Genomic DNA, 112,095 nt, shown 5'->3' with positions numbered 1-112,095 from the left:
GTCCTAAAGATTCTCTTCCTGGCGGCCCAGAGCGAAGCAAAAGAACAAGGGAGGCTTCCCGCCCTTCTGGAGTCCCCTGCCCGGAGAGGGCGCCCGGGGTCCGGGCTGCGCCCCTCCGCACAGTCCCGCCGGGTTGGGCCGCCCTGCCTGTGCCCTCCACCTCGGACCCTGCTACTCACGCGGCGGGACGCCCCTTCCAAACCAGGACGGGGCAGGACGCGGAAGGTTAGCGAGAGAAAGGTCCTGGCGGTTGGTTGCCCCCGTCATCCCCAACAGGACGACCCCGCACCTCGTGGCGCCCTCTCGCTCGCCGGCTCCATCTTTAACCCGCTGACAGTCGGCGCGGCCCAGCCCCCGGCTTCTTAGCATAACGCCGCGCTCATTGGCCGGAGCCGGCGCGGGGGCTTCGCCTCCTGCACTCCTATTGGCTGAAACAGGAGCGATTTCAAAATAGCCTCCGGGCTCGGATTGGCCGGGAGCGGGCCAAGTCCCCGGCTCCGTGGTTTTAACAATGAGTACTACAAACACTTTCTCACCATTCATAACTTATCAAAAGGAATTTTGCCCGCCTTTTCTCAGCTCCAGTCTCCGCGAGTTTAATAGCGGCGCGGGCAAGAGCGCTTGGAAGCCCGGAGGGGGGCGCCGTCCGCGCAGCTGAGCCCACTGGGAAGCGATCCTGGGAAAATGCCCGAACCCTCTGTCTAGTTCTCTGTGGAGCAGGGCCGCGGGCTGCTTCATTATGCGTGCTGACATCGTTCCCCGTGCCTCCCGGACAAGATACTCGGCTGCAGTGGGCTTCCCGGCCGAGGTAGCCCCCGCTCCCCAACCAACCCCACCTCATCGCCTGGCTTGACCTGAAGCCACCCAGTTAGGCCTGGGCTGCAGAGATCTGGTCCTGGAGCCCGTGAAGCCTTGTGGATCTGTGGGAGGTAAGGGGAAGAGGGTGTCAGCTTGAGTCCCCGCGCGATTGCTATCCACTTTGTGGATACACATTAAGTGCCTACCCAGAGCTGATAGACCCATAAGGATACACACCGTTCAGCCCTCACACAGCTGCAGTGTGTGTGTGTATGTGTGTTGGTGCAGGGTGTTGGGGGGGGAGGGTAGTTTAGGCTACAGTGCATCGCTGCCCCCCCCATTTTATTCTCTCAGTCCAACGGCTGAGAGCAAAAGTTTCTGAGGCAGGTATAGCTGGGTTAAATCTTTACCAACCTGCTGCCTCCTCCACAAAATTAAGACAATTGAACCTGCTTCATAGAATTGTTGCCAGGAGCAAATGAGATGCTGTGTAAATGGTTGGCCAAGTGCCCGACACTTAGTGTTCAGTAAATGCGTGCTCTGCTGCTGCAATTTAATTTTTGGTCTTGACCTGCATTCTGTCTAGAGCCATCTTAAGTTCTCCCACAGCTTCAGCCTTGGTTCCCCAAGGATCCTACATGCTATACACTGTTTGATTCTATTCATCTAGGTGTACCGCAATCATGTCGCAGGTCAGGTGAGTGATGGGAGAGGAGCTTAAATTTGTAGACAATGCTTGAGGGGTTTGGCAATGGAGGGATCAGGAGGTCTGTGTTTGACCAGAGCAGGAGCTCATGGGTTGAGAGGGTGGGGAAGTAATGGTCCAGGGCCTACAGTGTGAGCCACCTCTCGTCAAGTCTCACAATTGCCTAGAGCTTTTCTTTTTTTTTTTAAGATTTTATTTATTTATTTATTTATTTATTTATTTATTTATTTATTTATTTATGAGAGAGAGAGAAACAGCATGAGAGGGGAGAGAGTCCGAGGGAGAAGCAGGCTCCCCGCTGAGCCGGGAGCCCGATGTGGGACTCGCTCCCAGGACTCTGGGATCATGACCTGAGCCGAAGGCAGTGGCTTAACCAACTGAGCCACCCAGGTGCCCTGCCTAGAGCTTTTCTCACACCCCCATAAGGCCAAGTGATTTCTCACCTGCAAGGTGCTTTGCCCACACTCCTCCAAGCCCCTTCCCACCAGCTGCTACCCCCAGCTTCTCCTTGGGCTCTTGTATTCTCAATCAGAAAGTGGTGGCACTCTGTACCCCCAGCAGCTCCCTTAAACCCCTCCCCTCCTACATATACAGCCCCACCTGGGCCAAGTTAGCAAGTCCAAGAAGTCTGTCGTCTCCCCCATAACCTCTAGAGGTCATCTACACACCAGCAAAACTAACTGTTCCCTTCCTTTATTAGGGCCCTGTTTATTGTTCCTGCCTTTAAGTTGCAATGCTTTGCCTGCCAGAATTGTGCCTCTCTTTCCAGGAAGCCTTCTCAGGTCTCTACAGGTAGCAGGTCTTTGTGGCTACCTTCCCTTGCAAAATCTTTTGAGTTTTGTTATCTCCTTGGGACCCTGGAAAGTTGTAGTGGGGGCTGGAGATGCCACATGCCCAGGCAGGCTAGGCTGTGAGAACTTAACACGAAGGTTCATGAAGCTCAGGGGCTAGGGAACTGGGGTCACCTGCCATCAGACCATCTAAGGGTGGAGAGGGGTGTTGTGATGGCAGTGTTGGAGTACATGAAAGAGCATCAAGGTTCGGATGGGTTGAGCTGTCATTCCGTGCTGGAGACAAGAGGTTTTGCACTAAGGAAGAGATGGTGAACCAGGTCAGGGAGGCTGGCACCTCCTGGTCACCCCCAGGCTTACAGCAAAACACAATCACAGACTAACATTCTTTAATCACAAAGGCACTTGAGAACCCCTACAAACCCAAAGTCTCTACCAAGAGTGGTCCTGCAGATGCCCCACCCTGCCACCCCCCATCCACCCATCCATGGCACTCAGAGTTCATCGTGACCTGCAGAGGGATCCACACTGGGCTTGATGAAGATGCCTTCCATGGCCTTCCACGTATTGTGTGTATTGGCGCTGGACATGCCATGCACTTCATGCTGCCCACGGATGGGGCTCCCGTACTGCTCTCCAGTGACTGACAGGAACACAGAGGTGCCCACGTGCTGGAAGCGCACAGCGGCCTCTCGCTCCCAGTGCTGCCCTGAGCAGCGCACGGTCCACAGATCCAGGTCGTCACCCTCACCATCTTCCCCAAAGGCGCTCACCTCCTGTGGGTGCAGGGGACAGAAGGACAGTGCTCACCAGAGGCACACTGAGTCCCCTGTGGTCACTTTGGCAGCAGCACTCACACCCAGGGCACTGGGCCTTGAGTCCTTCCCTGTACCCTTCTGAGCCTCAGCTCCCACAGCTGCAAAATGGGACACTGCCACCGTCACCCCCCAGCATCCAGTAGGCTCTCCCCAACACGATCTCTTCAAACACATGCACACCCTACCCCATCTGTCTGGGCGGTAACCACTGGCCCCCAAGTAGCTAGGACCTCCTCCTCTCTCCTCCATGTTCCCCTTCCTAACCTCTCTGAGCCTCACTCAGCATGACATCCAACCTCTAGGCCGACAGGTCTCTATTCCATACTCTCTCTTCTGACAAGTTCCCCCAAGCAGCCTCTGTTCCTCCCCAATCCCTCCCTGACCCCACAACCCCCTTATACCCCAACTCCACCCCTCCACCTCTCCATCCCCCCGTTCCAGTGAATTCCCTTTGCGCCCCAGCCCCCCCCCCACCCAGGCAACGCCCCCACTCCGCCCCCCCCCCCCCCGGTAGCCTGGAGAACTACTCATCCTTCCAGACCCAACCTGCGTTTCTCCTCCCCTGCCCGGTTTCATATTCCCCACCCCAAAGGCCTCGTGAATCCCCTTCCTGGGTCCAACCCAACCCCAGGAGATAAGCTATCCAGCAGATCTTTCTTCCTGTCAGCTGCCCCGCAGAGGTGGTCCTCAGTAAACATTTCTGAATTGAAATTCCCATTTCACACAGGAAGCTGAGGCTCAGAGCCACTGAGAGGAAGAGTCTAGATTCTGTCCCTGCCCCCCCCGACACACACACACACACACACACACACACACACACACACACACACACACAAGGAGCCTCTCTGGGGCGAGGGCTCACCTGGTTGTTGGACAGCGGCGACGGAAAGTGGTGCGTGTGCAGGTTCTTGCCGGTTAGCACGTGCGTGAGCCGAACCGCCTGCCCACAGCGCACCGGGGACCCGCGCGGGCACCCGCCCTCCGAGCCACCGCGGATCCGCCAGTAGCTATTGGCGTCGTCTGACGCCTCCACGCCAGTCACCGACTGTTGGCCGCTGCCTGAGGGGCGACACCCCACCCCACCCCGGGGTCGCGGTCAATCTCTGAACTCGCTACCCTTGACCCGGACACCATAAACTTTCCAAGACAACCTCAATCCTGGGACCCCAACGGCTCACTCCCAGGCCCCAACTCTGGCCCTTGGTCCCTGGCTGAACTCCCAAGTCCCTTGGCCTGCAGCTCCCGGACGACCCTCCTCGCCCCCGATATCCCGACGACCCCCTTAAAACGGCCGGTCCTTGGCCCCCTTGGTCCCCCAGCCAGGCTCCTTGAAGACCCCCAGACTCGTAGCCCTGCAGAGTCCCTCAAGACCACCCCACCTTCAAACCCCCGGCCTCGGGCTCCGCCCCCCTGACGATACCCCAGTCTCGGGCCCCGCGCACCGGATCCGTATTTGATGTCGTGCGAGTGCAGCCGCACCCTGTGTTGCGTGTTGAACAGCTTCAGCACCGACCCGCAGGTCACGAGCCCTGCGCCGGACTTGGCGGCACCGCTGCTCGGCACCAAGAGCGTCAGCAGCAGCCCCAGAAGCGCCGGTCCGGCAGCTCTGCCACAGCCCGCGCTCCACATCGCCCCGGCCGAGCTCCGGCAGCTCGGGCCCATGGGACGCTTCCGTCTCCGCCACCAGCCAATCCGGCTCTGACAGAGCCAGTACGGGCAGCCAATCGCCAGCCAGCACGGCGCTCCGCCTGCATTGCCATTGGGTCGGCATTGAGGGGGCCCGCCCCCGGCTTTCCAGAGCGGCGACTGGGAGGGGGCTGGAGACACGAGGAGGGCTTTGATTGGTCCACGCTTCCGAGGACTCACCAATGAATGCTAAGGGAAGGTTGGTGCGGCGCCGAGTGGTTAGAGAGACGCTGCAGAGCAGCGCTGTAGGTTCGGGAGCCCCACCCAGGGGCCTCTGAGCCCCTGGACACCTGGCTGGGGATCCCAGGACCCTGCGGGCACGTGTTCACAAAACCCCTTGATCTTGGATCGTCGGGCTTTCAATCACGATCTTTCCTCTCAACTATGGGTCCTCAGCTTCAGGGTTGCTGGACCACTAGATTTTGTGGTCACGAGGTCGATGGATCTCAGATACTGGATAACTTGGTTCTTCAGTCCCTGGATCCCGGGATTAGTTAATTCCCCAGTCATTCGGTCATTGCCTCCTTTCTGAGAATGGGTCACCTCAGTCCCTGGACCCTGGGGTTTTTTAATGCACTCGGCCATCGGGCAGCAGAGGGCAGCAGGGATCTGTGGTGGTGAGGATAATGATTGGTTCTCACCAGAAAGCCCCAAAGTTTCTTAGGAAACCAGGACCCTGGGAGACCAAGTGACTGTGGGTACTAAGTGTGCCAGGTTTCCGATATGAGTGGGTCGCTGTCTCAGTGCCTTCTCAGAGGGCTGTCAGCTCAATCTTCAAGGGAGAAAAACTTATACGACTGTTTATTTATTCATTTGTGGAACGTTCTTATGTTGACTTAACTCCAGGCCCCGTGCTGGGGGCCACTGGGGAACTGGCTCTGGGCTACATTACTCAATAGGCTGACTACCCGTGAACTTGAGGCACCAACAAAGCAGGGAGAAAAGTTTATATTTAATTAAATCATTCTGAATTTTGCATTCAAAAAATCCAGAGTAAAGCCATTTTAATTACAGCAACATGTAATTTGGGGGTTTTCGTGTTTAATAGTGTTTCTATTTTGAATTACATATGGGATAAGACACTTGATCTTTTCAGGGTTTAGGGTGTCTAAATTGCTAAAGGTCTGCCCTGGCATTGGCAGACCCTGCACTCACTTGAGGGGCCTCCACTCCACGGTGGAGGGGCTAGAGTATAATCTGGGAAGCAATGGATATGTCCTCTTGGACATACCAACAAGCATCTCAGACTTAATATGTCCAGAGCAGAATTCTTGGTGTCCTCCCTCAAACTTCTCTCCCCCCTCCCCCAGGCTTCTGAGTCTCAGTAATGGCACCTCCGTTTGCCTTGATTCAGCCCCCAAACTGGGACTTATCTTTAATTCCCCTCTTTACCACATTTCTCACATCTCATCCAACACATCTTGATGGCTCTAAATCCAAAACAGATTGTAAAGCATCTCTCCTGCTTTCCTTATCACCACCCTAATCCAAGACACTCTCCACTATCGGTATCGCCTCTCCAGATATGGACCATCGCCCCCTGACAGATTTCAGTACTTCCGCTGCTCAGGCCCCTCCAAATCACTCTCCATACAGGGGAGTGATTTATACCTTAGAAAGCCTATATCAGGGGGCACCTGGCAGGCTCAGTCAGTAGAGCATGTGACTCTTGATGTCAGGGGTTATGAGTTCATGACCCACGTTGGGCGTGGAGCCTACTTAAAAAAAAATTTTTTTTTTAAATCAGGGGTGCCTGGCTGACTCAGTCAGTGGAGCATGCAACTCTTGATCTCAGAGTTGTGAGTTTGAGCCCCATGCGGGTGTAGGGATTACTTAAAATCTTTATATATATATATATATCAAATCATGCCAGGCACCTGCTTAAAGCTGCCAACAGCTTCCCACTGCATGTAAGACCAGAGGATGGTGAGGACACAGCAGGCAATCTCCCCCACAGGCAAAAACAGGATTCCAAGTATAGCACAGACCCCAGAACTGGAGTAGGAGAAGCCAACGTGGTTGTCTGTCCCTCGACTTTCTCAGGGCCTCATGCCTTCTCACAGCTATTCCCTTTCCCTGCCTCCCCCTGCAGACCACCTTCCCCAGCTCACCCTACGTGCAGATGCTCAGGGCGGATTATGGTGTCTCCACAGACCTCCACTTTCCAGTCACAGATTGTCTTCAGGTTCACATGCTCATCTGCTCAACTTGGTTCCAGGGATTGCTCAAGGTGCAAAAAGCTATGGGGAGGGGTGGGGGGGCGGTTGGTAAGCTGGCCTCCAAATATGGCTACGAACAATTCCTCCCATCCCCATAAGTGTAAGCTGCTTCTCTCATCAAGACATGGACTCTCTCATCAAAACACTGAATCTGGGCCGGCATGGTAATTTGCTTTGACCAAGAGAATAGCACAGAAATGCTGTTTTGGGACTTTGGAGCACAAGCTGCAAGAGGACCAGTGGTTCTTACTTCACATTCTCTAGATATGTGCTTCTGAGGCCAGGGTGGGGATATGTTCTCTTTCCCACCTTGAGGACTTGGCAGAGAGACCTGGAAAGTTGGCAGGTATTGTGCCGGCTGCTGTGTCTCAGAGCCCTAGGGTTCCCCTCCAGGCTCTTTTCTGCAAACAGAATTTCTTGCCTCTCTGGAGAAGGCTGGGAGATGGCTGCGCCACAGTGTCCACACTGGTCTTTAGCAATCAGTGCAAATTGCGCCAGAATCTCCCAGTCTATCTTGGGGCGCCTAGTCGGCTCATTTGGAAGAGCATGCGACTTTTGATCTCGGGGTTGTGAGTTCAAGCCCCACCTTAGGTGGAGAGATTATTAAAAATAAACTTAAGGGCGCCTGGGTGGCTCAGATGGTTGGGCATCTGCCTTCGGCTCATCCCAGCATCCTGGGATCGGGTCCCGCATCGGGCTCCCTGCTCCTTGGGAGCCTGCTTCTCCCTCTGCCTCTCTCTCTGTCTCTCATGAATAAATATATAAAATCTTTAAAAATAAATAAATAAATAAATAAAAATAAACTTCAAAAAAACATCTCGGTCCATCCCAATTACCAGCTCCTGGGGAAAAAATACCTGACTGGCCCAGCTTGGAATAGGGATGTATCAAGAGGGCTAATCAACTGTGTCCAAGTGGTATGGCAAGAAGGTACAAAAATGTTGTGGCCCTACACTATGGTGGTGGTGGCAGTGGGTGGCCTCAGGGAATGGGCCTTATGAGCTGAGCATATGCCCTAAAAGATCCTTGCCACAAGAGCTTTCTGGAACAATGGGTCCCTGACCCACCCACCTTAGGGCCCTGGTCCCTCTTGACTAGAGCAGAGGAAGTGTTTCTTCCCGAATTGCAGGGCATGGATGTGGTGTGGAAGGTCCTCTCTGCCCGGCTCCAGAGCAGCTCTATAATCACTTTGTCTTCACACGTGGGCCACTGAGCACAGTCAGGCTGGGTTAAGCAGACTTGGGCTCTATACACCCAGGCGGGATCCAGGGGGAGGTGTGGGACACCTGCCAGTCTCCCTGCAGTGGAAGCCCACACAGCAAGGCAGAGTGGAGCATCTTCACGTGCTCTCTTGGCCACAAGGGTGACAGGGTGGTGGTGAGAGGTCAAGCGCCTCCCTGGGTGAAGATGCCTGGATTGGGGAACATAAAGGCTGCCCTGGGAAGGCAGAGAGGGAGAGGGTGCTGAGCTGGTGGCACAGGATGGCCAGAAGCCCCAGGAGAACCTTGGAGATGAGACCTGCCAATCACAACACCAGCCAAGTCTGCAGACCCTTCCAGAGAGAGCTGTCTGGCCCAAGGGCACTGCTGAAAGGGGGTAATAATCACATGGCCAGCCTGGGGCAGCCAACCCACAGCTTGCCAGGCCAGCAGCCTCCATGGGACCTAGCTTGGACCCTCCAGATTCGGGAGTTAGAGATGGGAAATACAAATTAGAAAGACAGCGGGCATCAGGAAAGGGCGACTGCATGGTTCCCCAAGAGGAACGTGAGGGTGTGGCATGTCAGAGGGAGCAGGGTGCTGCCCTGGCAGAAGAGGAGCCCTCTGGAAGCAGGACCATGATGCACAGGGACTGTTAGGGAAAGAGTCCTAAGAGGCTGGAAGAGTCAGGAAGGTGCACACTGGAGTGGAGGAAGAGCCCGGAGCAGGGACTTGTGTTCAAGCAGAGCACATTAGGTCAGGGGGTCAGAGCACGGCAGCTATCAGGAAGGCCTGCCTGAGGTGTTACTCCAGGGCAGGTGCTCAGGCCTGCAGAAGTGGGGCTGCAATCTCTGGTCGAGAAAACTGTGCTCTATCAACACAAGCTTTATTTCCCCTGTTGGCTCCCCTGACAGGCCAGCAGAGCTCCTCATGGGCATCCAGCCCACCCTGACCTCTGCTCAGGGCAGGGACGGGCTGGGGCGGGGAGGGGGGTGCAGGGCAGCAGTCCATTGGAGTAAGAGGAGGAGCAGGGAATCAAGCGCTGGGTGCAGCCTACAGGGGGCCTCATGGAGGGTCGCTGCGGCCCACGTTTGTGGAGTGGCTGAGCCCCATCTCCACTTGAGGCTTGGGGGAGCTCTGGGATGGGCCATTGTCCCCTAAGAAATCCTCCTCCTCCTGCTCATCCTTTTCCACCTCATTGCTCTGACTGTCCATGTCTACTACTTCCTGACGCTGATGAGAGCCCACGCCTGGGCCCGGGAACACGGAGGGCCTGGGCTCTCGCTGGTTCGCGGGTTCCTGCTCCTCGGCTGTAGTATCCTCCTGAGCCGCGAGCAGCTGAGAGTCGGGAAACTCACTGTCGAAGCTGGACTCCGCAGCTTCCTCCTGATCCGCTTGGGGGGCCGGCTCCAGCAGTGTGGAGGGGGACTCCGTGCTGCCGTGGGGCGCCCCGTGGTGCGGGGCCCCGCGGTGGATGGTGCCGCGGCGGGAGCTGCGCTGGGAGGCGGAGTCATGCTGGGATGCTTGTCTGGACAGCTGCCGGTCCCACTCGGCCTCCTCCAGCCTGCGCAGCAGACAGCTCCAGTCGATCTTTGAGGACAGGCAGATGCGGGAGCCCTTCACCTTCTTGAATCCCAGGAAGAGGTCCATGAGCGTCTCAGTGACAGAGAAGGAGATGAAGCCCAGCTGCTTGGAAAGGTTCTTCTCGAACTTGTACTTGTAGATGAGCAAGGACACGACCTGCTCTACCAAGTAGCTGACAAGCTCCTCGTACAAGGGGTTGGAGAGGTGGGATAGGGTAGACTTGGAAGAGACGGAGGGTAGTGGCTTCTTCCTCATGAACTTGTAACTGGGGCTCTGTGCAACAGCCAGGGAGGGAAAGGGAGACACGTCATGCCACTCCCAGTGCCGTAGGGTGCCCCTCACACCCAGAGCACCCTCCACGTCACCCACACAGATGCCACGCTTGTCGTCACACTAGCCGTATGGCCCTGCCACATTTGCTGTGCTGTCTCAGTCCACAGCTTGAGCACAGGTCCTGCGTGTCAGCCACACCCTCACACTTACCACAGTGGCCTCCTCATGCCGACCACACCAGTCAGGCCTGCGGCAAGGCTGGTGACGTCAGTCATGGGGTCAGCCAAACTGGAGCGTGGATAACCTCAGCTCTGGTAGGTTCTCCCCCAGGCCAAGGTTCAGAGGAGGGAAGCCTGCCTGGGCCTCGATGGGGGAGACGAGAGTCAGGGGCTGTGCTGGGGACCTACCAGGGTGAAGCCACCTTTGTCTTCTCCATACCCTACCTAAGCAACTCCCTCTCAGCAGACACACTGGAGAGTCCTGGCCTAGGTAGTGGAAGCAGAGGGAGCCGGACCTAGGATGCAGAGCCCCACTCTGGCTTAGGCTGCTATCCACAAGGGACAGGACGCTGCCCACATGGAAGGGCCTCTGAGATTCACATGCAAACATTACAAAAATACCCAGGATAAAAAATAGGCTTTATTCATCTTTGTCCACACCTGGCAGTAGCTTAGGCCAGGATTTCTGCTCCCCATCAGCTTGTCACCTGCTCAGGTGGTTTCCACTGTGCAGGGCAAGACACCTGGGACAGTGGTTGCTAAAGGTGGTAGTTGAAGGAGCCTTTCCCATGCAGACCTTTCCCTAAGCTTCCTAGCCCCACCCTTGAGGTCGTGTCTGGGTACAGTGAAACAGGAGATGGGGAGAAGCTTCTTACTGAGGAGGCAAGCGGTGAGAGCACAGGAAGGTGGTGGGAAAAGCCAGCGCAGGGGGAGGTGAGAGGAGCTATGCTCTGGATGGTAGGCTGGGTCTGGCTGGAGGACTCTTCCACCATGATCCCAGGGGCAGGCAGGGTGGGGTGCACGCTCCGCCAGGGATGGGCCTTCTGGCTGGAGCTCAGGGGCCCAGAAGAAGGTATGTGTGGTCTCTGTACTTCAGGGTCCTGGTCAGGAGCCTCCTCTCTGGGGTGGGGTGAGGGAACCTTGGGTTCTTCTGTGGGTGTCACCTCGATCCTGAATCTGGTGGCCACTTGGGTACTAGACACAGGGGAACCACCTTCCTTGGGCTTGGCCCATCCTCTGCCCTTGATGCTCTTTCTTCGAATCATCTTGGAGCTGGAGACTTGGGTGGGAAGCACATCTTCAGGCTCCTCCCCATCGGTGGGTGTGGCTGGCTTGGAACCTGTTGTGGAGTCAAAATTGGGCTCTGTTGGGGGCTCCCATTCTGATGGGAAGAGAGGGCAGCCATCGTGGTGGCAGGCTCCACTGAGCTTGTCCACAGCCTGGCGGACCACACTCTGCAAGGCGGGGAAGAGGTTGTGCTCAGCCAGAAAGTCCAGAGTCTGATGGGGCTCACGGAATGAACAGTAGCCAGGCAGGTCAAAGGACGTTGACTGGCTCAACAAGGACTTGATCTTCTTATCAAACCCTCGCTTGAGGAAGGTCAGTTCCTGTTCTCCAGGCCCGGGCTCTGATGTTTGGGGTGTGCCTGTGCTTGAGTCCAGCAGGCCTGAGCACCAGGACAGAGGTGGCTCCTGGGTCTGGGTCCACTGGCTGCTGGCCTGGCTGCCCAGTGTGTCCCACAGCAGGGAGTCCCTCCAGAAGCAGGACTGACCCAGGCCTTTCTGCAGAGAGAGGGGGGCTTTCAGGGGCATCCAAGAGCAACCAAGCAAGGCCTAACCCTGGCCCTGGGCTCTGGACTGGGGTCCATCCCGCCCACCCTGGGCCATGGCCCTAGATCTCACCCCTCTGTTCTCCAGCTTCAGCAGCCGTTTGAGGTTCTTCTCCAGCAAAAGCCTGTCCTTCATGGGTGGCAGTGAGCCCTTGCCATGCGTGCCCAGGTCACTGTCCTGGCTGTGCGAGCCCAGCCAGCCAGCTGTGAAGCTGCTATGGGAGTCAGACGTGGAGCTGGAGGAGGATGGGTAGTTGTTGGGCCATCCAGTGCAGAGGCTGCGCCGGGCCCGGTGCCGGTGCAGGGTACTGAGGCTGGGCCGGGCGCGCACCTGCCGCCCACCCCTCGGCACCTCTATCGGGTCCTGCACCTCCACCAGTGGCACCCCAGCCGCTGTCTTCATAGTGGTCACGCGCTCAGTTGCCTCTTCCACCACCGTCTGTAGGCTGTCTAGCACCTGACCCTCGACGAGGAAATCCAGGAAGCTACCAAAGGGCTGAGCGTCCCTTGGGTTTCGTCGGTGGCCTTGGAGTCTTAAGCTGTCTGTGGGGGTGTACCTTGATGGTGGGTGTGGCATGTGGCCCAACTTGGAGGCTTGCCCCATTTCCGGGAACAGTGGCTTCTTAGGCGGCTGCACCAGAGCAGACAGACATGTCACATAGGGCAGGGATGGTCCACAGGGGTAGGGGTCCCTGCAGGTCCTCCTAGGGTGCCAGGAGCTGAGTGGAAGTGGGCAGTGGAAGGAAGTGTGTTTTGGAGTCAGAAAGTTCCTGGATTTGGACCCTGGCTCTGCCACTGCAGGCTGTGACACCCTGGGCACGATGGCCCCGCTTGAGGTCCAATTTCCTCTTCTGCAAAGTAGGGATCGATTTCGGGTCACCCTGATGCTTCCCTGACACATACATTTCATATATACAAGATGTGGCTAGGGAGCCTGAAAACCCACTTCTGCCCTCACACAGGGCAGGAATGGGCAATCACAAACCCCTGAGCCCTACTTGGGCTCCTCATCTGTACTTTGAGCAGACCAGCCCTGTCTCCACTATACAGACCACCTGTAGTCCTGCCCCCTGGGCCCCCCATGGCTGCTTTTGAAACTTTGAGGCTTGGGCCCTGAGTAGATTCCATGCTCCCACTCGGGTACCACTCTACCAAGCTCCTCCAGAGCTGCTAGAGGTCAGGGGACCCGGTGAATGAAGTTGCGGGTGACTAGGGCCCAGCGGGCGGTCAGAGGAGTGGTCAAGGTGATAAGAATGTCACTTAGAGGCTCAGAGAGGAGGTCAATAGGCACTGAGAAAGGGGGGCTGTGATCTGGGGTGCGGGAGCTGGTGGGGCACATTTGGGGGCATCTTGGGTGTCAGGGCCCTGCCGGACACACTTACCCGGGCCATGTAGGTGGGGTGGCCGGCCTCGTCGTCTGCCAAGTATCCGGAATGGTGGCGGCAGCTGGCCATGGTGAGGATGGACGAGCCGGCTATCCTCCTCCTCTGGGGTTCCGCAGCACAGCCACGGATGCCTCTCTGCGCCGGGCGGGGAGATGGCGTGAGGGTCTCCCTAGGCCTCCGTGAGTCCAACTCTCCCTTCGTCTGTCAGCCACTGCGTCAGCGGTCCCGGGGTCCGCGGATCCCTCGCTCCCCTCACCCCACGTCCTTCACGCGTCGGGCCCTTCCGCTGCTCGGCGTCCCCTGGGCGTCTGCGCACCGTCCGTGTCCAGAGTCGTCGGGGGTGGGGTCCCCAAGGACGTCCCCATGCTGTCTCCGACCATCTCTGGGCCTGAGTGTGTCCGACCCTCCCTCCTCCTAGACCCAAAACTCCCTGGCGTCTGCCCCTGGCCCAGAGCCGACCTGCTCACCAGAGTCCGCGCCTCGCTCGGTGCCAGTCAATGTAGCCTGCGCCCTCTCCAGGGCGGCGACACCGGGCTCTGGAGTCGCCCCCACCTGCCCCGCTTGCTCATTTACATGCTACGTCCTGATTGGCTCGCAATGCCTTCTAGCCCCCCACCCGTCACAATGGCTGGGGTCGGGACCCAGACTGGCCCCTCCCTCGCCGCTCTTTGCCCCGCCCACATTCGCTGTGGTGTCAGAGAATGCCTCTGACTGCTCCCCCAAGCCAGGAGGAGTCGGGCTGCGCACCTGAGGGGAACCCTAAAGGGTCAAAGCACGGCCTCCTCTGGTGACACAAGCACTTTCCTCGACTCCACTCTGGTCGCTGCGTTGTCCTGGGCCTCCTGCTCTCTTACTGCTCCTACCTAGGGTTCTCCCCTCGCCCAGCGTGGACGACCCCAGCGGGGGTTGGGGGTGGGGGTGGTCTTCAGCCCTCTTCCCTGTGCGATGTCTCTGAGCGCAGTGTAAGAGTCCCAGTTCTAAGGCATAGACCTAGCTTCAATTCCTAGCTCTGCTGTTTCCTGACAATGTGACTCAACCTCTCTGATCATCTGCTCCTCCTCTATAAATAGTTGAGCGTCCTTCCATATGGGAGTATGGAGATTAAATCAAATCTGCATACAACACACCCGGCACTCCAACAAGAGCCCTGGGTATCTCTCTCTCTTTTCCCTCCTTTCCCCCTAGGCCCAGTAAACTAATGTCCCTTCCAGGTGTCACCTCCTCTGAGAAGCCTTGTATTGCTACCTGTCTACCAGATGGTGTTCCTTCAAGGGTGCGAACTGAGGCACTCCCCCCTAATCTCTAATATTTCTAATACCAGTAGGTGCTGAATAAATGTCAATTTCCTCTTTCCAATCTGCTTGCCATCAGGGCCTCTGGCTTTCCAGGATCAGCTTCCCAGGGGAGAAAGATAGCTGAAGTCCAACAATTCAATAATCACAACTGAACACAACAATCCTTATGCCAAGAGCTTGATGAAGAGCACTATGAGGCCTCTGATCTGTACAACATCCCACGAGGAGCATATGATTTGTTATGCTCAAGCTCGGCTCTGCCCTCTTTGTCCCTGACCCAGGGGAGAGCTAGGGACTAGACAACCAGGGTAGGCACAACCAGAATAGGCCCAGAGCTTTGGAGGCCAGTCCCAGCTCCACTACTCCTGGCAGGCTCACTTTGGGCAAGACACTTCTCCCCTCTGAGCATCAGTTTCTTCAACTGTAAAACAGGAATGACATTACCAACCTCATGGGCTGGACACAAATGCTGCACTTTCCATTGGGAACATCAACGCAGCCACATCACAATAAAAACTCTCTGTCAACCATGGTGACTATTTGTATAGTCATTAGTAAGGAAAGTTTTTCTGGACTACAGAGGGGAAAAAAATGAGATTATAAATGTAAGTTGTAGCCTGACACAGAGCTCAAGTTGTGGAATCAGGGACTAACACGTCCTCAAACAAAGCCATTGGTATACATGTTTTCTAACTCAGAACTTTTATTTTAAGAAAAAGAAAGAACGAAAGAAAGAAAAAGCCTCTTCTTAGAAAAAAAAATCACCAAATAGGCAATTTGAAAAAGCTCATAGTCACTATCAAAAAATGAAACATTACAAGAACGAGATAACATTGATGTGATCATTATCGTCTCAAAACAACACAAAAACTTTGGGGTGGGGGAGAAAAGGAATCGGGTTTGTTTATTTGCTTAGAAAAATACTGGAAGGACACTATCCAGAAAGTTAACAGTGGTGAACTTAGGGAAAGGTGCGATAATTTTTTTTTTCCAACAGGGTTCCCCCCCCCTATTTTTCATATTTCTTTTAAAGATTGTATTTATTTGAGAGAGCACGGGCAGGGAGGCCAGACAGAGGGAGAGGGAAAAGCCCACTCCAGGGTGAGTAGAGACCCCACCCGGGGCTAGATTCCCAGGGCCCTGAGACCATGATCTGAGCCGAAGGCAGACGCTTAACCGACTGAGCCACCCAGGCGCCCCTGTATTTTTCATTCTGAATAACGTTTCTGCAGTTACTGAAAGTTCCGCGTTACAATATCCAGCCATGGTGTTTGGTTAGGGCGAGCGCACTGTGTGGTGGGAGGGGATCGCTGCAGGCCCACACCGGGACCGGTAGGTGGCGAGAACAAAGACCAAGCTCAGCGGCGCCGGGGCGTGCGCATCGGGGCGGAGCCTCGGACTGCGTCTAGGGGTGGGGCCTGGATCCAGTCCTCTAGAGTCCTGAGCAGCCCGCGGGAGTAATCCATGGCTCAACCGCGCGTGCTGCTGGTGGTCACCGCCGACGACTTTGGTTACTGCCCGCGGCGCGATGAGGGCATCGTAGAGGCCTTCCTGGCAGGGGCTGTGACCAGCGTGTCCCTGCTGGTCAACGGCACAGCCGCAGAGAGCGCGGCGGAGCTGGCCCGCAGGTGAGTGGCTACACCCTACAGGGTCGGGGCGGGCTTGGGGAGCCGCCGCTCCGGCCGCCAGTGCTCCCGCTCGCGCTCCGCCTGCAGGCACCAAATCCCCACGGGCCTCCACGCCAACCTGTCCGAGGGCCGCCCCGTGGGCCCGGCCCGCCCCGGCGCCTCGTCGCTGCTCAGCCCCGAAGGCTTCTTCCTCGGCAAGATGGAATTTCGAGAGGCGGTGGCGGCCGGAGACGTGGCCTTGCCCCAGGTGCGGAGGTGCGGCTGCAGGAAGAGGCTCGCGTTGACCCCCAAGGCTCGTCCCGAGGGTACCGTGAAGCCATTAGGGGCAGGGGCGCACGATGGATGCTTTCCTGGTTCATAATGGAGCAGTCACGCAGAGGCACTTGGAGGGAGTCCTCCTAGGTTGCTGCTCCCCGACATTCAAGGTGCCTTGTCGTTCTCTCTCCAGGTGCGGGAAGAGCTGGAGGCCCAGCTGATACGCTTCCGAGAATTACTGGGCAGGGACCCCACTCACGTGGACGGGCACCAGCACGTGCACGTGCTCCCAGGTTGGGGGGGGTCGTTGTTCCCTGGCGGGGCGCCCGGGATGAGAGGTTATCCCAGGTAGTAGGCCGTGCTACTTACTGACTCCTCCCCGCCCGCAGGCGTGTGCCAGGTGTTCGCAGAGACGCTGCAGACCAACGGGGTGCGCTTCACACGGTTGCCGGTGGAGTGCGGGGTGGACCGCTGCGCGTGGCTCGAGGCCCCCGCGCAAGCCTTCGCCCGTGCGGTGGAGCGCGACGCCCGGGCCGCTGTGGGCCCCTTCTCCCGACACGGCCTACGGTGAGGCCCTCCGCCCCTGTCCCGCCCATATCCCCGCCCATATCCCAGTGGGTCCTGCTGGCCCTTCACCTGACAGCCATGGCCGTTCCTCAGGCGTCCACTGACGTCGCCCCCACCCCAGCCCTGCCCATCACAGCCCTGCTGGTCCTCGCCACTGATGCCCCTACATCCACAGGTGGACGGATGCCTTCGTGGGCCTGAGCACCTGCGGTCGGCACATGTCTGCTCACCGCTTATCAGGAGCACTAGCTTGGGCCCTGGAAGGCATACCCACGGGCCACACCCTGACAGCTGAGCTGATGGCACACCCTGGCTACCCTAGTGTGCCTCCGGCCGGGGGCTGCGGTGAGGGCCCCGATGCCTTTTCCTGCTCTTGGGAGCGGCTGCATGAGCTGCGTGTCCTCACCGCGCCCACACTTCGGGCCCGACTTGCACAGGAGGGAGTGCAGCTCTGCACACTCCACAACCTAGACTCCAAGAGGCCTGGGGAAGGGGTCCTTGGAGAAGCCAGTCTGGAAACATTCCTGGAGCCCTCCCCACCATGCCCCTGACAGACAGCCAAGCATAAATGTCCTTTAGTGCACAGTGTCAAGCCTTGGGACAGCCTGGAACCAAGCTGAGAGCCGGGGTCCAGTAACATACTTCCCTGGGCAGGCCCCTGTCACCTCTGTGTCCAGGTCCTCATGGCTCAGAATGGCAGCCAGAGCTTTGGCAACCCATCTTGGCTGCTGGCAGGTAGGCCCTGTGACATGTGAGCCTGGGGCCTGCCACAAAGCATCTTCCTTGTTCAGATATGATAGAGAGAGAGCGCTGTATTAATAAAATATATGTCTTGTAAATTTGGGTGGTTTTTATTTTTTTTTAAGAGTTTATTTAAAGAGAGAGAAAGAAAGAGAACGATCGGGGGGGGGGGCAGAGGGAGAGAGAGAGAAGCAAACTCCCCGCTGAGCAAGGAGCCCCATGTGGGGCTTGATCCCAGGACCTGGAGATAATGACCTAAGCCGAAGACAGTAGCTCAAACCAACTGAGCCACCCAGGGACCCCAAGTTTGGGTGGCTTTTAAACTGTGCCCTGGGAACTGTGAAAACGTTCACAGACACAAGACAGGGCAAAAGCAACTCCTTCAGGGCCCAAACCAGGTCATTATAACAGATTAGGTATGCAAAACATACTCCAAGTTCTAGTTTTGTTCAGGCTTAAGTTTATACTTTGGGGGGAGGGAGGTTGGGAGAAGAATGTCTCACCAGCTACTTTTTGGAAGGTAATATCATAATCTCAAATTTTATTTAAAAAGTCACTTGTTTTTCTTCCTCTTCCCCTAAGCGGCCTGAGGTGACCTCTGAAAATGGTTTGCTATTCGCTTGACCCAGAAAACCCTATGAAATCATGTAAATCAAGAGGTTCAAATCTTCGTGTTCACTTTAAGAACACACGTGAAACTCCCCAGGCCATCAAGGGTATGCATATCCAAAAAGCCACCAAGTATCTGAAAGACGTCACTTTATAGAAGCAGTGTGTGCCATTCCATCGCTACAATGGTGGAGTTGGTAGGTGTGCCCAGGCCAAACAGTGGGGCTGGACACAGGGTCGGTGGCCCAAGAAGAGTGCTGAATTTTTACCGCACATGCTTAAAAATGCAGAGAGTAATGCTGAACTTAAGGGTTTAGATGCTGATTCTCTGGTCATTGAGCACATCCAGGTGAACAAAGCCCCCAAGTTGCGGCATAGAAATACATGAGCTCTCCCAGCCACATTGAGATGATCCTTACTGAAAAAGAGCAGATTGTTCCTAAACCAGAAGAGGAGGTTGCACAGAAGAAAAAGATATCCCAGAAGAAACTGAAGAAACAAAAACTTATGGCCCAGGAGTAAATTCTGAAGAATAAATGCAAATAAAAATAAAAAGAGAAAAAAAAGTCACTTGTTTTGTTGTTGTTTTGCAGGGCTTGACCTCACAACCGTGAGATCGAGACCTCAGCTGAGATCAAGAGTCAGAAGCTTAACTGACTGAGCCACCCAAGCACCCCCAAAGTCACCTGTTCTTAACAGGCATCCCTTTGCCATCCTAGGGGCGGATCTAAGGAGGTCCTGGAAGCCTATTTAAATTTTTCCAGGAGGAACAGTCTTCTGTGGAAATGGGATCCAGGACTCCTCACCAGACCTGGTGATGTGTGCATGCCCTGTCACTGGGGCTTATGTGTCTTGGATCAAGGAGAGGCAGGGAGCAGATGGGGAAGGTGGCAGGGAGTTCTTGGGAGCACAGAGTCCTGCCCCACTCTGGAGTGTGGAAAGGCAGATGGGATGATGATCCTTCTTGTCTCATTTAATCTCACATAACCCCCTATGCACAGGGACCAGTATCTCCATCTTAACAGACCAAGAAGTAGAAGTGGCAGAGCAGGGCTTTGAAGCTACCTGCTCATTTATTCACCATGCCGTGTGTCAGGCAAGGAATCGGGCGCCCAAAGAGCTCTCTCGGCCTAGGCAGCCCTGAGGGATATATAGCTTTCTGAAGGGGTAAGGGTGGGATCTTGCTCCTCCTTCCTGCTGCCCCCATCCTACACCTCTACCCCCTTGACTGTGGCTTCAGCCCACTCTTTTCTGGCTCCATCTTTCATACTAACCTTCCCTTGACCATGATTCTTTCAGCAACAGGCCCTTTCCTCCTACCCTTCCTCCATGGCTGTAAACTGGAATCACTTAGTCCCTCCTAGTGCCTTGCCCTCACCTCCTTGCCTCAGTCCAGTGGGGTCTGGCCACACTCCTGCAGGCTGCTGGCTGGAGCTGGTAGGGGTGGCCTGAAGGCAGCCCGCTGGCAGAGGCACCTCCTTTGGTGGGGCGGGAAGGGGTTCCACTATTCTGAAAGGAGGAGGCAGCTGGCTGTGTGGCTCTGAGGCTCAGGACAGAGGTGTGGGTGGACAGGAGAGATTTGGGGTCTGCACAGACAAGATGAAGCTGCGGAGCAGGTTCCCGTTGCTCAGGGAGGGAGAGAGGAGTGAGCAGAGTTGAAGACCCAGATCAGCCCTAGGGACCATGAGCATGTAACAGTGGAGAGAAGAGAGGGGCCATGGCCACACTGGTCAAATAATCCGGAGACTGAGGTCCACCTCACAAGGGGAGGCAAAGTGATAAGGCAGAAAGAAGGCTGCAGGCCGTACAGGGCCTGTTGCGGAGCTGGTCATTAGCAGCCCCACTGGGGAGATGCGGGTATTCCTATGTCAAACCTGCACTGGGTGGCTTAGGCAAGGGGTTTACTGTTCTCCACCCATTCACGAGTTATGGAAGGAAGGTCTATTGTGGGCGGGTCCAGGGCTGGGTGCCAGGACAGCCCAGCCTGCAAGGAGCTCAGTCTGGCACGAACATGGGGATAGCTGGTATGATCCGGACTGCAGTGGGAGGGGACTGGGGGAGGAACGCAAAGCAGAGTGTGGGGCAAAAGGGGATTCCTAACCAAGTCAGGCCTGCTCGGAGAATGCCCTCTGAAGAAATGACTTCTTTCTCTGGGCCTCAGTTACAGCCTCCGCTGTCGGGCAGCCATTTGCGCTCTGATCCTCTGAGAGGCATGCAGGGTACCCCCAGGAGCCCTTCTGCAAGAACATGTTCCAATCATCCAGGAAACAGCTATCTAGCAAGTACCACCTGAGCCAGGCTACCTTCAGCTCTGCTCCTTCTCCGGCTGGTGCCATCACCCTGTGCTGCATGAGGGACGCAGGGAGAGGAGGAAGAGCCAGTGCAGACGGGGCAGGAAGAACCAAGACCAGCTCTGGCTTTGCCTTCGACCGGGTCAGGGGGCTGCCCTGGCAGGGTGAGACACGGAGGTGCTGCCAACTGAAGAAAGAGAGCGGGGCTGAGAGGCTGCCAGCCTGTGGACTGCGCAATGAGGAAGTCCTGGGGCCCCTGCCAGAGGAAGCCTCAGGGAGCCAGGGGCTGACAGAAGCCAGGCTGCGGTGGGCACTGGAGTGATGAAGTAGATGCGTATTTTGAGCTAAACAATTAATACAAGAGTGAGGAAGGCAAGAAAATGGTGGCTCTGAGTTGAGAAAGTTGAAAGAAGGTCCTGCAGGGCTCCGGATTTGGCAAGGGTCAGGCTCCAAAGAACCTGAGGGGTGGACTGTAACAGCCTCTGGAGCTAGACTGTAAAAACCCAGGCCTGGTTTCCTTGGCTGTCACTGAACCTGTCTCTTCCGCTGTAAAAATAGGGATAATGGTGTCCATGGGGTTATCTTGAGAGTCACGGAGGATGAAGTGCTAGAATACGGCAGAGTACCCTCCTGATGATCAAGGGAAAGGACTGGCTCCTTGCTTCCTGGTAAAATGACATCCCTGGATTGTTCCTTCTGGACACCTGCAGACCTATCTGACAGGGCAGGTCTGGCCTCTGCTGGTGTCAAATTCCAGACAGGGAAATAAGAAACAAGCATCACGGCCCCATGCTGTGTCAATACTACATCAGGAGGTCACTGGGACTTGGAGGCCAGGTTCCTGGCTGGAATCATTCAAGGAAATGGCCTAGCCCCACCCTCAGGCACACCCTCCTGAGTTCGGTGATGTTGAACAAGACAGCCACCCTTCCTCAGGGCCTCGGTCTGCTCCTCTGATAGTATCACTCTCTTGGGACTGAGAAGTGTACTGAAATGTTGCTCCTGTCATTTACAGAGAGGCCACTGTCCCCTCCCCTGACACTCAAGGTGCCCCTTGGCAGGCCCTGATGGTCTGGATCTCCAGCCTTTTCGGCTTCCCTCCTGGGAAGACCACACGCCCCTGTGCTCTCTTCTGGAAAAGTTGGGCGTGGGGAGAGAGGAGCAGGCAGAAGAGTGAGCCTGTGCCCTGGCCGCCCCTCCCCCGTATACAAGAACATAGGCCCCGGGCTCTGCCCACTCCCAGTAAGGAAGAAACCCACAAGACCAAACCAGTGTCGGAGAGCATTTTTATTAAGGGCAGCAGAACGGGATCGCGGCATCTCAGAAAGCCTATTCTCCGCCATGGGTGTGGCGGGGAGGGGCAGGGCGGGCGGGGAGGACCCAGCGCACTCCGAGGAACCCGGCGGGCGTGAATTCCTGAGTGGGCTCGGGTCAGCGGTGGCCGCTCCACAGCTCTCCCCTTCTCCAGAGGACACAGCTGTTTGGTTGTGGAGCAGCCAGGGCTGCCCGCCAGCGTGCTCAAAGCCTGACCCGGGGACTGCCCAGGCTGGACGGGACAAACTGCCTAGGCCTGCAGGAGGGCCCACCCACTGCCTCGCTCTCCCAGGGCCAGGCCTCTGATGGGGCAAACCCTGGGCTGCCATGCCAGGGCTGGGAGTCCCTGAGGGGCTGCCGGCTTTCACAGAGGTATCCTCCCATGATGAGCAGAGAAGTGAGAGGGCGACAGGCGGGCAGAACTACACTGGTAAAGATACGAAGCAATGGGACAGTCTCCACAAATGGCAGTATTTCTGGGTTCAGAGAAGCAATGAGAACAAATGGTGGCTTATTTGTATAGCTTCTGACAGAATTTGGCATTTTATTACAAATCTGCATGTGAGTGAAATAAAAGTCCATCATCACCTTTCTGCTAATGAAGAGACAGATGTGGAAACACTGGCCTGACGCTCTTGCGTTCCTGGGCACACAGGAGTCTCCAGAACCTGCCCCCGGCGTACCTAGGACTAAAGAAGCTGAGTTCATTGACACACCGCAGGGACCATGCACCTGGACAACTAAACAACATTATGCTGCCTAACCTACCCATCACACCCACCTCTGCACAGGTGAAACCATCTTACAGGTCTGTAAAGCCCCGGAAAGATCCCAAGTAAGAGAGCTAAAAACAGAAAGCAGTTTCTTTACGTCATCTTCTCCACAGAATCTAGTTCCCCCCTGAGAACCAAGAAGGGCAGCCGCCAGTGGCAGAAGAGGAGTTGGTGATGCGGCGTTTGGACCATCGGCTTCCTCTGGGTGTCAGTGACCCGCATTCTCGATTTCAGGGGCAGTCCCGCTTGCTTTGAAAAGACATTAACATTCAAATCCTTACAAGTTCATTTGATGATAAATTCTAAGGTCAATTTTATTTCTACAAAAAAAGGCAGTCAAAACAATATAAAACACATGTAAAGGATATTACTGAGTGAGCTTCAAGTGGAGCTTGACTCTGCAAAGGCTGTGAGTCCAGAGGGAGAGGGAAGGCCGCCTTGTTCCGGGGCTGGCCGGCTGCTCCGAAGGAAGGGGCCAGCAGGGCACCGGCAACCCCAGACTGTTGCTGGCTACAGCCAAGTCCCGCCAATTCCAACCCCGCAAAGGGTCAAACTGTGCCGAGGGAGGGTCGCAGTGGGGCTGCGCTGCACTGAGGAGCTGGGAGAGCGAGCTCCGTGGCACATTCAGATGGAGCTCAGAGACAGGTGAGCGTGGAATTTCACATGGACGTTCTGGCTTCGGCGTTGTCCGCAATGACCAGCACGTCTTCTACAGTGGCTGCAGGGAGGAGCATAAACCTTTGGCCGCAGGAGCCTTTCTGGCGAGAAATTCCTCACACAAGTGCACAGCATCCTCTGGTCGGCAGGCCCTCCCCTGGGGTTGCCACAGACCTGGGTTTCCCCAAGCAGGCCAGGCCAGGCTGAAGTTCAATCACGCACACAGACATCAGGGTTTGCCCATTTAACCAATGTTATTGTGGTAACACCGGCCAGATTTTTACAGAAGAACTGGGCCTCCCTTTTCATGGCTGGTTTTTGTTTTGTTTTGGTGGTGAGGGGGAGGTGGTGGGGTGGTGAGTGGTGGTTTGCTTGTTTTTAAATTCTTTTTAAAGGATGTTATAAATTGGAGCCAGGAGAATTTGAACCAACTCCCACACAGGGCAGTGCAACATGGGAGTAGAGAAGCCACCAGAATTGCCAGGAGCAGTCTCTTCTCCTTTGCGGAGGAGATAGCCCTGGGTCTGGGGGAAAGTGAATGAGTGAAAAATAAACCAAATGCAAGAAAGTGGGAGTTGCAAGGGCAGGGGAAGAAAGGGAACTGCAACCTTTTTTTTTTTTTCTTTTTTTCCTTAACCTTAAGGGCTAAATGTAAATTGAAGGTTTTGGATCAATTTGGACAAGAAAAGAAACACCATTCTTTTAAAGTAGATTGAAGCAGTGATTTTTAAAACAAAGAAAGCAGAACTAGAACATCTTAAATTTTTAATCCTTTCTTTACAGGTTACCTAGACCGCTTTTGATTAAGAAAACTGTAGAAAGTTAGTAACTGCCACAAGCAAACGCCAGGCAGCCGCACATGTCAATTTTCCACAGAGTCCTGCTTTGCGGGGTCTCCGCTCACACTCGCTGGAATCGGTCGCGGCAGAGTTTAGTCCACAGGTCGCTTCTCCCCGTATTTCTTTGTAAACTCTTCAGCATTCTTACAGAATTTTTTACGGTCCTTAGAGTATTCTTCAGCTAGGTCAGCCCGAAGTGGGTGCTCGGGCTGGGGGTCGTTCACCAGTGCTATGAGGGACTGGATTACTGCCAAGAAAAGGACCAGGCACCGCTGGTTAGAATAGTCTCAGAAAGGGCAACTTTTGACTGCAACACTGACTTACATCAATGTGCTTTTAAGATAAAGTGGCCTCCCATTTATCCAAAATTCTAACTACCAGGGCGCAACCCACCTTTCCTCTGTAGTTGGGAGAAAGTGCTGGGCCACAAGCTGCTAACACGATAGCAGGTTCAGAGTGACACCTCCACCTCCTCCAGGAACCTTCCCGAACTGACATCTCAGGGAACCCCCAGTCACTCTCACTCCTCCTCCTCCTGAACTCTGGCGATCTCGGTCCTAGCACGGACAACCCCTCATATACATATACACACACTTGCACACACAGGTGGGGCTTCTCCAGGGCAGGGACTGGGTGACATGTCCCCTCACTACAATCGGTTCAGGGGACTTTGGTGTCTGCATGGTGTAAATGCATAATGAGCCCACTCTGGAAGACCCCTAAGAGCTTCTCAACTAGCTGAGACAGGTTCACTTGACACCCTGTCTTAACTGCTGGAAGGTAGCTAACCCTCACCAGTGTTAAGGCTCTCAATTCCAGAAGCAGAAATCACACCAAATGCTTGGGGTGGGCTCCACAACACTTGCGCAAAGTACAGTAAGTCCTAGATGTCCTGGAAGGCTAGCCCTGGGATGGAAGGGCCACAAGGGAAAGGAAGGTGGGGAAGGGAGATCGAGGGGGAAGCATGGAAGGTCCAGGAACCCCAGGCTTCCTCACCTCAGAAGTGCGGTGGTGCATGTAGCCACTTCACCTTCTCACACACGTTTCTCCTCACCCAGCCCTGATTAGGACCAGCACCCCCAGAATGCTGTGTTCCTTCCCACTGCCACATTCCTAGCAAAAAGGCATCTCTCCTCTGGATTACCGATGCCACGGATTCCTTTGCTGGGGACCGTGTTTTTCAGCCCAGCATTACAAGTTATGGATTAAATGCTAGTGCTGGCTGAGCCAGTCACAAAGGCCTACCCAGCTCCTAGCTCTGCTCTGAGTGGGAGGAACAGCACAAAGTACCCATGGCCAGGCAGCCAAAGCCCACCTGCCCTCACCTCTGCCTGTCAGTGCTACCAGGTGAGATGAGGCAATTGAGGGTTTCTGTGACCATGGTGGACACAGCTGAGGAGAGGGGGCACATGCAGGGCTGAGGAGGTCCAGGTTGAGTAGGGAGGAGGGGCTGGCTGGTGGGCAAGGAGGGTGGACTGTGAAGAGCAAGCAGGAGTGAAGGGCCTGGAAGCATCTCTGTAGGCTGAGGCAGTTTCTAATCCAATCTCCACACCACCCCCAGGGGCACGCATTATCACCTCCCACCTGTAAATATCTCTAAGAGGAAGCAGGCACTGGAAGTATATTTTTGTCTGTTTAAGATTTATCCCTTTCACATTTGATTCTTGTGTGACAGCACAAATGATAATAAAGCTATTTTGTTTGTTCCTGTTTCCCCAATTCCCACCACTGGTGTTCCACTGTTTGCCACATATCCACATATAGCCTAAATGATTAGTTACCTAATATATTTCTCTAAATCACCTTTTTTAAAATATAAATTTTTTTCAAAGAAAAAGTAAATGTAACTCCAATGGAAAATCAATGACTTGCCATAAACAGATGGCATGCATCAACAAACATTAAAATGAGCACCTAAGGCCCCCTCCTGTCCAGCCAAGGGAAGCAACCACACTGAGACAAACACTCTTCCAGAGGACACCTTTCACAGTTTCTCTCAGACACTACCCCAGCTCGAGGGCCATGCCCTATTTTAGCAAGCTCCCAGATTCCCCACCCTGTGCTCAGCTGTGAGACTGCTCCATATCCCTCCTGCTGTTCTTGACTTCAGGTTGGAAACCTGCACCACATGTGACTCAGTGCATAAAGAGATGGCTTCCTGTCTTCTGCTGTGATTAGAAACTGTTCTATAGCAGAACTGCTGCTTCATTAGCATTTCAGGAACCTCAAAGGGCTCTTGCCTGGATGAGTGCATTGGGGGGGTGTGGGGGGGGGGGCACTGAGGAGTTTTCAAGGTGTCCTGTTTACCCTCCATGATGGGTACTCAGGTTCTCTGCTTTTCACTATGATCATCTTAATACCTAATGTAACAGTATAGAACCATTTGTTCATTATTAAGGCTGGCTTTTCAAAACATAATCACTTTGCAAGTATGCTATATCTATTAAATTATTTTCTGGGAATTTCCTTTTGCTTATTTGATCAAGTCGAAATATTTTCCAATTTATTTAGTAGTTCTGACGAGTATTTCATTCTTTCTCTGCTCCTTTGGGTGCACTGCGGGCTCCTTAGTTAAACTGTAATAGAATCCAGCTGAGCTTAGCTTGCTTTGCTAGTGAGGACACTGACAGCTACAACTGCTCTTCACACCACAACTGTGGCCCCCTCCCAGCATTTTCACACATAAAACAGTGCACTCATTACATTTTACAAATGGTCTAGCCCTGGCTTTTTTAAAATCTCTTCCTTGACCCAAATGTTTCTCAGAAGTTATTTTATTTTGCCTCCAAAATGTAAGAGTTTAAAAACATTACCAAATTTTACCTCCTACTCTCAATGTATAGGATCAGAGAATAAAGGCTAGAAAATTTCCCCATTTTTGTTCTTACTGTCTCTTTGTAATAGGGGATGTAAACAATATCCGTGATTCAACCCCCCCCCTTCAGATCCAGGGGCTCCGTTCTCAGAATAAAATGTGAGCGGTACTTTCCCCCAACCCTGAAAGTACGCAATGCCTAACCAGCCTTCTATAGAATGTGCTACAAAATCTAATTAGTCTTCTGCTGTTTATTATATTTCTTGAGTCCTCTTTCTAAATTTTATCTGCTTGATTTGTTTTAAGATAATAATGTACGGGGGACTGAAACATTCAATTTAGGAATTATTTGATTTTTCTGTATATAATTTTGTTGCTGTTGTTTGGTACATACAGAGTCCATATTATGCTTGCTTTGTTACTGACTCTAATTTCTATGCAAATCTTATTCAACCACTAAACTAAGCCCTCGCTCTGCTGCTGAGACATCTACTAGAACCAGATACACTGCTGAACAAAACTTTGTCTTCAAGTTTTTTTCTGGTGTTATTATCGCCAACTTCTACTACCTCTCTGATATAGTTTTGCTTTGTTTCTTGACTTTTCTCCTGCTATTTTTGCTCAATTTTTAATGCTTCCCTACTTCCTAATTAAAAATTGAGATATTAAAAAAGTTGAGATATAAAAAAAGAGAAACTCTTAAAAGTATAGAATTAAGTTGTTTTTAGTAGATACACAAAAACTGTGTGATACCACCATTTCACTCCAGAATATTTTCATCATTCCCAAAACAATACCCACTCTCATAGTCACTTCCTAATCCCCTCATCCCAGCCCCAACAAACACTACTCTATGTTCTCTCTCTGTAGATTTGCCTATTCTGGACATTCCACGTACAGTCAATTCTAGGTTTTTTTGCAGTAGTTATGTACCCTAAAGTTGCTGTGAATGCTGAATTACATAGAGATACTGAGCCATGAGTGACCTCTGGAATGACCAGCTGCAGAACCACCCAGCTGAGCCCTGCCAACCTATAGAATAAGAAATACCAAATTCTTGTTATTTTAACCCATGAAGTTTTGAGGTGATTTGTAATATAATAATAGACAGCAGCAGCAAGGGAACACGGCAGCAAGTGCCAGGGACAACATGCTTGATGTATGTGAGGAGCTAGGAATTTGTATAGGAAAAAAACCCAAGGACATGCACTTAAGAACATACTTCGTCAAGCTTTTATAAATATCAACTTGTACATGACCGAATGCCACATCCACTGGAGATCTTTCTATTCTGATTCAACATAAAACCCACTCCTTTCTACTACTCAGCTGTGAAACCTGATGGACACCTTTCACGGCTATTATTTCAAATAAGGAAGGCTTGACTTCCTGTGCAAGATTTTCAACTCCATCTTCCAGGGGTTCCACTGAAAAATGACTATACTGGTCACTGAGAAACCACCTGTGGCCTCACAAATTCCAGCCTCATCCACTCCCTTTAATCTGAAAAGACTGTATAGTGGTTCAGGTAGCTACACATCAGAAAGCCACTAAAAATACGAGATCAGGAGTTCAAAAGAAAGTTCTGGAGTTAACAAAAACTGGACACAGTCTAACAAAATCTAGATACTTCCATGGGACAAGAGGAAGGCTAACCGTAATAATGAATCAAGTACCTTTCCCAGAAAAATGAGCACATGTATGTTCACACAGAGGGACCTGGACACGTGGCCACATACAATTACAAGGAATTCTAGGCCCACTAAAGCCAACTCTGTGCTTTCATCAGGGTACACAGCCCACATGACGATGCCCTTTCCCCCCACACCACCCCCTGAGCCACTAGCATTGTGCTGCCCACATGGCTTTGCCTTACGCCCTTCTTTTAGTCTGGCAGGACCTCTCCAACCTCCCTTCTTCCTTCAAGTCTGAGTTCATGTGCTAACTCCTGTGTGAGGTCACCTTAAACACCACTTGCCCTTTCTCACTCAGAGCAGCCATGCGATCCCTCATGAAAACCTGCAGGGACAGTGCCCACACCCCCTCACTGCACAGGTAGCCAATGCTGGGCTGGTCTCTCTACATGTGTCTCCACTGGCTGGGAGCACAGATGGGCCTCCTCCAATACCTACACAGGTCAACAGTTTAACTGAGATGTGCCCCTCCCACAAGGAATGGTGGAACCTCAGCAGCACTTCTGCATGCACTGGAGTTGGTCAGGTAAGATTTCTCTGGACTCTGTGAGACATGGCCTTAGAAAGGACTGAAGAGCCCCTGCCCACGGCAGCAACATCCGAGGAAGACATAAGAAGCATGCTTTACCTTGGTCGGTTTTGGTTGCTGGCTTCCAGTTTTCAGCACTAATTACTGGCAGACAGACCTGCCCCTTTTCATCGATGTTCGGGTGATAGATCTTTGTTTTAAATGTGATCTTCGGTGGTTTGAATGGGTACTCTGCTGGAAAGTTGATTTCGATTCTGAAGGCCCCCTTATCATATGGAGGGTTGTCCTGCAGGGAACGAGAAAAGACCAAATGAACACGCTACAGCTCAAAAACCTGTTGCTGAGACAGAATCGGTCTGTTTACTTGAAAAACTAATTTATTTCAAGCAGTATGCCAACTGAAGCCTTGTCACCTTGAGGGCAACCAACAGTCGATCAGTGTTTCTTTTTTTTTTATTTTTCTTTCTCTATTTCATTTTTTTTTAAGACTTTATTTATTTGAGAGAGAGAGGAAGTGAGAGCGAGTGAGCCTGAGCGGGGTGAGGGGCAGAGGGAGAAGCAGATTCCATGCTGAGCAGGGAGCCCGATGCAGGACTTGATCCCAGGACCCTGGGATCATGACCTGAGCCGGAGGCAGCCGCTTAACCGACTGAGCCACCCAGGCGCCCTCGATCAGTATTTCTAGAGCAAGATGTCTGCTAAGTTCCAGAAAGCTCTGAGATTGATGGTGTGGTCACTTTATCTTTGTATTCTTTTTTTTTTTTTAAGATTTTATTTATTTATTTGATAGAGACAGAGTGAGAGAGGAAACACAAGCAGGGGGAGTGGGAGAGGGAGAGGGAGAAGGAGGCCCCCCGCGGAGCAGGGAGCCCAATGCGGGGCTCGATCCCACGACCCTGGGATCGACCTGAGCCGAAGGCAGACGCTTAACGACTGAGCCACCCAGGCGCCCCTATCTTTGTATCCTTAATAGACTTTGCGTAGTTTTAGGTTTACAGCAACACCAAGAGGGAAGTCCAGGTATCCCTCACTTTCCAAAAGTTTGAGAGACGCCACTTTACTTTCACAAAAGGCCTACATTAGTACCTGTTTTGCTAGCCAAGAGAAAGAAATCTGAAGAGGATTTTCACTTTTACCAAAAAATGCAAAAAAGTGAAAACAAAGTGCTGTTTTCAGCACACGTGTTTGTTTTGCCTGCAATCCTTTAGAGAGGCAGCACGCGCACCAGGAGCAGCCAGAGTGGTGGCGCCGCCCAGAGCCTTCCCCGGGAACTACACTCGGTGTCTTGGTGACAAGCTCTGAACTGTGTCTGTGAGCACCTGTTCTTTATCTGATTTATTTTGTGTTATCTGTTAGCAAGATGTGTCCTAAAGTATCAGACAAGCCTAAGAGAGGTTATTTTTGGGGTCTGGGAACACTAAACCTTTTTTCCATGTAAATTAATAGTAACCAACTGTTTCTTTGCTTTACACCATTTTGGCTTACACAAGGTTTCCTAGGAACGCTCTACTTTGTGTGGTTTTTAAGATTTTATTCTTATGTAATCCCTTCACCCAATCTGGGGCTCAAACTGACAGCCCTGAGATCAGGAGTCACAGGCTCCACTGACTGACCCAGCCAGGCGCCCCAGAATGCTCTACTTTTGGATAGCAGAGGAAAGCTGAGCTGGGTTCCTGTATGTCTGTTCCTCCACACACACAGCCTCCCCCACTATCAACATCCCTCATACAGTGGCTGTTTGTTACAATCAATGAACCTACACTGACATCTCATTATCACCCACAGTCCAGTTACGTTAGGGTTCACTCTTGGTATTCATTTTATGGTTTTGGTATGGTATCATACATTAGAGTTAGAATCTGACAGTATATATAGCCTTTACAGATGGCTTCTTTCACTTCGTAATATGCATTTAAGGTTCTGCCATGTTTTTTTCATGGCACAATAGCTCATTTCTTCTTAGCACTGAATATTTCATTGTCTGGATTTAGCACCACTTATTTTATCCATTCACCCACTGAAGGACATCTTGGTTGCTTCCAAGTTTGGCAACTATGAATAGAGCTGACTTACACATCTGTGTGCAGGTTTTTGTGTGGATACACCTTCCCAACTCCTCTGGGGAAATACCAAGCAGCAAGATTCCTGGATTGTAGATTAAGAGTATGTTTAGTTGTTTGTTTGTTTGTTTGTTTTTTAAAGACATTTATTTTATTTATTTTTAAAGATTTTATTTATTTAGTTGTCAGAGAGAGAGAGCACAAGCAGGGGAAGCAGCAGAGAGAGACGCAGGCTCCCTGCTCAAGGAGCCCAATGTGGGGTTTGATCCCAGGACCTAGGGGTCATGACCTGAGCCGAAGGCAGAGGCTTAACTGACTGAGCCAACCAGGCCTCCCAAGGGTATGTTTAGTTTTGTTAAAAAAAAAAAAAAAAAAAATCACCAACTGCCTTCCAAAGTGGCTGCACTATTTTACATTTCCACCACCATCGAATGAGAGTTCCTCACCGAGAGACATCCTCCCCAGCATTTGTTGGTATGTTTTATTTTTTTAAAGATTTCATTTATGAGAAAGAGAGAAGGAGAGAAAGAGAGAGAGAGGATGAGCAGGGAAAGGGGCAGAAGGAGAGGCAGAGGGAGAGGGGAAGCAGACTCCCCACTGAGCAGGGAGCCTGACATGGGGCTCATCCCAGGACTCCAGGATCATGACCTGAGCCGAAGGCAGATGGCAGCAGACGCTTAACCGCTTAACCGACTGAGCCACCCAGGAGCCCTAGTGTTAGTGTTTTAGATTGCTGTCATTCTAATAGGTTTGTAGTGGTATCTTGTTATTTTAATTTGCAATTCCCTAATAACAATATGATGTTGACTATTTCATATGTTTATTTGCCATCTATATATTTATCTTCCTTGGTGAGATATCTGTTCAGATTTTTTGCCCATTTTATTAAATTTTTTGAAGATTTTATTTAAGAGAGAGAGAGAGAGAACATGAGCAGGGGAAAGGGCAGAGGGAGAGGTAGACTCCCAACTGAGTAGGGAGCCTGATACGGGACTCGATCCCAGAACCCTGGGATTATGACCTGAGCCGAAGGCAGTCGCACTGACTGGACCACCCAGGCACCCCTTTTTTGCCCATTTTAAAACAGACCCTTGGGGCACCTGGGTGGTTCAGTAGGTTAAGCATCTGCCTTCAGCTCAAGCTATGATCCCAGGGTCCTTGGATGAGTCCCCCATCAGGCTCCCTGCTCAGCGGAGAGTTTGCTCCTCCCTCTCCCCCTGCTTCCTCCTCTCCCTCTGACTCTCCTCCAGCTTGTGCTCTCTCGCTCACTCTCTTAAATAAATAAAATCTTTAAAAATAAAATAAAAATAGGGTGCCTGGGTGGCTCAGTTGGTTAAGCGACTGCCTTCGGCTCAGGTCATGATCCTGGAGTCCCGGGATCGAGTCCCGCATCAGGCTCCCTGCTCAGCAGGGAGTCTGCCTCTCCCTCTGACCTTCTTCCCTCTCATGCTCTCTACCATTCTCTCAATAAATAAATAAAAATCTTTATAAAAAAATAAAATAAAAATATGGGGCACCTTGGGTGTCTCAGTCGTTAAGCGTCTGCCTTCGGCTCAGGTCATGATCCCAGGGTCCTGGGATGGAGCCCTGCATTGGGCTCCCTGGCTCAGCAGGAAGCCTGCTTCTCCCTCTCCCACTCCCCCTGCTTGTGTTCCCTCTCTCGCTGTCTCTCTCTGTCAAATAAATAAGATCTTTAAAAGCAAATAAACAATAAAAAATAAAAGTCAAGTAAGAATTTTTTGTAAATTTTTAGATAACAGCCCTTTATCAGATAGGTCTTTTGCAAATATCTCATCTTTTAAGAGTTGGGGGCGCCTGGGTGGTGCAGCTGTTTAAGCGTCCAACTCTTGGTTTTAGCTCAGGTCATGATCTCAGAATTTTAAGACTGAGTTCCCTGTCAGGCTCCACAATCAGCACAGAGTCTGCTGGAGATTTTCTCTCCCCTCCACATCCCTAAAATAAATGAATAAATCTTAAAAAAATAATAAATGAATCTAAAAAGACTAAAAAAAAAAAAGAAAGAAAGAAAAAGAAAATTCATGAAGAGTCACACCAGGGGTAAATAACAACCCAACCAAGACCACACTGAGTGCTGATAGGCCAAACAGGTGGCCAGGGCTCCAAATTCTGGCTAGCTTGGTCTTCTCATCATCATCCAGCTGGATGGCTAGACTCTGGAGAGCTGAGCTTGCCCCTAGCTGGTAGCCAGTCAGGGCCAGAACCATGTCCCACCTCCTTGTCCCTAGGATGGCTCGAAGATCTAGACCTCAGGGGCTGGATACCCTGATGGGCCCAGGAGCCTCTGAGAGACGATGAGCCCCAGAAAAAGAGCCCCAGCCTCTCCTCACCCTCCGTCTACCTTTGGGAAGTTGAGTAAACCCTAGTACTCTGGCTCTCCTGCCGTATCACACCCAACCCAAAGAAAGCTAAGCTTCTAAGAGTGCCCAGGAATGCTGTTCGCAGCCTCCACAACACAGCCCCTCCTCTTCAAGCCCCAGACCACCTGGGTATCCTCCAGCAAACACAGCTCCTCTGCTGGGAAACAAGGTTGGCATGCAGACATGTCCAAAGAAGGGAGGCATGGTGCAGGGGCTTTGAGGACAGGTAAAATTAGGGAAGGCTGAAGGGTAAGAAAGGTCTTCCAGGCAGAGAAGACTGAAGACTAGGATGGTGGGGCTTGGAAGGGGCAATCTGGGGCAAGACAAGAGGCTGGGAGCAGCCAGTGTGGCTGAGGGGCTATATGGGGACTTCCTAAGGAAAGGCTGGGGCCACGTTTAGGGCTCTGAACTCCCCTCTGAGCAGTGGGATATCCTGTCAGAAGATTAATCTATGGGGAAGCTTGTGAGGAAGCTGGGAGACTCAGGGTCTGGAAGAAGGTGGAGATGTTAGCGAACAGTCCAGGCCAGGTGCCTATGTGGGGAGACAGCCCTGCACACACCTGGGAAAGGTTACGAGGTCATTTTTATCCCAACAAAACCATCCTTAATCCCTTCTTTAGGAACACAGAATTCTCTAAAACACTGTCCAGAAGTTAAAGTGGCAGCAGACCCCTCCCAGGCCTTGTCCTGTATGCCCACCTGGAGTCACTCACTACCAAGGACAGCTCGACTCACTGTTACAAATGTACAAACTTGTACAAATTACAAATGGGGGAACTCAGAGAAGATTGCTTTTGGTTTTGATTTTTGGTTTTTAGGGGTTTTGTTTTTGCTTCTGGTTTTTAAGAGATTTAAATTTTCTAAGTAAAAATCACGTTCACTTATACTTCTTGAGCCATGTAAAAAGAGCTTCCCTGTACTTTTGTTTGGCTGGTCTTATCTGCCAGATTTATTCATTCATTGCCCCAGACTGATCAACCACCCCTGTGCCTTACCTGAGACTGGGCCCTGCGCTAGGAGCTGGGAGACAAGAATGAGCCGGTTCCAGTTAGCAGTGCTAACCTCGGCTCTACCTCCTGCTCACTGGGCAAGCCGGGGACCTTCCCGAACAGCTGTGAAATGGGAGTGTAACTTCAGTCTGCACTGATGAGGAGGTCTGAGCTCAGAGAGTCCAACGTGCTTGGCACCTGGGCAAAAAGCTCAAGAAAAGCAGCTCTGCTGCTACCAGAAGCACGACTAGGCTGAGCCTCTCACCACTACCTAGGTAACATGGCTAAGCTCACCTTAACTTCTCTGGGCCTCTGTCCTTGTCTGGGGGTCTGGGGATGACCAAAGGAGTGGCTCGGGTGTGTGCCAATCACACAGATTGTCCACCTGTCCCAGTGATTTTTGCTGAAGAAGGTGTGCAAAAATTAAAACTCAGGATATACCTTCTTTTTTTAAAGATTTTATTTATTTATTTGAGAGAGAGAGAATGAGAGATAGAGAGCACGAGAGGGAAGAGGGTCAGAGGGAGAAGCAGACTCCCTGCCGAGCAGGGAGCCCGATGTGGGACTCGATCCCGGGACTCCAGGATCATGACCTGAGCCGAAGGCAGTCGCTTAACCAACTGAGCCACCCAGGCGCCCAGAATACACCTTCTTGATAAAGGCCTAAAGCACTTGTGAATTTTTGACATTTCAGAGCTAAACTTACTCTGTGGAAGGTAGCTCAGAAACTCTAAGGGACCTTAATGAGAAAACATGTTTGTGTTGTAGAAAAGTATTATACAACTAACCAGGAATTTGCCTCACACCAAGATCAAGCTGTAACACCATTCCATTATCAAATTAACCAAAGATTCTAGCATTTTTATCTTTACGCATGACCCTGATCAATGTTTTTTCTATTATTCCTGCCTATATGGATGCCTTGCATTCCCTTTAGCTCATATTACTGTGTCAAGGAATGTTTTTATACGTAAAATTAATTTCTTCTGATAATTTTACATGCTCTCAATTAGTGCACAGCCTTGAAATTTTATTTCTCTCTCTCCTGAAGACGCTACAGGTGATTAGCCAAACATGTATCCACTCTCCCTTTATATAACTGACTGGTTTTAAAGTGTTTATTGTTGGGCGCCTGGGTGGCTCAGGTGGTTAAGCGTCTGCCTTCAGCTCAGGTCAGGATCCCAGAGTCCTGGGATCGGGTCCCGCATCGGGCTCCCTGCTCCTTGGGAGCCTGCTTCTCCCTCTGCCTCTCTCTCTCTCTCTCTCTCTCTCTCTCTGTCATGAATAAATAAATTTAAAAAAAAGTGTTTATTGTTTATTTTATAAACAGTACAGTTGAGGAGAAAAGGAAAAAAAAAGTAACTTTTGTGCTAACAATCCACTTTTCTGCATTTGCTTCTAGTCATGATACACATGCATGTAAAGAAGATTCGACCACTCTTTCCCAAGGACTTATTACATGCTAGCTGCTTTTCTGTCTTATCTCCAGTTCACCCCCCGCCCCCGATGGCAACCTCAAGCAGATGCTGTCATCACCCACATCTGGAAACGAGACAAGTGAGATGGAAGTTGAGCAATCAGCCGAAGAACCTAAACTAGTCTTCCTCTCCTGTAACACAGCTCACTGCACATGCAGGAATCCATCTGGGCCCATCCTCGTCACCTCCGTGGGGCCTGCGGGCCAGGGGCACTGACGAGAATGTGCCGTTGCTCACGCGGCTTGCTGTGCCGTGAGTCACTGTCTCTGTCTGTCTCTGTACAAGAAGTCTTGTGTCTCCTGCCGACATCCAGTAAGCTGCGGCAGGCTACCTTGTTAGCTTGCAAGTAGGGTAAAAACTTCAGATCCTTCATAGTTCTTGACCCCAGCTTTGCAAGGCACAAAGCCGTTCTTCAGCAACTAAGACCAAGAGGAAACTCCTCCACACATGGCACCAAACCACCCGGGGCCATTTACCCACGTGTCCTACTCCTAACCCTGTGGCCAAACATAATCTTTCCTTCCCAGGGCAGCCCTTTAAGAATCCCAAAACTCGGGGCGCCTGGGTGGCTCAGTTGGTTAAGCGACTGCCTTCGGCTCAGGTCGTGATCCTGGAGTCCTGGGATCGAGTCCCACATCGGGCTCCCTGCTCGGCGGGGAGTCTGCTTCTCCCTCTGACCCTCCCCCCTCTCATGCTCTCTATCTCATTCTCTCTCTCAAATAAATAAACAAAATCTTTAAAAAAAAAAAAAAAAGGAATCCCAAAACTCCACTGCATTTCATGTCTTCCCTTCCATGAATGAAGACCGACTCCTTCAATTATCCACAGAAGTAACAGTTTGTGTCACCGCTGTGCCTGCTTTCTCTGTGATGCAGTGAGGACACCACACAGCTCTCTGGCAGCGAGAGGAAGTCAGGCCAATCCTCCCACTCCCTGATGTGGACTGCTGCCACATGGCATGTCCCCACAGTGTGTGCACAGCTGTCTGACACCACATGCAGGACTCATGGCAGACTTGTGAACAGGAGGTCCTGGTTTAGATCTAATGAGGACGCTGTCCCTTCTTCAAGTGTCAGACAGACTAAAGGCCCTGGGCATTGCATCCACTTCTGTCCACTTTGGTGACGACCCCTCAGCAGCATCTTTTCCCTATGCTTCACCCAGTTAACAAAGCCTGAGATTCATTACTAGTCTGCCAAGCCCAGACCTGCCCTGCTGGCTGCCTGTGCCCCAGAGTTGAGCTGTTTTGTTAAAGGGGAGCTTTCTATGCTCTCAAGTCTTCGGGTCCACTCTAGAATCTTGTCAAAAGCTGAGACAAGCTCATGGATCTTCTGAACACAGACAATGTCTTCTTACCCTTTGTAAATTGTCAAGTATTTATTCTTTTCTATCTATTCTGAAAATGCTCTTTCTGGTTGCCTGAATCACAAAATCTGCTCAATCAGTGGCTCGTCACTGCAGAAAGCAATGTTGCTTTCTGAAGAGGAGTCATTTGTACTATTTCCAGCAATTTGGTTTATAGGGCTCTTCACAGTATAGGTCTTTGTCAACGAATACCCAATGTTACAGAATTCCATCATATTAAAAGTATTAGTGCGAGTAAGTATTTTTGGAATTGGTTTTCCAGTCTCTCATGACCAAACTACCCTCTGAATTATATCTGAATTTAAAAATCACAATCTTGGGGTGCCTGGGTGGCTCAGTCGTTAAGCATCTGCCTTCAGCTCAGGTCATAATCCCAGGGTCCTGGGATCGAGCCCCACATCAGGCTCCCTGCTCCGCAGGAAGCCTGCTTCTCCCTCTCCCACTCCCCCTGCTTGTGTTCCCTCTCTCACCGTGTCTCTGTCAAATAAATAAATAAAAATCTTTAAAAAAATAAAAATAAAAATCACAATCTCCATGAACTGAATTCAATAAGGAACTTCTTCTCCTCTGAATTCATATGTACCTCTCACAACACAATCCACTTTCCCCCCAAGAATGGAAGGAGCTAACATTTGTACCCAAAAAAGTGTATGAAATATTCCATCCCCCAGGAAAACAGCTGTTAGTCCCCTGCTGCATGGCCCTAGTATGTTCTCTATGCATATATAGTGTAAACAAAGGCATTTTATTCTGGACATCTGTACATATTACTTACAAGTAGTTATAAAACTGGAGTCATACTGTCTATATTTTTTTGTACTTCTGTTCATGTCGCTATACATTGTCTTCCACTCTGCAATCCAGATGTTTCCCACTTGTTAGGCCACAGTACCTTGTGGGTAGAGCCACACTCCATGTTAAAGGAGGACCATGGAGGGCAGTGCCCCTGTGGCTTTTGTCCACAAGCCTGTGCCTGGCTTGGACAGGAGCTCAGCAGTTCCCACCAACATGGAGGGATGCTCTTCCCCCAAAACATCTCCAGTGTAATCTGAGGTTGGCGACAAACTTATGTTTTATGTATGGCTCCCCTCATTTGGCTTCAACCATTACAGCTACAGAAAGGCAGAAGGGAGAAGCTGCAGGAGAATCAGCAGGACTTGGCTCCACCTCCGTCCAGAGAGATGATGCAGAAAGAAGGAACGGGTCTGGCAGGTGAGGATTGCCAGTGAAATGGGCTGTAAGGTGAGTAAGGACCCAGAAACGAAGGTGAGAGACTGGAACTACAAATGTACCAACAAAAAGGTGAAAGAAGGAAACCAAAGCCTCAAATGTGCTGCCGGAGGCCAGGGTGGAGTTGAGAGAAATCTTCCTTCTTCCTTGACAGAAAAAATAACCTAGCACTGAAGGAGCTTTTATGCTGTGCCTGAGACAATGCCAAATGCTTTTAATCAAGAACAGTACACCAATCACCAGAGGGCAACGGAAGAAAAAAGGAAGGAGCGAGGGACTGTATCACAGATATCCAAACATCCTACTAGCTTTGGCAAGTTTTTAGGTTTTGTTCCGGGGGGCGGGGTGTGGAGTTTTTTTTTACATTTATTTATTAATACTTAAAAAATTTTTTTAAAGATTTTATTTATTTGACAGAGAAACACAGCGAGAAAGGGAACACAAGCAGGGGGAGTGGGAGAGGGAGAAGCAGGCTTCCCACTGAGCAGGGAGCCCGATGCGGGGCTCGATCCCAGGACCCTGGGATCATGACCTGAGCTGAAGGCAGACACTTAACGACTGAGCCACCCAGGCACCACCAAAAAAGTTTTTTAATTGAGGCAAAATTCACATAACATACAATTAACTTTTTTGGCACGTATGATTCAGTGGTATTTAGTGAATTCATAATGTTGTACAGCCCCCTCTCTCTAATTTCAAGACTTTCTTTGCCTTCAAACACTCTGTATCCATTCAGTAACAGAATATCGAAGCAATAAAACTTTGTTCAAACAATTATATTTCTGCTTCAGTGAAGGCTGAGGGAGCTTGGCCAGAGGTGGCTAACTTCTCCCAGGAGGGAGAGGAGAGAAGCTCAAGGCTGAAGAGGGTCCCTCAGGTAGAGGGCAAGCAAACCAAGAAGCACACACGTCGCTTTCTATAATCCGGCCTCTAGAGTTGCTAAAATGACATTCGGTGCTATCACAGACAGAAATCTGTGTTTGTTGTAGAAAACGTGGGAAAACATGCTACCCTCATCTCTCCTCCCTGACAGAGAACTGAGGCCAGCACCCTGGCAGATGGCACTCCTGCCCCTTCCCTTCTAGGTGAACACATCAGCGCGCACTCTCTCACACACCGGGGATTTGTGCGCATGGTGCCATAACCACCTTTATTTTTATCACCTTGCGGTTTGCTGCTGACATTACCCTCATCACCCATGCACACTTATGTCCTCAATCTTCATAATGGTCTGGATGTACCATAATTTCTTTACCACCACCCGACTAACTGGGGTTAGGGCTGAACTCCATTTCTTTTCTTTTTTTTTTTTTTTAAGATCCTATTTATTTGGCAGAGAGAGAGAGCGAGAGAGGGAACACAAGCAGGGGGAGTGGGAGAGGGAGATGCGGGGCTCGATCCCAGGACCTGGGATCATGACCTGAGCCGAAGGCAGATGCTTAACGACTGAGCCACCCAGGCGCCCTGAACTCCATTTCATTTGTAAAGATGAAATCAATAGAATCATGAGTGTCCGTGGGAGCGGTAAAGACCCAACATACTTTTTTTTTTTTTAAAGATTTTATTTATTTATTTGACAGAGAGAGACACAGCGAGAGAGGGAACACAAGCGGAGGGAGTGGGAGAGGGAAAAGCAGGTTTCCTGCCAAGCAGGGAGCCCGATGCGGGGCTCGATCCCAGGATCCTGGGATCATGACCTGAGCTGAAGGCAGACACTTAACGACTGAGCCACCTAGGCGCCCCCACCAACATATTTTTTAATAAAAAACAAAGCTACCATGCATTCCTGAGAGCACTGATCAGCTCCTCTGGTTGAAAAGCAGAAAAACAGTGCTGGCAAGGCTGTAGGGAACCATGAGGACATGGTGGCAGCACCCACTCTGGGAAGCCACAAGATCAACAATGATATTTCTTCCTTTTTTTTTTTTTTAATTTACTTATTTATTTTGGAAAGGGAGAGAGAGGGCATGAGTGGGGGAGGGGGCAGAGGGGAGAATCCCCTCTGAGCAGGGAGCCCTTTGTAGGGCTCAATCCCATGACTCTGAGATCATGACCTGAGCAGAAACCAAGAGTCGGACACTTAACCGACTGAGCCACCCCAGGGCCTTGATGATGTTTTCATATAAGGAAGAAGCCTGGTTTCATCTAAGAGAAGGGAAGTGGTGGCAAGGAACCTTGCTATTCTGGTGGGCTCCTTCCGGTGTTCTGATAGTTGCATTTTGATCACCTGTCTTCCCCAATTAGTCCAGGAGATACCTGAGAGCAGGGACCCAAGGCAGCCTCAGAAGTAATCCTCAAATGTTTGCTAACTGAACTGCTAAACCAGCAGATTCTCTTCTTGATTATAAAACCATCAATGCAGGGTTTATGTTATTCTTTCAAATATGGCCAGGAATGTCGGATCTCAGAATAATGGTTTAACATACCTGAAAAACAACAACCCCAGAAGCTTGTACACTGAAAACATTTCCACATCTCTGGATATCCCAGGCACCAGTCACGGCTTAGAGTGGCTAATAAAGTAGGAAGGCTGTGAGGACCTCACAGCCAATCTAGGAGGAGGGAGTCAACTCCAGGTCCTTCACACGGAAATAAAACAAGTTCTTGTTAGGAAGGAAAAACTGAGGGGCGCCTGGGTGGCTCAGCTGGTTAAGCATTTGCCTTTTGGCTCAGGTCATGATCTCTGGTCCTGGGATCAAGCCCCGCGTCAGGCTCCCCGCTCTGTGGGGAGCCTGCTTCTCCCCCCACCTCTGCAGCTCCCCCTGCTTGTGTGCTCTCTCTCTCTCAAATAAAATCTTTAAAAAAAAAAAAAAAGAAAAACTGATATTATTGTTTTAAAAACCAAAGCTAATTACAACTGAATTTTAAAAAAAATAAAAACACACAGGCCCAAATAACCCAATTTTAAAAATGGGCAAGGTAACCTGAACAGACATTTCTCCAAAAAAGGTATATAAATGTCCAACAAGCACAGGAAAATATGTTCCACATTATTAGCCATCAGGGAAATGCAAATCAAAACCACAATGGGATACTACTCTGCACCTACTAGGAAGGCTTGTAATTAAAAGGACAGACAAGTGTTGACAAAGATATAAGGAATTAGAGCCCTTATATTCTGCTGGTAGAAATGTAAGTGGTGCAGCCACTGTGGAAACGGTCTGGTGATTCCTCAAATGGTTACCCCGAAGAAATGAAAACATATGTCCACATAAAAACCTGTATGTGAATGTTCACAGCAGCATTATTTTTAACAGCCAAAAACTGGAAACAATCCAAATATCCATCAACTGATGAATGGATAAGTAAACAGAATATAACCATTATAATGGAACCTTATTTGGTAATAAGAGAAATGAATTACTGACACATGCTACAACATGGATGAACCCTGAAAGTATTATGCTAAGGAAAGAAGCCAGACACAAAAGGTCATATATTGTATGATTCCATTTATATGAAATATGCAAAATAGCTAAATCTAGAGAGACAAAGTAGATTTTTGGTTGCCTAGGGGGATGAGGGTGATAGCTATGGGTGGGGGTGGTTCTTCTGGGAATAAAGAAAAACGTTCTAAAATTGTAGGTATATTAAAGAGGGCACATATTGAATGGAGCACTGGGTGTTACACGCAAACAATGAATCATGGAACATTACAACAAAAACTAACGATGTAATGTATGCTGATTAACATAATAAAATAAAATTATGGCTATAGTTGCACAACTCTGTGCATATACTAAAATCCACTGAATTGTACACTTTTTTTTTTTTAAGATTTTATTTATTTATTTGAGAGAGAAAGCACAAGCAGGGGGAGAGGCAGAGGGAGAAGCAGCCTCCCCACTGAGCAGGGAACCTGATGTGGTGCTCTATCCCAGGATCCTGTCAAAAGCAGGTGTTTAACTGACTGAGCCACCCAGGTGCCCCTGAATTGTACATTTTAAAAGGATGAAATGCATGGTTTGTGAATCTCAATAAAACTTTAAAAAAAATCAGGGCACTTGGGTGGCTCGGTTGAGCATCTGACTCTTGGTTTTGGCTCAGGTCATGATCTCAGGGTCGTGAGATCAAGCCCACATCAGGCTCTGCACTCGGCAGGGAATGTGCTTGGGATTCTCTCTCCCTCTGCCTCTCCCCCCCCCCCCCCCGGCTCATGCAAGTGTGCGCGCTCACTCATGGACTCTTGCTCTCTCTGCTTCAAATTAATTAATTAATTAATTAATTGAAAAAAAATCAAAGCTAACACAGAAATAGTAGTTCTCAGCTAAGGGTAGTGTTGTTCCTCCCCCACTGGTTTAGAAATGCGGGGGGGGGGGGGCGCGCCTGGGAGGCTCAAGTCATAATCTCAGGGTCCTGGGATCGAGCCCCTTGTTGGGCTCCCTGCTCAGTGGGGAGTCTGCTTCTCCCTTTACCTTCCCCAACCTGACCGCTAGTGCTCTCTCCATCTCTCTCAAGTAAATAGAATCTTAAAAAAAAGAAAGAGAGAGTGCTCGCTTCGGCAGCACATATACTAAAAAAAAGAAAGAGAGAGAGGGGCGCCTGGGTGGCTCAGTTGGTTAAGCGGCTGCCTTCGGCTCGGGTCATGATCCCAGGGCCCTGGGATCGAACCCCACATCAGGATCCCTGCTCAGCGGGGAGCCTGCTTCTCCCTCTCCCTCTCCCTTTGTTGCTCCCCCTGCTTGTGCTCTCTCTGTGTCAAATAAAAACTTAAAAAAAAAAGAGAGAGAGAGAGAGAGAAATGCCTGAGGGTGTCCTTACATTGTTCCGATGACAAAGCTGGCTGTTGGCACCTCCTGGACAAGAAACAGGGACAATCTTACACAAATAATCCACAGGCACACACCGAAATGCAGTTTACAACACAATTGCATTGAGAAATACTGCTTTTGCATAACCACAAGTTCAATTTACAAACTGTTTAGGAGGTGCCTACTATGTGTGACACATGGTGCTAGGGACAGGAAGTGGAAGGGAAACTGATACAGGCTTCTACCTGACCCAGAAATTGTTGAGACAGATATCCATACCACAGTAAAGCAAAAGTCACACTGTGAGGAGTGCCCAAATCAACGGAGCAAAGTGATGTGGGCCAGGTCACAGCAGACCCCAACAGGCTGTCAGCCAACAGGCATTCCCCCATTTCTTTGCAGGCAAAACCCCAGTTTTGTATGTGGTCATGCTGCTCCCTCACTGTGATCCTGGGGTAAGTCCTGACTGGCCTAAACCTGCCCAACAAACCAGCCACTAGTTGCTAGTGGCTATTGCACACTTGAAATGTAACTCTTCTGGGGCGCCTGGGTGGCTCAGTTGGTTAACCATCAGACTCTTGATCTCAGCTTAGGTTTGATCTCAAGGTCAGGAGTTCAAGCCCCACAATGGGCTCCATGCCCAGTGTGGAGCCTAAAGAAAGAAATGGACAGCAGCTCTTTCCACCCATGGGTCCTGCCCCTATGGCTTTAATAAAATTACCTTTTTATACGAAAGAAAGAAAAGAAAAGAGAAAGAAACATGTGACTCCTCTGAGTTGAGATGTGCTATGAGTGCAAAATACCACCTGGATTTCAGAGATCTTGTACAAAAAAAGAACTTAAAATATTTCAGTAACAATTATTGGCATTATGTGTTAAGAAATATTTTTAATACAATGCATTATGTAAACTATTTTATCAAAATGAACTCCAAAATGAATTTTTAAATTTTTAATGGGACTACTAGAAAATTTAAAAGTACAGCTGTGACTCACAGGATATCCCTATCGGACAGCACTATCCACTGTGGGACTTTCCTACCTCAGCCAGTGATAGACAGGGGTGGGGTTGGGGCAGGGGTAAGCCATGTGTCCTGGTTCTGGATAATGACATATGGGGGCCTGTGGGCAGCTTCTGGGATGGGATGGGTGTTTTGTTCTTGGTCACACCAAACTACACATATGATAAAACTACATAAACACACACATATTAAAACTGGAGAAATCGAATATGGTCAGCGGACTGTATTGCCATTAAGTTTCTGGTTATGATACTCTGCTATGGCTATGCAACAGGTGAAAGGTACCGCCGATCTCTATTACTATAATTGCATAAGAATCTCTGATTATCTCAAAATAAACCATTCAAAGAAACAGAAGAGAAGGGAAGGGAAGAGAAGGTCGTCTTCCTACCCTGGCCACTGTGGGCCCTGCAGCTGACTCCAGGACTTCAGCAGCTGCGTGATGACTGGGCGAAGGCCAGGCTGAATAGAACCAGGAACAGGAGAAGAGGGACAGGCCGAATTTAGGGCCCTGCTCACATCACTGAGCTGCTGGATTAAGCCCAGAGCATGCACCATAGGACTTTCTGTCAGCAGCAGTAACGTTCCCTTTTCGAAGCAAAGCTAAGTTGGGGGTTTCCTTACTTGCAGTCAAAAGGGACCTCACCAGTATGAATGGTGACTGGAGAGAACACAGAAGAGTGTGATTCACTGAGACCAGAGGATGGGGAGTTTCAGAGAAGACTCAGGAGGAAGAGGATGGGTGCCTTAAGTAGAAGAGGTATGCGCGGCTTCCTGAGCAGGAAGAGGTGTGAGGTTCCTGAGAAAATTGGGATGCCTCTCCTTGAAGGTTAACAGGAATTTAACTCAACAATTAGGGTTTTGAGTACCGTAGCCACAGTCCAACTCAGAGTCATCTGGTGGAGGGTACTGACCTGCAGCCCACAAGACAAGGGAGCAAAGCTGTTCAAAAGAGGCTGGTATCCAGCCCAGGTGGGGGAGATGTGATGATGAGCCAGGGAGGTGCTGCAAAGAACTTCTGAACTGGAAAAGCCTGCACAGAGACAAAAGTATTTCCAGTTTTTGAAAGGGGGCATTATCAGTGCAACTCATGCCCATCCTCAAAATGATTCTGGAGGGGTTCACCAGAACCTGGTGTGTGTGGACATTGAAAGGAGAGCAGTGTGCCCCAGGAGCCAGCGTGAAGGCCGGAGAAACTGCCGGGTTAGAGAGACTACTTCTTCTCCCACCAGCTGGCATGGGAAACAACAAGGAAGTACAAGGCCTCTCTAGAGGGCCTTCATTTCATTTTAAAAACAATTCTTGAGGCAGCCTTTGATATACAAGGCCTCAGGGATACAAAGATGACTCACAAGTCTGTGGTTCTGAAGCCCAAAAGCAAAGACATCCAGGGCAGCTGACTGGAGCATTAACCACAACATTAGCTGACGTAAACACTTGCTCTGCCCCAGGCCCAGGAGCGCGGTCAACTCATTTAGTCCCCTGCCCGCTGTGAGAGGCAGGCACTTACTAGCTCCATTTTACAAATGAGCAACTGAGGCACAGATAGTCTGAAGGAAGACTTGCTGTCACTGTTGGAATGTTTCCATCTGTGCATGTCTTACCTTCTCAATAAAAGGTAAAACTAGTAGCAGCACCATCACAAGTTCAGGGTGACAATGACGGGACAGGAGTAGCCCAGGCAAGAAAGGAAATCAAGATGGAACGAATTCCTGGGGCACCTGAGCGGCTCAGTCGGTTAAGCATCCGACTCATGGTTTCAGCTCAGGTCGTGATCTCCAGGTCATGAGATCAGGCCCCATGTCGGGCACCATGCTCAGCGCAGAGTCTGTTTGTCCCTCTCCCTCTGCTCCTCCCCCCATTCTTTCTCTCTCCCTCTCTCTAATAAAATCTTAGGGAAAAAAAAAAGATTAAATGAACTCCCGCCTTAAAGAACAAAGCACTCAAATCACAAAATTAGAAAAGGACAAAGAGCAAACACCAAGGAAACTAGAAGACATCATAACATAAAAGCAAAAATTACCATAAAAGCAAAAATTAGCTACTCACAACACAGGAAAAGAATGAAATTTCTACTTCATAATACATGAAGCCCGCATGACCCTTTTACCCAAATCCACTAGCACAGAGAAAACACAATCCAATCTCACGTATGAACACAGAGGCAAAAACACTAAAGACCAGTAAACTTAATACAACGGAATATTTTATTTTTTTTACTCTATTTTAATTTTTTTAAAGCATTTTGAAGATCTATTTATTCATTTTAGAGAAACAGTGTGTGTGCCCAAGCAGGGGAGAGGGGCAGAGGGTGTGCCCAAGCAGGGGGAGAGGGGCAGAGCGCGAAGGAGAGAAGCAGACTCCCTGATAAGCAGAGCCCCACACAGGGCTCAATCCCATGGCCCAAGATCACAACCTGAGGCCAAAATCAAGAGCCAACGCTCAAACGACTGAGCCATCCAGGTGCACCTACAATGGAATATTTTAAAAATAGTCCATGATGAAGGAGGGGTTAATCCAGAAAGGGAAGAGAGGTTTAATTAACAGGCCACTTTAACAACCCGTATCATAAAATTTAATTGACAGTAATATGGCCTTTAATGAAATCCACTGATTCCTGTTTTTGTTTTTATTTCCTGATTAAAATTTTAAAATTTAGAGAGCCAACTGGGTGCCTGGGTGGCTCAGTTGGTTAAGCGACTGCCTTCGGCTCAGGTCACGATCCCAGGGTCCTGGGATCAAGTCCCACATCAGGCTCCCAGCTCAGCGGGGAGCCTGCTTCTCCCTCTGACCCTCTCCCCTCTCATGCTGTTTCTCTCTCACTCGCTCTCTAATAAATAAATAAATAAAATCTTTTAAAATAAATAAATAAAATTTAGAGAGCAACATCAGCAAAATGGCAAAGCAAGCAGCTCCAAACTCCCATCCACAGAAACATAAAACAAAACAAAACAAAGAAACAAAAAACCCCCACACACAGAAAACTGTCAGAACCAACTTTGTATGAACTCTGGAAAACAGTCCAAGGTTTACAGCAACCGAATGAATGCAGAATCAAGAAAAGGGCAACTGAAACTGGCGGGAAAACTTTGTGGCAATTTTTCTCGCTCTTACTCCATCCCTCCCTGGCTGGGCAGCAGACAGTCTTACAGATGGCAGCCTCTAGTTCCAGTGGGGGGCCCTGGTCTCTGGTTCCAGAGGGAGCAGAGCAGATCTCACTTGCGAATTACTGCGTCTCTCTGTGCTAACCTGTCTTAGGGCTACCTGAGGGGCTGACACATAAGGTGCCTGTCTTTGTTTTGCCTAACTCAGAATCCACACAAGGGTGGAAAATCGCTGGCACTGCTCAAAAAAACACTGTAAGGCAAAGAAAAGCCCACAGCTACCTGGGGCAAAGATAATGACTGAGACATACAATAGACTTCCTAAAGCAAAAGAGGAAAAGCCAAGGAGAAACCTGGGGAAATTAGGGCATTCAAATGTGCCCAGGCATACTGGGGAATTGAGAAAGCCATGCATATGCCTAGGACAGGCTACATACTCAGCAAAGTCCTGAGAAGATCTGAAACTTTCACCACTGGCTAACTGTAGCCTCAATGCAAGCAACAAGTAAAGGCTTTGGGAGAATTGCAAATGACCTGGCTACGGGTTAAAGTAGTACCCCAGCATGGAGCCAGTCTGCATGGACTGACAGAGACTCTTTAAAAAAAAAATTTTTTTTTTAAAGCTTTTGACATTCAAGGAAATTTCAGCCCAAACATTGGTAGGACACAAGTGAAGCTTTCAACAATCAAGAACAGCGAACCCCAGGGCGCCTGGCTGGGTAAGCAAATAGAAAATGTGACTGCTGATCTTGGGGTTATGAGTTCAAGCCCTACCTTGGCTGTAGAGATAATTTAAAAAACAAAACAAAAAACTCCCAGCAAATCCTGGGCAAAGGGGAGAATCTGATTCCACATTATAATATTCAAATGTCCAATTTTCAACAACAACAACAACAAAAATCACAAAGTATACAAAGAAAAGGAGAGGTGCCTGGCTGGTTAGGTCCATAGAGCATGCGATCCTGGGGTTGAAAATTCAAGCCCCACGTTGGGTTTAGAAATTATGTAAAAAAATAAATAAATAAAATAAAATAAAATCTTTGGCAGGGCGCCTGGGTGGCTCAGTTGGTTAAGCGGCTGCTTTCGGCTCAGGTCATGATCCCAGGGTCCTGGGATCGAGCCCCATCTCGGGCTCCCCACTCAGGGGGAAGCCTGCTTCTCCCACTCCCCCTGCTTGTGTTCCCTCTCTGGCTGTCACTCTGTAAAATAAATAAATAATTTAAAAAAATCTGGGAGAATCATCACTTTTCCTAAAAGAAAGAGAAACGGGAGTCCAACAGGCTAAACGAAAGGACAGTAACTTAAAGCCATATGAAGAAATAAAGAACAATAATAAATTTAACTACACAGAAAAGCATAAAAGCTAGTATTATAGATTAATGTACTTTGGGTTTTTAACTGCTCTTTGTGACAGTAACAATATAAAAGTGGGAGGTAGGGACACCCGGGTGGTTCAGGTCATGATCCCAGGGTGCTGGGATCGAGTCCCACATCGGGCTCCCTGCTCAGTGGAGAGCCTGCTTCTCCCTCTGCCTGCCGCTCCCCCTGCTTGTGCTCTCTCTGACAAATAAAGTAAATAAAATCTTTAAAAAAATAAACAAAAATAAATAAAAATAAATAAAAAATAAACATAAACAAAAAATATATATATGTATAAAGTGGGAGGTAATGGAGATGTATAGGAGTAGAGTGTTTAAATGCTATTGAAATCAAGTTAGTATTATTCAAACCAAGTTGTTGTTTTTTTTTTTAAAGATTTTATTTATTGGAGAGAGAGAGAATGAGAGACAGCACAAGAGGGAAGAGGTTCAGAGGGAGAAGCAGACTCCCCACTGAGCAGGGAGTTCGATGCGGGACTCGATCCTGGGACTCCAGGATCATGACCTGAGCCGAAGGCAGTCGCTTAACCAACTGAGCCACCCAGGCACCCTCAAACCAAGTTGTTAACAGATTAAGATGTTAATTGTAATCCCCAAGGTAGCCTCTAAGAAAATAACTAGTAAGTATACATAAAAGGAAAGAAGGGAATCAAAATGGTATACTACCAAAAAATCAACTATATATATGGCAGTAATGGAGGAATTTAGGAACCAAATGTAAGACATCCAGAAAACAAAGATATAAATAACAGGGCACCTGGGTGGCTCAGTTGGTTAAGCAACTGCCTTCGGCTCAGGTCATGATCCTGGAGTCCCTGGATCGAGTCCCGCATCGGGCTCCCTGCTCAGCAGGGAGTCTGCTTCTCCCTCTGACCCTCCCCCTCTCATGTGCTCTCTCTCTCTCATTCTTTCTTTCTCAAATAAATAAAATCTTTAAAAAAAAAGATATAAATAAGAGAAGCAAATCCTTTCTTATCAGTAATTACTTGAAATATAAATGGATAATCTCTCCACTTAATAAAAGACATAGATGGGACACCTGGCAGTTAAGCAGTGGCTGCCTTCAGCTCAGGTCATGATCCCACATCAGGCTCCTTGCTCAGTGGGGAGCCTGCTTCTCCTTCAGCCTGCCACTCCCCCTGTTTGTGCTCTCTCACGTGCACTCTCTCTCTCTCTCTCTGGCAAATAAATAAAATTAAAAAAAAAAAAGAGAGATCGCCAGAATGGATAAGAAAATGCCATCCATTTATATGATCATTGCAAGAGACTCACTTTACAAAGACATAAAGAAGTTAGAAGTAGGGGCGCCCGGGTGGCTCACTCGTTAAGCATCTGTAGCTCAGATCAATGATCCCAGGGTCCTGGGATTGAGCCCCATATTGGGCTCTCTGCTCAACGGGAAGCCTGCTTCTCCCTCTCCCACTCCCCTGCTTGTGTTCCCTCTCTCTCTGTCTCTGTCAGATAAATAAGTAAAATCTTAGGGAAAAAAAAAAAGAAGAAGTTAGAAGTAAAAGATGGAAAAAGATATTCCGTGCAATTAATAACGAAAAGAGAGCTACGGTGACTATATTATTATCAAACTAGGTAGATTTTAAGTAAAAAAGATTACAACAAAAGACACTATACATTGACAAAGGTTCAATCCATCAAGAAGACACAACAATTATAAACCTATACACAACAAACATATGAACCAAAATACGTGAAGCAAAAATTGACAGAAATGAAGGGAGAAAGGTAAGAAATACAAGTTCTAAAAAAATCTTTGGGGATTTCAATACCCCACTTTCAATACTAGAACAAGATAGAAGATCAACAAGGAAATGGAGTACTTGAACAACCAATCAGACCTAACATATACGGAACACTCCATCGAACAGTAGCAGAACCTTTTCAAGTGCCCATGAAACATTCTCCACAATAAACCACGTTAAGTCACACAAAGTATATTTTTTGGCCAGTGTGGAATGCAACTAGAAGTCAGTAACAAAAGGAAAACTGGAAAACTCACAAATATGTGGAAGTTAAACATATTCTTTTTTCTTTTTAAGGATTTTATTTATTTGACAGAGCGAGAGAGCACAAGCTGGGGGAGCAGTAGGAGAGGGAGCAGCAGGCTCTGTGCCAACCAGGGAGCCTGATATGGAACTCGATCCCAGGACGCTGGGATCATGACCTGAGCCGAAGGCAGGCGCTTAACCATCTGAGCCACCCAGGAGCCCCAAAATTAAACATATTCTTAAAAAATAAAAAACAGGGCGCCTGGGTGGCTCAGATGGTTAAGCGTCTGCCTTCGGCTCAGGTCATGATCCCAAGCGTCCTGGGATCGAGTCCCCCATCGGGCTCCCTGCTCAGTGGGGAGCCTTGTTCTCCCTCTGCTTCTCTCTCTCTCTCTCTGTCTCTCATGAATAAATAAATAAAATCTTAAAAAAAAAATGGGTCAAGGAAAAAAATCACAAGGGAAATTAGAAAATACCTTGAGATGAATGAAAATTAAAGCACAACAGACCAAAACTTAGGAATGCAGTGGAAGTAGTGCTCAGAGGGAAATTTACAGCTGTAAACACCAATAATAATAAAGAAAGATCTAGAATCAAGAACCTAACTGGACACCTTAGGAATGAAGAAAGGAAGAGCAAATGAAACCCAAAGCTAGCAGAAAGTAAATAACAATTACAGAGGAGATAAATGAAACAGAGTGTAGAAAAACAATAGAGATAAATCAATGAAACCAAAAGGTGGTTCTTTGAAAAGATCAACGAAACTGATAAACCTTTGCCTAGGCTGACTAAAGAAAAGAAAGGAGACTCACATTATTCAAATCAGAAATGAAAGTGGAAGCATTACTCCCAATTTTACAGAAATAAACAAGATTGTAAAAGAGTACTAAACAGTTGTGTACACCAACAAATTAGATAACTTAGAGGAGATGGACAAACTCCCAGGAACACTAAATCTACTAAAACTGAATCAAGAAAACAGAAATAAACCTATAATGAGTAAGGAGATTGAACCAGCAATCAAAAACCTCCCAACGCAAGAGTCCTGAATCAGATGGTTTTACTGATGAACTATACCCAATGTTTAAAGAATTAACACTGATCCTTCTAGAACTCTTCTTTTTTTTAAAAGATTTTATTTATTTATTGACAAAGAGAGAGAGAGGGAGGGCACAAGCAGGCAGAGAGGCAAACAGAGGGTGAGGGAGAAGCAGGCTCCCCGCGGAGCAGGGAGCCCCATGCGGGGCTCAATCCCAGGACCCTGGGATCGTGATCCGAGCCGAAGGCAGACGCTTACCGACTGAGCCACCCAGAGGCCCCCTTTTTTTGTTTTTTTAAGATTTTATTTATTTATTTGACAGAGAGAGACACAGCGAGAGAGGGAACACAAACAGGGAGAGAGGGAGAGGGAAAAGCAGGCTTCCCGCCGAGCAGGGAGCCAGATGCGGGGCTCGATCCCAGGACCCTGGGATCATGACCTGAGCCGAAGGCAGACGCTTAATGACTGAGCCACCCAGGCACCCCTAGAACTCTTCCAAAGAGGGAATACTTCGTAACTCATTCTATAAGGGCAGCATCACCCTAATACTGAAGCCAAAGACACTATAAGAAAATTACAAAATCCCTTACGAGTTTTGAAAACACTTGCAAAATGAATTCAGAAGCATATTAAAATGATTATACACTACCACCAAGAGGGATTTATTCCAGGAATGCAAGGATGCCTAAATACACAAAAATCAATCAAGGTAATATACCACATTAATAGAATAAAGGAAAAAAACACAATCATCTCAAGTGATGCAGAAAAAGCACTTGACAAAAACTTAACACACTTTCATGATAAAAACACTTTATAAACTAGGGAGAGACCACCACAAAAGCTATTTATGAAAAAGCTACAGCCAACATCACACTCAATGGTGAAAGTCTGAACATTTTCCCCCTAAAATCAGGAATAAAACACGGATGCTTGTTTTTGCCACTTCTATTCGACAAAGTGTTGCTGCCTCTAGCCAGGACAATTAGGCAAGAAAAAGAAGTAAAAGATATCCAAATTGGAATGGAAGATATAAAACTACCTCTACTCAGAGAGGACCTGATCTCGTATGTAGAAAACCCTAAAGACCACACACACACAGAACTAATAAATGAGTTCAGCAAAACTGCAAGACACAAGAGCAACACAAAAATATCAGTCGCATTTTCGCATTTCTATATACAATGAATAATCCAAAAAGGGAAATTAACAAGTCCATTCAAAATAACATTGAAAAGAATAAAATACCTAGAAACAAATTTAACCAAGGAGGCTATTATAGACTGAAATGTATTTCCTCCAAATTCATATCCTGAAGCCCCAAATCGCAGTGTGACTATATTTGGGGTAAGCAAGTAATTAAGATTAAATGAGGTCATAAGGTGGAGCCCTGACCCAACAGGATTAATGTACAGTTGTCCCCCTTTATCCACACAGTATACTTTCTAAGCCCCACAGTAGGTATCTGAAACCACAGATAGTACCAAACCCTCTATATACTACATTGTTTCCTATGCATACATACCCATGATAAAGTTTAACTTATAAATTAAGCATAGTAAGAGACTGACAAAAAATAGAACGATTATTAACAATATACTGTAATAAAAGTTATGTGAATGTGGTCTCTCAAAATACATTATGGTACTGTACTCACTCTTCTTATTGTGATGATGTGATCAGATGAAGTAAGGTGAATCACGTAGGCATCGTAATGTAGTGTTAGGCTACTATACTCACCTGAAGATATGTCAGAATGAAGGTAATCTGCTTTGGAAGATCATCAGTAGACTATGGGCAACTGAAACCACAGATTAGGGTGGGGAGGACCTACTGCACTTACAAGAAGCACCAAAGAACTCCCTTGCTCTTCCTCTCCATGTGAGCACAAAGTAGGTAGCCATTTGCAAGACAGGAAAAGGTCCTTGCCAGCAAGTGACCTGGCCAGACCCTGATCTAGGATGTCTAGCTTCTAAAAGTGTGAAAAAATTAATTTCTGTCGTTTAAGCCATCCAGTCTTTGGTGTTTTGTTATGACTGTCTGAGCTAATTAATACAGATGCATAAAACTTACACACTGAAAATGACAAAGCACTGCTGAATGAAATTAAAGACCTAAATATATGAAAAGTCATCCTGGGTTCATGGATTGAAAGACTTAATATTCAGACGACAATACGACCCAAAATGATCTCAAGATTCAATTTCTACCAAAATCCCAAGTGTTATCTTTACAAAATAGAAAAACCCATCCTAAAATTCATATGGGATCTCAAGGAACTCTGAACAGGCAAAACGATCTTATAAAAGAAGAGCAAAGAGGCACCTGACTAGCTCAGCTGGTATGCGACTCTTGATCTTGGGGTTGTGACTTCGAGCCCCACATCGGGGGTAGAGTTTACTTTAAAAAAAAAAAAAAAAGGGCGCCTGGGTGGCTCAGTTGGTTAAGCGACTGCCTTCGGCTCAGGTCATGATCCTGGAGTCCCGGGATCAAGTCCCACATTGGGCTCCCTGCTCAGCAGGGAGTCTGCTTCTCCCTCTGACCCTCTTCCCTCTCGTGCTATCTCTCATTCTCTCTCTCTCAAATAAATAAAATCTTAAAAAAAAAAAAAGTATGGTGTGCCTGGGTGGCTCAGTTGTTAAGCGTCTGCCTTTGGTTCAGGTCATGATCCTGCGGTCCTGGGATCGAACCTTGTGTCAGGCTCCGTGCTCAGCCGGGAGCCTGCTTCTCCCTCTGCTGCTCCCCCTGCTTGTGCTCTCTCTCTCTCAAATAAATAAAATCTTTACCCAAAGGAAAAAAAAAGCAGACCAAAGTTGGAGGACTCACACTTCTGACTTCAAAACTTACTACAAAGCTACAGTAACCAAAACAGTGTGGCTGGCAAAAAGACAGACACACGGACCAAAAGAATAGAACTGAGAGTCCAGAAGTAAACCCCCACATATATGCTCAGCTGATTTTTGACAAAGATGCCAAGATCAAGAGCAGTCTCTCTAACAAATGGTACTGGGAAAACTGGATATCCAAGCGCAAAATAAGGAAGGTGGACCTTTACCTTACACCATATATAAAAATTAACTTAAAATGGATCAAAGAAATAAATTTAAGAGCTAAAACTATAAACATTCTTAGAAGAAAACGGGGGAGAGGGGGCCTGGCTGGCTCAGTGGGCAGAGCACAAGGCTCTTGCTCTCAGGGTCGTGAGTCCAAGCCCCACACTGGGTGTGGAGCTTACTTAAAAAAACAAAACAGGGGCACCTGGGTGGCTCAGTCATTAAGCATCTGTGTTCAGCTCAGGTCATGATCCCAGAACCCTGGGATCAAGCCCCGCATCAGGCTCCCTGCTCCAGCGGGGAAGCCTGCTTCTCCCTCTCTCACTCCCCCTGCTTGTCTCTCTCTCTGTCAAATAAGTAAATAAAATAAAAAAAAAAAAAAAAAAAAAGAGGAAGGGGAAGACCTGTATGACTTGGATTTGGCAATGGTTTCTTAAGTATGATACTGAAAGCACGCAACAAAAGAAAAAACAGATAAAATGTACTTCATTAAAATTAAAAACTTTTGTGCATCAAAGAGCACTATCCAACTAATATAACATTGTGTGTCAACTATTCATGAATTAAAAAAAAAAGACACTACCAAAAGTGTGAAAGCCCACAGAATGGGAGAAAATATTTGCACATCATATAGCTGATAAAGGTTTAATATCTATAACATATAAAGGACTCCTACAACTCAAAGACAAGGAAAGGAGAACACAAACACCCAACTAAAAATGTTTATAGCTGCTTTATTCATAATTGCTAAATTTGGAAGCAAACAAGATGCTCTTTAGTAGGTGAACAGATAAATAAACTGGTATATCCAGACAACAGAATATTATTCAATGCTAAAAAGAAAGCACTATCAAGCCATGAAAAGACATGGAGGAAACTTAACTGTGTATTATTATAACTGAAAGAAGCCAGTCTGAAAAAGACTATACATATTGTGTGATTCCAATCAAATGACATTCTAGAAAAGGCAAAATTATGAAGACAGTAAAAAGATTAGTGGTTGCTGTGGGTGGGCATAGGGCAAGGGATAAGGGGAGAGGGGCAGGGAAGAATGAAAAAGCAGAATACAGAGGATTTTAGGGCAGTGAAAATAGTCCGTATGATACTATGATAATGGCTATGTGCCATTATACATTTTTCCATACTCATAGAATATACAACACCAACAATGAATCCTAATGGGTTTAGGGGATTATGATGTGTCTATGTAGGTTCATCAATCGTAACAAATATACCACTCTGACAGAGAATGTCCATAATAGGGGAGGTTAGGCATGTGTGGGGCCAGGAGGTATGTAAGAAATCTCTATCCCTTTCTCTTAATGTTACTGTGAACCTAAAACTCTTTTAAAAAACTTAAGTCTTGGGGGACCTGGGTGGCTCAGGTTAAGTGTCTGACTCTTGATCTCAGCTCAAGTCTTGATCTCAGGGTCAATCCCCCTGCTAGGCTCCACACTGGGCATAGAGCCTACTTTAAAAAAAAGGAAAAAAGAAAGAAAACAAAAGAGGGCAAAGACCTTGCTTGAATTAACATTTCACCAAAGAACTATACAAATGGCCAACAAGCACATGAAAAGATAATCAACATACATAGTCATGAGGAGAAAAAAAAAAATCAAAACCACATGAGATACCACTTCACATCTACTGGAATGGCTATAACTTTTTTTTTTAATAGTTATTCATTTTCTTTTTTTTTTTTTTTTTAAAGATTTTATTTATTTGACAGAGAGAGACACAGCGAGAGAGGGAACACAAGCAGGGGAAGTGGGAGAGGGAGAAGCAGGCTTCCCGTGGAGCATGGAGCCCGATGCGGGGCTTAATCCCAGGACCCTGGGATCATGACCTGAGCTGAAGGCAGACGCCTAACGACTGAGCCACCCAGGCGCCCCTGGCTATAACTTTTTAAAAAAGTAAAATAACAAATGTTGGTGAGGATGCAGGAAAATTGGAACGCTTGTGCACAGGCCAGCCACTGTGAAAATCAGTTTGGCGGTTCCTCAAAAAGTTTAAAAACATGGCATTACCCTATGATCCAGCAATTCTACTCCTACATATACACCCAAAAGAATTGAAAACAGGGACTCAAGCAGACATTTGTATGCCAATGTTCACAATAGCCAAAAGGTAGAAACCACCCTAGTTTCTTCTGTTTTACCCTAGTTTCCATCAACAGATGAATGGATAAACAAAATGTGGTATAAAAACAAAGTGGAACATTATTCATCCATAAAAAAGGAATGATGTTCTGGTTCGTGGTACCATGTAGATGACCCTGAAAAAATTATGCTAAGTGAAATAAGCCAGATCAAAAGGACAAATATTATATGATTTATATGAAATACCTACAATAGGTAAATTCATAAAGACAGTAGTTTAGAGGTTCCCAGGGGTTGGGAGGCCACAGGGAGTAGGGTGTTATTACTGAATAGATACAGAGTTTCTTTGAGTGATGAAAAATTTTGGAAATAGACAGTGGTGGTTGCACATTTTGAACATAATGTCACTGAATTGTATACTTACAAATGGCAAACTTTATGTTAAGTGTATTTTACCACAATAAAAACAATGAAGCAAAAAAATTTTTAAATTTTAAGAGAAACTTTCAAGTTAAGAATTCTTGAATAGGGGCAGCACCTGGGTGGCTCAGTTGTTAAGTATCTGCCTTTGGCTCAGGTCATGATCCCAGGGTGTTGGGATCGAGCCCCACATCGGGCTCCCCGCTCCCTAGGAAGCCTGCTTCTAATGTCTCTGCCAAATAAATAAAAAATCTTAAAAAAAAAAAAAAGAATTCTTGAATAAACAAAAGAAAGAAAATAGTAAGCTGAAAAATATTTTTCCTAAACACAAAGGACTAATATACAGAATTCCTACAACTCAACAAAGCAGCATACTAAAACTCCGATAGATTATGGAAATATAAACAGTCAATAAATTAATAACAAAACCTTCAACTACAATAACAAAATTAGAAATCCACATTACTATGATCTGAATGTTTGTGTAGCCCCAAAAGTCATACATTGAAAACTTGATGCCTAGGGTGATGGGTGTTAAGAGGGAAGCGGATTAGATCATTAGGGAAGAGCCCTCATGAATGGGATTAGTACCTTATAACAGGCCCTAGAGAGCTAACTTGCTCCTTCTGCCACGTGGAGGATACAGGGGAAGTGTGTGACCAAGAACAAGGCCCTCCCCAGACTGGCACTCTGATCTTGACTTCCAGCTCCCAGAACTGTGAGAAATTTCTACTGTTATAAACCAACGAGTATCTGGTATCTTGTTCTATAACAGCCTGAATGGGACTAAGACACAAATTCAATCTAGTACTTTTGCACCTACCACACTGGCAACAATGATTTCTTTCTGCATGCTTGTTTCATAGGCTCTTTGCTACATACTGCCAAATAGTTTTGCAGCAAGCCCCACAAAGGCTTTAATAGTAAGAGTGAGACCAAGCGGGTGCCTGGGTGGCTCAGTTGGTTAAGCGACTGCCTTCGGCTCAGGTTATGATCCTGGAGTCCCAGGATCGAGTCCCGCATCGGGCTCCCTGCTCAGCAGGGAGTCTGCTTCTCCCTCTGACCCTCTTCCCTCTCGTGCTCTCTCTCTCTATCTCATTCTCTCTCTCAAATAAATAAAATCTTTAAAAAAAAAAAAAAAAGAGTGAGACCAAGCATTCACATACACGCACTTACTGAACTTTGACAACAACCAGAAACATGAGTACTCCTTTTAGATGTGAGGATACTGGGACAAACTGCTTAACTTGCTAGAGATCCCCAAACCAGTCAGGGGCAGGGCTAGGGTTCTCACCTGGGGCAATCAGACCCCACATCCTGGGGGCTTTAATAACACCTAGCAACCTCCATGAAGGACAAGGACATGCGCAGGCACTGGTTAAGACAGTGCCCTTAAGAGTATAAACTGGCACAACCTTTCTTGGAAATAATTTGACAATACACAGGCTTACAGATATATTTAATATAATCCTCTTCCTCCTGGTCAGACTACAGTATCTTAATATCAAACATAAAATACGGGCACCTGGCTGGCTCAGTCAGCAGAGTGTGTGACTCTTGATCTCAGGGTTGTGAGTTTGAGTCCCATGTTGGGTATGAAGGTTACTTTAAAAAACTAAAATCTTAGGGGTGCCTGGGTGGCTCAGTTGGTTAAGTGACTGGCTTCGCCTCAGGTCACGACCCCAGGGTCCTGGGATTGAGCCCCGCATCAGGCTCCCTGCTCGGCCGGAAGCCTGCTTCTCCCTCTCCCACTCCCCCTGCTTGTGTTCCCTCTCACGCTGTCTGTGTCTGTCTCTCTCTGTCAATTAAATAAATAAAATCTTTAAAAAAAAAATCAAACCTAAAATAAAGATGCTCACTAAGATTTTCACATACAGATGTTCATGGATAAATTATCTTAAAAATGGAAAAACAATCCAAAATTAAGGTATGATTGAATAAATGATAACACAAATATTATGGGATATTGTACAGTTATCAAGTTATGTTCACAAGGAGTTCGAGGTAAATGACTAAATGATGAAAATATGTGATAATTATGAAACTATCAATAGTCCATTAAAAATTGCAGTAAAAAGACTAGGAGGAATATGCTAATGGTTAAGAGTGAACATGTTCATTGGGTAAGAAATTTGAGAAGGCTCACCACCATGCCTCCAGTTCCTGAACAGCAGGTGCCCAAAAACTTACTGAATTTCTTCATGATAGGATTACGAGATCATTTTCTTCCTTAGCTATCACCTCTGAATTTCAAATGAAAAAAAATTATATAAAAACAAACATTTAAAGGGAATAAGCCTGAAGTGCCATGGTAACAGTGAAATGTCTCGAGGAAGCACCACATCTGGTTCACTCCCATCTTCCCTCTCTGGGGGGTCTGGGTCTGCCCCTTCTCTGAGCTACAACTAGGTCATCTTTACTAAGCTGCTCCCTGAGGACCAGTACCAGGTGGTCAAGGCATGCGTCTGGACTACTATGCCTTTACTCTCAGGCCCTGCTTTCACCCCAGCAGGGTGGACCCTCAACTCAAGTATGCTGCATTCTACCAGACAGTCTCCACCTTGGACTTATGAAACCATAGCCCATTCCACAGGCTCCACCAACAGGACATCAGAGGGAGGCCTTGGGGCATGCTCTGGGCAGAGCCTGATGACAGCCACCTACCCTTGGAGCCGGCCTGCACTCTCAGGCCACTGAGATCACAGGGCAGACTGCCCAAATCTGACTGCTCAAAACCGTCCCACTCATTTTTTTTTTTTTTAAGATTTTATTTATTTATTTGACAGAGAGAGAGACAGCAAAAGAGGGAACACAAACAGGGGGAGTGGGAGAGGAAGGAGGCTTCCCGCAGAGCAGGGCCTGATGCGGGGCTCAATCCCAGGACCCTGGGATCATGACCTGAGCCGAAGGCAGACGCTTAATGACCGAGCCACCCAGGTGCCCCAGTCGTCCCACTCATTCTTACCATTTTTCAAAAGATCCATGGATTAACTCTTCTTCTATCAGTAGGATACAAAAATCTCAATTAGAAAAGGGACAGGTCAGATGGTCCTGGCCATCCTTCCACTTGGCACCTAACAATTCCCTACAGCAGGTAAGCCGTGCGGTCACCGGCTAAACCCTCCTAGCCAGGGGCTCCTCTACCATCTCCACACTGTGCCCTGAGTCCCACCATCTCCAAGCCTGGAGAAATCTCAAGGACTCACCCTCAAAACCAGACTGGATGCTCCCACATTTAAAATTTCTGAGTGTGTACTGAAACACTACAAAAGCATATCTTTCCTTCGTTATTCAAATGATCACGAAAATAAAGCATGAATCCAATAGCTGCTGTTCAAGTTGCAAGGACTTTTAAAACCGGCAATGAGAAGAAAACATCTACAGCAAGCATATTCCGTGTTCCGCTTTGGTTAAAGTAGCCAATCTGCCCATAAGGAAAGATTCTGCACAACAATGTAGGGCAGGGACAGGCACAGGAAAAGGGCCTGAGGCTCATGGGCAAAGTGGGGATGAAAAGAGGAGGCAGTGGAGACAGAAGAACAGAAAGGAAGGGAGCACTCCAGATGAAGTCCTGGTCGGGAGCTGGGGAGACTAGAAGGCACATGGCATCCAAGTGAGGCCACCTCATGGACAAATGGTGTGGTTCTGGGGAGAGGGCAGGAATAGAGGCAAGGACAGGACTCCATGTACAGCAATAATCTAGTCATCTATGATGCTGGAAGAAGCAGGGGCCCCAAGAAACAGCACGAGAGAAAGGCAGGGGACTAAACAAGGTCCGTGTCTAAGAGCTCAGAGGAAGCAGCAGCAGGACAGCAGTAAGTGGCACAAGGTCACAGAACCAGGGGCTGCATAGGCTCCAAAGGCTCGAGAGGCAAGCGGGCTCTAGGGCTGCTGAGCCTGAGGCGTGAGAACAGAGGGGAGCCCACGTGCTCAGTGTGAGGTGGTGCCAGGAGGGTGGGAGAAACTGGGATTGCAAACTGGAGTTAGTACAGGACGAGGCTCTCAAGGGGTGAGGAGATGAAAGGATGGAGAAAGAGCAGACACTAAATCAAGAGGACAGGAAGGCCATTGTTAGGAGCAAGCCTGAGCCCATCTGAAGGCAGACGTCTGTGAGGCAGAGGGAGAAGGAACTGTGGGGGTCAGAAAGTAGAGGCAGAAGCCCCAAACAAGACAATGGGTGAGGGGACCGGGTAGGCCATTAGGCAAAGGGATTTGAAACCAACGGAAGGCACATACTGGAGGGTACCAGGAATAAAGCCTGGAACGCAAGTGTCCAGAGGGTTAGACACACAGATGCAAAACCAGGCAGGGAAGCAAAGAAAAGATCTAGATGGGAACGGCTGCCATCTCCCAAGAGAGGTCAGAGAAGGCAGCCCCGTCTGGACAAACGGGGCCAGGCACAGAGAAGCCAGGGAAGACAGGGGCACAAAAACATGCTCCTTTCCCCTGGCAATATCCACAGACATGGAAAGCTCAGGGGGCCCCCCCCAGAATGTTACAAAACCAGTGCAAAGACAGGATTCTACTCACGCACCTGAGGCTAAGGTCCCTGCCTCGTTATATCCTAGAGTGACAGCCCGCTTCTGTGATCTACTGGCTGCCTCACCTAAGAGCCTACTTGGGAGCAGAGAGGTAAGCCCAACACGCACATCACCTTGAAGAATAATCTGGTAAGAAGTGGAAGTGTTCAATACTCACAGGAACAATAAGCCCTTGCCAAGTCAATAAATTAGCTTCATCAACCTGGATGTTACGGAAGTTTTTCATTCCACATTTGCGGATTTCTTCAAGCTCCTGTTGATTAACAAAGCATAAAGGGGTGTCAAACAGGGGAAAGCACCACACATTAAGATCCCTCCTGACTCCCTCAAATTAAACTGAGTGCCAACACTACTGATGACCAAATTTCAGAGTGTGGACTAGTCTGCGCCCGGTCTGGTTAAGAGGCCTGGAGCCACAATGTCCCCTCAAACCCATGCCCCAGACCTAGACAGGCCCCCACCTCAGTGACCCCACAGAACTTAGTGGGATAGATAACTGCCTTCTGCAGACATATCGCCTCCTCTTGGGGCTGGTCACCAGACCTCTGCTTGAATACCCTCAGACCCCTGCACAGGGCAGCCATGCAGCAGGGGTGCAAGAAAGGTGCTACAGACCTGACTCCTTCCAACCAAGATTTATTAAGCTATGAGTCAGATGCCGAGGACTAGGAGCAAACACATACCCTCCAGGTTTTCTACCCAGGGCATAAGTGTGATTTCAGATCTCCGACTCAGCATGGACACTCGGCAAAGAGAACAACTATCCAGACTGGGATGGGGAGGGGGACAGGAGCCTTTCACTGGCCCTCCGTTTCCTCGGCTTCAAAACAGTAGTTAAGACCCAGAGCTGAACACAATGAAGGGGAAACCCTGTTGTATGCAACAGAACCCTTTGCAAACGAGGGATTATTATACAAACTGTCCATGCAGCAAATGCCACTTCGTCCAGAAAGCATGGCCACGGGGACTAACCACTTCAGGGCCCTGCCTGAGAGGTCTTTAGTCTACAATTGTCTGTCACTTGTTTTTCAACTGTGCACCACTGCTTATGCAACAACTCCAGTCAACATCCAGCAAACATTATGACCCAAGACCCAATGTGGGCCGGCCTGCTCACATTCCCAACATTCCTCCATTCTCAGACCCCTGCAGTGACACAACCCCTCCAAAGTCCCAACCTGGCCTCTTGTCCTTGGTACACAAGCCTCCTCTGCATCTCTTGGGTACCTTCTTCTGCATCCCTAGAGCACCACCCAGCTAAGGAGGCAGGACAGCTTCCTCAATGGCCCTGGCTTCCTCCTTGTTGGTCTAGCCCATGCACCCTTTTGCAACTGAGAAGCCCCTCCCTGTGTGGTGTGGCTCACAATGGCACAGAGGCTCCGAACCAGCCTCTCCATAAAGCCCAAAAGATCCTCTGCACCCCACATTCCCATCACACAGGCAACAGTTCACAAGGTCCCCTGGGGAAACAATTCCAGAGGAAGTAGGAACTGAGCCAGCGTTATAGGTTCTAAGTAGGAGGATGTATGTGTGCTCGGCATGGTGCAGGCTGAGAAGGACAGTGTCTCAAATGAACAGACAGTTGGGACATGCTGGTGCTTCATGGCAGGCGACACACCCGACCAAGTTTCTTCCCACAGAGTGCTGCTGCTTGTCAAGCCTAGCTGCCCACCACAACCATCTGGGCTTAGGCCCCAGCCCTGGAAATTCTGGTCCAGCAACTGTGGGGTGGAGTCTGAAATGTGGATTTTTAACAAGCTATGCAGTGAGAAGAGAGAGCCACTGCCACTGAGAGAAGAGCTCCATTTCTAAGCAACGCTCAGCTTCCATAAGGAAGCTAGTTGCAGTGGTTGTGGCCCCTGCAGTGGCGAAGGTGTGGTCTGGCCCCTCCTCCTGAGCCTGCAGGAAGGACAGTACGGAACCTAAGAGACCACTCAACCTGCCAACTGCCATCTGGTCCTCCTGCTAATGATCAGGATTCATCAGAAACGCTCCCCTGGGGACAATGAAACCTTCAGGAGGGGTAATAAATAAATCTCACTCTACCACTCTGTCCCACTCCCCAAACAGCATATAAGTTCCATGAGGACAAGCTTGAGGGCAGGGATCTAAAAGGCCCAGGAGCTCATGGTCATGTTCAAACACTTGCTTAATTATCAGGATAGTGAAGGGAAAGGAAGCTGGGGGTTGGGGAGGGAAAAAAGGCTCTGGGATGGGAAAGGCTCTCCATGTATTTGATTTTATGGTCCCTGGTACAAGATACTAGAGTAAGATTTCCAGCTAGAGACAAATCCTACCAAGCTATCAGAAATGTTTTAAACCAAGTATAGGCAGGAAAACAATTCCAGACAGAACTTTGAAACTGGACAACCAATGAGATTATATTCAATTTTCATGGAAGGAAATTAGTTTTAAAATAATCTGTACATATACTCTATAGCTTCAGAAATCCACATACTAACAATAGGAAGTATCAGTAATAAACCCAAGAAGGTAAATTTCAAAAGAATTACAAAAATATGGCAAGATGAGACTCAACTGTAAGATGGCAGTGAAAACCTGCACCTTACTCAAGAAGGGAGGAAGGAGGGGGCACTGTGGGCAGGGGTGCAGAGAGGGCACCTACTGGTGCTCTGATATCAAGAGATATATGAACACTGGGGCCCTCAGCTGGCTCAGTCGGTACTCAACTCAATCTCAGGGTCATGAATTCAAACCCCACACTGGGCATGGAGCCTACTTAAAAAAAGAGAAAGAGAGAGAAAAAGATACATGCACAAAGATAAAAACCTTACTGAGGGAGAGGATGCCATCCCTCCTACCCCCTGCCAGAGAGGAAGGGTGACACTAATGTTGGCAGAACTGGGAGACTCAAGGACTCCAAAGCTTGGTTATCAATTGCTGGTGATCAGATAAACTCTCAATTTACCTTGCTGTCAAGTTAAGCTCACCAAAGAGCGGAAGAGGCAACCTCCTTTGCATAATTCTAACCAACAAGGAAGAAGTGATTATAAGGCAGAAGTGAGAGAAACCAAGACAAACAAGCAAGCAAGCAAGCCCTATAATCTCCAGGGAATGTTGGGCAGTCCTAGGAGAGCCTTTCTCAACAGGGTGGCGCCGGCATCCAGGCAGGACTCTGCACTTGAGCATCCCGAGCCCTGCCCATTACATGCCAAGCATTTTGACACCACCCCACCCTGATTTCCCAACATCCTCTAGAGCCCCAGCTGCTGAGAACCCCTGACACCATCAGTGGCCCGGATGCTAAAAGTCCTGCATTGCACAAGGAGGTCCTCCAGTCAAGAACTGTTAGGCCCCAAATGCCAATCACACCTTCACCAAGAACAACTTGAAGAAGATGGATTCAAGTCATTCAGAGAAAAAAGACAGATTGATATGAAGGTCTGAGACTCGAAAAGGCAAGATGACTTGAGAGGCTTGACAAATCCTCAAGCAAAAGTGCACCCCTATAACTGAGAATGACCGTGAGAAGGAAGAACTGGAGAAGGAATTTAAAGAAACCAATGTAAATTCAGAATATAAATTCAAGAGGGTATTATTAGAAATGATGGAAAAAAAGGGACTTGACAAAGGAAAACTGAGAGTGGCCCAGCTCTAGAACAGAATCAGGAAGACCAAAGCCTCTAAGAATGACAGGAGCTTACAAAATATGCCCACAAAGGTTTGTTTCAGTTCTGCAAGAAGCTATCCTGGGTCAGCTGCTCCAGGCTGATGGCGCCATACTGACAAACCAAAAGAAGAGCACAAGGGAAAGCAGAACCAGCCAACTAGCTCATTCCTTCTCCCGGCAGGGGAGAGCAGACTTCCCAGCCAGGGCAAGTGGTGAAGGAGAAAGACAAAAATGCTTCTCAAAATGAGGTCTATTTCAGAACCCAGAGGTGGATCTCAGGGTATTGAGGGAACCCAAAAGAGCGTGAGTGTGCTGCCCAGCTCTTCAAAGGGGAAAGGCCCACTGCCTTGACTCCTGCCCAGAGACCCTAATGCCCATGCCAGGCCAGAGTGCAGCAAGCTCCAGAAACAGATCACTGCCTAACAGCCCCGAGGGACTAACAGGAGACAGCCCTGACCCCAGCAGGGTTGGACTACTCCTGCATGGAAGCTTCAGCTCATCCCTGAGAGGACAGCAGGAGACAGCTATACACAGTGGGCTCTCTGTCACACAACTACAATGTATGCATCTGAGTTTGGGCAAAGTACTCAACAAGGTCTTTTTTTTTTTTTTTTTTGGAGATCTACGATGGGTCCTGGAAAGGCAACCATTCAAAATCTCCCCAGACAGGGGCGCCTGGGTGGCTCAGTCAGTTAAGCGTCTGCCTTCGGCTCGGGTCATGGTCCCAGGGTCCTGGGATCGAGCCCCACATCAGGAAGCCCGCTTCTCCCTCTCCCACTCCCCCTGCTTGTGTTCCCTCTCGCTGTCTCTCTGTCAAATAAATAAATAAATAAATTTTTTAAAAAATCTCCCCAGACAACCCTCACACAGGACCTGAGAACCCTTCAGGAGCCAGTAATTCGTAACTAGCTTGTGACCACGGTCCGCTCTTTAAGAAATCCAGACAGATGTACAGAGGAAGAATCAGCTGTGAAAGCCAGAGCTCCTTCAGATGTCAAATCAACGCTATGGACAGCAAGTCACAAGGTCGGGGTGCTTATACAGTTTAAAAAAGCATATTCGAGGGTGTCTGGGTGGCTCAGTTGGTTAAGCAAATGCCTTCGGCTCAGGTTATGATCCTGGAGTCCCGGGATTGAGTCCTGCCATCAGGCTCCCTGCTCAGCAGGGAGTCTGCTTCTCCCTATGACCCTACCCCCTCTTGTGCTCTCTCTCTCTCAAATAAATACAATTTAAAATAAATAAATAAAAAAGCATATTCGACAGCATCCTGTAATTTCATATTTGTTGAATGGAAAAGAGCACACTGTACCCCTAAAGGAACCACAGAAAGTAAAGCTGAGTGCCATCTTATTGGCTGTTGAGATGAGGTTAGAAGAGCAGAGAAACCCTATTCTAGGAACCTGGAGGTCAGAGCAAGGGAGGCCCAGCAAGCAACAGCAGAGGGTAATCGGTGCATGGAAGAGAGGATGTCAGGCCTTGAAGGATGGGGAAAAACCAAACCACTGCAGAGAAGAGAACAGGTGTGTCCGTGTGTTAGAAACGTATGCAGAGCCGTGGAAGGAAGAAATCACCGGGTGTGTTTGGGAAGCAGCTGGGAGCCAAATTTGGCTGGAGTGTTAACTAATGTTGGGGGACTCTCAATCAGAGAGTGCACCCAAAGGCCCCAGGGGAGTTATTCAGCACTCATATGCAGAGAGGAAGGGCAGAGAGAGAGGGCGGAGGGAGAAAGCCTGAATCGTGCCTAGGCCTCCTTCTAGACCTGCAGAATCAGAATCTCCAGAGCAAGGCTGGGCACCTGTGCCAGGGGATCCCCCAGTGACAGTGAGGCGCACCCCTGCTTAAGAACCACCATGCACGGGCGCCTGGGTGGCTCAGATGGTTAAGCGTCTGCCTTTGGCTCAGGTCATGACCCCAGGGTCCTGGGATTGAGTTCAGCATCGGGCTCCCTCCTAGGCGGGGAGCCTGCTTCTGTCTCTCCCTCTGCCTCTCTCTGACTCTCATGAATAAATAAACAAAACAGTAAAAAAAAAAGGGGGGGGCGCCTGGGTGGCTGAGTCGGTTAAGCGACTGCCTTCGGCTCAGGTCATGGTCCTGGAGTCCCGGGATAGAGTCCCGCATCGGGCTCCCTGCTCAGCAGGGAGTCTGCTTCTCCCTCTGACCCTCTTCCCTCTCATGCTCTCTATCTCTCACTCTCTCTCTCAAATAAATAAAATCTTAAAAAAAAAAAAAAAAGGAACCACCATGCACGGGACACCTGGATGTCTCTGTTGGTTAAGCGTCTGCCTTTGGCTCAGGTCATGATCCCAGGGTCCTGGAAGAGTCCCGCATCGGGCTCCTTGCTCAGCAGGGAGTCGGCTTCTCCCTCTACCCTTCTCCCCTGCTCGTGATCTCTCTCTCTCATTCTCTCTCAAATAAATAAATAAAGTCTTAAAAAACAAAACAAAACCACCATGCTCATCCAATCTGGTCTTTTACAAAGGAAGACACTGAGGCCCTGATTAATTCACTGTCATTTCCATGACTAGAAATAAGCTCCTAAAAGAGCTAACACCTCCCACTGAGCCAGGCACACAGAAGCAATGTAAGGAATCCTTTTTACTGCAACAAGTCTGTGGTAACAGAAACCTGGAAATCTTTCTGAACTTTTTTTTAAAAAATGAACACTTACTATGACTTACATTGCTTATTTTACTGTTCTCTGTTCTAAAGATTCCTATAGACAAAAAAATCAGTATTTTGCAAACCCCAACCGTTCTCTTCAACACTACTTTTATATATTATACAGAGAAACATGTTTTGATTTGACATGCAGTTGCTTCAACAGCTGTCAAATTGTCACTGAACTAGAAAGAGCAGAGGCCTCTGGAGCCAGACAGGCCTGGGCTTAAACCCCCACCCCACCCTTCATACCACCTGAAGCTCCAAGTCTTCCAGTAGTTTCACCTGAAAAATAGGAAACCAACCTCACAGGGCTCTACTGAGAATTAAAGAAACTTCATACGGTGCTTAACACTTAGCACCCCTGATAGATAATTAATGTTAGCTTCATGCCCTTCCATAATTTTATCACCATAGTTCTTAAAATCCAAGACAGTGTCGAGGCACCAACATACATTCCCTACTCTACACAACAGGGAATAGACTCGGTATGGCGTTGACAGCCTATGACCACAACTCATGGGGTCTTAAATTAGAAATGAATATGGGGCACCTGGGTGGCTCAGTCAGTTAAGCATCTGCCTTCAGCTCTCCCCTCCGCTCTCTGCCCTCCCCCCCTGCTTGTGCTCTTGCGTGTGCTCTCTCGCAAATAAAAAAGATTTGAGAGAGAGAGCGAGAGAGAGCATGTGTGCGCGCATAAGCAGGGGGAGCAGCAGAGGGAGAGGGCGAAGCAGGCTCTTCACTGAGCAGGGAGCTGATGCGGTACTCAATCCCAGGACCCTGGGATCATGACCTGAGAAAAAGGCAGATGCTTAACCAACTGAGCCACCCAGGTGCCCAAATAAATAATCTTTAAAGAAAAGTTTGTCAAGTTAAAAAAAAAAAAAGACATGAATATGTTTATAGCTGTTGGCACAAAGCTTTTCCAGAAATGACCTGATCAACTGTATCTCAATAAAAGAAAGAAAAAAAGAAAGAAGAAAAGGAAAAGAAAATGTAAGGTAAAGGAGTTGCTAAGAATATATCACCACCACACTCCCCCTTGGAGGGCAAGAGCTTAGTGTCATCACCTTCAAAATCCCAACAAAAAACAGAAATGGAAAGATAAAACAATAAAAAACACCATATAGAAATGGAGTGATGCTAGGGAACAGGTGGTCTTCTAGGAAAGAGCCGGTTATTTCTGGAGGTAATCTCCAGAAATTAAGATGCTACAGAAGGTGTGTGCCTTCAGTGCAGGAGACAGGCACCCAAAGCAGCCGTGTGAAAAGCAGGAGCAAGACCCTGAGAGAGAAGCGTGAGAGGTGGTTGGTTACAACAATACTCTGCAGGTGTTTACAACAGAATAGGACTGGAAGCTCACAACACCCCTGGAGACAGGCAGGTCAGGCTTATTTAGCTTCCTCTTAGAGATGGTAAAGCTAAAGTTCAGAGAGGCCCAAGTCACAGGCCTTTTACAGGGTACGGCCAGGACTAGAGGCAGAAGTAGAATCTCTCAGCCACACAAAGCAGTGGGTGAGGGTGGTGAAGACTTCCACTGCAAACAGGCAGCGAAGGGGCTCCTATTTCCTGAGCAGGATCCCGGGAGGGCTCAGTCTGCTCTGGAATAGCACTTCCCCAGATTTATGACAAAAGCACGAACATATACAGCATTTGCCCTAACCCTTCACAGCTGGTCATTAAGTGTTTACGTTGTGCAAGAAACGTTTCTAGGCTCCTCTTGTCCAGGCAAAATGAAACCTGGCAGATGGAGCTGCATGTCTAAGGGAAAGTGACACAAACCTGCCTTAAATCTAAGTACAGTATCACTCTCAAGTACCAGCTACACAACTGGTGGGACATTAATAATTTGAAAAAACTACTTCCTGCTTTTTTGTGTGACAGGAGCCAAGTAATAATTTTGACAGAAATGTGCTTTCCAAGCTTGCACAAAGCAACCGGTGGCAATGACACTAAATCATGACTTTAATAATTCCAAAATACTATACATCTAAACATAAGGTTTCAGAGCCCCCCAAACACGATTCTCTTATTTCAATGAATACTCAGGAAAGGAGGCGGGACCCACAACAACAAATCACCCCTTCCATGGGTCAGCAGTATACCATCTTACACTTAGTTATTACCACAACTAATGCAACAGAAACGAGTCCATAGCAGAAGTTAAGATCTGAACTCAGGTCCCTGTTATTCGACCACAGCACACTGCTCCAGGGTGGTGGGCCACTTCTCAAGAGGTCATTCTAAGAGGACATGGCTGAAGAGAATATTCAGAACAGGCTTATAGGAATGCACTGCCCACACACCTCCAGAAGAGCATGGTCCCGGTCCCAGCTGAGTGGGCTCTGACGCCAGCTCCACACACAGTCAGCTTCCGGATGTCGGCCTTGCCCCTGGAATAGGTTTCTGTCCCCATCTGAACATGGTTGTACCTGGCATTCTTGACCTATGTCACATATAGGAGTCTAGCACCCCAGCACGAGTGACCGGAATGGGAACCCCATGTGGAAAACACATGGCAGGTCTCTTTCTGTAAGGTTAGCTCTCCTGTGCTGAGTTTTCTTAACAAGAGGTACACTGGTGTGAAGGAGATATTTTACTAACCCTGTCAGAAGGGACCCAGAGGCGGGCACCTGGGTTGGTTAAGCGACTGCCTTCAGCTCAGGTCATGATCCTGGAGTCCCGGGATCGAGTCCCACATCGGGCTCCCCGCTCAGCGGGCAGTCTACCTCTCCCTCTGACCCTCCCCCCTCTCATGCTCTCTCTCTCTCATTCTCTCAAATAAATAAATAAAATCTTTAAAAAAAAAAAAAAAAGGAAGGGACCCAGAGGCTGTTCAACTTCTGAGTTGTACCCATTCTCCAATCCTGTGACAGAGTCAGGCCGCCTCCCCTCTCAGAAAGACAGAGCACCACCATGAGCACTGGATTTGACATTACTGATTGCTTTGCCGGCAAATGTACCTGCTGGGCCAAGGGCTGTCAAAACAGTATTTCACTCCTCGGCTGAACTATGCTGGTAAAGAAGCAGGAACAAAATCTGACCGAGATCATGAAGTACAGAAAACTACAATCAACAGAGACCTGGAAATGTTAAAAACTGAACAAAACCTAAACCACCACCTAACCTGAAATGAATTCTCCTCCTCTCCACCATGTCCTTCCTTAAAAACCAAAAGCAGCCATGTGAAGAGCAGGAGCAAGACAGAGAGCAGTGAGGCCTGGGCAGTGAGTGTGCCCAGCTCCACTGTGAGCCTGTGGGTGGTGGCCCCCAAGCCTCAGCCTGTCTGTCAAGGGGGCCCCTCGCAGCTCTGGAATTCTAAACAGACTATGCAAAGGGCCAGGAGGAAAAGCGGAACAGCCACCAGAAGCAACCTTCCTTAACTTTCTGCTTCAGGGCTAAAAGAGAAGACAAAAAGCAACAGCATTATTTCTGGACCTGCAACTACTTATTTAAGAGTGTCCTTCAGGGCGGATCAGTCAGTTGAGCATCCGTCTCTTGGTTTTGGCTCAGGTCATGACCTCCGGTTTGTGGGATCAGACCAGCATCGTATTCTCTCCCTTTCTCTCCCTCTCCTTGCACGCATGTGTGAGCTCTCTCACTCTCTTTCTCAAATAAATAAATAAAATCTCTTAAAAAAAGAGAGAGAGAGAGAGAGAGTTCCCTTCAAATTCCCACCCCCTCCTCCCAGCTCAGCACCTTTTGGTGCCTTCCATTGCACCTGGGCTCATCTTTGGACACAGTCACGGTCACTGCACTGCACATAATACACACAGGACAGGAAGAAATAATACAAGGGTGAGATTCTAAGATACTGGGAAGACAAATTTTGAATTCAAGAGCTTTTCAATTTTGCTGGGAAAAGTATACATTTTTGAACAAAGACACATTCACACAGCTGTCTCAAGAAACCTCTTGCTAACCTTAAGGAACAGGTTATTTCAAGAGGCAAGAGGGCGCCTGGGTGGCTCAGATGGTTAGGCGTCTGCCTTCGGCTCAGGTCGTGATCCCAGGGTCCTGGGATCGAGTCCCACATCGGGCTCCCCGCTCCTCTGGAGCCTGCTTCTCCCTCTGCCTCTCTCTCTCTCTCTCTCTCTCTCTGATGAATAAATAAATAAAAAGTTAAAAAAAAAAAAAGAGGCAGGAGAGAGGGGAGGGAAAGAGAATGGGCTCTGCCTATGGTGAGAGCATGTCCAGGCATGCTGCCCCTACCTGGCCCAACCCACCTTTTCAGCACTGAGCTCTCCCCTCCTGACAGGCTGCTCTCCTCACTGCCCTGGGATGTATCTTGCTGACTCCCCATAATAATAATAACCTACAGGTATCTCACACTTAGGATACGCTAAGCACTCTCCAGAACATGTGATATATACTAATTTAGTTCACTTTCACACACAGGTGAAATAAACTAACACAAAGAGATTAAGTAACTTGCCCAAGTTCCTCCAATTAAGATGTGGCAGGCCCAGGATACGTAATCTCCAGAAGCTCTTTTTTTTGTTTTTTTAAGATTTTATTTATTTATTTGACAGAGCAGGAGAGCACAAGCAGGAGGAAGAGCAGGCAGAGGAAGAAGCAGGCTCCCTGCTGTGCAGAGAGCCCGGCATGGGGCTCGACCCCAGGGCCCTGGGATCATGACCTAAGCCAAAGGCAGAAAGATGCCTAACCAACTGAGCCACCCAGGCGCCCCTCCAGAAGCTCTTAACCAATATACTGTATTCTTCCTCTCGATAGCTTTACCCTGAATGAAAGACCCTTTCCTCCCCTCTTTTTACCGGGGTGAGGGTTAGGTTTATCTATGCCTTTGAGGACATACAGGAAGAGGCTGGCTAGAGGAAACCTGGAGACAAAAGCTCTCACATGTGAGAAGCCTGCTGCTTTCTCCTGGATCCTGAAGCTAAGGATACATCTGACCCCCTCAACTGAAAGGCCCAGGCATCTCTTGCCACCTGTCCTTAAACACATCAGCATTGCCCTCCGCAACGCCCCTTCATGGAGAGACAAGTCTTCCAGTGGCTGGCCGGAGAACTTAGCCCTGACCTTGTGCTGTCCCTTTCTTAGGTTTTAGTTAGGCCAGCTCTGAGGAATTTTCCAGAAGCACTGGGTAAGTGGCCTAGTTTTACCCAAGGTCAGAAGCAGGCAACCGTACTGGGAGGTAGGTGAACTGTCACCAGGGTTCCCCAGGGCATCTCTCATAGCCACTGCCCACATCCACTTTAAGGGATGAAAGCTACTTAACCTCACTGGCTGCCAGGCTCCTCCCCTCAACAACCCAAACCCTTGCTTATTCTTCAAGGGCCAGACCAAGTTCCACCTTCTTATTAATGTCAGAGGATCTTTCCCTCCCCTGTACTCCATTATTCAGCTGGCATACATTCAGCATACAGTGGACAGACCAGCACTTATTTGTTCTAGATGCATGCCGTTTTTCTCCCTCACTGAGCTCCTTGAGTGCAGAGCCAAAAGGTGCCCTGTGAACTGAGTCTTAAAGGACAAGAAATTACCCTGATGTAGAGAAGAGGCAGGAATGCCCATTAAGAGACCCAAGGGTGCAAAGCATGTTTAGGGGATCCCATGGGCAAGTGGGGGAAGAGACTGTCGAGACCAGACCTTGAAGGACATGCTAAGGTATGTGGGTTTTTAAATACGGAGCCCTGATCTCTTATATTTGGTTCTAATCTCTGAGAGCAGGGCCTGAGCCCGAGCACGTGCACTTCTCTTTGATGAACTGCTGGTTAGGAATCATGTGGGACTGAGGACAGACTGGTGAGGAATAAGAGGAAGCCACCGAGGAATCCGATGCAGGTGTCCTACCACAATGGACGGCCTCAACTAAGGGAGCAGTAGTGCATATTGAGAAAAGACACACAGACACCAGAGATAAAGGCCTAGTTCAGCAGAATCTGGCAGGTGCCTAGATGTGGGAAGAGGGGGCGAGGTGGGTTTCCCCAAGCTTCTTCCTTGGGTGACTGAGTAGACAAGTGGATCATTAAGGAAGGCAAGACAGGAGAAGCATGGGGCACAGGATCAGCTTGGACAACTACAGGTCTACATGCCATTCAAAGGGAAACTCTCAAGGCAGCTAGATACAAAGTCTGGGCTCAGGAGAGATATCTTGGGTTTCTCTAAGTTTAATCCCTTAGTGCTACAGCAAAGAAAATAGAAATATTTCTTGAACATTTAGTGGTACTTTTCAACAGAATGAGAATATGTCCAAGTGACTTGGTATAATACAATGCTAATTTGACAAACTCTTGATAGAGTTGTAACAAAATCAGAAGAGGTCCAAGTACCCTAAGACAAGTATTTTTGTTCTAGTATATAGACCCTTAAGAAGATGGCAAATGTTACAACAATTAAGTACCCTCTCTTTTCCCCAGGGCCTGTCCCAATTTTTTTTTTTCTTTTCCAATTTTCTTTTAATGGAGAACATTTACAATGAGTGCCACTAAGGGAGGCTGAAATAGTCCCAACTTAGTGGGATTTTACATTTAGAATAAAAAAAATACAATGCTTTTCTGAATTCCCCAAAACCCAGTGGATTCAGGACATTTATACTGGCATAGCATCATCTGGAAAACTCCCCTCACCGTCTGACACGCACAACACACCTACCAGACACACTCACTGCTCTGTCGTGTTAATTACCCAACTTCAGAGACCATAAACTTGTACTCAAAAGCAAACCAGTTTATTGCCTATGAATTCCAAGGAAAGAACTGTTATTTAATGACTCCTACTTATTCATGTGTAATTATGGACTGAGAGAAAGTACACCAATATGGAGTTCTGACTGAACATTATTTTTTTTAAAGATTTTATTTATTTATTTGAGAGATAGAGAGCACAAGACGGAAGAGGGTCAGAGGGAGAAGCAGACTCCCTGCCGAGCAGGGAGCTCGATGTGGGACTCGATCCTAGGACTCCAGGATCATGACCTGAGCCGAAGGCAGTCGCTTAACCAACTGAACCACCCAGGCGCCCTATTTTTTTTTCCAAGATTTATTTGAGAGAGAAAGAGTACATGCACATGAGCATGAGTGGGGGGAAGGGCAGAGGGAGAGAATCCCAAGCAAACTCCCCGCTAAGAGGGGAGTGATCCCGTGACCCATGAGATCATGACCTGAGCCGAAATCACTAGTAGGACGCCGATAGAGCAGCCCAGGCACCCTCTGACTGAACATTATTTAAATAGCATTAAAAGGCTGTTACAGGGTGCCTGGGTGGCTCAGTTGGTTAAGCAGCTGCCTTCGGCTCGGGTCATGATCCTGGAGTCCCAGGATCGAGTCCCACCATCGGCTCCCCGCCCAGTGGGGAGTCTGCTTCTCCCTCTGACCCTCTCCCCTCTCATGCTCTCTCTCACTGTCTCTCAAATAAAATCTTTAAAAAAAAAAAAAGGGCTCTTACAAATCTCAATTCCTTATCTTAACAGTTACACCGTAATAACTAATAAAATGTCACCCCTGCTTCTTAAATCCACAACTTTCCTCGCTTAGAAAAGCCCCTCTGGGAAGATACTCTCAGCTGGAGGGCCCTTAGGGGAGATGTGTGCAACTCAGAGGCTGAAAAGAAATGATCAGACTGCACAGGTGCCTGGGTGGCTCAGATGGTTAAGCATCTGCCTTCAGCCCAGGTCATGATCCCAGAGTCCTGGGATCAAGTCCCACATCGGGCTCCCTGCTCCTTGGGAGCCTGCTTCTCCCTCTGCCCCGCCCCTCTCTCTCATGAATAAATAAATAAAATCTTAAAAAAAAAAAGAAAGAAATGATCAGACTACAATCAATTTCCTTAACCACAGCTACAGGTTTCACTTCTGTAGCTATTTCTCTTCCTGATAGAAGCAATGGTTACAGGGGCGCCTGGGTGGCTCAGTTGGTTAAGCGACTGCCTTCAGCTCAGGTCATGATCCTGGAGTCCCGGGATCGAGTCCCACGTCGGGCTCCCTGCTCAGCGGGGAGCCTGCTTCTCCCTCTGACCCTCCTCCCTCTCATGTACTCTCTCTCTCTCTCATTCTCGCTCTCTCAAATAAATAAATCTTTAAAAAAAAAAAAAAGAAGCAATGGTTACATTCCCATTGTTGCCATCAATGCTGAATTTGCTGGTTCAAATTAATATGTATTTAATGTTTTATTAACATTGTAAGTCCTAAAAAGGGATGTGAAAAAGGCTACTCCTTTTGGCAAATGCTTTTTATTTTTTTTTTAAGATTATTTATTTTTGAGAGAGAGAGAGCGCAGGGGAAGGGGCAGAGGGAGAAGTAGACTCCCCGCTGAGCAGGGAGCCCGAAGTGGGACTCTCAGGAGCCTGGGACCACGACCTGAGCCAAAGGCAGACGCCTAACCAACTGAGCCACCTAGGCACCTGGCAAATGCTTTTTGTTTTTTTTTTTAAGATTGTATTTATTTATTTGACAGAGGGAGACAGTGAGAGCAGGAACACAAGCAGGGGGAGTGGGAGAGGGAGAAGCAGGCTCCCCGCTGAGCAGGGAGCCCGATGTGGGGCTTGATTCCAGGACCCTGGGATCATGACCTGAGCCGAAGACAGACGCTTAACGACTGAGCCACCCAGGCGCCCTGGCAAATGCTTTTTAAATTAAAGACTTAATCATACTCACCCTGCCTGAAATAACTTCTCAGCCCAATATATGCAAATCACTCTACTTTTAATAATGTATCTTATACTATCTGCAAACAGTCCATTGTTACAAAGATTTTACAAAGAAATCTTTGACTGTGAGTGTCCTGGATAATAGTTTTTGAGGAAATCTAAAGTTCTTTAAGATGTAATTCATTTGGGGGGCGCCTGGGTGGCTCAGTCGTTAAGCGTCTACCTTCGGCTCAGGTCATGATCCCAGGGTCCTGGGATCGAGCCCCGCATCGGGCTCCCTGCTCAGAGGGGAGCCTGCTTCTCCCTCTCCCACTTCCCTGCTTGTGTTCCCTCTCTCCCTGTGTCTCTCCCTGTAAAAAATAAATAAATAAATAAATAAAATCTTAAAAAAAAAAAGATGTAATTCATTTGGGGCGTCTCGGTGGCTCAGATGGTTAAGCCTCTGCCTTCGGCTCAGGTCATGGTCCCAGGGTCCTTCGATCAAGAGTCCCACATCCAGCTCCCTGCTAAGCGGAGAGCCTGCTTCTCCCTCTCCCTCTGCACCTCCCCCTGCTCATGCTCTCTCTCTGTCTCTATCTCAAATGAATAAAAAAAAAAAAATCTTTAAAAAAAAAGATGTAATTCATTTGATTTTTCAACATGTTTCATCACTGAAAACACCTTTTATTATTTCCAATCCACATATTGATTGACATGCATCAATAATTTGGGTTTGGGGCACCTGAGTGGCTCAGTTGGTTAAGCGACTGCCTTCGGCTCAGGTCATAATCCTGGAGTCCCTGGATCGAGTCCCACATCGGGCTCCCTGCTCAGCAGGGAGTCTGCTTCTCCCTCTGACCCTCTTCCCTCTTGTGCTCTCTCTCATTCTCTCTCTCAAATAAATTTAAAAAAAGTCTTTAAAAAAAATAGTATTTTGGGTTTGTTTTTCAAACTAACCAGCTTAAACCCTGACTCTCAGAGCCAATGACCTGCATCATGTAACCAGCATTCCTCTAGTGAACTGAAAGAATTTCCATCCACAACTCAATAAACTACATAGTCTTCCAAGCATCCTTGGAGTAAGAAAGGGGCGTGGACCTTGGGATTTGAAGCTAGGGAGATTTAACTTCTTATCTCTCCCCACCCCGGTCGACTTTCTACTCCACCTTAGGTAGCACTCAACCTATCAAAGCCTCACAATTCTCTCATTTGTAAAATAAAGATGACAATACGCTAACTCTAAGTGTTATTGAAAAGAATTAATGTAAATGATCTAGCACTTAAAAGCACTCAGTTATATGACACATTTTCTCTAAGCTCCAATTTTTTTTAAACACAAAAATAATTTAAAAACCACAGTTAACTCCCCTCTCAGACCCCTGGAAGCCTGGGAACCCCAAACTAGGTCAAATGGGGTAGACTAGGGGATACCATACAGGGATGAATTAGGTCAAGATTCCTGTCCTTGAGGAGCTCAGAACCCAGTAGGAAAGGCAAGTCTAACACAAATCTGACTGGGACAAAATCTCTCAAAGAGAAACACAAAGAAAGTGCTTGTGGTCACAAAAAGGAGGAAACAACTTATTCTGAAGGGGGATGGGGGCAAAGGCCTCACAGAGTAGCTGACATTGGAAGTGAACCTAGGATTTCCCTGGAAGGGAGGAGAGGCAAGGGGAAGGCAGCCTTTCCCCAAGCAAGTGCAAAGGAAGACCCTATAGCAACTGAGTAAGAGCAGGGGGCTCTGGAATCAAACAGAAGTGAGATTGCAGCTCACTCTCCCAAGGTAGGAAAACTGGGGCAAGACAACAAAATCTCTCAGCATTCCATTTTCCCACCTACAAAATGGGAATGTCTACTTTTCAGGGAAGATGAAACATGATTACGAATGTGAAGTACAGGGCTGCACAAAGTAACAGCTTTAAAAAAAAAAAAAGGTAGCTACTATGATTTGCAAGGGTAGTGGGAAAATAAGGGGTAGGGGGGTGAGGCTAAACAGATTACTTTCAGCCAGCATAAGAAGACTGCCAAATAAAAAGTTAGGATTAACTGCTGAGGACAATAAGATCACAGAGACTTCTACAGGAGTGAAAAGATTAAATATCTGCTTTAGAAAAAGAACTTTGGTGTCCAAGAAGGGGAGTCAGAGGAGAAGAGTAGTACTTGGAAAGGCATCTGAGATGAGGATATGGATTCTGGTAATTGCTGTAAGACTAAGAAGGAAAGCACACTCAAGAACTCTCTCTAAAGTAAAATCCACAAGTCTTAATGGGCGACTGCAGTAGAGTACGGAAATAAGTGAATAACAGTCCTCCCATCTGGATGACTGGTGGGTGAATGGTGGTGTCACCGGTAGAAAAAAGATGAGAAGAAGTCTGGAATCTGCTGACTATTCTTTTGTGCCCACTTCCAATCCAGTTTTATGAAGTTAAATGCTGTCCCCAGCCCTTAGTGAACAAAAGAAAGGAAACGTTCCCAGGGAGGGAGGGCCCAGAGGCTGTGACTCCAAGTTCAATGTCTAGTTCCACCAAGCCCAAGAGGAACCCCAGCTCTTTATCTCCTCTCAGGAAATCAGCTCCTGGGTCTTTTTTATTTCCGGCCCGGTGCAACCCGGCAGCACTATCCAGGCGCGGACTCACAAATCTTGGCGAGGTCGGCCGGCCGGCAAACATACTCGGGAAAGAACCAAGCCAGTTTAGCATGTGTATTCCTCACCAAAGGAGCCACTTAGCAAGAAGGCACCCCGCTGCATCCAAGATACAAAGTACCAAGTTATTTTTATAAACTTTGGCCAGTTTGGGTTCGAACGACTGAAGCCAACCCCCACCCCATCCCCCAAAATGGCACTTTTGCTTCAGCAGGGAAAGGAGATCCTGATGATTATAAGTGGTAGGTTGAAAAGGAGACGGGGAAGAACAGCGCCGCGAACGCGGTCGACCCCACGCCTTCCTGGAGTTGGAACTTGCCCGCTGTGTGACTCCGCAGTCACAAGGCGACAGTTTGCTAGGACCCAGAGCAATTTCAAACGACCCACCAACAAACTGACCTAACTTTTGTCGCCTGGCCTCCTCCTTCCTTCCCCAGCCCGAGCCTCCCAACCTCCCGGCCTCCGGAGCTCTAAAGCCGGCGCGCTGCGGCCCAGGGCGGGGCGGTTCCGCGGCGCGGGCTCCCGGCCGGAGCTCCGGCGCTCGGGCCTTCCCCGCGGGCGCCCGGTTTGGGACCTCCCGGCCGGGCCCCCACATCAACACCGCCCCCGGCCCGGGAGGCGGCCACCGCGAGGAGGACCTGGCCCGGTTCCGGGCGGAGGGCGACGTGAACGCCCGAAACCGGGCGGAGGGGCCAGCGGCAGCTCCCAGCGCGGCCTGGCGCTCCCGCCCAGGCTGCGGCCTAGGCGGCCCCGTTACCTCCCTCAGCCCGCGTGCGGGCAGGGGGGCGGTGGGGCCACACAGGGACGGGAAACCGAGCGGCGACGCCCCGAGGAGTCCCGGCCCGCCGCGGAGACCCCGGGCCGGGACGCCGCCCCCCCCGCCCGGCCGGCGCCGGAGAATGGCTTTTACCTTCATCAGCCTCCTGCTGGCCGCCATCTTGGATCTGGTGCTGCTGCTTTCCCAGAATGCATCGCGGTCCGCCGGGCGGCTGCAGCCCCCGCACTTCCTGAAGTGGGGGAGGGGCGGGCGACGTGCGAAGTGCCTACTATGTGCCGCTACGGTACTGGGCGAACACAGATGAACGGTACTGGCAGACACCCTGACTTGACTGGACGTCCAATATCCGGAGGCAATTACAAAAGTGCTTGGCACATAGTAGGTGCACAATAAATATTGGTTGCATAAGATCATTGAATAACCAAGATTATATTTGACAATGATAAGTGCTGTGAAGAAAAGGAAACTGAGGGGCGCCTGGGTGGCTCAGTCAGTAAAGCGTCTGCCTTCAGCTCAGGTAATGAAACCAGGATCCTGGGATAAAGTCCCGCATGGGACTTCATGCTCTGCAGGGAGCCTGCTTCTCCCTCTCCCTCTGCTGTTTCCCCTGCTTATTCTCTTTCTCTCTCTCTCTCTCTGTCAAATAAATAAAATCTTAAAGAAAAGAAAAGAAACCTGGGTGAAACCTGGTTGATGGGAAAGTGACTGTGGGGATCTACTTTTTTTTTTTAAGAGTTTATTTGACAGAGAGAGACACAACGAGAGAGGGAACACAAGCAGGGGGAGTGGGAGAGGGAGAAGCAGGCTTCCGGAGGAGCAGGGAGACGGATGCGGGGCTTGATCCCAGGACCCCGGGATCATGACCTGAGCCGAAGGCAGACGCTTAACGTCTGAGCCACCCAGGTGCCCTGGAGACCTACTTTAAAAAAAAAAAAAAAAAGATTTTATTTATTTATTTGAGAGAGAGAGCAGCACGAGAGGGGGGAGGGTCAGAGGGAGAAGCAGACTCCCCGCTGAGCAGGGAGCCCCATGTGAGACTCGATCCTGGAATTCCAGGATCATGACCTTGAGTAGAAGGCAGTTGCTCAACCAACAGAGCCACCCAGGCGCCCAGTGGAGACCTACTTTTCATTGGGAAGTCAGGGAAGCCTCACTGAGGAAATAGTAAAATAACAGCTAACACTGGAACCTCAAACGCCAGCTGTCCCCTCTTGTGCCTTATTTTCCTTAATCTTTGAAACCACTCTATGAGATGGCTACCATTAACAACACATCTCACAGGAAACAGAAGCATAGAGAAGGCTAATGATTTGCCCAAGTTCATGCAGCCAGCTAGGAACAGAGACTGACCTGCTGGCTTCAGGGCCAACTGTGGAACTTGAAGGATAGAATGGAGCAGCTGAGAGACTGGTAGGAGATTGTTTCAAGCAGGAGAAAAGACACTGGCAAAGGCCATGAGGCTGTCTGGTTGGCCAGAATGGAATAAGAAGTTAATAGGGAGCAAGGGAGGCAGGTGACAGACCAGGACAGCCTTAAAAGAACAGGAGGGGTTTGGCCTTTTTTCTATACTCTGCGAGAGACCCTCGGTGGATGTGTGTAGCAGCCACATCGTCAGATGTACATGTTTAAGGAAAGTCCTATGATTGGAGAATGAAGAATGGAGAGGGATAAGCAGGGGAGTAAGGGCCATTTGGAAGCCTATTGTAGCCAATCAGCAAAACTGGTGGTGGTTTGGACGCCGGATAGCAGTGCAGGCCAAGAGAACGGTCCAGGGGCGCCTGGGTGGCTCAGTCGTTAAGCGTCTGCCTTTGGCTCAGGTCATGATCCCAGGGTCCTGGGATCGAGCCCTACATCGGGCTCCCTGCTCCACAGGAAGCCTGCTTCTCCCTCTCCCACTCCCCCTGCTTGTGTTCCCTCTCTCGCTGTGTCTCTCTCTGGCAAATAAATAAATGAAATCTTAATAAATAAATAAATAAATAAATAAAATCTTAAAAAAGAGAGAGAGAGAAGGGTCCAACTTCAGGACACATTTAGGCCTTGTGAAGGAGTTTTTCCCCATTCTCAGAGCAATGGGTTTCCCATGAAAGGAGAGAAAAGAACTAGAGATTATGTAGCCTGGAATGGGTTGGGGTTGGCCTTCCACACAGTGTCCTCAGAGCCCAGGCTTGACATGGGTTGGGAGGGACAAGATGATAAGCTTCCTGCAATCAAGGTTCTGTCTGCCTTTTATCTCCCCCCAGCCAGGGCTGGCATGCAGTGGGTGTTCAATAAACATTCAGCAGATGTGTGAGGGACTCCATCAGCTAGCTCCCTAGAGGCATGGGGGGACTTAGAAGTCTGGCCTAGTGACTGGCTCCATGCTCCTACTGTGTACACTAAGCCTGGTGCTCTATAGGTCCAGGTCAAAGAAAGAATACAACTTTCTTGGGACCTACCTCCTCCTATAGAGAAACACAGAGGGAAAGGGAGCCCAAGTCGGTTGGAATGCACTGTGCATACCCTTAACCTGGACAGGTGAAACTGGGAATGGAAGGTGAAGTCAGGAGAGGCCAAGTGCCAAGAACTAGCCTCTGCCATGGCATCTTCCTATGCCCTCACCATCACCCTGCAAGGTTGCTCCCCCGCAGGTGAGGAACAAAGGCTCTGAGCAGCAGAGTACCGTTGTTAAACAAGCACGCAGAAAATGTACCCAGCCCCAGTGGAAAAGATACCTGGTCTCTGGGGCCCCTCTACTGCTCTAAAACTTTTATTGCTCCCCATGGCAGGTCTGGCTTCTGGTCACACCAGCCCCCTTCCCCTGAGACAAACCATGTTCGTTTGGACCTGGCTTTTGTGTGCCACTTTCCTGAACTTTCCGTTAAAAGTGGCCTCTTTCTCCTCTTCTCTCACTCCTCGTCCTTCTCCTGGACCACCCTTTGGCTAGAACTCACCACATGCTTCTTCTTCCTCTCCCAGTCAGCACAGGGTCCTGAGTGCTCACCTGCTAGAGAGGGAGATGCAAAGGTGGCACCTGCCCTCAAGCAACTTGCAGCATCCTGGGGAGGCACTGAGAAGAACGCCAGAATATGGCAATGGTTGGGTGAGGTGTGGGAGCCCAGAGGAGAAGCCTGACAGTGGCTGAAGAAGGGGCGAGGGATGGAAGGAACTCCTCGGCAGGCTGACTGTACGCCTGGCACTGGGCGCTGCCCATTTACACCCACCACCGAGTTCACTGGCACCACAGAGCCGTGCTAAGATGTTCCATTTCACAGGTGAGGACACCGAGGCCCTGAGAGTGGTAGCTTGCCCTTCATCACCCAGCTAGGAAGAGAGGTTCTAGAAGTTAGACCCTGATCTGGTTCCTGCTGGTGAGCCTCTGCCTTGACCTCCTTCTGCTGGCCCAAAACCTCACATCCTGCATCTTTCCCTTCCCAAGACCAGTGCTCGCGCCACACCACAGCCCCCCGCCTCTGTCCTTGCTGCTCCTTTGTCCTCTGTCCTTTGCCTGTGATGCCTTTGTCATTCCCTCCCAGCAACACCACCTTATCCATCTGGCAAATGTTAATCCTTCTCCCCCTCCCCCTCCTTCTCCTCCTCCTTCTTCTTTTTTTTTTAAAGATTGATTTATTTATTTTGAGAGAGAGAGAGAGCACATGAGAGGGGGGTGGGCCAGAGGGAGAAGCAGGTTCCTCGCTGAGCAGGGAGCCTGATGTGGGACTCGATCCTCGGACTCCAGGATCATGACCTGAGCCGAAGGCAGTCGCTTAACCAACTGAGCCACCCAGGCTCCCAACTTCTTCTTCTTTTTAAAGTAGGCTCCATGCCCAACACAGAACCCAACTTGGCACTTGAACTCACAACCCAGAGATCAAGACCTGAGCTCAGATCAAGAGTCTGACTGAGCCAACCAGGCGCCCCAAGGGCTAATCATTCTTTTTTTTTTTCATTTTTTAAATATTTTTTTAAAGATTTTTTTTTATTTATTTGAGAGAGAGAATGAGAGATAGAGAGAGAGCATGAGAGGGGGGAGGGTCAGAGGGAGAAACAGACTCCCCGCTGAGCAGGGAGCCCGATGCAGGACTCAATCCTGGGACTCCAGGACCACGACCCGAGCCGAAGGCAGTCGCCCAACCAACTGAGCCACCCAGGCGCCCAGGCTAATCATTCTTGAAGACTCAGCTTACAATGCTGGTTCACTTGGTTGACCTGACAGCTGGGTTCCCGTGAGTGCAAATGTAGAAGTGTTCTATTGACTCTCCCAACAGCCCTCTGGGGTCAGAACTGTTATCAGCCCCATTTACAAAGGAAGAAACTGAGGCTCAAAGGGTCAATTTTCAGCTACCCGGCTGGTCAGAGGGTCAAGCCCAAGTCGGCTCTTTGACTGTGAGGGGGAAACTAAGGTCTGGGAGGCTCAGCTGACCTAATGGGCTCCTTCTTTCCCTTCTACCCTCCCTCCCAACTTTCTTGTTTCCTTCCATCTTCCCTTCACAAATCCCATTGGGGATTCTCTGTGCTTAGTGAATGAGGAAATTCACATGGTGCCCAGCCACCCTGCCCTGACTAGATTGGGTACTCAACAAACAGTTGGTGAAGGACTGTCCCTTGGGGGTGCCTGGGTAGCTTAGTCAGTTAGGCATTCGATTCTTGATTTTGGCTCAGGTCATGATCTCAGGGTCATGAGATGGAGCTCAGCATTGGGCTCTACGCTCAGCAAGGAGTCTGCTTGAGACTCTGTCTCTCCCTCTCCCTCTGCCCCTCCCGCCATTCTCATGCTCTCTCTCTCTCTCTCTAAAATAAATAAATCAACCTTTGAAGTGAAAAAAAAAAAAGACTGTCCCTGACTTAGAGCAGTAGCCAAATGACTGGACCAAAGGTATTGCCACTGGTGTCAGGAAGAAGGTAGATCAGGCCTTGTGCTTCAGGCTGCCAGAGGAGGGCAGATGGAAGAGGTGCAGAGGGGAAAGAAGTGGAGATGGCAGAAGACGGAAGCTAAGTCTGTCCTGGAAACAGTGGATAGCTGGAAACACTGATGGTGCCAACAGCCACCGGGTCCTCGGGAAGGAGCAGCCATTTGTCTGAAGGCTTGCGGATGACAGTTCCACTCAGACTGCCAGAGCCAATGGGCCAGGCTAGTGTGGCACCAGTCCCGGGCCCAGACTTGGGTCATACAGGCGTGGGCACAAGTCCCTGTGTGACCCTGAGCAGTTTGCTCCTCTGGAGAGGACAGAGCCAGGCTCCCCGACTATAGGGAGGACTCCAGGAGAAGGCCCGTAACATGTAGGTAGGAGTAGGCTGGCCACCCACAGGGACACCTGCCTGAGGAGCTGGGCCAGTGCTGCCGGGAGGGAAAGACCAGCCCGGCAGGCCGGGGAGCCCTAGCCAGAGAGTGAAAAGCTGGCACACACTTGTCCTTCCCTCCCTAGGAGGGCATGGAGTAGGCCAGACACAGCCTCAGGGCCTGGGAGGTGGACACAGACAACAGCATGGGTCCTCTCCAGGTGCCCAGCCCTGTCCAAGAAGGGGCCAGTGCTGGGGCTTCCAGGCCTACCCACAACTTAGAGGGAGAAGACCTGGTTGGGCCCCTGCTGAGTGACCCTTACTTCCCCCTCTCAGCTCCTGTTTCTCTTCAGGCCACTGAGGACTGGGACACAGTTGCGAAGAATCAATGTCAGACCCTCGTGGGCGAGCCCTGGGTGGGATGGACATGGGAGCGAGGAGCGCAGGCAGCCAGACCACAGAGCGCTGGTGGCTTGGGAGGTCCTACTGCTGAAATCTGATCTCAGCTCTGGGAAGTCCTCCTGCCCTCTCCTGCCTCGGCTCTCAAGGAAGCCTGCTCTGGCAGGGCTCTTAGCCCCATTGGCACCATACCCCACACTCACAGCCCCCTACCCACGATTCACATTTACTACAGTCCTTTGCCATTATCTGTGTTCAACCTCTGTGTCCTCCCCTGGACTATAAATTCCATGAGGACAGAGACCACACCTGGCCTGCATGCCTCTGTCTTCTTCAGTCATGTATTTATTGAATATGTGCTAGGCACTGTTCTAGATGCTGAGGAGACATCAGAGGACAGAAAGAAAACACATTGACCCAGGGGCGCCTGGTTGGCTCAGTCAGAAGAGCGTGCAACTCTTGATTTCGGGGTCATGAGTTCTAGCCCCATGTTGGGTGTAGAGATTACTTAAATAAATAAACATGGGTGCCTGGGTGGCTCAGTCGGTTAAGCATCTGCCTTCGGCTCAGGTCATGGTCTCAGGGTCCTGGGATCGAGCCCCGCATCAGGCTCTCCACTCAGTGGCGAGTCTGCTTCTCCCTCTCCCTCTGTGCTCTCTCTCACTTTCGCTCTCTCTCAGATAAATGAAATCTAAATAAATAAATAAATAAACTTATTACATAAACAAACTGAAGAAAAAACATGTAATCAAGTAAAGAAGACCCTTTGTTTAAAGAAAGAAAAAGGAGCGCCTGGGTGGCTCAGTCGTTGAGCGTCTGCCTTTGGCTCAGGTCATGATCCCAGGGTCCTGAGATCGAGCCCCGCATCAGGCTCCCTGCTCAGCGGGAAGCCTCCTTCTCCCTCTCCCACTCCCCCTGCTTGTGTTCCCTCTCTCACTGTCTCTCTCTCTCTGTCAAAAAAATAAATTTAAAAAAATCTTAAAGAAAAAGATGGGGCGCCTCATTGGCACCTAATGTCTGCCTTCAGCTCAGGTCATGATCTCAGGGTCCCAGGATCGAGCCCCATGTCGGACTCCCTGCTCAGTGGGGAGTCTGCTTCTCCCTCTCCCTCTGCTGCTCCCCCTGCTTGTGCTCTCTCTCTCTGACAAATAAATAAATAAGATCTTTTAAAAAAAGGAAAAAAAAAGAAAAGGAAACACATTGACCCAAAAATAAGGGATGTAGAGTGGAAGCTGGGGCTACAGGGGTCTGTCTGGAAGCTTAAAATCCTCCAGCGGGGGGCACCTAGGTGGCTCAGTCGGTTAAGCATTTGACTCTTGATTTTGGCTCAAGTCTTAACCTCAGGATCCTGGGATCAAGCCCCACGTCGGGCTCCATGTTCAGCACAGAGTCGGCTTCTCTCTCTCCCTCTGCCACACCCCCTACTTGTGCACTGTCTGTTTCTCTCTCAAATAAATAAATGAAAAAAAAAATTTTTTTTAATCCTCCCATGGGCTGACTCTCTGGATGGAGTCTTCACCTCTCACGAAGGCCAGGCAAGCCCTGCAAAGCTCCAGGAATGGGTGGCAGAGCTGAAACAGGGCCAGGCCAGGTTGGCAGAGGAAGGATGTGAACCAGATTGCCCAGGATCGCATACCCCATAACCACATGGTCCAAAGGTCACAGACCGGTGCTGGGGGGAGAGGCAGCATGGAGTATAAGGCTGGTGACGTGAGGTAAACTAAGATGTGAGGGGCACAGGTGCCTTCTCTCGGGGTCAGCGGAATCATTGAGTGTCAGGGCAATGTGTGTTTGCATGTAATAGATAGAAGGGGCTCTAACCCAGAGGTTTCCAAACTTGTTTCTAGCGGTATACCTCTTTATTAAGCCAAAGTCTTCCTTAGAACCTAAAGAATAACACTAACAGGGGTGCCTGGGTGGCTCAATCAGTTAAGTGTCTTCGGCTCAGATCGTGATCCCAGGATCAAGCCCCGCGTCAGGCTCCTTGCTCAACAGGGAGCCTGCTTCTCCCTCTCCCACTCCCCCCTGCTTGTATTCCCTCTCTCGCTGTGTCTCTCTCTGTCAAATAAATAAAATATTACAAAATAATAATAATAAATAAATAAAATCTTTAAAAAAATGACACTAACAAGTGAACATGCTCTGTTGAAGGAGGTAGGGGCAGTGTTTCTCCTTCAGTGCCAGGCACATTCCCCCACCTCCAACAATCCTACAATATTTCTCAGGAACCCTGAGGCTCTAAGGAACCCAGTTTGAAAACCACCCATGTGGGGCGCCTGGGTGGCTCAGTCATTAAGCGTCTGCCTTCGGCTCAGGTCATGATCCCAGGGTCTTGGGATCAAGCCCCGCATCAGGCTCCCTGCTCAGCGGGAAGCCTGCTTCTCCCTCTCCCACTCCTCCTGCTTGTGTTCCCTTTCTCGCTGTCTCTCTGTCAAATAAATAAAAATCAAATGTTTTTTAAGAAAAAAAGAAAGAAAACCACCCGTGTAATCCATCTCTTTCATATTATAGGCAAGAAAGCTGAAACCCAGAGAATGCATCTACGTGGTCTGTGCTCTCCCTGAGCTCAGAGTTGATGGGGGTGACAGGCAGGTCATTAACAGTCACTGTAAAACAGGATGAGTGTGGCGGTAGCAGAAGCCTGGCATTGCAGAAGCCCTGGTTTGCTCATCCACTCAACCACATTCTAGAACGCCTCTGACATGCCACAGGTGGTGCCAGCCCAAGCAGCAGCTGGATGGTGATTGCGGGGTTCCCAGAGACTCAACCCAGGGTCCTCTTCCTTGGCAGCAGCCTGCCCTCCCGCCCTGATGGTTGGAGGTCCCTCTAGAAGCTGAAGCAGACATCCAGGCTGTGGAGCCCCCCCCCCACAATGCCCTGAAATGACAATCCAGCTCTAGCCGCAGCTGCCCATGTGCCCCCACCAAGCCTCGGGTTCTCCTCTGTCAAACAGAGCTGCAGTGAGGATTCCATGAAGATACTCTGCCTGTGGCTGCCACATCCAGTGGCCCAGCGTCAGTTCGAGGCTAAGGCCATCCCTGCATCACTCCACCCCCCCATATCCACATTGCCTCTCCAAGAGAACATCTGGAGTCACAATTCTCTGTGTTCTTGTTACATATCACTGCCCAAAGGTATCGATCTCCCACGGCACACCAGTGGTTCAGGGGAACCGAATTTGAAAAACGTGAGTAGAGCAGAAAGGGTGGAGCCCACAGAGCCACGTGCTGAATGAACAGGACATGTGCTTCTCTGAGCCTCTGTCTTCCCACCTGTGAGATGGGGCCAAGGTCACCTGCCCACCTACCTGGGGAAATGACTGTGTGAGTGACAGGGCCTGAAACATAGAGAAGCCATAGATGCCACAGACAGAGAAGCAAAGGGGTCTCTAATGTGACCACAACATCAGGGTCTAGATGCAAATAGCCAGGTATCGATGTCCATCTGCCTCTCCCAGGAGCTGCTTGGTGCTGGGACAGGAAGAACCGGGAGGAGCCGGACTTAAGTAGGGCTCCTGAGCTCCCCAGCCACATAGGTGGCCAGGCCTGGAGAGACCGTGAGCGTGTGTATGTATGTGTGTTACACAGCTTTGGATCCTGCCAACATCTCTAATGAGGCCTGGCCCTCACTCCAGCCTAAGGTGTCTGCCCAAGGTCCTGATAGGCAGCTCAAAGCCTGGGGCTTCAGCCCTTGATGCCAGGTGGTACCTGAATGTGGGAGGTAGGCAGGCTGGGTGGCCTGGTTGGACAGGGCCCTTCCTGCTTGCCTATCCCTGGGTCCCTATCCCTCCTTTCTGGGGAGGGACTTTTCACTTCTTCTCTGAAACCACTCTGGGCAGGGACACTAATATATATCAGATACATCCCTACTCCAAACGGAGGGGTGCCAGGTAGGGTAATCAGGGCTGTAGAGTTCTTGGGGGCCCAGACCCAGTCCGGAGAGTCAGGGAAGGCTTCCTGGAGGAGGAACGGCTAAGCTGAGGCTAAAGGACAAGACAAGGTTAGCACTAGGTAAGTGGACAAAAACTCTTGCTCCACTGAAGCTTGAGACCTCTCATCTGTAAAATGGGTGGTGTAAATAATGAATGGCAAGCATTTAGTACTGAGCATGGCACATAGTAGGTTTTTGGTCTGCAGGCGGCATTGTTATTTTTGTGTTGGGCAATGTAGGCATCCCCGGCAGGGGGAAAAAATACATGCAAAGGCCCAGAAGCCTTTGAGGCTGGGGGATTCTTTAGATTCCTGGAAGAAGCTTGTGAGAGTCTAGGCCAAGCCCTGGGTGGGAAGATGAGAATTTCCACAGACCTTTTATGCAGCCCCTATTGCACACCTGGCCACCAGCTGACAGAGTCCTGGTGTCTCTCTCTCTCTAACCATGGAAGGCCGGTGTTATCAAAACATCCATTGTGTATAGGCCAGGAGAGGTGAAATAGTCAGCCATGGTCACTCAGCCAAAGAGTGGCAGAGCCTGGATGGACACCCAGCTCTCTGAGGCTTCCATTCTGCCATGAGAAATCCGGAGTATGTCCCAGGGAGCACAAAGGGTACCTGTGCTCTCTCTACCACAGCCACCCTGACCAGCCTCAGCCAAATCTCTACTTGCCGACCTCAGGTTCTCTAGCTGCAAAAAAGGGATGGGGATTAAAATCAATGAGCTGGGACGCCTGGGTGGCTCAGTCGTTAAGCATCTCCCTTTGGCTCAGGTCTCAAGTCCCGCATTGGGGTCCCTGCTCAGTGGGGAGCCTGCTTCTCCCTCTACCTCTGCTGCTCTCCCTGCTTGTGCTCTATGACAAATAAATAAATAAAATCTTTTTTTAAAAGATTTTATTTATTTATTTGAGAGAGAGAATGAGATAGAGAGAGGGAGGAGGGTCAGAGGGAGAAGCAGACTCCCCACTGGCAGCAGGGAGCCCGATGAGGGACTTGATCCCGGGACTCCAGGATCATGACCTGAGCCGAAGGCAGTCGCTCAACCAACTGAGCCACCCAGGCGCCCCAATAAATAAAATCTTTAAAAAAAATAAAATGAGGGGTGCCTGGGTGGCTCAGTCAGTTAAGCGGCTGCCTTCAGCTCAGGTCATGATCCCGGGGTCCTGGGATCGAGCCCCGCATCAGGGTCCCTGCTCAGTGGAGAGCCTGCTTCTCCCTCTCCCTCTGCCTGCCACTCTGCCCACTTGTGCTCTCTCTCTCTCTGTCAAATAAATAAATAAATAAATAATCTTTAATAAATAAATAAATAAAATAAAATAAAATCAGTGAGCTGCAACCAGAGCCTTGCTCTGTTCTAGGCACTGTGTGCTCCCACCTTGGTTTGCTCATCCACTCAACCACATTCTAGAATGCCTCACAAACCAAAGAATTGGATGCTCAGAGAGGCCAGGGAACTCTGGAAGTTCACACAGCACAGAAGGGGGCTGCATCATTAGCCCATTTTACAGATGAGGACATGGAAGTGGCACAAGAAGCTGAAGGACTGTTTGAACTCCAAAGGCACACCAACCCTAACCATCTGGCCACATGGCCCCTTGGAGAGCCATGGAAAGTTCTCTGGCCTTGCTACCCTCAGCGAGATGGTGTCAGGAAACAGCTGGGCCCATAAACGTCTGTGCCCTTACCTCTTGGAGAAGCAGGAAGCCCTGAGTACTCCTGGGCCAGACAAAGGGTGGGCTGGGTACCTATGGCGTCCCCATTCTCTCTCCTCCCTCCCGGGCCAGCTCCCCGCTCTGGGTTCTACTTGATCCTCTCTCCTTCTGCAGAGGCAAAGTGTGAGATCCTCCCCTGAGAGAAAGACTGAGGAGTGGTCTTCACAGCTGCAACCCTAAGATGGGGCAAATGGAGTCAGAGTGCCCACGGACTCTGGAGGCAGAATTTTCCAGGTTTGACTCCCCACTAAGGTACTTCTGGGCAGTGTGACCATGAAGAGGTCCTTATCTCTCAGAGTGTCCTTGCAAGATGATCATAAAAATGAACCAAGAAAACAGGCCAGGGCTTCGGTTCTCCAAGGAGGCCTTCTCGTTTTATCTTAGCTGGCACCATGCCCAGACTATGTGCCTAAGACTTCTCATCTGTGTAAAAAAAAAAAAAAAAAAAAAGACGTCTCATCTGTAAAATGGGCATAGTAAGTTTATCTATTTTTTTTAAGATTTTATTTATTTATTTGAGAGAGAGATTGAGAGAGAGAAAGAGAGCGCACATGAGAGGGGATAGAGTCAAGAGGGAGAAGCAGACTCCCTGCCGAGCAGGGAGCCCGATGCGGGACTCGATCCTGGACTCCAGGATCACGACCTGAGCCGAAGGCAGTCGCTTAACCGACTGAGCCACCCAGGCGCCCCGGGCATAGTAAGTTTAAATAGATAATGCATGCAAGTGCCCAGCTCCTCAGGGGTCCTTAAAAGGGTAGGCATCTTGGGGTGCAGACACCAGATGCACCCTCCCTTAGCAGGTGTTCGGGGCTCACCTCCAAGGTCGGGGGTATTCTGTTGTGGTTCCCAGACACTTAGACAAAACAGGCCACCTGAACCCGTGCCAGGGCCAGGCGGGATCTGCTCACACCCCATCCTGACCTTGACCCACACATGGAGCTCCTCCCTCCAGGTCCAGAGCAGTGGCCGGGGCTTGCCCCGGTACAAGTTGGCCTGAAAGGTATTGTACAGTGCCTGGGAGAGTATCCGCGGTGAGTCACAAAGGACATGACACCAGAAACAGGGAAGGGCCTGGGATCAGAGAGACCCCCGGGCATCCCAGAAAGGACATGGGCTGCGTTGAGCAAGGGTGTCTGGAGCCCAGCCCCCGCGTAGGCAGCCAGGAGAGGAGCTCAGGCTAGTGCAACCGCGGCAGAGGGTGGGGGAAGGCTCTCAGAGGCGGAAGGGGCTCGCGGAGACCCCCCGGGGGCGCCGGAAGGGGCGCGCGGGGCGGTTGGCCGCACCGGGGGCGGTGGCCGTTGGCCAGCAGCGGCCTGGACCAGGCGAAGTCAGGTGTCTGGCCGGGCTGTGGCCACCATGACCAAAGACTCGCCCAGCCCTTCGGGAGGCGGCCGCGCGACACCCAAGAAGCCGGGTAGTCCGGGTCCGTCCGCGGCGGTCCTGGAGGAGCAAAGGCGGGAGCTGGAGAAGCTGCGGGTCGAGCTGGAGACTGAGCGGGCGCGCGGGCGGGCAGAGAGGCAGCGCTTCGCGTCGCAGGCGCGCCAGCTGCGGGAGGCGGCCGAGCGGGAGCGGCAGCAGCTGGTGGACCATCTGCGCTCCAAGTGGGAGGCTCAGCGCGGCCGGGAGCTGCGGCAGCTGCAGGAGGACGTGCTGCGGGAGCGGGAGGCCGAGATCCGGCAGCTGCTGCGCTGGAAGGAGGCCGAGATGCGGCAGCTGCGGCAGCTGCTGCACCGCGAGCGCGACGGCGTCATGCGCCAGGCCCGGGAGCTGCAGCGCCAGCTGGCCGAGGAGTTGGTGAACCGTGGCTACTGTGGCCGCGCGGGGGCGCCCGAGGTCGCTGCTGCTCAGTGCCGCTGCCGCCTGCAGGAAGTGCTGGCACAGCTTCGCTGGGAAACCGACGGCGAGCAGGCTTCGCGCATCCGGCACCTGCAGGCGGCGCTCGACGTGGAGCGCCAGCTCTTCCTCAAGTACATCCTAGAGCACTTCCGCTGGCATCCCGCTTTGCCCGGCTCCCTCGACCCCCAAGCCGTTCACTCTTCGGAAGGGCCGCCCCCCCATACCGCCGACGACTCCCGCGGGCCCCCAAAGTCCGTCTGTAGACTCGAATCCCTGAATGCTGACAGCCTGAGCGCTGGCGTCCGCCTGCGCTCCCGCTCCCTGGACGTGGTGCGGGCCGGGTGCTCCACCTCCCTAAACAGGCTGCTCCACACGCGCGCCAGCTCTCTCGACTCCTTGGCATCAGCGCGTAGCCGCTCGCTCGACAGCACCCTCATTTGCCCCAAGGCCCCCGAATCCGAGGAGCGGGCCTCCACGCCGGACGCCTCCATCTTAGGCTCCCCGAGTCCCCCGCCGCCGCCATCGGAGCACAAGAAACCCAGCGATACGCCAGAAGACTCCGGGAGCCAGCCCTGCGAAGCCCTGAGCCCCTCGCCGCCGGGTCTGGACTACCAGGAGCTGGTGAAGCAGAACTCGGAACTGTCCGAGGCGTTGCAGGCGCTGGCGCGCCGCTGCTCTGGCCTCCGGGAGGAGAACACGCAGCTGCGGCGCGCGGGCTTCCAGGACAAGTCCGACGAGAAGGTGAAGCGGCTCAAGGTGAAGCAAGCGAAGCTTACGGGCCTCGCGCGGCGCCTAGAGGACAGAGCCCGAAAGCTGCAAGAAACCAACCTGCGGGCTGTGAGCGCGCCTGTGCCGGGCGAGAGCCGCGCTGGCCTGGAGCTGTGCCAGGCCTTTTCCCGCCAGCGCGCCCGGGACTTGTCCGAGCAGGCGAGCGCGCTGCTGGCCAAGGACAAGCAGATAGAAGAGCTGCGGCAGGAGTGCCACTTGCTGCAGGCGCGCGTCGCCTCGGGCTTCGGCAGCGTCCCGCACGCTGGCGGGGGTGCCGCCCAAGCCCAGTGGCTCAACATCCGCGAGTTGGACCGGCTGCAGCGCGAGTCCCAGCGGGAGGTGCTGCGCCTGCAGAGACAGTTGACGCAGCAGCAGGCCGCCAGCAGCGCCCGAGCGGAGGCGGACTTCCAGGGCGCACCCAGCGAGGAGGCGCGGCGTCAGGTGCAGGCCCTGGAGCTCGAGCTGGGCGCGCGGCGGCGGGAGTGCGAGGAGCTGGGCGCCCAGGCGGCGGCGGCGCGGCGGCGCGGCGACGAGGCTGAGGCGCAGCTGCAGGCGGCGCTCCGCGAGGGAGCCTGGCTGGCTCAGGAGAACGCGCGGTTGCAGGCCCAGGCCGACTGGACGCGGAAGGTGGCGGCCGAGAACGACGATGTGCGCGGGCAGCTGGGCCGCGCGTGCCAGGAGCGCGACGCCGCCGGCCTACTGGCCGAGCAGCTGCTGCAGCAGGCAGCTCGCGGGCAGGACAGGCAGCAACAGCTGCACCACGACCTGCAGAAGGCCCTGCACGATCTGCAGGCTGCCCGGGAGGAGATGCTAGCGCGGCAGTGTCAGCCTGCCTACCCTCCGCAGGAACCCCAGGAGGCCCCCCAAACCCCCGGGTCTCAGGTTAGAGATAGTGGAAGGACCGAGTTCCAGCCGGAGCCTGCAGGCCAAGCATCTTCACAGACCGGCAGAGACAATCGGGAGAATCAGGAAGCTTCTCAGCCGGAAAGTCCAGTTGCCATCGGCAAGCCAGCCAGTGCCGCTCAAGTGCCTGACAGAGTCCTCCCAGCCAGTCGACCTCTGGACTCCAGGGACCAAGCCAAGAAAACTAGCTCCCAGTCGAACTCTTCCTCTGAGGTGGAGTCCATGTGGGCCACCGTGCACTCTTGTCCTGCTCTGGACGTGGACACAGCCAGCAAGGTGGAGGATCTGGAGCCTGACAGTGTGTACTCCACCTTGGAAGTGGGGGGCTCAGAGGCCCCCCTGGCCCCCAAGCTCAAGATCTTTCTGGCTCGGTATAGCTACAATCCTTTTAAGGGGCCTAATGAGCACCCTGAGAGTGAGCTACCCCTCACAGCTGGGGATTATGTGTATATCTTCGGGGACATGGATGAAGACGGCTTTTATGAAGGGGAGCTTGAGGACGGCCGACGAGGGCTGGTGCCCTCCAACCTGGTGGAGCAGGTTGCAGACAGTGACATCCTGGACTGCCCGCTCCTCAGATCCCCTGACTTTGGCCCCACTCAACTCCCATCTGGACAGGGCAAGTGTCCAAAGGAAGACACTGGGCACGGCTTCTTGCCTGGGAAAGCCCAGGGAGATATGGACAAGGGGCCATGCCAGATGGTGGGAGCAGGCTCCAAGGCAGAAGTGGCCATGGAGATCTCAGATGCCAAGACAGAAGACAGCTGGCTGGGTGCACTGCAGTGTGTGAAGGAGAAGGGCTTCTCCAGACCCTTTCTAGGGGCCAGAGGGGCTCTTTGCACGGCCCCCATGCAACTACACCTGCAAAGTGTTGCGGCCACATCGGCCAAGATTGCCTGGGTCTACAGCAGCAGCCACCTCCACGTGGTGTATCTCAATGGCCAGGAGCACGCCCTGACCCCCGCAGGCGTGAGCTGCTACACCTTCCACGGCCTGCATCCTGGAACACGGTACCAGGCCCGCGTGGAGGTGCAGCTGTTGTGGGATTCACTGCAGGTGCACTGGGAAACGTCCTCTACCCTCACCTTTGACACACCCCTGGCAGGACCCCCTGACCCTCCACTGGATGTGCTGGTGGAGCGCCATGCCTCACCAGGCCTCCTGGTGGTCAGCTGGCTCCCTGTAACCATTGACTCTGCTGGGTCCTCCAATGGAGTCCAGGTCACGGGCTACGCGGTGTATGCTGATGGGCTCAAGGTTGCAGAGGTTGCTGATGCCACTGCTGGGAGCACCCTGTTGGAATATTCCCAGCTCCAGCTGCCCCTGATGTGCCAGAATGTCTCTGTGAGAACCATGTCGCTTTGTGGTGAGTCCCTGGATTCGGTGCCAGCCCAGATCCCTCAGGACTGTTTCACCTGTCACCAATTGCCAGAGACTTCCTTTAGCTACCCCTGTGGTGACCCATCTACCTGCAGAGTCACTGTCCCCATCTGTTCTCAGAGGCTGGCGCTGGCTCCCCTGAGTGCCACAACCGGCCCCCACACTCCTGGAAGCTGCGGAGAGCCCCAGGCCGAGTTTCTAGAAGCCTTCCCTGAAGAACCCCCAAGGAGGCAATCCCCAATGTCCAAACTGAGTCCAGAAAGAGAATGTGCAAGTGCAGGATGTGGCAGCCAAGCCCAGGGGCCTACTGACGCCAAAGAGGTCTGCAGAAAGGACCTGCTCTTTCAGCAGAGTTCCCCCAACCACACACCCCCTCTGCCCAGTGACCAGTCAAGGGGAGAAGACCACTACTGGCACATGGGCCCCAGACAAAGCCCTGCTTCGGGAGTCATCCATCTGTTTCCGGAGCGAGGGCTCAACAAAGAATCTTATCAGGGAAAGGCTGCCCTTGAGAAGGTCCTTAGGCAAAAGCAAGATACCCAAGTGCTGGTCCCTCCCCAGCTGGACACCAGCCAAATGTCTGTGTCCGACTTCCATGACACTTTGCAGGAGGAGGCGGCGGTGTGCTTTAGTCCATGGGGCACAAAGAGGCGAGCGCAGAGAAAGGAGTTTAGGACCCAGAATGGGAGAGGTCAGGCTCTGGGGGGCAAGAGAATGTGCCAGCTCCCAGAGTCCAGCCCTGCACTTTGTCCAGCTCCATCCAGCAAAGTCATTAAGATGCCCAGGGGTGGCCCATCGCCACTGGGGACAGGGGTGGACACTGTGGTCAGGGTCTTTGTGGCCCTCTTTGATTACGACCCTCTGGTGATGTCTGCCAGCCCCGAGGTTGCAGAGGAGAAGCTGGCCTTCCAGAAAGGGCAGTTGCTGAGAGTGTGGGGCTCTCAGGACCCCTGTGGCTTCTACCATGGCGAATGCAATGGGCAAGTGGGCAACATACCTGGGCACCTGGTGGCTGAGGTGAAGGTGGACACAGAGCAGATTGATGGGAGGTGGCATTTGCCAGTGCAAGGGTACCTGCCCCCTGTGGCCCACTTAGATGAATTTGGGGGCCTCACCAGCCCCCAGGGCTCCTTTCCTATGCCCCAAGGAAACCCCAGGATGTCATCACTGTGGACTCCAACAACCATGATGGCAGCTTTGGACTATGACCCCAAGGATGGGCGAGCAGGAGGCCAGGTGAAGGACAAGCTGTCACTGAGGGCAGGGGATGTGGTCACAGTCTACGGGCCTGTGGATGACAAGGGATTCTATTATGGGGAGTCAGGTGGTCACAGGGGCCTGGTCCCAGCCCACCTGCTGGATCACCTTTCCCTCCATGGAGAGTGAGCAAGGCTCCCGCCGGGGTGGTGGCCCCTGGCCACCCACGTCCCGCCAGAGGAGAAGCAAGCACTGGGACCCTAGCTCCAGCACCCCTCCTCACCTCCGTGAGTGAGCACTTGCTCCAAGCATCATTGTGGCAAACTGACAGCAGTCCCTGGGTGTCCCTAGCCTCTGAGAGGAGCAGGGCTTAAGTCTGAACTGAGCTGTTGCCCCAAAGAAAACAGAACAAGCAGCCCGTGAGGGTCCAACAGGCTGTTTTGGAGTTGTCAGTGACCATGACGGTGTTTGGAGAAGTGCCTTTTTCTGTGCTCAGTATGCGTTTTCTCTAGGAGTTTCTTTAGGAGTTTCCTCATCCATTGCCTTGTATGAAAGTCTCAAGAAAAGCGTGCCTCTTAAAAAAAAAAAAAGTGACCAGAATGTTATTTTTCTATCTTTTGTTCAACCCCTCATTAAAATGTTCATAGAAAAAAGAAAAATAATACTTTAGAAGTAAAAGTACAACCAAGAGAAACACAAACATGCCTGTCCCCCTCCCCCTTCTGTCTAGGGATCCTGCAATGACAGCAGACATGCATTCTCAGCTGGGGAGGGCACCTCCTTCCTCTTTAGGGGGGCTCAGCTTAGGGTCTTCCAGCAGGGCTACCAAGGGGTCGGCCAAGAGCCAGGGTAGAAGCAGGGCCCCACAGGCTTAGTGAGGATCAGCATCTCCCAAATGGGGATCCCACTCTGCATGGCATTAGTCCCTGTCCCCTTTCCTCAGTGCATCTCCCTGGGAGGGCGTTTCCATATTTCCCCATCTTACAGAAGAGCCTCGGAGGCTCAGGGGGCCCCCTCTTGTCAGGTTACACAGCTGCAGAGCTGCTTCCTCCCACAGTCTTCTGGGCTCCCCCTCTGGGAGAGTGGGAATGAAAGGTGGTCTTATCCATTTCTGCCTCTGTCTGATGCTCCTTTGTTTCCCTGAGTCCAACGATGATGTCAAAGGAAGGGCACGGCCTTCCTGGGTGCAGGAGGAAATGACCAGAAGCATTCCCAGGCAGGCAGAAGGATGGAAGCCACTAGCATTTAGTTTCCTTGGGGAACTGGGGACTTGGGTCCAGAGGGTTCCACCAAGCTGGCCCTGAGGCTGAAGGCAGGAGACCTGGGCGGAGGGCGGGTTGCTGCCTTATCCTCACAAAACACGGGGGGGGGGCTAGTGCTGCAGCTGTGGTGTGCACACACACACCACTCTCGTGCGTGGAAGGCTTCTGGCCTAAGTCTGGGAAAGAAATTGTTCCTTACTCAACCATTTTTTATTTTTTATTTTTTTTTAAAGATTTTATTTATTTTATTTGAGAGAGAGAATGAGAGAGAGAGAGAGCACATGGGGGTGAGGGTCAGAGGGAGAAGCAGACTCCCTGCCGAGCAGGGAGCCCGATGCGGGACTCGATCCTGGGACTCCAGGATCATGACCTGAGCCGAAGGCAGTTGCTTAACCAACTGAGCCACCCAGGCACCCTACTCAACCATTTTTTAAAAGATTTTATTATTTAAAAAAATTTTATTTATTTGAGAGAGTGAGAGAGATAGAGCATGATCGGTAGGGTGGGGCAGAGGGAGAGGGAGAAGCAGACTCCCCGCAGAGCAGGGAGCCCAACGTGGGGCTCGAGCCCAGGACCCTGGGATCATGACCCGAGCGGAAGGCAGGCGCTTAACCAACTGAGCCACCCAGGTGTCCCTCAACCATTTTTTAAAGATTTTTTTATTTTTAAGCAATCTCTACACCCAACTCGGGGCTGGAACTCAACAAGCCTGAGATCAAGAGTTGCAGGCTCTACCCACTGAGCCGGCCAGGCACCGCCCATCTTTACCATTTTTAAGTGTATAATTCAGTAATGTTAAGTGCAACCAATTTCCCAAGTTCTTTTCATCTCGCAAAACTGAAACTCTGTACCCATTAAACAACTCCCCATACCTCTTCCCTCAGCCCCTAATAACCTTCGATCTACTTTCTGTCTCTGAATTTGACTACTCTAGGGATCTCCTATAAGTGGACTCACACAGTAAATTTGTCTTTTTGTGTCTAGCTTATTTCACTGAGCATGATAAGGTCCTCAGGGTTCAGCCTTGTTGTAGCAGGTATCAAATCATCCTTCCTCTTTAAGGCCGAGTAATATTCCCCTGGATGGATAGACCACATTTTGTTTACCCATTCATCCATCAGTGGACACTTGGGTTGGTTCCACTTTCTTGGCTATTGTGAATAATGCTGCTATGGACATGGGTGTGTAAATCTCTCTTCTCAGCTCTCACAGTGTTTCAAACTGTCAGGTGCCTGTGAGCGCACAACCCCAAATGGAGCCTGAGGACAATGAACAAGAAAACCGCTCCTGCAAGGGAGGCGAGCCTGGCCCCTCCCAGCTCCTGGACACAAGTTGGGAGGCTGGGGGGGGGGCTGCCCATGGACTGAGGGGGTAGGGACAAGAATGTTTTCCACACATTGGAAGGGCAACAGCAGTTCAGCAAGAAAAGAGAAACTTCAATCCACCTACTTTCAAATTTAAAGACAATGACTGTAATTCCGTAAGAACCCAGTGAGAATTATGCTAACCATATTGTTCCGTCACTTTTTTTTTTTTAAGATTTTATTTATGTGACAGAGAGATACACAGCCAAGGAGGGAACACAGCAGGGGGAGCGGGAGAGGGAGAAGCAGGCTTCCCGTGGAGCAAGGAGCCCAATGCAGGGCTCGATCCCAGGACCCTGGGATCACAACCTGAGCCGAAGGCAGATGCTTAAGGACTGAGCTACCCAGGCACGCCCCCCCCCTTTTTAAAAGATTTTATGAACAAGCAGGTTTTGACCCTCCTCTGTTATGTGGCCTCTGTGCTGGGCTCCAGGCATTTGTACCACACACTGGCTAGATCCATTAGAATAGTGGAAGATGTTGACCCTGAGCTGCCGAGGCTATCTTTGCTAATTCTGACCCTGGGACACTGGGGTAGGTGAGAAGGAGGGGATCCTCATCAGTGGCAACAGCAGAAGCAAAGGCCCTGAGGCATGAGAACAATGAATGATTGAATATTTGGGGACACTCAGGGAGCAGGGGCACAGGCAGGGGAAAGAGATTGGGGATAGGTACCTACCCGCTGGTGGGGGCCCCTCCCTCTCCTGGAAGGGCTTCCAAGTCCCTGGGAGCTTCCCGCCGCCGCCACCAGGGGGCAGCCTGGGTGCACCAAGGGTTGCTCCCCAGGGACTGTGCACCAGGGCAGAGCTGCCTGGGTCCACACCTGTCTTTTCAGGGTAAGCAGAAACGTCTCTTTGACCCTGCAGGCCTGGGTTTCAGGCCCTACCCATCCCTGTTCTCTCCCTCCCCTGTCACCAAAACACCCTGAGGAGGCCCTCCTCCCTACCTACAGTGGTTATCCTTCTGGGCACCCCGGATCCACAGCAGGCCTGGCAAGTCTGACACCCAGCTACAGGGAAGCCCCGCTCTTCAGAACTCTTCTTCCAGGGCTGTTCCTGCAAATCATGGTTTCCTCGAGGCCATGGGAAGTTTGAGTGAAAGAGTAAAGAGGCACGAGGCCTGGGCACCTGGTTGGCTCAGTTGGTTAGGCGACTGCCTTCGGCTCGGGTCATGATCCTGGAGTCCCGGGATCGAGTCCCGCGTCAGGCTCCCTGAGCTCGGCGGGGAGTCTGCTTCTCCCTCTGAACTTCCCCCCTCTCACGCTCTCTATCTCTTATTCTCTCTCTCTCAAATAAACAAATAAAATCTTAAAAACAAAAAAGAAAAACATCTAAAATTTAAAAGAAGAAGCACGAGGCCTGGTGCTCTAGAGGAGGCAGGACCACGAGTGGTGGAGCCACTGGCCTGCAGAACCCAGCCAGCTAGGTCCGAACCCTGGCCTGCCAGTGGACAGCTGGGAGGCTGCTCTGAACCTGGTTCTTCACCTTTGGCAGGGCCGGGGGTGGGGCAGGATGTTATATTGAGCAGGTCATACGTACAGAGCACTCAGCCGAGGGTCAGGACCCCAAGGAGGACCAAAAAAGCTGGTAAGGACACAGGTGGCAGGGGCTGCTGGGTCTGGGTCCAGCTTGCTTCCCGCCAGGGCACCAAGAACCTGAAGACTTTGAGCAGAGGCACAGTGACACCATGCAGGTCTAGCGAGGTGGGCAGGCTAGGAAGGAGCAGGTGCCTGGTTGTGGCCCGTACTGGGGCCCCTCCCCAACTGACCAGACCACTTGGAGGCCCGAAGCCTGTCCAGGCCTGCCCAGGAGGGGCTGGGGGGTGGGAAGCCCAGCTGGCCAGAGGGCAGAGGAGCCCATGGAGTGGGCAAAGGGGCAGCATCCGAAGAGCCTGAAGAGTTCTGGAATAAGGGTCACCAAGCCTGTCCTGGTGCTGTCCACTTCTGCCCAGGGGCCTCTGGTCAGGGCAAGTCTCGGCACCTCACCAGCCCTCCTCCCACGGAGGAAAGGCTTTCGGCCTTTGGTTATTTCTCATCAGGGACCTTGTTTCCTGCTCCTGCTCCCCACAATATTGGTATGGGTTACCCCGATTCACAAATGAGAAGAGAGACCAGTGGCAAGAGAAAAACAGTTGCCACAAAAACAGAATGAAGATGCCCAAGGGACCCCTTCCAGCCTTTTCCAAGGCCCACCTGCCATAGGGACCCCCATCCGGCTAGAGCCAATCCGTCCCCCCTCTACCTTTCGGTGACCTGCCCCTCTTGCCCTTTTCCACTGTGCATGTTTCAAAATATCGGGACACAATAAAAAAAAACCTCAGAGATACTTCCGAGGCCCATCTTAAGCTCATTCCACCTTTTCGTCACGCCCTCCCGTGCCTGTCTCACCCCAGTGGAAGTTGGATGGGTGGGGGCCTGTAGAACACACTGGGCCAACCCTGGTCTTGTGAAACTAGGTGGAGCTGGCTCCAGGAACCTGGGCACAGAGGTTCCTGGGGCCATGGGGGCGCTACTGACAGCTCCCCAGGCTCCCCAGGGGCAGCCAGTCTCCGGGCGCAGCCCCACTTGCCACTGTCCCAGGAGGTGGGTGGGGGCTACAGTGGGTCTATTCTGGGCTGCAATGCTCTGTATTTGCAGGTCCCCCCTCTCTCAAAAGCCCTGGTGTCTTGGGCGCCTGGGTGGCTCAGTTGGTTAAGCGACTGCCTTGGGCTCGGGTCATGATCCTGGAGTCCCGGGATCGAGTCCCGCATCGGGGTCCCTGCTCGGCGGGGAGTCTTCTTCTCCCTCTGACCCTCCCCCCTCTCATGCTCTCTCTCTCTCTCATTCTCTCTCTCAAATAAATAAATAAATAAAGTCTTTAAAAAAAAAAAAAAAGCCCTGGTGTCTGATACCTGGCTATAGGCCCGTGTGCCCCATTGTGCCCTGAACCCCCAGGTAATCTCCCTTAAAATCCTCTGGTAAATGACCACCTGGCAGGCTGTGCCCGCCTAGCTGGACCTCTAGGACATTGACCTTAGCCTGGGGGACTGCACTAGCCACACCCCTTGGCTAGACAGTGCCCTCTCTGGGGCTTGGCCCCTCTTGCTCAGCCTGAGAGTGGGGTGGGGGCTGAATCCGAATCCTGGATCGCCCACTTCCAGTTGGGAAACCTCAGGCAGTTTTTTGATTCTCAGCCTCAACTTCCTTTTCCCTAGAATTGGCCTTCCCGGCTGGGCTGCTCTGCCCCTTCGGCCAGCTCACTCCAAGGTGTCCTTCAAAAGTGCCCTCTATCCTGTCTCCCGGGGCAGCTTCTCCAACCCGCCCCACCGGCACTGGATTTAGCTGCCCCTCCCAGGTGCCTGAACAGCCCCCCCACCCCATAATCCCTGTAAATGAGTAAATTACCCATTCATTTCACTGCCTCTCCCATCAGCCTGGGTCTAACTGCATGTTGCACCCTCAACACCAGCATCTGGACCCGGTGTGGAGTTGGCATCAGGGTCTGTGGGCCAGCACATTCCTAAATTTAGGACAGGGGCACCAACTGGCCTGTAACCAAGACCGGCTCAAGAAAGTGTTGGCCTGGGGCTATCCATGGGTGCTTCCCAATAAGAATTGACCTTTATGGGCCCTCACCATGTGCCTTAGCTCACGTCCTGCTGTCCTGCTCTCGGCAACCCTATGCAGATGGTGTAATTATTTCTCCCTTTTACAGATGGAGAAACTCAGGCTCAGAGAGAGGAGGTCATTCATCAAGGTCATTCGGTTGGTAACAGAGCCGGGGTCTGAGCCCAGGTGTGTCCCTTTGCCCCTTGCCCTTATCTGAAGGATTCCTTCCCCCCAGCCTGGGGGCAGGGCCTGGGTCTAGGGAGGTGAGTATAGGGAGGAATAGTCAGGAATTCAAATTGGTAGAGCCGGTGGGTGGGTGGGTGGGGGGAGGGCAGGAGGTGCCGGGGAGTGGCCAGTAGTTAAGGCTTGGGCAACAGGGTGCTCTTCAGAGCTTCAGCTTCGGGAAGGGAGGGGACAGTGGGGCAGGCACAAACCTGCTGAGCCAGAAGTGCCCAAGGGTCTCCAGGGGGAGGCAGAGGGAAGGTGGTTGGGAGCTGAGGCCAGCAAAGCACCCCAGGGTGGTGGGCCAAGGGGAAGAATTGGGCACTGAGGCCCCACCCCAGAACCATGGGAATTTAAGGAGAAAGAGGCCTCAGAGGGGGCAGGGGGCCGCATTTTCTAGAAGGAGGGAGTGGTCAGTATCCACAAGGTCATGCAAGATAAGAGTCACTGGGCCCAGCCTCCCTCGTGACTGTGACCAGAGGCTGCTGTCGCCGCCCAGGGGCTTCCGTGTACTGGCCATGAGGGAGCTGGCCCCCTCCCCCACTGCTCCAGGAAGCCTCACTGAACCTGATGATGAGGGAAGGCTCCCCAAAAGAAAACTGCAAAGTTGGAATTTGGAAATTCCAAGCCCTCCCCACAGGGCAGCCTTGGTCCACTGCTACACCTCTTGCTACTCAGGCAGCGCCCCCAGGAGGTTCCCAGTGCTCCAGGACCCTGTTCCCTGCTGAGATTCAGAAGGAGAACGCCCTCTCAGCTCCTGCCCCCCTCAGCTGCCAGAGAGGAACCTCACTAAGGAAATTACCTCACCTTATGCCCACCTTTGCCCTGGGATACTTTCTCTGCCCACTTTTCCCCCTCTCCTCATCTGCTGAGGCTCTGTGGGGCTTCTGCCTCCCCTTCCCAAGCCAATGGGGGCAGATACAGCTATCAGCCCCATTTTACAGGTGGGGAAATTAAGGCTAATAGAGGTCTGTACTAGGGCAGCTGGCTGGTCACTGTTAACAGCTAGGATTTGGATCCAGGTCCGACCTTTCCTCGGGCTTTCCCCAGAAGCACGGGCCCACCAACGTTCATTTCCACCTTGCTCATCACAGAGCCATGACTGGGCCTCCTTCACCCATCCATTCTGTGGGGCCAGCCACTGATCAGGCACAGCGGTCAGAGTGCCCTGCAGAAAGACCCCAGAATAGACCCCGCCAGTCTAATGGTGGAAGCAACCAAGAAGCCAAAGGGCTTAACGGGAGGTTAATCAGAAGGACCTGAGTGGGCTTGCAACCAAGTAGGACACAGGCAGAGTTTTCCAAGAAAGGGAGGCCTCACTGAAATCTTTCTTTTTCTTTATTTCATAATGTTTTTTTTTTTAAAGATTTTATTCATTTATTTGAGAGAGAGAGAATGAGAGATAGAGAGCACGAGAGGGAAGAGGGTCAGAGGGAGAAGCAGACTCCCTGCTGAGCAGGGAGCCCGATGCGGGACTCGATCCCGGAACTCCAGGATCATGACCTGAGCCGAAGGCGGTCGCTTAACCAGCTGAGCCACCCGGGCGCCCCTGCCCCAGCTTTCTGTAGGGATTTCTTTTTTTAATCTTTTTTATTTTATTTAATTTATTTATTTATTTGACAGAGAGCGACACAGTGTGAGAGGGAACATAAGCAGGGGGAGTGGGAGAGGGAGAAGCAGGCTTCCCGCTGAGCAGGGAGCCCGATGCCGGGCTCGATCCCCACGACCTGAGCCGAAGGCAGACGCTTAACGGCTGAGCCACCCAGGCGCCCCAGGGATTTCTTTTTTTAAGATTATTTATTTATTTTAGGGAGAGGGAGAGAGAGGAGAGAGAGAAAGTGCATGTGCATGGTGGCGGAGGGGCAGAGGGAGAGAGAATCCTGGAGAAGACTCCCTGCTGAGCTTGGAGCCTCAAGTGGGGCTCGAGGTGGGGCTCCATCCTAGGACCCTGAGATCATGACCTGAGCTGAAATCAAGAGTTAGCCCCTCAACTGACTGAGCCACCCAGGTGCCCCATACTTTAGGGATTTACAAGCATAGATAGAATGGAAACACAATGTTTAAAAAACCATCAATGTGATTACATCATTCATAGTGTTCTACATCTTCCTTCTTCCACTTAGCAGAATGTCTGTAAACTTCTCCCCCTTCTTGGCCAGTGTGCCTGGTGACAGTGTCACTGCCTTCAGCTGGGTTCCAGGGCTGTCTTGCCTTCCCTGCAGCTTCCCTGGGTCGCTGGGGGAGCAGACTCCCCCACACGCTTCTAGTGCAAGTATGTTCAAGACGCCTGCCGCTGCCCTGGGCTCACAGTGCTCCCTGTCTCTTGGTTCTTATCACATCCCATGGTCCCATGTGCTTGGCACCTGCTCTGCCAGCCTCCTCTGGGTGTTTCAGAAAGCCCTCTCCCCCTTCAGGAATTTGTATGTGCTTCTCCCCTGCCTGGCCTCACCTTACCTCTCACTCCAGTTCACGAGTGCTCCAAACAGCAAGGACTGTACAGATGCCTGTCCCCATCCTAGGCACTTTCGGCAGCAGTGAAGAGTGGATGATGGTGGCTTGCACAGAGTACTCATTCTAGTGAGGGAGAGAGAGGTGAGCAAAGAAGCACATACTCAATAAGGTCTTCGAAGATGGTGCAAGACCTGGGAAGGGGATAGGGAGCGAGGATGGAGAGTGAAGGGCAGCTATGTGAGAGCAATCAGGAGCACCAGGCTAGCTCAGTCGGTAAAGCATGTGACTCTTGATTTGGGGTTGCAAATTTGAGTCCCATGTTGGGTGTGGAGATTACTTAAAAAAATAAAATCTTTGGGGTGCCTGGATGGCACAGTGGGTTGGGCACCTGACTCATCGGGCCTTTCCTGGGGCTCCGTGCTGGGCATGGAGTCTGCTTGGGATTCTCTCCCTCTCCCTCAGCCCCTCCTCCTGCTCTCTTTGTCTCTCTCAAATAAAATAAAATCTTTAAAAACGTTATTTATTGGGCACCTGGGTGGCTCAGTTGGTTAGGCGACTGCCTTCGGCTCAGGTCATGATCCTGGAGTCCCGGGATCGAGTCCCGCATCGGGCTCCCTGCTCAGCGGGGAGTCTGCTTCTCCCTCTGACCCTCTCCCCTCTCATGCTCTCTCTCTATCTCATTCTCTCTCTCAAATAAATAAATAAAATCTTTAAAAAATAAAATAAAATAAAATCATTATTTATTTGAGAGAGAAAGAGCATGAGTGGGGGAGGGGCAGAGGGAGAGAAAGAAGCAGACTCCCTGCTGAGCGGGAGCCCGACATCCCAGGACCCCAAGATCACCACTTGAGCCGAAGTCAGATGCTTAACCTACTGAGCCACCCAGGTGCCCCTACAAATAAAATCTTTAAAAAAGAAAGAAAGAAAGAGCAATCAGAGGAAGTCGCACTGGGAGCAACATTGGAGCTGGTGCTGAAACATGGCTTTCCAGGCAGAGGGAACAGCATAGGCAAAGTCCCTTCCTTGGCCCCACAAACCAGAGCACTCAGTTTCCCTGTTATGACTTCGCAAAGCAGACTGCACGTCTCCTTGCCCAGATCCAACCCTTCTCTGAGTATTCCCTTATGTTCTCCCTTGTCCATGGTCTTCCAGGGCCAGGGACTACCACTGTGCTGTTCACCAGCATGGTGCCCACCACACTGACCTCAATGGTGTCAGCAACTGTCGACTGAATGACAATGGAGGGTGTGGCTTCTCTTGGGCTCAGGGTGTCTGGCTCAGCCTGGGTCCGTTAGATGGCAAAATGAGGGGAGGTGGGTAGTGAGGAAGCCTCTTCCCACCAAGGCATGGCCTTTGCTCTAGAGAATATCATGTTGGGGGACTTTTCTTAATTAAAAAAAAAGGGATTGATTGATTGATTTAAAAAAGATTTTACTTCTTTGAGAGAGTGCATGCACATGCGAGCAGGGAGAGGGACAGAGGGAGAGAGAGAATCTCAAGCAGACTCCTTGCTGAGCTTGGAGCCAAGGGGGGCAGAGCTCAATCCTTCCCCCACCCCTCAACCCCTAAGATCAAGATCATGACCTGAGCCGAAATCAAGAGTTGGCCGCCGGGGATGCCCCTGGGTGGCTCCGTTGGTTAAGCGTCTGCCTTTGGCTCAGGTCATGATCCCAGGGTCCTGGAATCAAGTCCTGCATCGGGCTCCTTGCTCAGCAGAGAGCCTGCTTCTCCCTCTGCCTGCTGCTCCCCCTGCTTGTGCGCCCATTCTCTCTCTCTCTCTCAAACAAATAAATAAATATTTAAGAAAAAAGATGAAGAAAACCTTATTTAACAAATAAAAAATAAAAAGATTCGGCCACTCACCTGACTGAGCCACCCTAGTGCCCCTATTTATTTATTTGAGAGAGAAAGAGAGAGGTCAGGGGCAGGAGCGGTGGGAGAGGGAGAGAGAAACCCAAGCGGACTCCTCCACTCCAGAGGAGCCCACCACAGGGTTGGACCTCAAGACCCTGAGATTACCACCCTAGATGAAACCAAGAGTCAGTTGCTTAATCGACTGCACCCCCAGACGCCCCGGGGGACTTTTCTTCAGATGGGGTACTGTTTTAAAAGGCAGGACCAAGCTCTTGCCTATCAGAGGGGCTTGGGTTTGAGCTTAGCTGTGTGACCCTGAGCAGGTGACCTTAACCTCTTTGAGCTTCAGTTTTCTCATCTATAAAATGGGATTGTAATAGCATCCTTCTCATAGGTGGTGGTGAGGAACAACACGCCCATGTGTGTACAGTGCTTTGCTCACATGTAGAGTAAGGACTCAATGTTGGGCGCCAATAACAGCAACCAGGAATTGGGTGGGGCTGTTGTACTTAAAAGAGTGATTCTGCTTCCCAATCGAGTGACCTGAACACCAGGTTTCTGCAGTGCCACTCTGCCTCCTGTGTGTACCACTCACATTACATCCTTTGTGACGGGGAATGAATGGACCCTAAATAATTTGGGAAGCAGCAGATAGGGTGCTTTGTGGTAGGAGAGAACAGGGTGGGAGTTGGGAGGAAATTCATTCATTCATTCATTTGACTTTTTAGTTGACCATCTATTTGGTGGCAGGCATGAGCTGGGTACTGGGTCTACAAGAATGAACAAGACCAAGTCTTCCTGCTGTCATGGCAACTGCCCATCAGGGGCATCAGGACTTTATCAGAGTGAGCAGGCTGGGGTCAGGGGAGACTTCCTGGAGGAGTTGATGTCTGAGCTGAGTAGGAGTTGGCCAGGTGGAGGTGGGAGAAGGAGGAAGGGTAGCAGGCGGGAAGAGCCCTGGGTGCTAATGCCCAGAGGTGGGAGGAAAAACCTTGGCATGTACAGGAACGGAGAGTTTGCCAATGTGGCTTGAGCTTGGGATGGGGGGAGGTGAGATGTGATTTTACACGGGATATACTTACACCAAAATATTATCGGTTGTTTATCTGAAATTCAGATATAACGAGGCATCCTGTATTTTTTATGTTTGTTAAATGTGGCTGTCATGTTAAGAAGCTGTGATTTACCCTTTTGGGATATTTTGTATCATTTGTTTTCCTTTTGTTGTTGTTTTATAATTGAGAAAAGATGATGGTAAAAGTGGCAAATTAGCCTTACCGTCCCTACTTGATCCATACTACATGACATAACAATCATAGCTACTTTAGCCAGGGCTTGCCAGAGCCTGATTCTGTGTACTCTATCTGCCAGTTTCATCTTAATCAGTCCTCAAAAGAGCTCCATGGGCAGGTGTTGTTATGATTCTCAAATGACTAATGAGGAAAGATGATCAGAGAGGTTATCTCCCATGCTAGACAACACAGAGGGAGCTGGAGTACAAAATATACCTAGTTCTCAATGGCTCTCCTGTCCCCACTACCGTGTGGTTTTTATATTTCCATACTACCTTCCACCCAAATAGAGTTTTACAGGGTTGCTATCAGTGTGAACAAAATCTTGAAATCTGCTATTTTTACTTACTATATCGAAAACTTTCCCCTCAAGTTTCAAAGTTTAAGTTAAACTTATTTACTATTGCACTGGAAGCATGCTTGGATTTTATAAAGTGCTTGGCAGGAAATGGGCTTGGCAGTCAGCATGGAGGTGGGGAGACCATGTAAGCCTGCTCAGGACAGAGATGGTGGGGGTCTAGTTCAATATGATTTAGAAATCCTTCCCCCCAACCAGGACTTTTTTTTTCTTTTTTGTTTCTTTATTTTTTTTTTAAAGATTTTATTTATTTATTTGAGAGAGAGAGAATGAGATAGAGAGAGCACGAGAGGGAAGAGGGTCAGAGGGAGAAGCAGACCCCCTGCTGAGCAGGGAGCCCGATGTGGGACTCGATCCCAGGACTCCAGGATCATGACCTGAGCTGAAGGCAGTCGCTTAACCAACTGAGCCACCCAGGCGCCCCCAAAATTTGTTTTTTTAAAGCACCCACTGTAAGAATCCTGAATAGCTATGATTTTTTTTAAGATTTTATTTATTTATTTGAGAGAGTGAAAGATCGAGAGAGAGAGAGCACGAGTGGGAGAGGCGGGAAGGGGCAGAGGGAGAGGGAGAAGCCATCTCCCCACTAAGCAGGGATCCGACGTGGGGCTCAATCCCAGGAGCCTAGGATTATGACCTGAGCTGAAGGCAGATGCTTAACCGACTGAGCCACCCAGGCGCCTCCTGAATAACTATGATTAAGGCAAGTGTTTACAGAACCCTGGAATCTGTCAGCTATTAAAAAGTGAATTTATGTGATACGAACTAGAAAGATATGTGATAGCTTCTTACGGACAAAGAGCAAATGTCTTGTAAGTTCTAAAGTGACTTACAGTTTATATAGTATATTATTATTATTAATTTTTTTTAAAGATTTATTTATTTATTTGTCAGAGAGAGAGCAAGAGATCACAAGCAGGGGGAGCAGCAGAGGGAGAGGGAGAAGCAAACTCCCTGCTGAGCAAGGAGCCCAATGCAGGACTCCATCCTAGGATCCTGGGATCATGACCTGAGTCAAAGGCAGACGCTTAACCGACTGAGCCATCCAGGCGTCCCTATATAGTATATTATTTTATACTTTCAAAAAAGTAAGGCCTTTTTTGTAACATGTGAACAGATACGTGTTGATGTCAGAGAAAGGAGTGAAAGTACATGTCAAACCATTAATGTTACTTCAGAGGACAGATGGGAGTGGGGAGGAAGGAGAATTAGGAACTTTATTTTTATTTTATTTTTTAAATTTAAAAAAATTTTTAATTTTAATTTTTTTTTAATCAGGGGAAAGCGCGAACGCAGTCCCCCACTACCACAAATTATGCAGTCGAGTTTCCCACATTTGGGGAAATCGCAGGGGTCAGCACATCCGGAGTGCAATGGATGAGCCTCGCCCTGGGAAAACCACCTTCGTGATCATGGTATCTCCCCTGCCAGGTAAGTACATTTTATTTTTTTTAAAGATTTTATTTATTTATTTGACAGAGAGAGAGACAGGAGAGAGGAAACATAAGCAGGGGGAGGGGGAGAGGGAGAAGCAGGCTTCCCACGGAGCAGGGAGCCTGACAGGGCTGGATCCCAGGACCCTGGGATCATGACCTGAGCTGAAGGCAGACGCTTAACGACTGAGCCACCCAGGTGCCCTGAGAATTAGGAACTTTAAAAAAATATATATATATTTCAGGGTGCCTGGGTGGCTCAGTTGGTTAAGCAACTGCCTTCGGCTCAGGTCATGATCCTGGAGTCCCAGGATCGAGTCCCACATTGGGCTCCCTGTTCAACAGGGAGTCAGCTTCTCCCTCTGACCCTCTTCCCTCTCGTGCTCTCTATCTCTC

At 50.1% G+C, this 112,095-nt stretch overlaps 5 protein-coding genes and 1 non-coding gene across 12 annotated transcripts; 2 read left to right on the top strand and 4 right to left on the bottom strand.

The window, feature by feature from the left end:
* Positions 1 to 2,667: 2,667 nt before the first annotated feature.
* Positions 2,668 to 4,790, bottom strand: SDF2L1 (stromal cell derived factor 2 like 1). The gene is made up of 3 exons (XM_025857350.2): positions 4,556 to 4,790; positions 3,976 to 4,172; positions 2,668 to 3,071 (listed from the first exon to the last, which is right to left on the bottom strand). The coding sequence occupies exons 1-3, from the start codon at positions 4,773 to 4,775 to the stop codon at positions 2,790 to 2,792; spliced, it is 699 nt and encodes a 232-aa protein (XP_025713135.1). The 5' UTR covers positions 4,776 to 4,790; the 3' UTR covers positions 2,668 to 2,789.
* Positions 4,791 to 9,091: 4,301 nt separating this feature from the next.
* On the bottom strand, positions 9,092 to 13,884 carry CCDC116 (coiled-coil domain containing 116). 2 transcript variants are annotated; one of them, XM_073889597.1, is made up of 5 exons: positions 13,746 to 13,884; positions 13,284 to 13,421; positions 11,975 to 12,532; positions 11,237 to 11,854; positions 9,092 to 10,074 (listed from the first exon to the last, which is right to left on the bottom strand). In XM_073889597.1, the coding sequence occupies exons 2-5, from the start codon at positions 13,353 to 13,355 to the stop codon at positions 9,283 to 9,285; spliced, it is 2,040 nt and encodes a 679-aa protein (XP_073745698.1). In that variant the 5' UTR covers positions 13,356 to 13,421; positions 13,746 to 13,884; the 3' UTR covers positions 9,092 to 9,282. The 2 variants fall into 2 exon arrangements, with proteins under 2 accessions (XP_073745698.1, XP_073745697.1); XM_073889596.1 differs by having other exon boundaries at positions 13,754 to 13,883.
* Positions 13,885 to 15,944: 2,060 nt separating this feature from the next.
* On the top strand, positions 15,945 to 17,870 carry YDJC (YdjC chitooligosaccharide deacetylase homolog). The gene is made up of 5 exons (XM_025857330.2): positions 15,945 to 16,209; positions 16,297 to 16,456; positions 16,658 to 16,757; positions 16,854 to 17,031; positions 17,207 to 17,870. Exons 1-5 carry the CDS (start codon positions 16,046 to 16,048, stop codon positions 17,580 to 17,582), a joined length of 978 nt encoding a protein of 325 aa, XP_025713115.1. The 5' UTR covers positions 15,945 to 16,045; the 3' UTR covers positions 17,583 to 17,870.
* A 5,177-nt stretch (positions 17,871 to 23,047) lies between these two features.
* Positions 23,048 to 80,681, bottom strand: UBE2L3 (ubiquitin conjugating enzyme E2 L3). 6 transcript variants are annotated; one of them, XM_073889611.1, is made up of 5 exons: positions 80,630 to 80,681; positions 62,358 to 62,453; positions 31,367 to 31,438; positions 29,393 to 29,579; positions 23,048 to 24,502 (listed from the first exon to the last, which is right to left on the bottom strand). In XM_073889611.1, exons 1-5 carry the CDS (start codon positions 80,654 to 80,656, stop codon positions 24,348 to 24,350), a joined length of 537 nt encoding a protein of 178 aa, XP_073745712.1. In that variant the 5' UTR covers positions 80,657 to 80,681; the 3' UTR covers positions 23,048 to 24,347. The 6 variants fall into 6 exon arrangements, 5 of the variants coding, with proteins under 5 accessions (XP_073745712.1, XP_073745713.1, XP_025713071.1 ...); XM_073889612.1 differs by lacking the exon at positions 80,630 to 80,681 and adding an exon at positions 80,119 to 80,134; XM_025857286.2 differs by lacking the exon at positions 31,367 to 31,438.
* A 12,314-nt stretch (positions 80,682 to 92,995) lies between these two features.
* On the top strand, positions 92,996 to 98,552 carry LOC112812495 (RIMS-binding protein 3A-like). Its single transcript, XM_025857285.2, has one exon. The coding sequence runs from the start codon at positions 93,150 to 93,152 to the stop codon at positions 98,064 to 98,066; it is 4,917 nt and encodes a 1,638-aa protein (XP_025713070.1). The 5' UTR covers positions 92,996 to 93,149; the 3' UTR covers positions 98,067 to 98,552.
* A 12,989-nt stretch (positions 98,553 to 111,541) lies between these two features.
* On the bottom strand, positions 111,542 to 111,705 carry LOC112812548 (U1 spliceosomal RNA). Its single transcript, XR_003205314.1, has one exon. It is a non-coding gene; the product is annotated as a U1 spliceosomal RNA (small nuclear RNA).
* Between the last annotated feature and the right edge of the window lie 390 nt (positions 111,706 to 112,095).

Source organism: Callorhinus ursinus, unplaced genomic scaffold (assembly GCF_003265705.2).
Source record: "Callorhinus ursinus isolate GAN/ISIS: 27379988/994484 unplaced genomic scaffold, GSC_fseal_2.0 scaffold110, whole genome shotgun sequence".
Lineage (NCBI taxonomy): Eukaryota > Metazoa > Chordata > Mammalia > Carnivora > Otariidae > Callorhinus > Callorhinus ursinus.
This window is presented reverse-complemented; position numbering and strand designations above follow the sequence as displayed.

Bases quoted from the DNA above. Each gene is read 5' to 3' on its own strand.
- YDJC (XM_025857330.2), top strand. From the start codon at position 16,046: ATGGCTCAACCGCGCGTGCTGCTGGTGGTCACCGCCGACGACTTTGGT. The intron at 16,210-16,296 runs GTGAGTGGCTAC...CTCCGCCTGCAG, and splicing joins GCGGCGGAGCTGGCCCGCAG to GCACCAAATCCCCACGGGCC. The intron at 16,457-16,657 runs GTGCGGAGGTGC...TTCTCTCTCCAG, and splicing joins GAGACGTGGCCTTGCCCCAG to GTGCGGGAAGAGCTGGAGGC.
- SDF2L1 (XM_025857350.2), bottom strand. From the start codon at position 4,775: ATGGGCCCGAGCTGCCGGAGCTCGGCCGGGGCGATGTGGAGCGCGGGC. The intron at 4,173-4,555 runs GTGCGCGGGGCC...GTCGCCCCTCAG, and splicing joins CGACATCAAATACGGATCCG to GCAGCGGCCAACAGTCGGTG. The intron at 3,072-3,975 runs GTGAGCCCTCGC...CTGCACCCACAG, and splicing joins CGCCGCTGTCCAACAACCAG to GAGGTGAGCGCCTTTGGGGA.
- CCDC116 (XM_073889597.1), bottom strand. From the start codon at position 13,355: ATGGCCAGCTGCCGCCACCATTCCGGATACTTGGCAGACGACGAGGCC. The intron at 11,855-11,974 runs GTGAGATCTAGG...CTCTCTCTGCAG, and splicing joins TGAAGCTGGAGAACAGAGGG to AAAGGCCTGGGTCAGTCCTG. The intron at 10,075-11,236 runs GTGACACCCACA...GCTGTTGCACAG, and splicing joins CCACCAGATTCAGGATCGAG to AGCCCCAGTTACAAGTTCAT.
- UBE2L3 (XM_073889611.1), bottom strand. From the start codon at position 80,656: ATGGCGGCCAGCAGGAGGCTGATGAAG. The intron at 29,580-31,366 runs GTAAGTCAGCTC...CGTTCCCTGCAG, and splicing joins AAAAACCTGCACACAGATGT to GACAACCCTCCATATGATAA. The intron at 24,503-29,392 runs GTAAAGCATGCT...TTTTCTTGGCAG, and splicing joins AGCAACCAAAACCGACCAAG to TAATCCAGTCCCTCATAGCA.
- LOC112812495 (XM_025857285.2), top strand. From the start codon at position 93,150: ATGACCAAAGACTCGCCCAGCCCTTCGGGAGGCGGCCGCGCGACACCC.